This window comes from Sitophilus oryzae, unplaced genomic scaffold, assembly GCF_002938485.1.
Source record: "Sitophilus oryzae breed Bouriz unplaced genomic scaffold, Soryzae_2.0 scaffold_179_pilon_pilon, whole genome shotgun sequence".
In the NCBI taxonomy this organism is placed as follows: domain Eukaryota; kingdom Metazoa; phylum Arthropoda; class Insecta; order Coleoptera; family Curculionidae; genus Sitophilus; species Sitophilus oryzae.
Genome location: NW_022146501.1, coordinates 10,967,545 through 11,088,398, shown reverse-complemented (window position 1 = coordinate 11,088,398; position 120,854 = coordinate 10,967,545). Strand labels below are relative to the sequence as shown.

Genomic DNA, 120,854 nt, shown 5'->3' with positions numbered 1-120,854 from the left:
ATATAACCTAAAGGCCTAAACGTCAAATTTAGTGATTGCCACAGCCACTGTACCATAAAGAAGACATGTGGCTATCTATGTCAAAAATTAAATTGTTCGAATGTCATATAATAATGGCCGCAGCTGTCATGGAATTGAGCGATTAAAAAATTATCATAAATCATTTTTTTTCAAATGGAAATCAACTTTTTTTATTTCACTCGTGAAAAGGTTTTCGTTACTTTCATTTTTAAAATTTGTTACTTTTTGACATACATGTTCCTGTACCTAAAATAAATCGTTTTTAAGTTATTTAAGATTTAGCTTTAAAGCGTATATTTTTTTTGATTTTAACCAGTAGTCTCTATGACAGTATATCGATCATCATTTCCAAGCTAACTTTGCGCTGTTTTTTTTCGATCGTACGGTATATTATTAAAATATCAACTATTAGATATCACTAAAGAACGTGTTTAACGTGAAAGTTTAAGAAATATATAAATACACTTTTTAAACTTTTAAGCAGGCAGTAGTTATAATATAGGAAATTCAAATAATTCATTTTCTGACAGATGGAAATAAATTGTCTGACTGTTTGACACTTAATGTCAAAGGAAGCTAGATAAAATCAAGAAAAATATACATTTTCAAACTAAATCTTAAATGACTTAAAAACGATTTATTTTAAGTATAGGAATATGTCTAGTTAAGACGTAACGAACTGGAAAACCTTTTCACTAGTGAAATAAAAAAGTGGGTTTCCATTTGAAAAAAAACTATTTATGATAATTTCTTAATCGCTCAATTCCATTGCAGCTACCGTTACCTATACCATTATTATATGACATTTGAATAATTTAATTTTTGAACTAGATAGCCACATGTCTTTTCTTTATGTCACAGGGGCTGTGATAATCACTAAATTTGACTTTTAGGCTGTACAAATTTTTTTGACAGGTAGTTTTTTTCGTTCAAAAATTTTAAATATTTTTTTCTTAAAAATGCTTACAGGGAAATACCGCGACAAAATATCGCGATTTTGTAAGTCCTCCAAGATCCGAGGAGCCCCTTCGCTGTCTCAGGCCCGTGGCTCCCGTTATACTAAAGACTTCACTGCTCATCATCAGTAATGAAGCTAGAACACAAGTTATGGTATGCATTGGTTGTAATTTAAAATGTTTATTCAGTAAAAATAAATAATGAAACCATTGAAAAATAACTTAAAAGCTAAAATAAATAAATTCAGTCTCAAAATATATAAAAAATAATAATTATTCGATATTTTAAACAAGGAAATTTATCCCTTCATTTAATTTTCTAAATAGAAAATGCCATTGACAATTACTGGAACCTGATAATTGATAATTAGGTAAATATCTGCTTCCATTTATACTGTTTATAGTTGGCGTATAGTACGTATGGTTTGCATACACCACCTACAATCTGCTTTATAACTACTGAACATATTGGCCTTATTTGCCAGTTCAATAAAAAATGACTTATTAAGATTCGGAGGCCCCCTAAAAGACGGGGCCCGGGGCGAGCCACCCCTTCCGCCCCCCCCCCTTAGTCCGCCACTGGCTGTACCCCCCGGGACACTTTAACAATACGGACGTAGGAACACCCCATCAATACATTTATTAAAAAAAGGCCATTTAATAGCCGGTTCAATGAGAGGACCCATGATAGTGACAGTTATGTCTGTTATTTTAATTCATACGTAAATTATATTTTCTGTCAAATTCTTTCCTGGCTCTTCGGACAGAGAAATTAAGACTTTGTTCAGATTATTCTTTGATTGCTTTGTACAAAATAAATGTAAAACAAAGTTCAAAAATATATTTAGTTCATCAAAATTAACATTTTCGTTATCGATTGGTAAAATCCCGGAACAAAATACCGAACCACTCTGTATATTTTAAATTCTGCTTAGAATAATATTAATATTTTATAATACTAGTTTTTTTCTGTTCCGATATCTATCTACATCTTTATTATTTTTTTATCAACTATTGTTTTTTACGTAATGTTACAGGTGTGGGACGAGGCCAAAAGACTCCGCTGCAGTGGTTCAACGATTATGAAAAAACCGCGTCAAGCCACCCATGGTCATCGCTGACCTTGATGTCATTCAACTGGATTTCAGAGGTAATAATCTTTTGATCGATTCACATCATCGGATTGCTAGCTCTTTATTAGAATGATTTATTTCAAGTAAATATTTAGAGCAATCAATCGGCTGTTTGACACAACGCGTTTTATATTAGATCAATTTTGCTTGAAATAAGCCCGTGCATTTCGCCACTGAAAGGGAAATCTACAAAAGTAAAGAAGTTATTTTTGTAAATACTACTGTCTAAATTCAAATGGAAACTCAGAAAGTGGTAAAGAGGCGAAGCAATATTATTGCTGGCTGTATTTAGCTCGATAATTGGTGCTTAGTTTCTCAGGACTACAGGGTAATTTTAGATGGTTAGATATTCTCCATCTATTTTAATTCTTTGTTGGTCCAGTCCAGTTGACGGAAAGATTTCTTTTAGTATTGCTGTAGGTTTGGGGGATATCACGTCTCACACCATCGATGTCATTACTCATTTGCCAATGGGCGTGTTTCACTATATTTTGGAATTAGCATAATGGAATAAAGCGATTAATTCTAGAATTTCTGCTATCTCACTTTCGAAAAATTTGAAGTCGTTCTTATGAAAATAAATAAAAACAAAAAGCTCGAATAAAATCCCACTTTATTTTTAATACGTCACATGCTGAAAAGCGGCAACACGGCCGGGCCACCATGCTGACGCTGCTAACCGCCACCACCTCCACAGGCAATTCAACCTTTTCCAATATGGCGGAGATAGAGTGCTTTGTTGTCGCGTATTTTAAAACCTGTTTTATTTCCAAATAGACATTTTTCACACAAATGTCGGGTTAGATTACGTAATATTTCACTAATTTTTAATATACAGGAGTTTAAAGCTCTCCACATAAGTATGGAATTTTTTGTATTATTACTTTTATGAAAACATTAGTTACTTTTTATAAAAGGTCTGATTTCTCAGAAAATAAGTAGGTAGTGTACTAATTGTAAAATATTCAAACTTGAGGTAGCATATAGGGTGTTCAAAATCATCGGAAAAATAACCAGAAATATATGACAGAAAATAACAATATAAACTAAATATTCAATTGCAAACACTTACCTACCATAGTTTAGAATTTACTGCACGTTTGATATATACTATTATGGACAATATAGGAAGTTACTTGTCTTAGTAAAGCCTTGGTAAATACTCTTGGTGTAAACTACACTGGCTTGGGTTAAATATGGAATATTTTTCCTATGTTTTTGCAGCACATTACACAAATGAGAATAAATTTAAACTATAATAATAGGTGAGGATAACTAAAAAAAATATAATATGTTTCAAGATTTTATATAGAAAAAAACTAAATACCTTTTTATAAAAAAAAAAATATTGGATATTCTGAACAAGATGGTTAATAATACATTCTGACATGTGAGGGTCTATTGTGACCTGAAAAAGACTTACATCAGGCCATTTATATTTCAAATGTGAATGTTGTCAATATCTTGTGAGGTAAAGTGTAAGCAGTAGCCACAACTACATCCTCACTAGGGTAACAGGAGCTTTGGCCTTTGGCGTTTGGCCTTTTGGAGCATATTTAACGTACTTCTTACCGAACTACTAGTAGAATTGAAGTATCTCTTTTTAATAGCTGTCAATCATTTTTTACGAAGCTCGTCATTTTTGGGGAATAAAAAAGCAGAAACCTTGGGACCCCCTCTATAATTCTCGTGACAATTTGGAACAGAGCATGTAAAAGGTATGCTACAATAAAATGCTGATGATTCAAATCCATATTTATTTAGAACAATTTATTAATGAACACAATTAAGTATGTAATTAATTAGTATTTGGGCGGAAATACTGGTGGTATATTTTATTAATGGTATACTCTTTTATAAAGATATAAATAGTTTTCTTTTTGCATACAAATGAGCTAGTAATATTATCGTTTTTCTAAAAACGATAATATTACTAGCCTGAACATTTTGTACATTTGTTGATTTAAAAACAATATAAAATGTCAATATTCCATGGGTATATTGATAAATAAGGTCTAAATTATGAGAAAATGCATTTTCTACGAAAACTTGAAGGGATAGGTAAAAAGTGATATAATACAATTTGATAGACAATTAAATTGTGCATCTGACTCTCATGAAATATACAGGGTGTTCCATTTAAATTAAACAAGTTATTGCCATTTAAAGCTAGTAATTATTTAAAATAAATTTTTAGACACTCTCTATAAGGTAGTATAATGTTTATTATTGCAACACAATAACTGATCAATAAATAAACTTCAGTAAATATTTAGTATTAAAAACTTTGATACCCTCGGAGAAATGCAGCCTTAAAATTTATACTGCAATTTCACAAAATTGAAAATATTTCAAAAACGGTAAGGTTTAAGTGTAATAAACCTTAATCAAATTTACCTTTATTTTAATCGTAGAAACTAAAAATGCAATAATATACAGGGTGTTCCATTTAAAAAAATACAATTTTGATATTTTTTATTTATTTGGGACACTATGTATCTTGTAAAAATATTTTTAAATTGTGGCTCTAATAGTCCTTCAACGAACCCAAAACTTACAATTTGTAAAAATCTAATCGTTTAGCTGCAATGCTCCGTGTCGTATGTGGTGAACAACCCTGTATACAGGGTGGCCCATTAGTGCGAGGTAGTCCAATATCGTCTTTGTTGTCGAAGATATGAAAAAAAGTTTTATACAGATGTTGCATAGTTTATAAAAAATATTTTTAGTATATATAGACATATACTGAAAATATTTTGTTGTATACAGGGTGTTACAAAAAAAGTTATTAAGTTTTTTTTAATTGAACTCCTCATTTTTCTGTAGATAATTCTATTCAGCATAAAATTTTGCATGTAGTACACTATTTTTATTTGAAGCGCTATGCAATTTTGCCATTTTATTTCTTATTTTACTAAAACTTTGGTTGACAACACTATATCCAAAAAGTGATTGAAAACTGTAGTAATAGAATAAAAAAAGAACATTTTTTTGTATTCAAAGTGTTCTTAAATTTTTAGCGGTTTTGCAGATATTCGCTGGAGTATATTACATAAATATTGGGTTTTTAACGGTAAAATTCTAGACAAAAATCATATTAGTCACTTTAAATATAAAAAAATGTTCACTTAATAACTCTAAATAATATACAGGGTGTGGCATTTAAAAAAATTGAGATATTGCATTTTGAATGTTGCGATATTGGCTACACCATATAAATTACGCTGTATAAGATAATGTAAATTTTTCTTCGCGGGTTTATTCTGTTCGATAACTGTGCGGGTTCTGTATGATAATATCTAATATTTTTTTTTTTCTATTTCAGGTGATAATGTAGACTGCTGGATGGAGATCCAACATGGGAAAGGTCCATGGGCACCCCCTGTGAGTGGCATTGTACCATTAGGATCAACATTAACTTTAGTTGTCGCCATCAACGATTACAGAGGTAAAAGATTTCAAAACTATATATATTAAAATTAATATTATCTTATTTTACTAATATTTTATATGGTGCTATACCAACATTAATTGAAAGTTTAGTGTATGTAACATGTATTATTTTTCTTTGAATGTAGTAAACAATGATTTAATAGTGATATCGTTGGCTGAAGAAATAAGAAGATGCGCAACCTTATGGGCGATTTCGTGGCACAAAACCTGTCCGAGATGTAGCTGGTGTTACCATCAGCCTGTCCGAGATTTAGTTTAGCTGGTTGAGATCTGCGCCGCTGTGCGCTGATCGTCGTTTACAGCGCAGCGGATAAAGAATACTGTACCGTAGTTCTGCTTTTAGTCAACAGAGTGAGTGGTTGCCGGAGACAGTGTTGCCAGAACTACTGATCAATCCGTAGATTTACGGATTTTCGTTACAGTACGTTAATAATACGGATTTAATATAATATTATATGATTAAATAAAGAACGGCGTCAGAGTTTACTTGGAAATGAAGATCACTGTTATTTTATATGCAAACATATAGTATTATGGTAAATGTCATATCCAAGTCAACGAAACGACTTTTTTTGATCATACGAATTATTCAGTACCTGTAAAAGAATTTTTATTTTTGTTGTTTATTCTATGTTTGACACGAATAAATTTTCAATACATAAATGCGGATTTTTCATCCAGAAATATTTTCGTCAAATCTATTACAGATATTACATATAATATGGCAACACTGTCAACACACACAGGGACCAATTACTTCTGTTCGCGACAGACGGAACTACGGCTCTAAGAGCGCGACAGCTGGAGCGAAGTTACGTCGCCGCCGAGGTCGAGGTCGAGCGTCCATAATTAGTTACAGCAGTTACCAGTTACTTCTGTTCGCGATAGGCGGAACTACGGCTCTAGGAGCGCCAAGGCTGGAGCGAACACGCGCGACGCCGACGCTACTTACATACCAGTGCCAGTTACTACTGTTGGCGACCAACAAAATCGCGACGGCTGGAGCTAAACACGTCGCTATGCAGTTACTACGGTTTAAACTAACTTCAAGAGCGATTATAAATAATTTTTTTGCAAATTATAAATAATATATAATATTGTCGTCATTTTGATCGTCGTTCTTCAGTAACAGGTTCATGATTCGTTGTGGAGTGCGACACGACGTTACAAAAAAATACAGCTCCAAAATCGCGTTACTCAAATACCGACATATCACTAAGTTAAGACGGAAAACCGTCTAGAGAGCTGAAGGGATAATCAAGTTTTAGAATAAAACTGTCATTTTAAATAAATTTACAAAAAAAATTAATAGAAATAGATATATTACAGCTTTTTTCGATGTATTTATCTTATCCGATAGTAAAGCAGCAATAAAAGCGATCAACTGCCTAGAGGAGCTAAACAAATTAAGCAAAGATAATAAAATCCTCTCCTAGTCCCATCCCACTCTAGGTGCCAGTCCATCAAGGAATAGAAGGCAATGAAAAAGCAAACAGTCTAGCTAGAAAAGGACCGAATAAACCTCCACTAAATGGACCAGAACCGTTCTGCTTCCCAAGTGGAAACCATCTTAAAGCGGAACTCAAGTTTCTGGAAGACTCCATCCGTAACCTGGAATGGGAATCCTCCATCGATCTAAGACACTCGGAAACATTTCTCAGAACTTACAACCGAGAACAATCAACGTGAAATATCGAACAAAACATGCGATAAAAATCAGCTTTATGTTGAGAGAAAGCTTTCTAAATTAAAATAATCTTAAAAAACGACCACCTAGTAAATATAAACACTAAACACCCAGTAAGACATAAAATCCGCAAATTTTTAATTAAAAAACGCAAATTCTTGTTTTTGTAAGTAAAAAAGGCTCATTAAAAGTGCTTAAATTATATATTCTACTGTCTTCTAGCCGCAGACGTGTTGTTGTCGGTACCAGTCTGAAGAATCGATATTCTAAAGTACCACACTAAATAATGTTGTTATGGTAATGTGGCCGGCGTATTAGATTTTACAACTATTTAAGTATAACGGCATCTTCGGCTTGTACGACTAACGATATACATATACACACAGACGCTACATAATAAATAACCTATTAACGCACAGAGTGGCCTGAAAAATAGCGCTGATTTCGTTGCCGAATTTCAGTATTTATTTTTATATGGTTATAGTAGATATGGTTTTTATTGTAATGTCTCTTCTTTAAATTTACTTTTTACTAAGTTAATAAATAAATAATAATTAAAAAATTTAAAATCAGCTATTAAATTGAAGGATTTGAAGGATATATATATTTTTATGAATGCTTTTTAAAAACTTAGAAAAATAGAGTTAATATAAAACCGTATACTATTCTAGCTTTATAATTTTATACGGTTTTTTTATTTTTAGTAAAAAAGGATAATTCTCTACATCTATATCTCTGACCACTACTAACTGCTACCACAGATTATACAGATTATAATCTTTGTTTTTTCTTTATTGTTTTTCGTGGTTCCAATTTTCGGTATAGGGCACTAGTTAGGTGACTAGTTTGCGCACATAGCACGCCCACTTATGGCCTCTAAAATTGTGCACAGCGCCTGACCGGCACAGTTATTAGAGAGATATCGGAAAACCGAATAGCGTCATCCAGTATTTACGCGTACCTTATCATGGTTACGATATGCGCGAGTCAATTTTTAACGCAACACCCGCTAATAACGTTACCGCCTGACGTAATTTGCGGATCAATTACACCAAGCGCTCTTTCTAAATAACTTCTGATAACGTTTAAAAATTGCTTAAATGGGCATGTGCGGGTATTTGACAACCGGAGCCGGCCGGCGAGATCTTTTATTTTAGGTTATGTTTGAATTGTTTTGAATCATTGCTTTAGTTTTATTAGGTAATTTGATATTTAAGTAGCTGGGATTATTTTTAATTAAATAAATATGGCCCAAAATATGGATTCCACCTCTTCCAATACTAAAGAACCTATAAAGAGTCTTAGGTTTACAGCAGATGACGACTTAGCCCTTCTAAGAGAATTTGTTGCTTATTGCCCTAAACCCACTGGCAGACTTTGAACAATAAAGCACTGGAAATAAGCACTTTAGCCCTTTAGTTTTAAAATACCTAGTAAACAAAATAATTTCAAAGTTTTAAATTCAAAGTTAGGTTAAGTTTAAACAGCGGACGCGACGCGATCAGAATTCTTTCCGATCCGATAACTATAAATGATGAGAGTTAATACCACCTCACATAAAGGAAATAACACCTGGCCTTATTAACGTCCATGCACGCTATTCGGTTTAGCGATATCTCTCTATTACGCTGTTTATTGTTATTTTACGCGAGTTTATTTTTGCGCACAGAAATTTGACTCGTTTGCACATCGTCATAAAAAACAATTTTCGTACCACGAATTAGGGACAAGATTTTTATCTGTATACTTATAGGATACCTAATCTGTGCTGCTACTAACCAACAATTTGTGTTGTATAGCCTGTGGTCTGTTTTTTATTTAAATGTTTTATTCATTATTCATGTTGGGGATTTATTAATATGTATTTCTTTTGCATAATCAAAATTGTCACTTTAAATGTTACATAACCAAATTGTCACTCTAAATCGCTGTCTTTTTTATACAGATGTCATTTGTCTTCTCATTATTCACTTCATTATTCTCAGAATGTTGTTAACAAAAGTTTCATATTAAAATAAAGTTTTAATCAATCACAATTGTTTATCTCCATCATTTACCGGATTAATAATACAGAAATTACAGTTCATTTACAAACAATTCATTATTTATAGTGATTTACAGTAATTTTATTAAATTATAGGAATATTCTCGTTGATTATTGGTTTGAAATAAATATGACTGTGTCCTCCAATTAAAATGCGAATTACTAACTCTAAATCTAATTCTGAGCCGGAAAATGAGCTAGATGCTTTATCTTAAGGCTGACTCTCCTCTCTCCTACATGCTGGTATTGCGAAGTGGCAGACTCGGCTAACCAACATTCTTTGAGCGCCACGCAATAAGATATACGGGAAAACTCAATAGCAGTATGTGGTATGAAGATCGCTAATTGTTGATTTTCCTAGCGACATTCCTGAACAAAAGCTGGTGACTCACGCAGCTTTGGCAAGCGAAGAATATCAGTTTGATTTCTGTCGATATTCGTCTCTACTAAAATACCAAAGAGTTATAGCTTTATGCTATCGATTTTTCTGGCGCCTCAAGTCAAAGTGTGTCATCTCTGGTCCAATTCAACCTGAAGAACTTGAAAATGCGTTTATAGGTCTTCTAAGAATAGCCCAAGGGCAGTCTTTTCCTAAAGAACTTAATACTTTATTAAAAGGAAAAAATGTGTCAAATTCTGCTAATATTTTATGTTTAAATCCATATGTAGATGAAGTTGGTATACTCAGAGTAGGAGGACGAAAACAAAAGGCAAACCGAAACATCCGATCATTCTGCATAATAAACACCCTTTAACCAAATTAATTCTTAGACACGAACATTTAAAATTATTACATTGTGGTCAACAGCAGTTATTATATTCAATTAGACAAAGATTTTGGCCTATTGCAGGTCGTAGTATCTGTAGAACCATAGTAAGAAGTTGCGTAGTGTGTTTCAGGGTAAAACCAGTAGCACAATTTTATCAAATGGGAAATTTGCCGGAATGTCGTGTTACATCGTTTCAACCTGTTTTTGCCTATACTGGCATTGATTATGCTGGGCCAATATCTATACGAGATCGCAAAACGCGAAATCCAAAAATGTTAAAATCTTATATCGCAATATTTATCTGTATGAGCACTAAATGTGTACATTTAGATGTCGTTACCGACATGACAACATCTTTTATTGCTGCACTAAAACGGTTTATTGCAAGGCGAGGTAAGCGAGGACACATTTACTCAGACAATGGTACTAATTTTGTCGGGGCTAACGCCATACTTTTTAACAAATTAAAATCCAGTACTGATGAAATATCCTCAACTTTGTTAGCTGAAGGGATATCTTGGCATTTTAATCCGCCTATAGCGCCTAATTTTGGAGGTTTGTGGGAAGCTGGGGTCAAGAGCATCAAATACCATCTGAAACGCGTTATAGGTGATTCGGCTCTTACTTATGAAGACCTTTGCACAGTATTAGTTCAAATTGAAGGGGTTCTCTCTCATCGGACCCTCAAGATCCTACGCCGCTGGACTGAGTCCAGGTCACTTCTTGGTGGGAAGACCATTAACAGCACTTCCAGAAGCAGACCATACTTCAATCCCGGAAGCACGACTTAAAAAGTACGAACATCTACAAGCCATGGTCCAACATTCCTGGAAGCGATGGAATATAGAGTACATCTCCGAGTTGCAGTCCCGTCTAAAATGGAAAAAGTCGTCCTCAGACCTACTAAAAATTGGCAGTTTAGTAGTCATTAAGGAGGAAAATGTTCCAGTGAATAGATGGAAAACTGGGAGAATCATCCAGCTCCACCCTGGTCCAGACGGCGTAATCCGTGTGGTTAATGTGCGATGTGCCGATGGTGCGGTGTACAAACGTGCTATCACTAAACTGTGTGTTTTGCCTTCTCAATGACTTATTTTTATTTTAGTTTATTTTATTTTTTTTGTATATATTATTCAGTAATATTTTTTTGTTTGTTGAAATATGTTATTTCAAGGCGGGCGGCATGTTAGCCCGTATGTAAAATGTAAATCAATGTATTTTTAAGTTTGGTTTATTCCATGAATTCATGTCCGTTCGAATAGAAATTAGCAACGGCGCTTACCAATACCTAAACCGTCCGAGGTGCGAGACGGGTAAAAATTACTTTTCACTTTGCTTTTGTTCCTTGGTGCAACCAGAACGTTTTTATTTGCTGTTCACTTAAATTTAGTATTATTCTTTGAATTAATATAGTTGTTATATTATACAAGTGCAGTTCATTTATTTATACATTCCACATATATCAATGCATCAATATACCTTTATAATTTTATGTTTTTTTTTACTTTTTATATGTAGTGGAACACCACCACCCAAAATACACACTTTTATGCAAATGCCTAATAATGTTAACGCTTAAATTTAAACCTTAGAATTAAAAAGCTATAGGATGGGGCAACTGGGTCACTCTGCCAAACTGTAGCTATGCCCATGGGTATAACTACGAAGATATAATATATTAATTTTAAAGCATTCGTGGAACACCCTGTACATTCTCAGACGTCCTACGTAACTAAAACAAACAGATTGTAAATATGTGCCGGTCATTGCCCCAGTGAAAATTCCCATAGACGTGCGTTTCGGTATTTAGCACAGGCGGATCGTCTCTTACGCGGTAATGGACGACGATTTAACTCAGGTAGAAGGCTTTTAAATAAACAACAAACCTGATAATAATAACATCTTTACCACAATCTTTTCATTTTTGTCAATTTCACCAATGTCACCACAAAATATTTTTATCGAACTTTTTATTTCTTAGTTTTTGCACTTTCTATGTTTTGTTATCATTTTTGTTTCTCTATTTTCTATCTTCTTATTTCTCTTTTTCTAAACTTTTTGTGTCTCATTCCCACCCTCCGAGAGCAGATGTACTAAGAAAAATAAGCCTGCATTATTAAAATATCACTTATTTCTCCTGTATTATAAATAAGTATTTTTCACTTCTTGTTTCTTCTTCTTCTTCTTCTTCTTTGTGCCCTGTTTAGTTCCACAGTTTCCTCTAGTCTAAAAACAACTTCTTGCAGGGTTGACCTTAACTGTCTTGCACCAACGTTTAGGTGGTGTCCAGTAGAGTCTTGCCATAGGGGTACGTTGTTGCACGGGTAATATAGCCCATTGTCGGGGCCCATTCTATTGACATACTGGACATTCTCTTCTTCCCTGCCTTTATCCATCTGACAACGTCGTTTGTTTGGCACTTTTCTCTTATGTCTACATTTCTCTGTCTGTCCCTCAATGTGTATCCAGTTATCATTCTTAAGGTCTTCATTGCAGTAGTTCGTAGGATTCTTTTTATTACTGATGTTTCAGCTCTGGTTTCCGCACCATATGTCATCACTGATCGTATGCAGGTTTTGTATATTCTTGACTTACATTCTGTACTCAAATGTTTGTTTTTCCAATCTAGATGGAATTTAAGATGTCCTGATATTGCGGCAGCTTTATTGGCTTGTTTCCTTACTTCTTCTTCCAGGAATCCTGAGCTTGTAATTTTGCATCCGAGGTATTCGAATTACATTATCTGATCAATAGTTTTGTTTTTTATTACCAATTTGCACCGTAGAATAGGCTCCTTTGTAATGGTCATGCATTTGGTCTTATTTGTGGAAATTTGCATGTTAAGTTTTTCTGCCTGTCTGTTAAAAGCTTGTAGCATTCTTTGGAGGTCGTCCTCTGACTCTGCAATAAGTACTGCGTCATCGGCATAGCATAATATGTTAACTTTATGCATTCCAATTCGATATCCTAGTCCAGTATTCTTGACGGTTTTTATTACTTGATCCATGATTGTGTTGAATAACAGAGGGCTGAGGCAAATTTTTGAACTCTCGCCTTGGCGAATACCAGTTGTATTTCGAAGATGCTGCGTTAAGGTAAAGTTTGTTCTTATTTGGGTTGTTGTGTTTGTGTTTAAGTCCTTGATAAGTTCTGTGAGTTTTTTTCGAGACATTACTGCTTTCCAAGATGGTGATGATGTCTTTTAGTTGGACTCTATCAAAGGCCTTTGTTAAATCTATAAAACATAGATAGGCTGGAGAGTTATATTCTAAGGATTTTTCAACTAGTTGCTGAGTATGAATAGTGCATCGGTAGTTGATCGGTTTCTTCGGCCCCCTTGTTGTTCCTCGTTTATTGGCACTATTGAGGAGATTTTGTCCGCAATGATCTTAGTCAGAAGTTTTAGCGAGGTGCTCAGTAATGTTATTCCTTTTAAAAATGGGTATTGTTATACTTTGTTTCCATTCTTCTGGTATTTTCTTATGTTGTAATATAATGTTAAACATTTTTGTGTATTCCTCTATGATAGCCGTGCCTGCGTTTTTTATTAGCTCGTTTGGTATTTTATCTTGATTAGGAGATTTTCTATTTTTAAGTTACCTTATTGTCTCTTCTACCTGCTTGTAAGTGATTTGCGCATGATCTTCTATATTATCTCTTTGGCTTGTCTCTTGTGCTTCCATTGGTTCATCTATTTCTGCGTATAAGCACAAATTGTATAAGTCTCTGAAATATTTTTCCCACGTATCTTCTGCAATTGTTCTTAGTTGTATTGTTTCATTTGTTTCTCTTTCAAACCCCTCAACATCTTCCAAATACGTTTTTGTGCTCCGTACATATCCGCCTTCATTGCGCTACTAAATCGCTGCCAATATTCTTCTCTAATTTCTCGCACTCTATTATTAGTCCTGTTTCTTATTTCGGTATAGATATTTCGGTTCTCCGGTGTTGGAGATTTCTTATATTGTAAGTATTTTTCCTTCTTTTCCCTTGTAATATTTTTGATTTCTAATGTAAACCAAGGTTTAATGTTCGGTCTTCTATTATGTAATACAGTACGTGTTCCTAAAGCTTCTTTAGCACCTTTGCAGATGTTTTCTTTCAGTTTGTTCCAAGCTGTGTTAGGAGTATCAAACTGTGCTATGGGGTTAAGAGTGACATGTGTTTGGCATCTATTTGAATAAAGTTCTTTAGTGCTTTCGTGGTTGAGGGATTCTATATTGAATTTTTCAGTTTTTATCGATGGTTTTTTTTTGGATAGCGGCACACCTATTCGTATCTTTCCTAGCACAAGTTTGTGATCTGTTCCAATGTTGGCTGAGGATAAGACTCTTATGTCTATTATTTGTTGAGGTAAGAAACTTCGATTGGTGATATAATCGATTATTGATTTATTGTTTCTATTGTCATAGAAGGTGTATTTGTGTTGTTCTTTATGGGGAAAATATGTGTTGTTTATTCTCAGTTCGTTCTGTCCACAGAATTCGGTCAAAATTTCGCCATTTCTATTAGTTATATTCTCGTTATATTTTTGTTTTATTCCATCCACTACCTCGTTTCCAATTCTTGCGTTTAAATCCCCTAACAGAATTATCTTTTCATGTCTTGGTATTTTGTCTATCGCTGACTGTAGATTTTCTTCAGGTTTATTAATGTCGGGTGCGTACACTGATATAATGTGAATGGGTTGGTCAAACATAATCTTTACTCTCAGGATTCTGTCGCACACGTATTCTATGCTTTCTATATTCTGTTCATATTCATTTACCGCTACTCCAACGCCTGATGTTGCTCTTTGGTCTTTGGTACGCCTGGTATATTAAAATGTAGTTATTTAGTTTTGTTGTTCCTTTACCTTTCTTTTTTGTTTCGGAAAGTGCACATATGTCTATTTTATGTTCGTTGAGTTCGGGAATTAGTTCATGGTCTTTCGAATAAAGTGTTTTTATATTCCAGCATGCAATTCTTATTTGTTACTTCTTCATATAAAGTTTGTTCCTTGTCCCTTTTCGCGCGTGGGTCGTTATCTGTGAAATCATCCTGGTTCCGAGGCTGTATTACCGGTGCTTTGAGCATGTGAGTGTTTTACCTTAGGCAGGTTGCTAGCCTTACCTAAGAACCCTCCTCCTTTATCTGGGCTTGGGACCGGCAGTGACAACTGTGTTTCTATTCTGTCCTGATTAATTATTTAATTATGTAAATAGAGCCAAGAGCCAAGAGCTCCAAGATGTGTTTTCCTCACTTCACCGGTCTCTCTGTAATGTTGTCACAAATGACCAATGGTACTTGTGGTTGAGTTTACTGCGGCCCTTACACTCTTATATTTCCATCCGCCTTTATCATCCCTATGGCCCCTAACTGAGTTTTACTGTCATAATGATGTTTTTGCATTATTAATTACAACTACTCACAACTTTAAACACACAGATATCAAACTAATAAATAAATAAATAATCTTTATTTCAAAAGTATGTTAAAAATAGCATAAAACGAAACAGAGCCAAAAAAAACAAAAATAACTTAACCTAGTTTTATCATCATTTAAATCACAATCCTTTAAATTATACAGGGTTGTTCACCACATACGACACGGAGTATTGTAGCTAAACGATTAGATTTTTACAAATTGTAAGTTTTGGGTTCGTTGAAGGTCTATTAGAGCTACAATTTAAAAATATTTTTACAAGATACAGAGTGTCCCAAATAAGTAAAAAATATTATAGTTGTATTTTTTTAAATGAAACACCCTGTATATTATTCTATTTTTAGATTCTACGATTGAAATAAAGGTAAATTTGATTAAGGTTTATCACACTTAAACCTTACCGTTTTTGAAATATTTTCAATTTTATGAAATTGCAGCAAACATTTTAAGGTTCTATTTCTCCCAGGGTATCAAAGTTTTTAATACTAAATATTTACTAAAGATTATTTATTGATCAGATATTGTGTTGCAATAATAAAAAATTTACTATCTTATACAGAGTGTCCAAAAATTTATATTAAATAATTACTAGCTTTAAACGGCAATAACTTGATTAATTTAAATAGAACACCCTATATATTTTACATGAATCAGATGCACAATGTAATTGTCTATCAAATTGTATTAGACCATTTTTTACCCACCTCTTCAAGTTTTCGTAGAAAATGCATTTTCTTATAATTTAGACCTCATTTATCACTATACCCATGGAATATTGACATTTCAGATTTTTTATAGCATCACATTATGTACAAAAGGTACAGGTGGTAAATTTTGCAAGCCCATTGGCATACAAAAAAACTATTTAAATCATTGTAAAAGAGTATACCAATTAAATATACCACCATTATTTCCTACCAAAAACACCAAAAATTAGTTAATTACATACTTTTAAATTGTTTTAATTAATAAATTATTCTAAATAAATGTGGATTTGGCTCAGAAATCAATATAATAATTTAAAATAAGTTATGAAAATGAATGTCTCTGTTTTTATAAATAAGCATTCGTCAATAAATGAAATAAAATTTATAAGGTGTTACTTTTTACCACACTGTCTAATACACACACAAAATTCAGTTTTTTAGTATTTGGAGTAATTATTACTACAACGTAAAAAGTCAATTAATGTAGTTTGAATACTGGGATCATATTAATTGGTCCTCTTTAACAAAAACTATTTAAACAGTTTTTTTTATTTTTTAATTAAATAAGCGAACTATATCGACAATATTAGTATCTGTACCCTTTGAAAATTTGTTACATCTTTAAAAATAAGCTAAAATGTCAATATTCCATGGGTATAGTGATAAATGAGGTCTAAATTATAAGAAAATGCATTTTCTATGAAAACTTGAAGAGATGGGTAAAAAATGGAACAATACAATTTGATAGACAATTACATTGTGCATCTGATTCACGTAAAATATATAGGGTGTTTCATTTAAATTAAACAAGTTATTGCCGTTTACAGCTAGTAATTATTTAATATAAATTTTTGGACACTCTGTATAAGGTAGTAAAATTTTTATTATTGCAACACAATATCTGATCAATAAATAATCTTCAGTAAATATTTAGTATTAAAAACTTTGATACCCTTGGAGAAATAAAGCCTTAATTTTTTTACTGCAATTTCATAAAATTGAATATTCAAAACAGCTGGACTAAGTGTGATAAACAATCAAGTACAGCACTGACTGCCGACAGAATCTAAAAATAGAATAATATACAAGGTGTTCCATTTAAGCTCATCTAATATTTTTACTGTTGGACACTCTGTATCTTAACAAAAAATATTTTTAAATTAGCTCTAACTGCTAAACTTGACTAAACTTAAATTTAATAAAAATCTAATCGTTAACTATTCCGTGTGTCGTATGTGTCTTCTAATAAATCCAAATTTGTTAAAAATTTATATAAGTGATTATTAAAAGGCGCGTTATCTATTTGTTTCATATAATCAGGTAGGTTATTAAATATTACAGTTGGAACCATTGGTGTTACACAGCAAAATAAAACACCAATTGGTGTAAAACACTTTTACTTTTACACTGAACGTGCGTTTCGCTAACCATGTTAGCATCATCAGCAGATGATTAAAAACTAGTGTAAACCAGTGTAAAAGTAAAAGTGTTTTGTGGTGATTTAGTGTTTTATTTTGAGATTATTAAATAATTAACAACAAATAATATGGTCCTAACTCTGTTAATTTAAGCCTGTGGATTGGATAATTATTATCAGAATGCCTGGTGTTATATAATATCTGTGGCTTATCAATGTCAAATAGGTATTTATTTTTAAAGGAAAATAAAAGTGCACTCTTGAAGTAAAATAGCTGTCACTGTACCTATGTTATTCTCTTTAAATTTATTTCTACATGATTCGCTAATTTTCATGCCTAGCATAATGCGTAGGGCTCTTTTTTGAACTAGACATATTTTATGTAATTCATTCGTACCTTCCGTATATTACCATTCCATACCTGATAAGTTTTAAATCTAAATATTCTTCTATAGATCTGAACAATATGTAAAAAATGGGTATCTTCTGTAAGAATAAAATCAGACTCTTGTATATTGGTGCGCTTCATTTGAAAGAAAATAATTTTATTTTTAGTTTTGTTCAGAATAAGCTGATTTTTGTTAAATCAAATGTTTGCATTGTCTATAATTTCCTTATCTATAATATATCTATAACTTCCTATCTAACAACTCTGGCATATTTTTTGGTTTAATGAGGAGATTTCTATCATCAGCATATGCTACTATATTCCACAAAATTAATACTTTCTGTTATTTCTAATATATATCATTTATACCGGGTGGGTCTCAAAAGTGACTCACCCCCTATAACTTTTTTATTTTTTCAGATAAAAAATCGAGATTTGGTATGTTAGTATATGACATAAATTATGATTGATTGGCGTATTCAATTGTTTTCGGTCACTGCCGGTTTCACCGGCAATGACTACAACTTTTAAATAGCACCCTCTGTATTTTGTTACATTAGTCTATAGAAAATGGCACTCATATGTCAACTTTTGACATTTTCGCATATATGGTTTATTTGAAATTGCAACACGCGATTCATAACGACAATTTGACTCCAAATACCAAGTGTGTGGTATTAAATTATTCGTAAAAAATGCTTTTTCCAAATATGCTAATGAGCCATCCCCGTTCTATTTGAAAATATTGAGATATGATTAAAAGTACGATTCAGGCATCTTTTAACCGACCAGGATAAGACACTAAAAACATTAGACGATAAAATCTATTTTTCCAAGGCTCCTTGATTAAAAATTAGTATTTTTAGCACAGCCATGGCACTCTAGATTGAAATTTAAAATTCAATTTTGTTTTAAGCGAAAATGTCAAAAGTTGACATATGATATGTCATTCTATTCAGAGTGTGATTTTCTATCGAATAAAGTAAAAAAATACCGAGGGTGCTATTTAAAAATCAAAAGTTCTAGTCATTTTCGGTGAAACAGGAAGTGACCAAAAACAATTGAATACGTCAATAAATCCTAATTTATGTCATATACTAACATACCAAATCTCGATTTTTTATCTGAAAAAATAATAAAGTTATAGGGATGAGCCACATTTGAGACGCACCCCGTATATTTTTTTTTGAAAATTATTTCTTGGAATTATGTAAAATGTTATTAATAAAATGTTTTTTTTCCTGTTCGTATTTCTAGTCTGTGTTGTGTTTAATTATTTTTATTAAAAACTAATACGTATTTGTACTAAACACATATGTATCATAGTGTATCATATTACCTTTTACATCTTTACACGTTTTAGAATAATAAATATTAAATGAAAGTATCTCTTCTATATCTTATGCTCGAATTGAAGAATTTCCGATACTGTCATCATCGACCTGTCATGACCAATTGTGCCGTTAGTACAATGTTCGTGCGATTATAATTTCCAAAAGTGGGTAAACAGAACACTTAAAAATCGTAATTAAAATGTGTGTCCACGTTGGAAAACAATAAAACGTTTCCTTTAGCGGTATACGGCTTAGTTTAATGGTGCATTTCGAGTGCGTGAGAATCACTGAAAAAGTTAATTTATGTCGATATACTAAACTCGTTAATTATACCTATTAACAAAAGGTTTTCTCGTAATTTTGCTGCAATTGACTTTAATTATTAATATAATAAGATTTCTTCGTTTTCTGTTAATTTGTCGCTATTTATGGATTGACTAACTGACCACTATCATGATCGTGCAATGATTGCAAACTTTTTAATGAGCTCTTATAAACATTAAAAATATTATTGTACAGGGTGGCGCCTCTCATACGCCGCGGAAGCTCCAAGGAGAACGTAGGATAAGTTTGCATTTTCGGCAAATTTCTGAGAAATTTTGTTTGTTTTAACTGACACAAAATGATAACTAGTTGTTAATGTTGGACTAATTAGACAGCTAGGTTGCAGTAACATCAGACCTATCACAGCCACCTAGATTTTATCAAATAATAAAGATCTACTCAGATCAAATCATGTAAATGAAAATATCTAGGAAAATCTTGGTTTGAGGGGTAGGCAACCTTAATAGTATTTTGAAGAGACATGCACTCTCCATTGAATATCGGAATAATATACTGGGTGTTCCATTTAAAATAAGCGAGTAACATTTTTTAACAGCTTTTAAAGGTGACCAATGTTCAATATTAATTTTGTCTCACCCTGTATAACTTTGGGGATTAAATTTTAATTTGATTTAAAGTGCAATAGATAATTTAACTACATATTAGGCTATACCAGCTAAATTACAATTTAGGTAGCTTTTATTGTAATTTATAAGTTGTTTTTTATTTTTGGAAAATGTTAAATATGTCAAAAACCTTACATTTTAGTCATATACTTCTCTTATAAAACTCACCTTTATTTTTTTCCCAGAATCCGAAAATCAACTAATATATAGGGTGTTCCATTACAAAAACACAACTTTAATATGTAACTTTTTTGGGGGACACCCTGTAGAATTCTCTATATTTTTAAAAAGTGCTCTGAATTAACCTACATATTCTCCCAAAATTTCATTTCAATACAAACTGTCGTTCTCCTTGGAGCCTGCGCGGCGTATGAGAGGCGCCACCCTGTACAGGGGTACCATTTTGGTTGAAATCATACGGTATCTCCGTTACTAGACTAGTTTCATTTTTTAAGTAATTTGTAGCTAAGTTTTTGACTTTTTAGTCTCTTTTCAAGTTAAATATTAAAGTTCCCATTTTTATATGCAGGAAAACAAAATGTTATTTTCGCCAAAGTTTAAAACATCCTGTGGAATGGTTTAACAAAGTAAGAAATTTAAAAACTACATTGTCATCGAGTTGTAAATTATATCAATAATTTGATTTTTTTTAATTCATCTTATTCTTTTTAATATAAACCATCAAATATGGGAGACATCAACACTCGGTTAGAAAGGTAACCCGTTACTATTTCTACCATACGATGATAAACGGCGTCAAAGATGGTTGGGGAATGACAATCGATGATAATTTTGGCGAGGTCAAGCCTTAGACGCTATTTATCTCAGCTGTAGTCTCCTTTTTTGGAACTGATCCACTGATCCCATATACGCACATACCTGATCCTGCGATCAGTTCCTGAATACCAATGGCTGTTTTCGATTCGCTCTGGTTTGACTTCAAGGCTAACTAAAATCACATCGTCTGTATTGATTATAAAAAAGAAGAAAAAAGAATAAACGGCTCAGCCCTCAACAACTCGTAACCGTATACACCAGTGTACACCAGTGCAGACACGCATACTCACACAACCACACCTACATTAGTGCACACTGATTTAACAGCCTTCAGGCTTCATCAGTACGGTAAAGAATCAGGAAGCGAAGAAACCGATCCCGAAACACAAAAAACCAGGAAGCAAACGATGCAACGAGGCACCGTGGAGATGGAAAAAAAATTGATGAAGAAACAAAAATAAAAAAGATGGAAAATAAAAGGAGCAAACGGGAGCCTAAAGCCCCAATTTGCAGCCAAGAACCAGAGTCGCCCAGGATTGTGGGCTTCGTCCAGAACAGCCGCGGAGGTAGCCAACAGCAACCCGCCGCAATACCCTTAGCCGTGGTACCCATATGAAAAAGAAAGAAATAGTGAGGGAAATGTATAAAAAAGAAGAAAAAAGATTAAACGGCTCAGCCCTCAACAACTCGTAACCGTATACACCAGTGTACACCAGTGCAGACACGCACACTCACACACTCACACCACCACACCTACACTAGTGCACACTGATGTAACTGCCTTCAGGCTTCATCAGTACGGTAAGGAATCAGGAAGCGAAGAAACCGATCCCAAGACACAAAAAACCAGGAAGCAAACGATGCAACGAGGCACCGTGTGCAAACCAGGAGATTTTTTTTGTATTGATTATCTTTGACAGATGAGTTTGAAGATAGAGAAAGCAATTAGTTCTGAAAAATTAGTAAGTTAATAAAAAAATTAGTTAATCTTTTTGTAAGCAAAAATGTCAAAAATTGACATATCGAATAAAGTAAAAATATTATTAATTATATTTAAAAATCAAAAGTTGTAGTCATTTCCGGTGAAACAGGAAGTGACCAAAAACAGTTGAATACGTCAATCAATCCTAATTTATGTCATAATAAAAAGTTATAGGAGTGAGCCACCTTTGAGATGCACTCGGTATAGTCTGGATGGCAAATGCCAAACAAATACAAATACAAAAAAAAGAGAGAGATCCAAGGATTAAACCCTGAGGAACTCTACCTGATAACTTTCTAGGACTAGAATTTTTTGTCCAATTTGACTAGTTGTTGATATGATGATTAAAGGATAATTTTATATCCCTTCTGCAATTTTGTGCCTTTGTTACCTCGAAAGTAAACCTACTTTTTCTTGTTTTCAGGTGAATTTGATATGCGAGTTAAATCTTGCGTGGCATCGGATGGTGGGGGACACGTCATCCAACTGTCAGACGAGTTCGGTTGTGTTCTGAGACCGAAAATGATCAGCCGATTTTTAAAAGCTAGAGGGGCTGACGAGAGGGCTTCTGTCATTACCTACGCCTTCTTCCATGCCTTTAAGGTAAGTTTTTCAAAATTCTTTCCATACTTATGATAGCTTTTTACAAAAATTTTACTCCAATGACGTAGATTGCTGTTTTACGTAAATGCTACGTCATTGGTATACTCCTTTTAACCTCGGAAACTACTGGAGCTAGAGAGTCGGTTAAATGGGGAAAGAACTGCAGTTTTGTGGAGTCATAAACATGCACTTTTCAGATTTTTAAAAAAGTTCATGGCTTACTAGATATTTGGAAAAAAAACATTTCGGCTATTTTAAAAATTGTAGATTATAGTAAACAAAAAGTTTCCAGATAAAAGTTGTAGATAATCACATTCTTAATAAGATTGTGCCCCATATGTTCTTTTTTTAAATGGAAACCATAGTTGGCTATGGCTTCATAAAAAGCTCCATTTTTTAAGCTTTTCAGTGATATAAGTTATGATATGTTTTTTAGATAAATTACTGAGTTATAGCCGATTCTTAATATTTTTAAACAACTTCGCTTAGTTAGCCATGGAAACAAGTTAATCTTCGTTGACCTCAGAAATGTGAAACTGTCACATTCAAACTTTGTAAATTAAAATAAACAAAAATTGTAAATATGAATTTTTCAAACGAAGAACAGCGTGTAGGATTGTTGGTTCAACTTTTCTTGGCCATACATTTTCGAGGATACGTTGACCGATGAACGTTACTTAGTTTTTTAGAGAACGGATTTCAAGACATGTTAGGAAAGTTAAATTTAGATACTCGCGCATCAATAGAGTGGTTCCAACATCACTTTCATTATGAAGCCCCTCCATAAAGAAAGAAATGTTAAAAATTATTTATATAATAATTATGCAAACTCAGGGATAGGAAGAAGTGGACCATTTGCATGGGCCTCCTCGATCACCTGACCTATCTATTTTAGATTTTTTTATGCGGTATGGTTAACAACAAGGTTTACAAAAAAACTTATGAATTAAGAGAGGCACTCAAAGAGGCGGTACGGGAGAAATATAATTAAGTCGACCGGTCGTTCTGTGAGAATAGCCAGTAATTCAGTTTTAAAAAGATCCATTTATATGTATTCAAAACAATGGCGGATTTTTTGAACATTTTCTAAAATAACTTAAAGTGTATGTAGTAGGTAATATTATTTTTTTAAGTTTTAGTTTGTGTAATCTAAATTACAAAGAACCGTTTAATAATATATATTCAGCCTTTTTATAAGTTATAAACTATAACAGAATAAGAATACTAGTGAAATTAACCAAGAAAGATCCCAAGTAACATTTTAAGTTCCTTTAGGTTATATATTCTCAAGGTTAGTTATATAAAGGTTTAATAAATGTCTCATTGGTATCTTACAGTGTTTTGATTTATATAAGTGTAGCGTTGGTTACTTATCACTAATAGAAACCTTAAAATGTTGTTTATCACTTTCCTTATAAAACTAGAGGTTCTTGTTACTAAAGGTTTCATAGTAAGGTTTTATAAAGGTGTTCACATCATTTTATATAACTTCTGGTATTAGGTGTTAGATAGGTACGCAAGATATACACCATATAATTAAAGGTGTTATTAAGAACCATTATGTAACCAATAACACTACAAGTTATATGATTGTTCCCTCAAATCGTTTTTTTGCACCTTTCAAATGGTTGCATGCTTTATATAAAGGTGCGTATTCATTATCCGCACGAACGAACGAACGAAAGAACGAATGTTCGCTAGTGGTATGGACGGGGACCGCACGATAGGACCGCACGAGAAGACCGAAGGCATTTGTTGGCGAACGCCTTTGATGTACCGACTCGAAACGGATGGTCGAGCGAACGAACGAACGAACGAACGGCCGCATGCGTTCGGTCTCCGTCTAAATATACCGCACTTTCATTCGTTCGTTCGTTCGTTCGGATAATGAATACGCACCTTAACCTGTAGTTACCGAATATCAAACCTAATGACATAATCTCAAATTTTTAATGTAATCAAAACAAATAATATATTAGCAAGCAAAGCAATTCGGTATTATAATAAATAATAAAAAAATAAACTGGACAAAACACAAAAATACATCTACGTTCAAAAGAAAGGTTTTTCAGAGTTTAAAAAAATAGGAATAATCCAAACCTCATTCAAACTATATCTACCAATATTGAAAGCCAACATGCAAATTTACCATCCACAAGCAGAGATCAGGATCAACCTGAGATATTTCCAACAGAAAGTTGCCAGAACGATTAGGAACAGAAGATGCCTGGTTAAGGCATTAAAGAATGCATAACGTAAGAGAATGAGCTTTGCGCTTTAACATTACACATTCTACACTTAAAGAGCTTTTTTCTCTAGTGAATTCATTCATAACTGTTCTACCAAAGTACCAAAGGACCCTAGAACTCTTTTGAAAACTCCTACCACATTAAATATAGATTAAATTGAACCAAAACAGCATTATTTCAATTTTATGAGGTTATGTTTTGTTTTCTGCACATTTTCTGTCAAATTGCTGTAATGTCAAACTTCGTTCGCAGGGAGTCGCTACCAGGGTTCGGAAGTAGTTAATTAAGACGTACCTAATTTACCTGATTAACTACGTGTAGTTTTTCTTCAAAAACTACGTCTTTTCCCGTTCATTAACTACATGAAAACTACGTTAATAAACTATGTATTGATATTATGAATAATTATCCTTTATATGAGGTGTAATAGAGATAATATGATGTAAATATTATATTTAAAGCCATATTTCTTCTGTTTTCTTAAATACATTATGTGTTTTTAAAGCTTTAACTTATTATAACCTCACCTCAAAGCATTGATATTTGAAAGTTACCTACATATATTACATAAACTACACCCTCTACATAAACTACATTAACTACATGTAATGTAGTTTATGTAGTTTTTAAAAGTAACATGTAGTTTTCCGAACCCTGGTCGCTACAGTCGACACCTCGGGTTACATAAAGGTTTTCTGGGTGACTAAAAGTAGCCATAAATACCCCGGCATTTATAATGGTGATTTGTATCACCTTTAGTTGTATAAAACACTAAAATTGGTGTTTTAAATAACCCAAACTCAATTATGTAACCTTAAGTAACCAAATTTATATAATGGTTGATGAGTATATGATAGACCCTAAAGTAATATATAGCACTTTATATATAATGGACGCCATTATTATTGATGCTTCATTTTTGGCTTCAATGAGTATTTCTAAGATAACGTTAAAACTGGTACAAAACTATATTTTGGCCAGTTGCCAGTTATTTCTATGTATTAAAAAAGTCGTATGTTCTATTATTTATATTAATAAATTTGACTTTCATTACAAAAATTTTACCAAATTTTTTTTGTTTATAAAAAAATCTATTAAGTAATTCTGCTTTTGGGGGCGCATGTGTTTTTTGGAGGTAAAATTGATTTTCACACAGTAAATTTAATATCGCATATGTATTTAGTACTCTGGATAGGCAAAATAGATGTTATTAAGCCAGTAATTTCTATAAAGTCATTTGCATAACGCAAGCGCTTTTGTAGGCTAGGTATGACAGGGATGGCGTCATTTTGTCTCTTTTGTTTCTGGTCTGGATTATCTGCGTAGGACAACTTGGAGCAATAAGATCATATCTGCTTTTTATGTTAAAAAACGAGGCAAATATTAAAATAGTTAGTCAGAAAGAAACAAGTATATTTTCAAAAAACGCGCATGCGCGGTATTTCTATGGAGGTAGTCTCTGGGAACCTTCTCAACACCACTATATAACTATTATATCCCCTTTTTCAGTTTTGTAGCGGTAACTCGATAGTATATATAAAGGCGTTGAGAAAGTTTTCAGGACTTTGGTTGCACACCTTGAGTGTTAAGGGTTATCACAGGAACAGTTATAAAATGGACCGTTTAGCGCATATAAGTGTTATATAATGGTTACCAATAACTCACGACAACCATTCTAGATGCGTTTAGGTTGTATAATATGGTGTGTTGGGAAGTTTCCTAACACACTTATAAAACAAAAAATGCTTCTTGGGATAAGAATTGGCTATAACTCAGTATTTTTTTGAAAAAAAACATAATATAGCTTATCTCGCTGAAAAGCTTAAAAAATGGCGCTTTTTGTGAAGTCATGGCCAACTATGGTTTCCATTTAAAAGAAAAACATATATTTGTGTCATATGTCGAAAATGACAGGCTTTAGAAGAAATCGGAGAATACAAGCTCATTAGGGATGTGATTATCTACAACTTTTATTTAAAATTTTTTTGTCTAAACTCTAAAATAGATTATAATAGAATTAAGGACAATTTTTAAAATAGCCAAAATTTGTTTTTTTTTCAAAATTTACGAGTATTTGTTGGAGATATTCTTTTTTAAAGAAAACAGTTTAATAACAATTTTGCCATTAAAAGCACGCCTTCGCTTTTAGTCCTAATGAACTCATCTGAGAAAGAAGATTTATTATTTTTGTAATGTCACTGTCAATGAAAACTAATATTATTATTATTTGTTGGCAATTACTCTAGCAGAGTTACGTGCAGATGTTTTGTCGGCTATAATATTATTTAATTACTACTATATTTTATTGTTGTGTTAATTGAGGATGGTAGAGATCGGTTTCTCGACTTAAAACATCTGATATAATAACTTTTTTATATTGCCAATCACGTCGCAAAACTAATACTTTTGTGACGTTTGAAGAAAAAAGTCATTGATGCCACATTTTAATGCCAAGCGAATTTCGATAGCGTAAAATTCCGTAGGTAACAGTCCTGAAACGGTACCTTCCATTAGGGCAGAGTGGTTGTACTTCTTTTATTCTTATAGATACAGTAGTTTCAACAAACGAGAATTAAAGCTATAGTTAAAAGTATAATTAAGAATATAGTTAAAACACTAGATACACTATTTTTTACACTCTGTCTATGTTATTTAAATATTCTGATTTTGTTTTTTATTGTTATTTGAATAGTTTCAACAAAACGAGAATTAAAGCTATAGTTAAAAGTATAATTAAGAATATAGTTTAAACACTAGATACACTATTTTTTACACTCTGTATATGTTATTTAAATATTCTGATTTAGTTTCTTCCGTTATCTTTATTTATTTTTGCTTACACAACGTTTCGGTCAGAAGTATCCCTGATGTGATACGTTATCAAGTGTGAACTAAACTAAATCCTAAAACTAATGAGCTTATATACTGTGAATTTGTTGGGTGCAGTCAAGCATAAGGTTTTCCACCAAGAACACGTGCATTGGAGCGTTTTATGAGTGGTTGCCATTAGGGAATCCAAGTCCCGGGACCAAAAATGCTTTCGGGACTTCGGGACAAGTCGTTGTTGAGGCAGTAGCAGATATTGCACTTTCAATAAATCCGTCTAACCTTTTTACCAATGGAACTTTCTCAACCTGATTACTATTTCTGTTTCTTATCTCCGCCAGCGAAAGTTCGTCTTCATCTGAAACAGCTTCTTGCTCTTGCACTTTGGATTGTGATAATCTTTGCACCAACTTGTCAATGAACTTTAAGATTTCTTTGGTATCCGGCTTAGACTGATTAAAATCTAAAGGATTGTTTAAACTTTCTATATATTTTAGTGTGTGTGTGGATTACAGAGATAACTAAGCACACTGGAGGCAAGGGTTCTTCGCTCGTTTATTCGTTGCTTCAATGCTTCCTGTAAGTTTTGGTTTAAAGGCGCATTGATTTTTGAAAGTTCTTCGAATATAAACTTAAAGCTAGCATCAGCAGTGTAGAGATTTCCTTCATACCTACATAGTATCATCACAGCTAGCCTTATAGGTTCTAGGCACAACAATTCCGTCCAGAATTTCAAAATCGTAGTCACTGAAATTTACTGATATGGAGAGATCAATCATCGCCTTTTGTATGCAATCTTTTAGAAAAACAAACCTTTCTAGCATTCCATCAAGGCTATTCCAACGGGTTTTACAATCTAAAATAAGATTTAATTCTCGGTTGTATTTTCCGTGCACGTATATCTGTAAAACAGTGTTTTTTAATGGAGAGCGTCGAAATAACTTTACGATTTTTCGGACTTTGTCGACTAATTCGTTTATGTTGTAGCTGTCAGTTAGGTCGTAAATGATCTCTTCATCTACAGTTTCATCGTCGTCGTCGCTATAATTATCATCACTTGACAGGTCTTCAATGATTTTATGATAGTTTCTTTTACAATACATTACTTCAACAACTGCAAGGTATAATAATTTAGGGGTTTCGGGACCAAGTTGAGGTCCCGTGACCATCATTGAGTCCCGGGACCACTTTGGCGTGAAAAACCACTTTGGCGTTGAAACGTGGTGTAAGCAAAAATAAATAAAAGCAATTGAAGTCCGAAACTGTTTGAGTTTTAATACTGAATCATAGTCTATAGGCCAGTCGGCAAGTGCATCGATGGCAGGAGCAAATCCGGACAAGCTGGAATAAGTTTTATTTTGTTTAATTTGGTGTCGAGAAGCACGTATTAAATTTGCACTCCCCGTAAAGCCCGGATTTGACCGCAATCTTGGAAAAATTGGCTAAAATTCGGTTTATTTTTCATTATTTGTCAATAACTCGATTTCTATCAACTTTAGTGCACAATATGTAGAGACCAAAATTCGTTTTTTTTGTGCGGCTACCCAAAGTATCGAATTTTACGAAAACAAAATTAAAGTTTGATATAATGTACGTGTTCAATATATCCGGGGTTAACTGTACTTGTTTCCACACCACTAGTGATGTAAACTTTAGTTACTTTTATAGACTTGTAACTACTAGTTACTTTTGGTAATTGGACTCGTTACTTTGGACTCGTTACTTTAGTTACTCGTTACTTTGGTACTTAGTATCGTTACTTTATAATCGTTGTTTTGTGTACAGGTTGGAAGACTTGGGCTTGACGTGGAACTTCGGTACTTATTGTGCCCGGCGATTTTTGTTGCATGCTCTGTTTAACCTATAAAGGGTTTCTACTTTCTTCTAGTGTAAGGGCTTAATAGGATAGTTTCGATACTCGGTATTCAAGTACTGAATAATATGTTTTTAATAATATGTATAATATTTTTATAATGATATGTTAAATAAAACAATGTACTATTAATAAAATTAAAAATAAAAGAAAACAAATCAAACAAAGAAAATATGCGTATAATAAATATAATATATTTTTTTATATATATACTCTCTCTCTCTCTCTCTCTCTCTCTCTCTCTCTTTGTATTACATTAATAAATATTAGGCAAACATTAAAGAGTAAAAATAAAAAAATGTATATATTTTTGTTAAAATGTAAAAATAATAAAAAAATTTATATTCCTCTGTGGCGGATTCATCTCTTCAAAACAGTCATTTGAATTAACGCCCCCCCAGCAGTGTTTACTAAAAATTACTATTTTTATTTTGTAGATTTTCTTACAGTGTACGTGGCGAAATATCTATTCTCTTTTGAAGAAGAAAAATATTTGCTCTGCTTTTTCAGATATTAACATTTTTTGTAACTAACGTGAATCCATTTTTAATTAATATCTAAGACATGTTAATCTAAATAAACAATTCTATTCTATAAATAAAAAGCGACAACAAACGGCAAAGGGACTGATCGCCTCCGGGTCGGCATCAGCCAATCATAATAATTGTAATAAAAATATCGCACATTTGCCATCCAAAACACCGGCCGGCGTCAAGTCAACACTTTAAACATAAACATATTGATAACAACTAGACCTACGTCGAAGTAAGGAATATTTCAGTATCGAGTTTTGAGTCCTCGGTTCGTGCATTTCCAGGGATTACGATTACTGCCGGCGCATAAGTAACGAATTAGCTTAGTAACGAGTAACGAGTTCTAAATTCAAATAGTAAGCGTTACTTCGAGTCCTCGTAAAGTAATTGTTACTTTGTAACGATTACTTAGAATTTTTCCATCACTACACACCACCTTGAGCGGCACCCCCGTTACATAAAGCCCAAAAACTTGTTTGTTACTGGTTGGCAGTAGCCTGCTGTCGCGGTCATAATGGAAGAACGTAATTTGCATTATGACCGCAATAACGGACTAAATTTTTATTGTTGCGCGACTGGTGGAAAATTGACTTTAACCGCCTTATTTCTCAGGGAGATGCCTTCAGGTAAAGTACCCGGCGCGTTTTTTTTGTGGTCTCCCCATTTCCAATAGACCTAATCCACATGTCGCCAACTTAGCTTTTATTTTGAGGTGGAAGGTTCATCAGAGTTCCTTCGTTTTTTTTCATGTTACTGGCTGTTCAATATAATCTTCCTGAATGTCTTCCACATCTGTATCATATTCCGGATCCGGTACATAAGGTGCTGAATATTCTTTTCGTTAGGTTAGATCAGCTAATAGGCTTGTTCCATCATATCCTATTTGTATGTTTTTTAGACGTTTTTGGATACTACTTATTATAATAAGTGCACCATACAAATTTCAGAACGAAATGTTTTGCCGTTTTCGAGATATGAGAGCTTAAAGTTTGTAACGGCGAGACGAGGCCACGCCCCCTCGTGACGTAGTTCCACTACATCCGACTTGCCGTCAATCAGTTCGTAACGGAAACACTCGTTTGAATTAATGTGATTTGTCATTTTATCGTTATTTAGACTATTTTGTTGGTTTATTTTCACAAGATGCATTCGGTAGGAGAAGGGTTCAATAAAGCTGATTCGGGCAATCTCCCAGAAGTGGACATTTTTATGATAATGGATTATTTTAATAAAAATTAGGAGTTTATTAGTTCAGAAATGAAGGAAATAAAGTTACAGAGGTACCTAAGTAAATCATTTATTTTCTATTATATTTTCCTTCTAAGATATTTTCTATTGCTTAAATACCTATCTGTATCGGAAAGCAGTGGCGGCTCGCTAGGGTAAAAAAAGGGTTATTTACCCTATATGAAAGAAGGCTACCTATGCATTTTCTTAACTAACCTATGCAATCTTCTTCTATTTGTAACATTAATACAATTAATTGGCATTTTGAGGCTTTTCGGCTAATTATTGAATTAACAATTGTTTATTGTTTATATTAATAATATAAATAAGTTAGAATATGAATATAATTAATATTGAATTAATACATAATAATTGTACAAGTAAATAAGAGACTTTCCTCAAATATATATTTTTTTGTTTCCTTTAATGACTAAAGTAAATTTTAAAGCACTAGTACCTTAAAGTAATATTATTCTATATCGGAGTGTGGCGAAAAATATTTTAACACGCTTGTAGAAAACTATTTTTAATTATTTTTGATATTTTAAAAATTTTAATTAAAAACAACAAAAATAAATTAATTATTGATCAATTATTAATAAATATTCTCGCGAAAAATTCACGAACCAGAAAAAATCAGTGGTTTCATATACAGCTGACAAATACTGAATTGATTTCACAGACCAAATTATGGTAATAATGCCATTGGATAATATGTGCAGTTAAAACAACAGCAATCACTATGACAAGTAGTGGCAAAAATTACACCGGAGCACAAAATTAATGCAAAAAATTATAATGTACAATGCATTATTATAAATACTAGTGAAACAAGTGTGATAGAAGCAAAGTATAATGACTGTGCCGCATCTGAACGTGGTTGCAAGCACGCGGTAGCATTTCTTATGTGGTTGCATAAATATGATGGTTTGAAATGCGCTCCTCTTGATCATGCATTTTAAGATCCTTGTCTACTGTATTGGCCCTGAAATGAAAATTTTCATTTGCCGCCTGCCTTGCGTCGTCTTTTAATATTTCCTTAATAATGGCTGCTTGTTTTCTTGTATTTGAAGCAGAAGATCGTTTTTTTTTGGCACTCAAAAATGTGAGGAATAACACCTGATTTTAGTTTTATTTATTAAAAAAAATAGGAAACACTACTTGTAACTATTAACTTACAAAGTGATCTTCACAACAAAATCTGGTGCCTCTGTCAGAGACAAAATCATGTCTTCGCATTGCATGCTGCCATGCTCGTCTTAACTTTATGTCGGACGGTAAAGAAATAAATAGTTTTTCTGGGGAATTTTTATTCGTATTTGTGCATTCTGGCACTACACAACGTTTCCTTGTCTGTTTTATACTAATATTGAATAAAAGAAAGACTAGTACTACACTACGTTGTACTAAAAATTTAAAACACACTTTCTGTAATCGGGCAAAGCAGACCTGTGCATTGTATCGAACGCGGTCGCCAGCCGACCTGTGGTGCTATGACGTAGCGGCTGGCCACGCCCCTTTCTCGCGCAATAGATGTTTGTACGTGTTTTTGAGGTATTAAACGTACGAATAAAATTTTTGGTAGATCTGTTATTTTTTAGTTGTACTTTCGATTGATAAAATAAAAAAAAATTGTGAACCAAGCCCATTTTGCCACCTCCAAACTATTCGAACATTATTTGCCCTGACAAAGTGCACACATTACCGAGCAACGCAAACCTGCTTTGCGGCAACTACAAGATGTATTGCAACCTTTGGCACATTTACATGAAATCAGATTTAATAATTCTTAGGGAGCTGCATCTTGGGAAGTAGCAATGGGCATCAACCCATTCTTTGAATTTTTCCATCCCCAATCCGGAGGTGATTTTTCATTCCCATACCATAGCTGTACCTGACTGTACGTACGGAAGGAGTGCAAGCAAGCTGCGTCTTTGGTCGATGGTAATGATGCTAGGTTTGGTAAGCTTTTGGTAATAGCTTTTACGAAACACTGGTATCTGTAATTATCTGTTGAGTCGCATTTTTTGGATCCCTATAGATGAAAAAGAACTCCATGGTACAAAGAATACAAGGTATGATATTGCGCAGGTTGGTCGCTACGTCACAGGTGATAACAGGCGCTATTGGTCAGCACGCTCCGCGCGCCAGTTCAAATCGCCAAGATATTGTTATAAACCTGTTTTTTTTTGTTTATATACCGTCATTGAATTATCGCTAAGCAAGTTACTGTGGAGCAGTGCATAAGGAGTCGGGCTAGGAAGCGAGAGACCGGAGTTCGAATCTCGGCCGGAACATCACTTTTTATTTATTTTTTTAAATACTGTTGTATTCTAGTTTATTTTTGTAGTATAAAAAAAGAACTATTTATTCTGTTATTTTTTAATCTCCGTTATTAATATAAATTGATTGTTAGTACAATACCTCATTTAATATAAAATAATATTCTACTTTTTGAAATGTATCGGGCCCTAATTGTACCTAAAAGTAATATATTTTTAGTGATATACCATATTGTAAACTATTTAATACTTCAGTCACTTAAAAGTTAATTTGCATTGAATAATTGCCTACCATTAAAGGAAATTTGAGCTATATAACCCTTGATGGGCATATTCTGGGTATGCAAATACTTCCTTTAAATTTTGGGTGTCGTTCAACCGATTTATTCTCAAAACCAGAAACATCTACATATAAAAAGAAGCACAGGTCACTAATTATAATAAACTTCACCCTTGGAATTACTTCTATCACAATTACAATACGTTCATCTGCATTGGCATTTTCTACTTTTCGATGGGAAACAATAAACTTCCCAACATTTTTTAAATGATGTAACAATTCCTCTTGTGGTTACTTTTCCATAGATATCCTCATCTCTGTCCTCATGTGAATTCAGAGGCAATAAAAATGAAAATTATTTACCATAAACATCGCAAACTAAAAACCTAATAAACAATTTTATACCGAATATAAAAATAAATTTAGTATTTTTACCTATTATCGTCCAAATCCATGTTAATAGATAATTATTATTTTTAAATATATTTTTGGAACTGCTAGTTTTAGTAATTATTAAATTAAACGAACTAAAAAGTCTTAAAAATAAACAATTCTTAACCATAACCCCAAAAATGCAGATCTCCTGTCAACTTTCTTTATTTTTTATTTATTCATTATTTTCCTAGCGACGTCACAGGTGGTATGCGCGAACTGAACGAAATTGGAGCCGCTATCGATCATACCTTGTATTCTTTGTACCATGAAAGAACTCGTTCACCAGCTTTTTCTATATCTTCTGGGGATGCGTTTGGGTCATTGAAACTTTGTGCAGCTGTCTGTAATAATTCTTTTTCTTTCTGTAAAACTTTAACGAAATTCATTTTTCCTTGTCTGTATAATGCGGATGTGGTGTCGCAGCCAGTAAATGCGTGGATAAATAAAAAAAGTAAGGTTCTCTTAAAACTGCTTATAATATATTTAGCGTGCTTAAACCGAGATAACTTGGAAACGTCGCACGGAAAAAGTACATAGAACGTTTTTTTATAGAGTTTTTTCTCTTTAATTTTGGTCTGTACATTTTTTTGCACTAAAGTTGATAGAAATCGAGTTATTGACAAATAATGAAAAATAAACCGAATTTTAGCCACTTTTTCCAAGATGGCGGCCAAATCCCGGCTTGGGGGGTGGTGCAAATTTAACACGTGCTTCCTTGCACTAAACTAAACAAAATAAAATTTATTCTAGCTTGTCCGGATTTGCTCCTGCCATAAGCTATTTTTTAATACTTGGCGACTGGTCTACTACTACATTCATAGTGTTGTTTCTTTTTGATGCAGTTCCCAGACGCTTTAAGTGTTCACATCAAATGTAAGGTGGAGATATGTCGTCACGGTTGCCTGGACCATTGCCAACTGCAGACGGACAAAACTCCCAACTTAGAGGACGATCTGGGCCACTACATAAATCCCCACGAGAGGAAAGATGACAAATTGGCCTTATCCGACGTTAACGACAGGTTAGTGAGCGTGAACAGGCCTTTAAGTGGACGGATAACGCTATCGCGAGTAGAATTAATCTTTGATAATAAATAATAGTCAATTAGAGGTTGAAATATATTGGGTATTAGAAGATTTAATCTGATTTTTTTCAAATAATATTTTGTCGTATTATAAATATCGTATGATTTATAGTGAAACCTGTTTTTTATATACAGGGTGTTTCAAGTTGCGCAATTTGATGCTGATCAAAATTCCATTATAAAAGTTTAAAAATTCCGAATACTTTATAATATTTTTGAAAAAAAAACGGGTATTTACGGTTTTTTTTTTAATTTTCTTTAGGACTATTTTTTGAAAATGTATACAGGGTGGTAAGAACTGTATTCCGGAAACTTTGGCAGCATATTCTGCAGATAAAAATAAGTAAAAAAATTCATGTAATTGTATGTCCGAAAATGCTTAGTTTCGGAGATACAGGGTGTAGAAATTTCATTTTTATTTTGATTTTTTCCAAATCTTTTATAAAGTAACGTCAATATTTGAATTAAAATTGGTGTCTGGGAGTCTTTTAACATGAAAAATTTGATTTTGATGTCAATATGACTCCTACTTGTAGAGGGCGCCACTTACATATTTTTTAACTGGTTTGAAGAGTTTTATAACTTTTCGTCCCTATCTTTCTATTCCCATTCGAAATATCTTGAGAACGGTTACTCGTAGCAATTTTTACCAAGAGAGATTTTTTACGTAAAAAGTTACGGAAATGTATATTTTTCCACTCAATAGTTTTAGACAGGTACGGACGAAAAGTTATTACTCTTCAAAACAGTTAAAATACATATAGGTGGCGTCCCCTACAAATAGTAGTCATATTGATATCAAAATCAATTTTACTTGTAACTTCTACTTATAAATGGAACTTCTACACCCTGTAACTCCAAAACGAAGAATTTTAGGACATACATTTATAAGAACTTTTTTATTTATTTTTATCTGCAGAATATGCTGCCGAAGTTACCGGAATACAATTTGGACCACCCTGTATAACAAAATAAATTTTACAACCATTGCCACTTTTTTTGCTTTACAAGATGTTGTAGAGATGAGATTTTAAAACCGAAGTCTAGAATCGTCTTTTTTGAGCTGCCATCAGTAACTTTCGTTTTTTTAAATACTGCTCTCGATTTTTGATTACGGATTTTCAGAGCTTCTAAGGTTCCAAAACCAATAAAATTGGAAAAATTCATATTAACGATTTCCTGCTAAGATCTTACCAAAAAGCAGTGATGTGTCTCTCTCTAACATTTGAGTACTAATGGAAAATGCCATTAATAACAAAATACTTCTAATCCAAAAAGACTAGTAATTTTATAACTTATGGTAATCACAAATTATTGAACAAAAGTTATAAAAAACAAACATATATAAATTTCTTTTATTTTTTCAGGATGCCAAGCACAGTCGGTCAGTCATTACACGACCAAGATATGTTGTATGACGATATAATTCATGAAAGTGATGAATCTGGTGAGTATGAAGCACCTACTAAAATACGAGTAGTATACACCTTTAAAAGCGAATTAACAATTTTGAGTTCTTATATTTTATTTACCCATTCTTTAATCTTAGAAAAATATACAAAGATGAAAATTACATTAACTTAATGACCGGGATCAAACTATTCATTTATATTGATACCATTTTAAGTTATATTATTTACAAACAGGTCAACAGCCGTTAGTGAAGTTATCACTTAATGCCAATGTTAACAGTAAGAAAAAAGTGGATTGGCAAAAGACACCTGAAACCAAGCCTCAAGACACTCAAGATAAATCTGCGCAAGTTACTGACGACAGACAGCACATCATCGGGGAAGATAGTGAAGAAAATGAAGATTTGGATATCGAAGAAGTCGACATTGCTACATCGAAAAAGGTATGTCAATTTCAATAGTTTCATATTAATTATATATAATAATATTATATATAATTAATTAATTACTTATTCAGATTGTTTAGGAGATATTCTGATATTACTTATTCAGTTTAAGATTTAATTGTATGTTATAATCTTTTAGTGGACTATCTTCTTTATTTTATGATGAGCATTTTGTTAGTTAATACACACTTTTGTTTTAGCATTGTTAAGTGTTTATTTTTTTTTTGGTAAAATTAAATATTGCACTGTTATATACCGATACTTCCAAACCAATTTACCAGTTGTATATATACACTCACCGGCAAAAAAAAACCGGCCACTTAAAACTAGTCCCAATTCCAAAGTTGGATTTCTCGCGAACTACTCATTAGATTTTAATTATTTTTCTTTAAATTGTAAATTAATTCATTCTTAACGGATGCTACATCAGAAATGTTTATTCCGAATTTATTTTGAGCATATACAGGGCACAACAATAAGACGAAGGATTTTGCCCGAACTTTGTAACACCCTGTGTGGTGCAGCAGCTGTAGTAGATATTGCTAAATCAAATCGCATTGTAGCCTCATCTTTTGTGAGCATTTTGTTTTTTTAATCACGACATTATCTCTGTTTGTATTGGAGATACGCTGCTTTAAAACTAACGTCTCGGAAAAATGCTTCGCAGGCAAAACCGCGTTTCATCCGTGAAAAGGATTTGCTCAATATCCCAATTCACATGTAAACGCGCAAACTGAAAACGTGCTTGACGATGTTTTGGAAGTAGCTGGGGTCCTGTGGCAGGTCTCCTTGCAGACAAGCTGGTTTCTTTTAGTCTTCGTCGGATTGTTCTCTCACTGACTTGAGTTCTACGCACGGCTTGTAACAGATGTTGATTCTGAAACGCTATAATTCTACGATTTTGTAAAGTATTCAGGACGATAAAGCGGTCGTCAATTGCATTTGTCTTCCGTTTTCTTCCGGAACCCATTCGCCAGGTAATTTCCCGTTTCCATACAGCGTTTCCAAGCATCCTCATAGTTAAAAAATAAAAGGCATCCTCGTTGACTTCGGCCATCCCCAATTAAAGCCACAATACGTGCAACATCCGTCACAGATAATGGCATTTTTTAATTTGACAACCGTTATTGTCATATTGCAAATATAAATCCGTTTTCGTCTATATCGCCTTGATTTTACACATAAAATCTTCTGCCTGCGAAGCATTTTTCCGAGACGTTCGTTTTAAAACAGCGTATCTCCAATACAAACAGAGATAATGTCATGATTAAAAAAACAAAATGTTCACAAAACATGAGGCGATAATGTGATTTGATTTAGCAATAGCTACTACAGCTACTGCACATTACAGGGTGTGACAAAGTTAGGGCAAAAAACTTCGTCTTATTGTTGTGCCCTGTATATGCTCAAAATAAATTCGGAATAAACATTTCTGATGTAGCATGCGTTAATAAGGAATTAATTTGCAATTTTAAAAAAAAATCATTAAAATCTAATGAGAGGTTCGCGAGAAATCCAACTTTGAAATTGGGACTAGTTTTTAGTGGTCGTTTTATTTGCCGGTGAGTTTATTTAGCATGAGCTAAAGTTTGTTCAACGAGTTAGGGAACATTTCGACAGATGACATTCAAAAAATGACAGAAAATACAATTTACTTGCGTACTAAAATGACAGGCACAACAGTCTGGCAAATTCGGACGTATGGAATCCTTATTTACATTAGTCGATTTTCTACTACACTCAAAATTGTAAAAAAAGTTATCACTATTCAAATACGTTAAAATACAGAACAACTATCGCACCCAAGTATCAGTATTTTACAGTCGCTTTATGGAATCGCCATAATAACACAGTCAATTCTAAGTTCTGCCACCAATATTTCTCTAGATTTACTACCTCCAAACAAAACCAATTATAGAATGAATAATAAATAACATACAATAGAATAACATAAAATAGAAAAGCCCAAAAAACCCACAAGAAAGTTTCAAATCAAATTCAAATCTGTCAATTAAAACGCCAAACAGAAATGTCCAAAATGGGAGTTCATGATGCTATTCTATCTATAATGCGTGAATACAACGATAGTATTATACTTTTTTCTTAATATTTTTATTGAAATGATTATATTATATGCTCACAGCATGATGACATTAAATCCATTAAAAGTATACGCGACGAACTCGCTGGCAAAAGCTCGTAATCAATAATAATGATAAATGGCCAATATAACTTGTAGTATTTGATTAGTCTCACTGCTTTGTTGATGTGGCAGTGATTGTTGAGTTTTGGATGTCTATATTTGATATATCTATTATAGGTAGAGAAGTTTCCATTAGATATACAGATATGTCCAAAACTATTACATATGAATGTTTGGTAAAATTAAAAGACGTTAAATAATTATAAATGGAAATATTAATGAATAAAATTAGTTATGGCTTATTCAGGGGCGTTGAATTTTTAAGTTAGGGAAGCAATTTTTAGAAACTTACCTATTTGTAATGTAATTCGATCACTTTTTGCAAATTCGTAAATTACGTCATCATAAAAACGTGGATGCTCAGACATGTTTTGGGGAAGTTTACTTTCGATGGACAATAGCGATATATTTGCAAAAGTTTCTCCTGACCCTTTGAATTTGTCACGAAATTTTTATATGTTTAAGTGTTAAAAAATTGCGTTCTACTGATGAACTTGTGGCAGGTATTGTCAATACATACTGACAAATCCCATGGTAAAAAGTGGGACCCCGTTCCCGTAGCGCAACTCAGAATAACAATTTTGAAACCAATTAGCAGGACCATGGCAGGACGTACGTCTTTATTGCTATCTTTCTTTATTATGTGTGCTTTATATGAAAAAGAAAGAGATAGGTATAAAACGTATCGTAAGATATTATCGCACATTCTGGCTGGCCGAAAATTTAAATTAGCCATTATTAGTAGTATCGTATTCTTTGATTTTGAAACAGAAAATTTTGACTTAAACTAATTTATCCCCTATACCACGTAAAGGGAACGTAGTTTAAGTGAAAATTTGCAGTTTTTTTCATAACGAAAGTATACTACTATTATAAGGGAAATTATAAAAAAAAGCAAACATTGCACTGTTTTATAAACATATTTATTTATACATAAAAATAAATAAACTTTTTATAATATAATAACAAAAAATAACAGTGTTTATTCCACCCACCTACCAATTTTAAATGCAGAAGAACTGACTGTTGCAGGAAACGATCGGCCAATTTTTTTAAAGGGCATTAAAAATCTCATTTTCGAAAAAACTGCCTAATTGCAATAACAATGTGAATATCCAAGCAAAGAAGACTTTACGAGAATCATGACCCTGACCCATTTTCAAGTCCAGTTTTAATCCTAAAACAAAAGTAAAATAGGTATATTAATAAAGTTTCTGGTTACTATAAATCAGCTATAAACTACCTACCCAAAACATGAGAAAAATTAATTATATTAATTTGTTATGTTAAGAGAGGTTCGAAATATTTTTGACACTACTACTTCTACTTTTTTCTTAATAAGATGATAAATATAACTACTTACTTTTATTTTACTGGGTGTCTTTAACATATCTATCAGAGAAAGGAGGTACCATTGCATGAGAAAATAGATGATACTGGCTCCTGCAGCAAATAAAATAACAAATAGTATAACCTAAAATTATAAGTAACAAAATATAAATACCTATATGGAACAAAGGAATTCGTTCCCTATCCATATTCATAAGTCAATAAAATGGATAGTTTAGAAAAAAAGGTAAATCACCAAAAGAAAAATTAACAAACATGACGAATTGTCATGATGTTGTCATCTTGGTTGTCATGATGACGAAAACGAAAGGCGATTGTTCTAATTTATATTTAGAAATTACGTTTTATATGGCTGCTTCTTTCTCGCTTGTTATATTAGAATGAGATAGTGGACCCAATAAACGCAATGCGCAGATCAACATAAAAGAACGAAATTTTGCGTTCTGAGTTGCGGTACGGGAACGTTGTCCCTCTTTTTGCCATTTAATTTGCCAGTCTCTTTTTATTTGTTTGTCTATGGTTAGATTAAATTTGTCAAAAAAGTGTCAAAACGTCCGTTAGCTTACGATTTTTCTCTGTTGACGGGCTGGAGTAAAAAATTTCGGATGAAAAGTGGCGCGAAAATGCTATGACCAATCAGAGTTCCGTCGGACCATCGCATCAACGGATAACGGACACATTAAAATCAAGCGTTATTCATATATCAGTACGGTTCTATGTCGACTTAGTTCTCTGAAAATCGACCGCTGGCGGAATTAGTAAGTAATCCTCATTTTTTCTCCGTTTGCTGCGTGTGACTGTGGTATAGACGTTGCACAATATAAAAGAAACAGTTTTCTAAATACCTCGTCGTCCTCTCTAACAGATGAACCGTTTTTACGACTGCTAATGGCGCATCGGTCGGTAATTAAAAGCCATAAGCACCGCCAGATGCCGTTACTGTACAGGGCGATGCAGCGAATACCCGCACGTACCGAAAAGACCTGTAGGAAAAAGGAGGGAAAAAACTGTTTTTCCTAACTCTTCGTTATTCTACATACTCGCAGCAAATACAGAAATGGGCGATGTCGATTTAGAGGAAATGAAAAAACGAGAAGAGATACAGTGTTGTGGAATGAAAATTTTATTTTTTTTTGGTATTATGTCGCTGAAGTTGTTTACAGTGACAGATAATTATGAGATAATTAAAATCGACATTCTAATATTAGACTTATAAAGGTGCGTATTCACTATCCGAACGAACGAACGAATGTTCATTCGTTCGTTCGGTAGTAGTATGGACGGAACCGGATTTTAGAACCAAACGAAAACGCCTATGATGTACCGACTCGAAATGGATGGCCGAGCGAACGAACAAACGAACGACCGCATGCGTTCGGTCCACCGACCGTTTAAATATACCGAATTCCATTCGTTCGCTCGCTCGTTCGTTCGTTCGTTCGGATAATGAATACGCACCTTAAAGTACTTGTTATACACTCAGATGCAAAAAATACGCAACCGAAAATATTTTCGTTAAGTTTAAAGTGTTATATTTTTCTTACTTTTAGCTCTATTTTTATGAATTTTTTAGCAAACTGTATATAAATCTATCACTTGGTTTATTTCATAAACTCAGTTTTTTATAAACTTTAGTATTTGGCTTATTATAAAAGGTTAATTGAAGGGTTGTTTATTACCAAAACTTTAAAACACCCTGTGCAATAATTTCGTGGGCAAATTTTTCAAAAACATTAATTTTTGGTCGGAACCATGTCTCCGGAGCATTTTATTTTTTTGATTCATGTCTCAACACACGCCTAGTAGTTCAGTCATTGGGGATAAAAAAAGGGGCCTGCTTGGAAAAAAGTCCGGAGGTTTGGAAACTTTGCAGGTTTATAGGTTTTGGGGTCCCTAACTAAAATCCATAAAATGCACGTTTCCAGACTTGCCGCCGACGCCGCCATCTTGGCAAGCCCAGAATCGGTATTTTGTAAATATCTCGAAAACTATGCGTTTTTCACAAAAATTTGAAGAGAGCAATAGTAAAGAGAATAAAATTTCCTATAAAAAAGGTTTTATGAAAATTTTCGCTAAAGTCAACCGTTTTGGCACAAAATCCCTGGAAATTTTACAATTTTGCGTAAAGTATGATATACATATTATACATAGTCGATTTTCCGAAATCAAATGTCGATTAGTGTTCACTAAAACTATTTCTATCTATCGCCCATTAAACTATCGCCCATTAATTTATGAATAATTAATTGTCGTGCTGGACAGCATTCATTGCGAACTTACCACCAGGTTCAGCATTGGTCTGGTTGTACCAAAAATGCCGAAGAATGGGATTGGAGAAAACAAAAACAGGCATTACTCCAGTCACAACGTTGAAAGATCCAGCTCCAAAATCCCTATTGGCATTTTTATCCTGTAAATGCAAAACCAACAACTATGGTAAAGCCTGCGGATACAGAAAAGCAGGATTACAATGTTCAATGATTTGTGCATACTGCAATCGGAAATCCTGTGATAACGTCACTGAAGTGTCACTCGACGAATCCGATGAAGAGGAGTTGGACTTGCCTGTAGATATCCCTCTGGCGGCTGAGGATGAAGAGTTGGACGTATTGAGAGACCACCCTGATGAGCCCAGCACAGCAGACACGATCGACTTTGACATCAATGAGCCAGATTCCGTCGGGCTTGTGCAGATAAGTTAAAGTTTTTAATTTATCTAGTGGAGTAGGCCTCCGTTAAATGAAAATTAACGTATAAAAACGTTAAAATAAACGCGCCAGGTACTTTACCTCTTGGATGGTGTGGAAACAAGTACACATTTTCAATAATTAAAATTAATTATTCATAAATTAATGAGCGAATTAATGATACGCCACTGTTTTATGATAAAATTGAAGAAACTAAACTAAAACTAGTTTTAGTGAACCCTAATCGACATTTGATTTCGGAAAATCGACTATACATAATATATCATATTTTACGCAAAATTGTAAAATTTAAAGGGATTTTGTGCCTAAACGGTTGACTTTAGCGAAAATTTTTATAAAACCGTTTTTATAGGAAATTTTATTCTCTTTAATTCTCTTTCTTCAATTTTTTTGCGAAAAACGCATATTTTTCGAGATATTCACAAAATACCGATTTTGGGCGCCATCTTGGCGAGATGGCGGCGCCGGCGGCAAGTCTAGAAATGTGCATTTTATGCAAAACTTTTTTCCGGACTTTTTTCCAAGCAAAAATCCCCAGTAACTGAACTATAGGTTAATTTTTAAGAGCGGAATGAACTTTCAACCAACAATTTGCAACTTTTTCAACTATCATTACTTTATGATGTTATTTTTTAATAGTTATTTAATCACGAGGTGGCTTTGGTAACTATTGTCGTACTGTTATATCGATACTGATTAGAACTCTAGATTAAAATTTAGAAAATGTTAAGAAGTAACGATACAGGCTTGGTTTTAATAAATATTAGTAATACTAACAGAACTATTAATTCTAAAAAAAATAACTAAAATTATATTGGTATACCGGGTGCGTCTCACTACTAACGAAAGTGGCTCATCCCTATATTTTTTTTATTTTTTTGCAGATAAAAAACGAGATTTTGTATGTTGTTAGTATATGACATATATTAGGATTGATTGATATATTCAATTGTTTTTGGTCGCTTTCTGTTTCACCGGAAATGACTACAACTTTTGATTTTTAAATGGCACCCTCGGTATATTTTTACTTTATTCGATAGAAAATAACACTGTGAATAGAATGACATATTACATGTTAACTTTTGACATTTTCGCTTAAAAACAAATCGTACTTTCAATTTGAATCTGTGTTAAAAACTGTAATTTTTAATCAAGGTGCATTGGAAAAATAGTTTTGATTGTTTAATGTTTTTCGTGTCTTGTCCTCGCAGGTTAAAAGCTGCCCAAATCATATTTTTAATCACATCTCATTTTTTCAAATGGAACAAGGGTGGCTCATTAGCATATTTGGAAAAAGCATTTTTTACGAATAATTTGGTACCCCACACTTGGCGTTTTCAGTCAAATTGTCGTTATGAATCGCATGTTACAATTTCAAATAAATCATATGCGAAAATGTCAGGAGTTGACATATGATATATGTCATTCAATCCAGTGTGTCTTTTTCTTTCGTAAAGTAAAAATATACTGAGATTGCCATTTAAAAATCAAAAGTTGTAGTAAAAAACCAAAAACAATTGAAAAAATAAAAAATGTTATAGGGGTGAGCCACTTTTGAGACGCACCCGGTATAGGTGACTATAAAAATGACATTAGCGTGTAATAATTAAAAGCAATAAATTTTAGCAAAAGAGGTGTTTAGTATTCTAATAAAATAATATATTTTAATTTGCGCTTTAGATAAAGTATTAATTTTTGCGACGTGATTAACAATAGAAAAAATTGGCGCCGGGAGGCACGTATAGCCCCCCATACTAAAATATGTTAATATCTATATGTGTTTTTTTGATATGTTATTACAAATTTTGTTGCAAATATTATTCCTAATCTTAATTTGAAAACCGCGTTTCGCTAGCTACTGTAATTTTGGAGTTACGATTTTTTAAAATTTTTACCCCCTCCTATACCCCCTTACCAACCCCCCACCCCCACCAAAAACTAATAACCAGATTCTCGGGTGCCACAGTATTTTTTTGCGAAATTTGGTTAAAATCGGTTTAGCGGTTTTTGAGTTATCGTGTTACAGACGGACAGACGGACAGACGGACAGACGGACAGACGGACAGACACCACGAAAATATTTTGTATTTAGGTCATTTATGACCCAAATAACTCATTTTGAGTGAAATTAAAAAAACTTTTTTTTTGCCGAACTAAAATATGTTAATATCTCGAAAATTACGACTTTGACTGATTTTGATGTTATTACAAATTTTGTTGCAAATATTATTCCTAATCTTAATTTGAAAACCGCGTTTCGCTAGCTACTGTAATTTTGGAGTTACGATTTTTTAAAATTTTTAACCCCCTCCTATACCCCCTTACCAACCCCCCCCCACCAAAAACTAATAGCCAGATTCTCGGGTGCCACAGTATTTTTTTGCCAAATTTGGTTAAAATCGGTTTAGCGGTTTTTGAGTTATCGTGTTACAGACGGACAGACGGACAGACGGACAGACGGACAGACGGACAGACGGACAGACGGACAGACGGACAGACGGACAGACGGACAGACGGACAGACGGACAGACAGACACCACGAAAATATTTTGTATTTAGGTCATTTATGACCCAAATAACTCATTTTGAGTGAAATTAAAAAAAACTTTTTTTTGCCGATCTAAAATGTGTTAATATCTCGAAAATTGCGACTTTGACTGATTTTGATGTTATTACAAATTTTGTTGCAAATATTATTCCTAATCTTAATTTGAAAATCGCGTTTCGCTAGCTACTGTAATTTTGGAGTTACGATTTTTTAAAATTTTTAACCCCCTCCTATACCCCCTTACCAACCCCCACCCCCACCAAAACTAATAGCCAGATTCTCGGGTGCCACAGTATTTTTGTGCCAAATTTTGTTAAAATCGGTTCAGCGGTTTTTGAGTTATCGTGTTACAGACGGACAGACGGACAGACGGACAGACGGACAGACGGACAGACGGACAGACGGACAGACGGACAGACGGACAGACGGACAGACAGACAGACACCACGAAAATATTTTGTATTTAGGTCATTTATGACCCAAATAACTCATTTTGAGTGAAATGAAAAAAACTTTTTTTTTGCTGATCCTAAAAAGTCATTTTAACGCCTAGGCATAAAAGTAAAGCACTTTTACGCCTAAGCATAAAAGTACGAAAATATATTATTAAATTGACATTAAGTGTCAAATTCAATGAGCGTAACTATAGTTTCTCGATATATAATTACTTACAAGGTATTACTTTTAAATATTTTTATATTATTTGCACTGTTTGGAAGTGTTTAAAAAATTATTTGTCACTTTTTCAAAAAATAGCATATAAAAATGACTTTTTGTGCCTCGCCTGTAATGTCGGCCAAACGCAAGCCTTGCCACATAAAGTATCATTTAAACTCCTAATAAAAAAATATACTATTTTTTGGACGAGGTCGCGATTTGTCACGTGACAAAATTGTCACAAAATTCCTAATGTCCCCAAAGTACTAAACTACCTTTTGCCACTGGTCTGCGATCGTTCATTTCAAAATCGTCCCCATTTTTTTTGGTCATATGGTACCTACTGTTATTTGTTCTTCTCAAAACTTTTTGGTTTTGTTAGAGACTTGTATCTTATTATTTAATAATACATAGATATAGACTTCGGAAGAATGAAAAATTATTAAGAATATTCTGAGAAAAAATCATTCAAATAATTCATTACCATAATGCTAATTTGCTTCTGAAAAGTAATGTAACAAGTAAAAAGATTTTTTGACATGATGTGATTTTGTATTTTTTCAGGATATGCTTATAATGAGCCAATTCCCACATGGACCTAGAACTTTGAAATATCCACCGGAAGATTTATCTAATGGTGAAAAACCAACGAAGGAGACTGCCAGTAAATCCAAAGAGATTGTCGATAGTAAATCCAACGATACGAATAGTACCAAATCTTCTTCAAACAATACGGGATTACCACTGGTAAGTGATATATAGGGTGCATCTCAAAAATGACTCACCCCAATAACTTTTATATTTTTTAAGATAAAAAAAACGAGATTTGGTATGTTAGTATATGACATTAATTAGGCTTGATTGACGTATTTAGTTGTTTTCTGTCACTTTCTGTTTCACCGAGATTTTACCATATTTTCTTACTTAATTCCATAGAAAATGACACTTTGAATAGAATTACCTATCATATGTCAACTTTCGACATTTTCTCATATGGGTTATTTGAATATGCTTTTTCCAAATATGCTAATGAGATACTCTCGTTCCATTTGATAAAAAATTGAAATATGTTTAAAAATACGATTTGGGCATCTTTTAAGCGGCCAGGACAAGACACGAAAAACATTAGATAACTATTTTTCCAAGGCTCCCTGATTAAAATTTTTTAATTATTTTTTTGAAACTATATTTAAATGTTTTTAACACAGCCATGGCACTCTAGTTTGAAATTTTAAATACAATTTTTTAAAGCGAATATGTCAAAAGTTGACATATGATATGTCATTCTATTCAGAGTGTCATTTTCTATCGAATAAAGTAAAAAATACCGATGGTGCCGTTTAAAAATCAAAAGTTGTAGTCATTTCCGCTGAAAGAGATAGTGACCAAAAACAATTTAAATCGTCATTAAATGTCGTTTTTGGTATCTGAAAAATATAAAAGTTATAGGGGTGAGTCACTTTTGAGACGCACCCGGTATATTAAAAAAAAATATTGGGCGCGTTCAGGGAACACAGCCGCTGACGTTCAGCGTAGAATTTCGCTATTCCCTAAACGGCACAAAGCAGCAGAAAGAACAAGAAAGAGTATCTGTCTCATGCGCTCTCTGTCTACTATAAAAATTTGAGAGAAATATGAAAAAAAAATTATTACTGGCTGATCATTTAATAAATGAAAATATATTATTTGACAATACAGTATAAACATTAAATTTCTAAGAAATAACAGTTTATAAATAATTTTACCAATACACCTAAACAACTTAAAATAACAGGAACTGGCACCTTTTACGCATTTTTTTTGATGGTATGGTACAAATGAAAATACTGAAGCTGTATACCCTACAATAAAAAAAACGACGTCAGGGGTGGAATGTGGAGGTAAAGATTGCTGTTATTTTATAAGTAAACTTATACAGGGTTGTTCACCAAATACGACACGGAGTATTGTAGCTAAACGATTAGATTTTTACAAATTGTAAGTTTTGCCTTCGAAGGGACTATTAGAGCTTACAATTTGAAAATATTTTACAAGGTTACAGTGTGTCCCAATAAATCAAAAATATCAAAGTTTTTTTTTAAATGGAACATTCTGTATATTATTACATTTTTAGTTTCTACGATTAAAACAAACTGTAAGTTTGATTAAGGTTTATTACACTTAAACCTTACCGTTTTTAAATATTTTCACATTTTGTGAATTTGCAGTAAAAAATTTTATGCGGCTTCATATTCATCTAAATAAATTTGGATTTGAATCAGAAATCAATATAATAATAAGTTATAAAAATGAATGTCTCTGTTGTTACAAATAAGCATTTGTCAAAAAATGAAATATCATTTTTAAGGTGTTACTTTTTACCACACTGTCTAATACACATAAAAAATTCAGCTTTTTATTTAGTATTTGGAGCAATTATTATTAATCAACGCAAACAGTCAATTAATGTAGTTTGAATACTGGAATCATATTAATTGGTCCTCTTTAACAAATAATATTTAAACAATTTTTTTTATTTTTTAATGAAATAAACAAACTATATCGACAATATTAGTATATGTACTCTTTAAAAATTTGGTAAATCTTTAAAAATAATCTAAAATGTCAGTATTCCATGGGTATATTGATAAATGAATTTAAAATTACTTATTAAGAAAATTCATTTTCTACGGAAACTTGAAGCGATAGGTAAAAAATGGTATAATACAATTTGATAGACAATTAAATTGTGCATCTGATTCTCATAAAATATATAGGGTGTTCCATTTAAATTAAACAAGTTATTGCCGTTTAAAGCTAGTAATTATTTAAAATAAAATTTTAGACACTCTGTATAAGGTAGTATAATTTTTATTATTGCAACGCAATAACTGATCGATAAATACATTTCAGTAAATATTTAGTATTAAAAACTTTGATTCCCTTGGAGAAATGAAGCCTTAAAATTTTGACTGTAATTTCACAAAATTGAAAATATTTCAAAAACGGTAAGGTTTAAGTATAATAAACCTTTATCAAATTTACCTTTATTTTAATCGTAGAAACTAAAAATGTAATAATAGACAGGGTGTTCTATTTAAAAAAATACAACTTTGATATTTTTTATTTATTTGGGACACTCTGTATCTTGTAAAAATATTTTTAAATTGTAGCTCTAATAGTCCTTCAACGAACCCAAAACTTACAATTTGTAAAAATCTAATCGTTTAGCTACTATACTCCGTGTCGTATGTGGTGAACAACCCTGTATAGGGAATATTATCGATCGTCATTTCTAAGCCAATTGGGGGCATTTTTTTTTCGATCAGACGGTATAATTACAATCAAAAGTTATTTATCCTGATTTAGATTTTTTCAGAGTAGTATTTTTTAATTTCATTGTATTTAAAAAACTCGACTTGAGATGGAAATCAAGTTGAATTTTCTTTATTTCTTTAACTTCTTCGATCTCTATTTACAATTATTGTCTTTTTCGAACGTTTTAGATTAACCTACTGCTCTGTAACTTTTTTGACAACAAATATCTCCTATTTTTTAAGGATTCGATTAACTACGATTAACTATAAACTTAAAAAACAACGAACCATAAAAAGTAAACAATAAACTGAGAAAATTAAAGTTATTTTACATTAATTGACCACAGATAAGGAAATAGATTAAGGCTGACTTGTCTCAGCCTAAATAATTACCGCTGAGAATTTTGCACAGCGGCTGACTGTTGCTGTTCGTCAGAATAGACCGTTTAGGGAAATCGCTTACTCAGCCACTCAGCCGCTGACCGTCCCTGAACGCGCCCATTGTTTTGCGTAATAAGAGTAATTTTTGTATATGATCGAAAAAAGGCGTCAGCGATGGCTATGAAATGAAGATTGCCGTCATTTTATATGTACATTTATGTGGGAAATGTCATCGATCGTCATTTCTCAGCCAACTGGACGCCGTTTTTTTCGATCATACGGTACTTATCCTATAACTCTGGGGAAAAAGTAAGTCGGCCAACCAATAATCGCTTGAAATTATTTTCAAGTTAATGTGTCCGTTATAAAGTTAAAAATGTCCTGTTAAAGGTTCATCTGTTGTGACCAATAAGAAAATTGGATTTTTCTCAAAAATATGCATATGAAGAAGTATTTTGAATGTTGCTATTGGAATCGCTGAAAAATTTGTAGCTCTGCAACTTGCTGTAACAGTTTGACAAGTCTTGAGAACTTTTCTAATATATTTTTGCTAGAGGCACGTTCTACGTATAAGTAATTTAATGCTTATTTTTTTTCTAATTTTCAGTCATTGAAAAGCACTAGGAAACGCAGATCGATGATTATTTCTGACAGAAAGGTCAGGAGTGCTGACGTAGGCGTGAGCGGAATTTACGAAGTTATCTCTGAGGCGGATCTGGCCTTTAGTCCAGATAGCAGGCCAGAATCTGTTACAGTTTTCCAGGTAAGACATTTAGAAGTAATATAATTTATCATAAATTAATATTAAATGTACATATAGGGTGTCTTATAACTAATATAAACAGCCTCTACATTATGCGGAGAGGAACTTTATCGCATTTTGGTTTATTTCCAGTTGTCTTGATCCGCTTCGATTTACCTCGGCCTACTTTCGATTCTTAAAACCGCCTGAAAACTACTCGTGAGGAGGGCGTGGGGGGATTTTTTGGCATTTCCTGTTGCCTCGTTCAATTTTGTTTCGTTTTGAGCTATTTCTAAAACGTGGCGGTATCTGTACCCGAGGCAAAGGACTTTTTTTTTCATAAATCTCAGTGAAATAAGTAAAGCTAGACGTTTCTAAAATAACTGTTGTTACGATGATATTTTGTTAATTACATCTCGTTTTATATTGATATATATTCCACAAGATTAATATTTTAACACGCTTTTAATAATATGTAGAGTAGATATTTAAGAACAAAACTTTTTACTCTTATTACTATAAATATAAATAAATATTACTCTTATTAATATAAAAGTAGTATTGCTTGATGAGGAATACTGACATCATCAATATATAGAGCTGATTGGGAAAATCATTACATTAAAAATTATTTATACAATAAAAGATACTTTTATATATAATAATAACATGGTTTGATATAAAATAATTAGATGATTTTTTAAATACACACACCGGAAAAATCTAGGGATATAATTTTATTAAAGTTAAAAATAAACGTTTTGAATAAACAACCACATATTTGTAGGCCGATTCTTTCTACTTCGATTGAAACGAAGTAGTCACACTAGTTATTTCTAAATTTGGGATATTTGCAGTGTTTTGTGCATTTTTTGTCAAATGAATAAAAAGCACCTAGCATCAATTGTTCGAATTTAACCTGTACTGGCTATGTTTTTATGATAACTGGCCAGAATTCATTCAAATAACTCTGTTTGGTATTAAACGACATTATGGAGCGTAGACATCTTAACAGAGACGAAATGCTGAGGGCCATGGTTATGCTTGAAGCTGGAATGCGCCAAATCGACGTAGCTAGAGCATTAAATACAACGCAGAGTGTAATATCGCGATTAAGTGCACGTGAAAGTGGTGATGTTGCTGAAAGGCACACAAGGCGACATCGCATTACTACCCCTCAGCAAGATCATTTTTTACAATTAAATGCTCGACGCCGACCGACTCTTACAGCACCAGAGCTTAATTTAATTCTCCAGGAAACACATAATGTAACCGTTAGTCCTGACACTGTTCGCAATAGATTAAGAGAGGTCAACTTAAGAAGCAGACGCCCCTGGAGAGCTCAACCCTTGACGAGAGGAAATCGAGAGGTACGTATTTGTGGGCTCAAGATCATGTTCAGTGGTCGAATGAACAATGGGCCAATGTTCTCTTCACGGATGAGTCACGCTTTGGAATTCATCCGGATTCGAGAAGGCTTAGGGTATGGAGAGAACCGGGAAATCTTATTCGGTTGGATCATGTTCAGGAAGTACAACCTTATCAAGGTGGAACAGTTATGGTCTGGGGAGGAGTCCAGTTAGGCCGAAAAACCGATCTCGTTTTTCTTGAAAGGTTTCTAACAGGAACCACATATCGTGATTTAATTCTAGAGCCTGTCGTGTTACCATATGCCAATGATTTTGGGAGAAACTTCATTCTCATGCATGACAATGCACGGCCTCATACAGCCAGAGTGGTAAATGTGTTTATCAATGCTCATCAATTAAACATCTTACCCTGGCCGGCACAATCTCCTGACCTCAACCCCATCGAGCACGTATGGGACGCGGTCCAAAGAAGAATTTTGAGAATGGGTATGCCTCGTGAAACTCGTAGGGATCTGGTTCGGGCCGTGAATGCAGCGTGGCAGGCTGTACTTCAAGAAGAGATCGACAACCTGATCAGGAGCATGGAGAGACGATGTAAGGCTGTAATGAACAGTAGAGGAGGCCATACTCTTTATTAAGTAAAAATGGTTTTATCTTTTTTTTTATTCACAGTTTAGAATTAAAAAAAATGTGTGTATTTTTTTGAGTTCAATAAAAATCAAGGTAAATTTGAGAAATTCGGTAAATTTCGCATTTTTATTTCCAATACGTCCTGTAAACTATTTGTTTATTTTAATTTTATTATATCAGAAATGCAAATAATAAAATTACCGACACTGGCTGGATAAAATTGTAATAGCCCTAGACTTTTACGGTGTGTGTAGTTTAACACCGTGGATTATAACCTATAAAAGGATCCGCCAGAACAGTTAGTCACTGCGTATTGCCATGCAGTTTTACGATTTTAAAATTTGGAAATATATATTTTTACTATATTATAATTAGTAATGTTAGACAATGATTAAAACTAAATATTCTTGTGTAACCTTAGAGGAATAGCCTATTTAATCTACCATTGGTAACTGTTTTTTAAATGCACTGTTTTTTTATTTTTCATATCAATTTAATATAGTGGTATTACATTACTCTCCATTACAAATTAATGATATTTATTCATACTCTATGATTACTTATTTTTCTGAAGTCACCACCTAACAACCAATCACGGCGCGTCCTGAACTATTTCAGGAAACGTGGGAACTAATTTTTATAACACGGGCTTTTATTTCAATTTAAAGTATTTCCAGAAATGTTTTGCGAAATGTTTTACGAAATATTTCGTAAAATATTTCGGGGATAGTATAGAGGCTGTTATAAATATTTTTATCTACAACCGTTTAGTTATAACGTTTTTACATCCAAACCAAACTATTAAGTTTTTTACTTGATAAGGAAATTTACGTTTTATGTGGAAGCGATTTAGGATTATTTTTACTTACAGCTCATTAAGTTTTAAATTATTTTATAATAATTTATTCGCATAGATTGGCCATTAAATTTTCTATCTGGAAATGTTATTATCTATTACGAGTGTGTTTTGGTATAATATTCACACCATCATAAAACTAAATTTTCCACACATTAAAAAATCATCAAAATGAAAAAGTCGTAAATTATTTATGTCTTCTGCCTGGAAACGCATACTGTTTAATAGTGTTGTTCAAAACTAATCACACTAAAGAAAGATATTGTTATAAACAGAGAAATATAAATGTTCGTTTTTCTGAGTGTTTCAGATGAAACGCAATTAAATTAATAGTTACGTTTCAAATGAAAACAATTTATATTCATAATGTTTTATTATAATGTATTTTTTTTTCAAACGTCACAAAAGTATTAATTTTTGCGACGTAATTGACAATATAAAAAAGTCATTTTAATGCCTAGGCATAAAAGTAAAGCACTTTTACGCCTAAGCATAAAAGTACGAAAATATATTATTAAACTGACATAAAGTGGCAAATTCAACGAGCGTAACCATAGTTCCTCGATATATAATTACATGCAAGGTATGATTTGGAACGTTTGAAATTGTTTATAAACTTATTTGTGCCGTTTGAAAAACAATAGCATGTTCTATTCGGAGTAAAAATGACTTCTTGTGCCTCGGCTGTATGTCAGGGTGCAGCCACACTATCCTAAAAACGGCGTATCGGCATAACGGCGTAATGACCTTGAATAGATTTCCAGTAATTCTATTGGCTGAAACATTCATCTGTCAGAAATTTTATCTGTCAAATTCATCTGTCAAAAATTTCAGCCAATAGAATTACTGGAAATCGATTTAAGGTCGTTACGCCGTTACGCCGATACGCCGTTTTTAGGATAGTGTGGCTGCACCCTCAAACGTACAGCCTAGCCACGAAAAGTGTAATTTTTACTCCTAATAAAAAAAATAAAACTAAAAAAAAATTAAAGAAATACTACTATATCTCCAAATTATACAGGGTGGTCCGAACTGTATTCCGGAAATTTCGGTAGCATATTCTGCAGATAAAAATAATTAAAAAAGTTCGTATAAATATATGTCCTAAAATGCTTAGTTTCGGAGTTATAATAGGGTGTAGAAGTTTCAATTTTGTTTCGATTTTTTCCAAATAATTTCTGAAGTAACGTCAATATTTGGATGAAAATTGATGTCTAGGAGTTTTTTGACATGAGAACTTTTATTTTAATGTCAATATGACTTCTACTTGTAGAGAGCGCCACCTACATATTTTTAACTGGTTTGAAAAGTAATAACTTTTCGTCCATACTTGTATAAAACTACTTAGTAAAAAAATATACATTTACGACGTTTTTATGTTAAAAGGTCTCTTGGTAAAAAAAAGGCTACGAGTAATGGTTCTCTACATATTTGGAATCGACATTATCAATATTTGTCAGTATTGACATAAATTAAACATGTTGATTAAATAGTTATTAGACTGAAATCATAAATTTGAAATGTTTTTGTAGGTACCAAAAGTTCAACAGAAACTGTTTTATCATTTTTTCGAAGAAAAATTTATGATTAATTTAAAAAAATAAAAAGTTTTCCATCATTTTAGTCAAATAACTATCTACTCAACATTTTAATTTTTTGTCAATAATGACATGTATTGACTATTTCCATTCTAAATATCTTGAGGTTGCTCGTAGAGATTTTTACCAAGAGACATTTTTTACGTAAAAAGTCACGGAAATGTATATTTTTTCACTCAGTAGTTTTATACAGGTACTGACAAGAAAGTTATTACTCTTCAAAACAGCTAAAACACGTGTAGGTGGCGCCCCCTACAGATAGGAGTCATATTGACATTAAAATCAAATTTCTCAAGTCAAAAAACTCCCAGACATCAATTTTCATCCAAACATTGACGTTACTTCAGTTAAAGTTATTTGGAAAAAATTGAATTAAAAATGAAACTTCTACACCCTGTATCTCCGAAACTAAGCATTTTCGGACATACATTAATACAAACGTTTTTACCTATTTTTATCTACAGAATATGCTGCCGAAGTTTCCGGAATACAGTTCGAACCACCCTGTATATTTCTTTTAGTTTAAAGTTCTAATAATAGGTATATTTTTTTGATGTTGACAGTTTTAGTAGATATTAATTAATGATTTATACTCAATTTTAGGGGCGAATTAGAGAGGAAGTAGTGTATGGAATTTGTATGCCAGTGCCTGGATTTAGTGTCCTTTTTGTTTTGGTGGCTGTGTCCGCTGTAGTGTCAGCACTAATAGCCGGGACATTACTGTACAGGTAAATAAAATAGAGATAAATTAGTTTAATTCTCAAATTTTTCTTTATTGAAAAATTGACTCGTTTAGTATCATATCTTTTAACATAACAATAGGATACAGTAGGGTGTATAAAAAAAATAATTTAGTTACTGTGAAAATATCGTTCACGGTGATAAAAAAAATTCTGGTAAATTTGAGCTTTTAATATTAATATTAAGAGGTGTCTCGTCGTGATTTTTTATTTACCATTTAAATAATACGGCAAACCATTTTTTTTTTAAATTTATTTATTTCTAACAAATCAGCGTGTTGTTGAAACATTAATCATATTCTTATAGGAAATTAGACCATCTTCAAAAAAGGTCTTGTATTATTTTTCATTTCGAAATTCGCCTCTAAAAGATTTTTAACCGACCAAACCAAATACCTAAACTAACCAAAAAAAAACGCTGTACTGTTCGGGACAGGATCAGGCTAAGCCTTAAGCCGCGTATAAATATGCAGAGGCAAATACGAGACAAACCCGAAACGGGTATGAAACGAGGCTATAGCGAATTCTTTCCAAAAGGCGTACTAATATGCCGAGACGAGGACGAGACGAGTCAACCTCAAGCGGAATTCGTCATATTATAGCCTCGAGCCGAGCGATTTAGCCTCGAGCCGAGCGATTTAGCCTCGAGCAGAGTCCCTGCCCAGTCGAACGGCGTTGTCTCGCGGCTATCCATTTTCTGTGGAGCTTTTGGCGAACCATCAAAATTTCTTCATAGGGCTAGGCGATACTGAGGCAGTATCGATATTTTGGTATCGGTTGTATTGAACATAAAGTATCGATACTTTAAAATATTGATAAATATATTAAAGTATTATTCGATACCATTCAATATTTTAAAAAATTAATTAATAAATTTAAGTATACTGTGTTTTTTTAATTGGATTAGGACCGAAAAAAAAATCAACAGAAGTCCTTTGTTTTAAATTTGTCGACGTTTCGCAAAATCTATTTGCTCTCTTCAGGACACTACAAAGTTAAGAGAGCAAAATACAATCAAACATTTTTTAAAAATTTGACAAACAACTTAAAACACATATCAGTGGAATTCCACACATATACAATTGGTAAAACTACCCTAATGTTAACAATTAAATAAAATATATGTATATGTTATAAATTTAAGATCGCTTGTAAATAAAAATAATAAGGGATAAGGCCAGGATATAATCAGGATATTTTCTTATTCGCATTTAACGAAAAAAATCGACGATGGTGGCACTGTTTTATACAAAAAACGACCAGGATCAGAACTAAATCAGTCATCAAACGATCTCAAATTACTAAAAGAACTTGGAAGAAAATTATAATAAATGGAAAAAAACTAACACTTAACCCAGGGTTGGCAACTTTGAAAATAAAAAATAGGGGCGAGAGGATAAAAAGAGGCAAAGGCGAAACATTTTTGAAACGTCGCTCAAATGTCGAAAATTTACCAAAAAGTTATATAAACGGTATGCGATAAATATTTAAAACAAACAAAAATATTTATACTCAAAACTTATTAAACTAAAGCAAACCATTGTCAACAAAACTTTTTTTCAAGACATAAACTAACAGTAAGTAAACATAAAATTACATAAAAGACACAGCTTAACAATTCTTTAAAGCATTGTTTAACCCCCTGTAGTTACGAATCAAAGCAGAATTGGATTGGTTGATATAAAAAATAAATCTTATTTTTACGTGAGGAACTTCCCCACGAGAGATGGACCATGTTTTTTGAAACACCCTGTATATGTTTGTTTAATTTCAAAATAGGTAAAAAAAACAAGCTAGATAAATTAAAGGAATTCATGATAAATTTAAATTATATTCGGACTGTTTACATTAAAAAAAAACTGGAGAACGCCGACTGAGATACGTGGAGCGGCGCCGGCGGCGGCGGAGCCTTCTGCCAGTGCCGTTTTTTTTTGAATCTTTAATTATTATATTCAATAATATATTCTGTATGTGGTTTGTATATCTATAAAATTTTTAAATAGAGTAACAGCGCTTTCAGATGAAGCGGACCGTACGCGCAGAGCGTCCGCACGGATGTTTTTTCAAGATAGCTCTTCCGGACGGAGCATACGCGACCCATGTGAAATTGTTCATATAAGCTCATGGTACTTGCTCGAAGTTGCGGACGGTCCGTCGCGGACGCTCCGTTCCATCTGAAAGCGCTGTAAGATAAGACCTAATTCGACTTTATTTATTTAAAAAATTAGAAATTTAAGTAATTAAGATTTAAATTATTAATTTAAAAATCTACATTTAAATGCCAATAACTAACCTGGAACATATATTGTAAATAATATATCTGCATTTCTTCATTTCTAAAGTTGTATATTTTTTCAAGGTATTCAATTCGCCACATTATTATTCTATGGCTTTCCATAATTGCAGCACGCTTATTCATAATTTTTAAATTATTAATATGTATATAATTTTAAATCTAATTCCCAGTTTTTTAAACCTTCGCCGTAATGTGCTTTCTGAACAAGTTTTTTTTAAGCTCGGAGAGTTTTTTTTTAATTATTTCTATGGCGGGAGCTTTATTATTTTCATATTTGCCATAAATTAAGTTTCTTAGTAGTCTGGATAGTTCAAATTTCTGGATTTTTCTATATCGGATCGTTCCTTTCTTTGTCGATTCTCTTTATTTACGATAGTACCGTAAGGAACATCTGTTAGCATGGCCACCTTTTTTAACACACTCGATTTGCCTCTTTTATCTCCTATGTATCCTATGTATAAAAAAGCTTGTTTTACATCTTTAATTCCTGTTTAAAGCAGAAATAGCGCATATTTTACGTTTGAGCCGTTGATAACTCGCCGAAAAGTTTATTACGTTTATTAATTTTTCATAAAATTTTCATGTTTTTATAAAAGAAATCACTAATAAATCTTTGTATATGAGATTTATTGGCCAACTTACCTATACTATTTTAGAGAAGATAAAATTGCATCTTTCTTGTTAGGATGTATAATTAACATTATTAAAAATAAAGGAAATAATATTTATTTTTATATAAAAATGGGATGTGGAATCCGAGCCACTTATACGCCACTGATTAAATAGACGCCCCAATCCTTTTGATGGTTCGCCAAAGGCTCCGGAAAAAACGGAGACAACGCCGTCCGGCTGGGCATAGGCTCGGCTCGAAGCTCAGACCTCGTACAAATATGACGAGTCAACCTCAAATCCGCTTGCTCGTCTCGGGCGTCTCTCGCACTCGTCTCGACATATTTATACGCAGCTTTAGGCAGATTTCTCAAATATAATATACATTTCCTTGGGCCACACACCTGCTTTAACCGACCCCTGAGAGCGTCCAGAACAGTACAGCGTATTTTTTTTTTTTTTGGTTAGGATGGTTAGATTAGGTTTTTGGTTTGGTTGGTTAAAAATCGTTTAGAGACGAATAGTGATCATTTCCATCACCATCTCAAGAGAGACGGTCATAGAAATAATACACCCCTAGACAGTGTGGGACTCGGAATTGTTATCCACTAAAACAGTCCACCTCCGAGGAACCAGCTGCCGAAGTATGGTCCGCTATTATTTTTGTTGATATTGGGGGAGAAAGTAAAGTGTAATAGACCCTTAATGATAATTTTGGATGCCCGAAAGATTACCCTGTATATTAATTTTCTATAATGTATTTTAAATTAAATACAAATATATTAAAAAACTCTTTATTTCCACATCATTTTTCCTGAATTAAATTACTTAAAGCACACCGCAAAGATACTTAGCACTAGGCAAATATCATTTTAGAAACCATTCATCATTAATTTAAAGAGTTTGTTTAACGGATTCGTCTTAAAGATGATTAATTTTATTTAAATATTTCCATAGCTAATGTATACAACAGTGTATCTCGGTAATATACCGGAAGTTGATATTAAAAGCTTTGAAGTGTGCCATTTTCATATACCGTCTTCCGTTAATTCATTGTTTTTTTTTGAATAATTAATTTTTGTTTGACTTAGTTTTTATGGTTTTTCTTATGCATACTAGTAAAACATAGTGGTTTTTTTTGAATACTATTGTCTAATATATTCAAAAAGATACGATGTTCCAGGTACGATAAGATTGGATAGTCATTATTTTGTAAAGTCTTATTAAAAATATCTATCAGTATACTTTTGTTCAAACTATAATGAAGAAACAGTTATCATGCATCATACAAGTCATTCGGAAACATCCGCAACTATAGATTTAGTGAACATAGTACAGGGTGTTTCAATAAACATGTGCCATCTCTCTTGAAGAGATTCTTCATGTAAAAATAAGATTTATTTTTCATATCAACATAGGTCCGATTCTGCTTTGTTTCGTAGTTACAGAGTGTTAAAATCTTATTATTTTTTCGATTTATTATAATTTTCTTCCAAGTACTTTTAGCGTTTTGAATGAAATTTTGAGGGTAAAAGTTACTATAAATGCGATATATTTTAAAGCTAAAGAAGTGTAGAAATATTCACCAGGGACGTGCATATGGGTTATCACTGGAATATTTTTTTTATTGTTAATCTAAGACATTTTTCTCCAAAAAGCATGTACGCCACTGACTTTTTTTCTTTTGTTGGCTAAATAGTGTAAGGAGTTTAATGCCGATTAAAAGTTGTCTCTTGATATCTTGTCGATTTCGTTCTCCTTGATAGGATAAATGCAATTTTATTAATTTGCATTGGTCTAAGAATAGCAACCTTTAAAAAAATTAATATCATTGCGAAAGTTTTAAATAAGTACTCATTGTTTCCTCATCAAAAAATATGAAAAAAAGTTCTTATAAACATGGGTATGCAAATGGATAGTTTTAGAGTAACAGGATGTAAAAACTTTTTAAAATTAATTTTTTTTGTAATTATCTTAAATACCATTATTTTTTTATTTGAAATTGCTGTAAGTTGGACTAATAGTAATAATATTTAATAATAGATTCGGTAAAATATATAATTTACTAATTTTATTTTTATTTTAATCTTATTAATTGTGGTTAATAAAATTGCGTGTGTGTGTGTATTTCATCAAGGAGGCCGAATTCGACAAAATATCAAGAGATAACTTTTAACTGGTTTTAAACGGCCAATGTAATTCTAATATCAAAAGAAAAAAATCAGTGGCGCACATGTTTTTTTTTGAAAAATACTTCAGTGATAACCCATATTCACGTCCCTGATGAATTTATCGACACTTTGATAGCATTAAAATATGTAGCACTTATAGCAATTCTTACTCTCAAAATTTCATTCGAGTCATTAAAAGTACTTGGAAGAAAATTGTAATAAATCGAAAAATTATTTAGATTTTAACACCCTGTAGCTACGAAACAAAGCAGAATCGGACCTATGTTGATATGAAAAATAAATCTTATTTTTACATTAGGAATCTCTCTATGAGAGATGGCACATGTTTTTTGAAACACCCTGTATACAGGATAAGAGTGTGTGGGAGTTTTTTGACATGAGAAATTTGATTTTGATGTTAATATGACTCCGGTTTATAGGGGGCGCCACCTACATGTGTTTTAACTGTTTTGAAGAGTAACTTTTTGTCTATACCCGTATAAAACTACTGAGTGCAAAAATATACCTAAAATATCATGTCAAAAAACTCCCAGACACCAATTTTCATCCAAATAATGACGTTACTTCCGAAATTATTTGGAAAATTTCACACCTCTACTTTTCAACCAATAACATGCTTTAATGTTGACTAGTTACCATGGCAACTGAAAAAATTTCCGGAAATTTTTTCGAGGCGCCACGAAACTTTAGTGGAAATTTTTTGACAGTTGAAAAGGTAAACATAAGATCTACAATCATAATGTGAATAACTACAATGTCTATATATTGAAATATTACCCATTTGAGTTTTAGCATTTGATGTAACTAAGGTTGGTAATATTTTTTATTTAAGGAAATATGTTAGATATACCTACATATGAATTTCTTCGAAATTGCCATGTTCTAAAAAATATAGTTCTGCCGCCTTTATTTAACTAAAGCTGGTATTTTTCTATTTAACGAAATATGATGGATATATCTATATGATTTTTTTAGAATTTATTTCATGTTGAATTATCTTCAATGCCAAATCTTTAATGATATCGACTAATATAGCAAAATAATAACGAAACACATTTAGTAATTATAGGTTTTATTAATATTAAAAACACAATTATTGTAAATGTTTGTAGGCTGGCTTGAATTGGTGGTTTGAATCTGGGTATTTTCTGTTTTATTTTGCATTGTGCTCTGATCATGATTGAACTGGCTAGTACTTGATGAAATGCTCCTCATGGATTCAATCATCTGTTGATGATGTTCAGCGTCCAACTGTAAGTAAGGTTTGATCGACTGACTATTACTATGTCCAGTAATTTTAATGAGCTGTTGTTCACCAACTCCTTTCTTGGCCAAATTCGAAACAGCTGTTGCTCTTGCAGAATGATTGGTTATTTTAACTTTTTTAGTGTCAATTCCTATATCTGAAGCTGCTGATTTAAACCATGAAGATACAATGTTCTTACCAACTGGGCTATTCTTGTACCATCCTTTCGAATTGGGTTGATTCCAGTATGGGTTTGGTGTTAAGAATAGTCTGTCGGTTTGAATAAGATTTCCCCTTTTTTCCATCAACTTTCTAAACAAGCGAACCGGACACATTTGTGGATTTTCGAAATTTCTAATCAACCATTTACTATCCGACAGTTTTTTAGAACCACCTTGTGTGGTTTTAGAGAAAATTGGATTATATTCTATCCGACCTTTTGGGTTTCCGAAATTATCAGTTTCTTCTTTGAAGTATTGGATACAAGCAGAATGTCCTTCCCCTCCTCTCCATGCCAGCTCATGTGAAACTATGTGAAAAAATTTACGCTGCAACCCATCTGGAGTATTTTCATCCCACATTTCAATAATTTTTTTGTATTCGTCACTGGTTAAGGCTGAAGCACTCACTTTTCTTTTTGCTGAATCTCTCTGTAGTATTTTGCGCTTAGCATCGCGTGCAGCTCTGGCGGTCACAAATTCCACATCAGAAAACGGATTAAATTTTATTTTATATTTTTCGTAATAAATTTCTTGCAACTGCTTAGCAGTAGAGTTCCACATCACTTTGACCACACTTTCCTTATAATCTTCAAAATTTTTCTTTTTCATATTAAATGCGTAGTCCTCCAGTATAGTAGCCAGCTGTACTACACTCATACACTCATGAATATTATACGACTTTTCATCACAAAATTCAACAAACTGTTTCCATACACTTGATTTTGATTTTCGGGTGTTATCTGGTTTTATTTTTCAATTTCTTCTTTAATGACTTGTTGGTTTACTTTTCCAAATCGCGACATTTCGCTATACACTTCTTACTCTACGTACAGATGTTTTAAAACTAGTAATAGCTTAATGACAGACTTGCAAACAAAAATGACAAAACACATAATATGTCAAAAACATCAATACCTTGGCCAACTTAACAAATTGAAATTATTTTAAAATGTCATGTTGGATTAATATTTTTTGTTTCAAATTTAGGTGTGAAATTTTCTTACCGAATACCACGCAAGCTTAAATTATTCCTGGAAATTTTCTTTCGGGCACGAATATTTTAGGAAAATTATCCCTCGTCTTCGACTCGGGATAATTTTCAAAATATTCGTGCCCTCAAAAAAATTTCCGAAAATAATTTAAGCTCTTGTGATATTATAAGTGAAAATATCGAAATAAAAATTAAATTTCTACACCCTGTATCTCCGCAACTAAGCATTTTAGGACATACATTTATACGAAATTTTTTACTTATCTTTATCTGTAGAATATTCTGCCGAAGTTACCGGAACACAATTCGGACCACCCTGTATAGAAAAACGGTTTACTAGTGTTCTTAACAAAAAACGAAATATATTATTTTTATTTACCCTTTCCAGGGCTGTTTTCAGGGAAGCATTTTAGGCCATTTCTTCGGGAAGCATTTTAGAGAATATCTTCATAGGAATCTTTTTTTCTGTAGAATCACTCGCCGAAGTTAGATACACTATTTTTTGACACCCTGTATAATTTTACTGTATTTTTTTACTCTAATTATGGAGCGATGAGTAGCCTGATCACTATAAACATTCACTACAATTTCTGCATTTTTCAGGTACCAACTCCAAAAAGAACATCTGGCAACTCAGCAGCATCAAAATACCTCAATTCCCTTGAGTATATTCTCCAATTTCATTGGTTTGAAACTACTCAGGCCTTCAGTAGTACCCACAGAGCACACAAGAAGGAAAAGTTCATCGGCTTCTATAAGTGAAAGTACTCTAGACACTTCGCTGTCAATTAGTCGACATCTGTCAGAAAATGACACTATTCACAGCAGGGATTGATTTAATTCCGAAAAGTGTTTATAGCGTCCATTCTCAAAGTAATTATTGCTATTTTGTGAGTTTAATTCAAGTTTTATTTACTCCAACCAGTGATAATTGTGAAAAAGTGGCATTAAAAACTTAAAAGCTGTGCTGAGAACTGTGAACTGCAAAAACCATCGTGGATCGTGGCATAACGTCGGTTTCCAATGTTTCATAGGTATTTGCTTTATGCGTCCTTACATAAAAATAAAGTTTCTTGTATGCAACACACTGTATTTTATTTATAAAATTAAACGAAAATAATAATAAATTTGAATAAACAATATTTGGCGATATAATTCCGGAAAAAGCCGAACCGCTCCGAAATTTTCAAAAGTTTTTGGTCGCGACCGTTGCAAGAATAGCGCCAAATAGTGTTTACATTGTCCTTATGGGCACTTTCCAATCTAAACTTGTTTCATTTATCTATGTTATGGAGTGATGAGTAGCCTGATCACTATAAACATTCACTACAATTTCTGCATTTTTCAGGTACCAACTCCAAAAAGAACATCTGGCAACTCAGCAGCATCAAAATACCTCAATTCCCTTGAGTATATTCTCCAATTTCATTGGTTTGAAACTACTCAGGCCTTCAGTAGTACCCACAGAGCACACAAGAAGGAAAAGTTCATCGGCTTCTATAAGTGAAAGTACTCTAGACACTTCGCTGTCAATTAGTCGACATCTGTCAGAAAATGACACTATTCACAGCAGGGATTGATTTACTTGAAATTAGTATTTAAAGCTAAAATATTAAATTTTTGAACAAAGAATTAAATGGTTAGAAAATATTTAAGACAGACATTTTTTAAAAATATTATTTATTATGTTTTATATTATTGTAATAAATAATTTGGGCGATATTGCAATATAGGTAACACTATTGTAGATAAGTTTTTATAATAATTTAATTATTTTTTTTTGTAAATAATATTTAGTTTTATTATTTTTGACTTCTACGACATATTCGGGTTTTATTTAATATTTAATAACTTTATTTTAGTTTTGTTTTAGTATTATATTTTTATGTTTGTGTTAAGTTGTTGTTAGTTTAGTTTTACTGGGTTGGTTAAAAAAAATTGTTATAGAAGTCAAAGATAAAATTGAAAATTTTAGATAGGAATAAGTTATATTATTATTTATAAAATAAAAGAATGAGGTGGAATTATTATGGTATATTTATTTATTAGAATAAGTGTATTTAAAAAGGTATAAGTTTTTACACATTATTTATACCGAATGGTCGAAAAAACGGCGTCAAAGATGGCTGGGCGATGATAATTTTGGCCAGGTCAAGCCCTAGATGTTATTTATTTGGCTCGTACTCTCTTTATTTTTTAATGGCGCTTACTACCAGTTGGTCTTAAGAATGTTTTAATTTATTTTTATATGAAGTAAAAATGATTTTTAAATGCTCTAGTTTAAAATTCAGGAAAATGTAATTTTTTGGAAATAGATTTGTGTATCTGGAAACGTTCTATCTTGACAATTTTTACGTCAATTTTTAGTAAATGACCTCTAGAGATTGGTATCGCCAAAATTTTCATCGATTATCATTCCCCAGCCGTCTTTAACGCCGTTTTTTTTTTCGATCATACAGTATAATAATAGTTTTATGTTTAAATTGTATATTTATATTTGTCGTTGTTTGGACTTATTAAATTTATTATTTTTTATTAATTATTAGTAGTGGGAACTATCGAATGAATACTATCGGAACATTCGATAGTTGCAATACATTCGAATAATTCGATAGTTAGTAAGAAAACATTCGTTGAAAACTATTCGAATAAAAATTATCGAATAGATCCGTCATCTGCCTTGAAATATTGTATTCTAGTAATTCGGCAGCAAAAACCATTCATTTATAAAATTCATTCATTTATGAAATTCATTTATTCCTCAGGATCGATTATAATAAAATATTAACTGAATTTTAGTTGTCGCCCGGCGACGTAGGTTTCTTTCCGAGGAACCCGACAGCGGTCGGTGGCAATGCTATGAAAGAAGCCGGCATCTTTGATTTTTTGCGGAGTCAGATATAGATAAGGACACATTATTTTTTTTATTGAGGTGCTAGTATTTAAACAGAAAATACATTATGAAGGGCGCTGTTGCCATATTTTGGTATTAGTTGATATTAGCAAAGAATATTATTGTTTGGCTTTAGTTAGTTAGGGATAGTATGTCTATATATTCTGCATTTTTTTTATTAATATTCTGTTGTTACACTGCAATAATACTTGTTATTTTGGATGTAGGAAAATTATTTTTAATGTTTTTAAGCAAAGACTGGTTTAATAAATAATAATAACAGTAATAATTTTAAAATCATGAAATATAAACATTTATTAATTTTCTAAGCATGCAGTGTAATGGAAGGAAAATATAAATAAAAAATTAGAAACCAAAATTATTTATATTAGGTGCTTTATATTACTATTTAAAAATTATATTTACTTTTACTGGCATTTACTTTAAAAAACAAATGAAATATTTCTTCGCAAAAACTACATGTAAGAGAATTAGCATAAACAAAATACAAACATCGTTAACTTTTTTTTTAAATTGGCACGTGTAAAACTTTCATTTTAATTTTCTCACCCCATAGTTTGAGTTCGATAACCGCATTTACTTAACCACATTACTCAATATGATTATTAAGTTCAACTAATTCATATTATTAAAACATCTAAAATACAAATATGTATTTTTAAAATTAATTGTAAGTTCATCTCATCTCTCTTAAAAATTGCTACTTCTCAAAATTTCCCATTAAAATATAGACCATATATCATATAAAATTAAATAATTGAAAGATCGGACTACGGAAAACCACACAAATTTTTTTTCATTTATTTTAACTATTTTAATAAACGCAAAAATAGCACAGTATTTATACGGCGAAGTTATAAAAATTTGGAAGAACTAATAATGCACTGACGCATACAAAAATCAAACGAATACTAAATTTCATTTATCAAAAGCATTCGTTAGTCGTGGCTCAACGATAACCATTTAGTCGCACGGCGAGGTTGTCACATATGCTTTAGTATACAAATGAATGAATGATTTTATTCGAATAAAACCATTCGATAGTTGAAATCATTCATTCATTAACCATTCGATAGTCTAATTCATTCGATAGTTACCATCGCTATTAATTATTACTACATAGTGTAGTATTGACATTTGTTTAAAAAATGTAGGAGAGTTCATGGCACGATTAAGTTTTATATTTATTGAAAATTAATAAAATTTATAATCAAATTCTGTCAAGAAAATATTAAATAAATTGGAATAATAAAAACAAAAAAAGCATTAAATTACAATAAAAATAAAAAAAAAATAGATTCAGAAATAGTATTCATCTATAGTTTTGGCAATATAACTATATTTTTAGAGTAAAAAATGGAAGAACAAATAATATTTATTTATATTGTAACAATTTGTTTTGCTATCATAACCAGTATAACAACTCCCACTTTGTTTTTAATATATTCTTAAAGTTTTTTTATAAATTTACTATATGTTAAAATTGAGCCAAAGATATTAAATGTTCTATTTTTGCTCAAAAATCAAAAACATTTTAGAAACAAAAATTGTGTTTTTTCTTTTTCACAATTTAATTTATTTTATTATAGCTGGCAATTTTTTGGATATACAAAAAGTTATTTTGAAAAGTGTATTTTTATATTTTGTAGGATTTAAGAAAAAAATCTCTAATAAATTTGTTCTAGAGTTTTTTTTTGTTTGCAGCATTTATACTTTCAATAACTCCCTTGTATATACTTACTACTCTCGAAGAACCTAAGATCAGATATTTTATATGAAAAATGTTTTGGATTTGAGTTCTTATCTCTGATGACTTGCTCATATACAATATGATTGAAAAAAAAACGGCGTCAGCAATGGCTATGAAATGAAGATCGCTCTCATTTTACATGTAATATCGCGTAGTTTCAAGCCAACAGGACGCCGTTTTTTTTCGATCATACGGTACTTTTGTTAACGATACAAGAGGCTATTATAATTTATTTTAATTATATTTTTAGTTATAGGGTTTAAAATAAATAAAAATACGAGTATTTATTTTAAATTTCTTTTATTTCATTGCCTTATTATCTTTGAAAAACACCCTCCAATAATTTGTTTTGAGAAATAATACCCAGTTACCAATAATTACAGTACAATGAAGAGAAATTATAGAGAGATTAATTAATATTGGAATGAACTAAATCTCATAATAAAATAATAATAGAAAATATAAAATTAATATATAAAGTAGAAAAATATTTACAAAATGTACAGATTAAGTTTTTTTTTAAATATAATAAAAGAGAAAAAAATGTTAAAAATAAAGTTATTTGAAACCAACATAATATTTTTGTTTTATGCATTATATTATTTATTGTTTTTTTATGTAAATCTTTATTATATTTTCAGTTGTCAGGTACGTTTAAGTTTTTAATATTTATTATATTTTTTTTGAAGGCTATTAAGTCACATTTTTCAATTTTTTATTTTCTTAGCCTAAACTTATAGCTAAAATAAATTAATTCCAAATAAACTGGAAGTACTTGGATATGCATTATCACATAATACAAATATATTTTTTTTCTTAAAAATACTAATGTAAAGCCTGTAAAAAATAAATAAAAGGAAATTCTCATTTATTTTTTAACAGACTAATTTGAGGTTAAAACTTAATAAAATGAATATAAAATATATAAGGCGAAAAATAAAAAACAAAAATTCAAGAAAGAAAAAAATAACACAAATGAAATAGTATTTTCTGTTTGTCTAGAATATTAATATTTTAAGAATTTTTAAAACTATTATACAGAGTGAATAAAATAGTAAACAAAAGATCTATTAAATATTTTTGTTTTTTATTTTTATGATCTTACCTTATGTTTAATTTGACGTTACAAAGTACATTAAATTTAAGTATGCCATAAACAAACAAAATAATACAAAAACCAAAAAGTTCAAAAGGTTGTATATTTAAAAATTTAACCAAAAAAAGTTTAAAACTAAATATTTTTGAAGATAATGAATATTTTCCACAAACAATATTATATCTCTCATTACTTAATACCTACAAAAAAAAACTGAGTTACTTTAGAAATTTAAAAATATCATTAATAATAAAGATAAAATTTTTGACATACCTAAACTTTGAGTACTGTCTCTAACATCTATAGGTTCTAATATTTTGCATTGAATAGAAAGACCATGATATTATGAGACAAATACTAAAATTTATGATTTCCTGTTAACTTTATAATTGATTTTATACAATGTATATAAACCTGGAAAGACTTTGGGTGGGATTTGAATTTGATTGAAACTCTTTTGCAACGTCGTCAAGTTTGTTCATATCTTAAGTCTTTTTATTCAATGATCTGCTTTATTCTTTTAAAACGTTTTGTACCTTAAATTCTACGAATAGAAACAACTCTTTGACTTATTATCCCCCTCCCTCCTTGTTGTTTTACTTCCTCCAGGAAACCCAACAACCTGGACGATCTTCTTATGCGAAAATGGCTTCAATTTGACGCACAAAAATGCAGACATCAAGCAAGAAACCACCATGATCCCCAATAAAACTATCAAAGTAATCGCAAAACCTGGCGTTGTCATACAGATTAAACCACTAGGAACTACAGAAGCTTGCTGTTCGGTGCTTCCAGCTGGGAAAACCATGGTTGGAGCTGGATTGGTGCTATTCTCGTCGATGGAGAAAGTTAGATCTCCAGTACTGACCACTCTGATGATCCTGTTGACTCCAACTTCAGTTTCTGGGTCGGAGGACGGTTTAACTGATCTTCTGATCCTTCTTTCGTCTCGAGGTCGAGCTGAATGGAGGTAGTGTTCGATTGGGATGCCTGGAGGTGGGCCGTAGGAAGTGTCAGGGGAGAGTTGTACGTTTTGGTAACTAAAACAGAATTTAGTGGAAAAGATCAGTATGTTATTTATTATAAAAATCATCAAATTAAAAAAATAATAAAATATCTATATATTTTTTTAAATAATATGTTTATTATATAATGATGATTGTATATCACGGCGATGATAGGTTAGACATTTATGGAGAACCAGTTTTTTTAGAAAATTTGGTTTTTTGTTAATTCTACACATTATTTATTTTTTATCTCGAAAACTATTAGAGTTACAGAAAGATTATGAGATATGAAAGTAGTATCCAAAAATGTAATAATATACCAAGTGTTCCTTTTAAAATAACAATGATTTATGTAGATAATACCTTTTAGATTAAAAAAACCGAGATTTGGTATGTTAGTATATGACATAAATTAGGATTGATTGACGTATTCAATTGTTCTCGGTCACTTCCTGTTTGAACCGGAAACGACTTTTGATTTTTAAAGGGCACCCTCCACGGACCGTATACCTATATATTCTAAAGGACTCTTCAATCGTGTCAAATCGCCGCTATCGTAGTCACCGTGGATGCTTACGTCACGCAGGGACCAGCGCTCCACAGTGCGGCGGATGGTTATTCTATCGGGACAAAACGTCAGGAGTGATGTTTGGAACTTAAAATCTAAGAACGTAGCAAATGGTCTAATATATAGCAACCATATGGTTAAATTTATTTATTTATTAACAACTTAATTTATTAATAAATAAATAAATACAAGATAATAAAACTATGATATTATTCGTACATGAAACATAAAAACCGTACTGTAAACTATTGCCAAATACATAAAATTATGATATCAGGTGAAATACTTACAAAAAACTCTTCAGCAGTTATTTTTTAATTACTTTGTAATCTTGTGACACCCTGTATATTTTATTTTAAAAAATTCTAATTTATTTTGAAAATAGTAAATAAGATATTTTAATTTTAACACTCGGTAATTGTATATTCATATATAGTAAGTGTCTAAGACAATTTTTAATATTTTATTAAAACTAGTAATAATCATTTAGTTTTATTATAAATTATCAGAAAGTAAAAAAGGCTTTAGCATATCGTCATGCTTTATTTAACTAGAACATCATTTGGATGTTTTTGTCTTGAGGAAAATTGCCGAACTGACTATTGATGTCATTCATTAGCTGCCCATGAAAGCCTCGGCCTCAAGGCCAAGTCCGAAGGCCGGGCCTTTCCGTGTATGGCCAGCTATTAATTTTTTAAAGTCAGTGCCTTTCGATGGAGTTAAGGCTTCAATAATTACAGCAGCATCCTTATTTCTTATTACCCCCTAGCCCTAAAGCTTATAGTACTTGCAAAACCCAATTCTTCTTTTGAATGCTCTTCAATTAACCCTTTAACGAGTCTTTGTTTCGTTTTTATACTATCCGATTGAAATGAAACTTTTGGGTATTCACCTGTTAAGCTTGAACTCCTTGTGACTGACTACCTGTGTTGATAACTATTAGTAACTCAAAAGATCTACATCATTCAATATATCAATATTTGAAAAAAGTGAAAGTTTGATATTTGCAGAATAAAGGCACGAAGGATTTTAACAAATAATATACCTACAGTAGAAAAATACATACCTCTGACAATATTCAACATAATTTGGCTTTGGAATAAAATGTATAAGCACTTTTAAATATTTTGTTTTCGTATGACCTCTGCCTTGCTGAGCAACGATCAAATTTGGTTGATCAAAATGTATCGAAATACAAAGAATATATACGACCTAAAAATAATTCATGCATTTTTATATCAATTGGAATGTCTACTATTTAATCTTATCAGTACACATTTTTGGCTTATTTCTAACCAAACGGTTTTGTCCCGCTAGATTTATCTTCCGCCGCACTGTGCGGTCGTCCGTCAAACGCAAAAATCACTGTCACTGTCTAAAATCTTTAGCGCGAACTTCAACTCGGTCTAGAAAACGTAAAAAAACTGACAGTACAGGAAGATAGGAATCGAACTATTATTATCTCTATAGTATCCTTGGGCACCATCGGCATTTTTTACTTTATTCGATAGAAAACAAGACTCTAAATAGAATGACATATCATATGTCAACTTTTGACATTTTCGCATATGGTTTATTTGAAATTATAACTTGCGGTTCGTAACGAAAATTTGACTCGAAATAGCAAGTGTGTGGTATCAAATTATTCGTAAAAAATGCTAACTGGCCAGGAGAAGACACTAAAAACATTAGACGATAAAATCTATTTTTCCAAGGCTCCATGATTAAGAATTAGTGTTTTTAACACACTCATGGCACTCTAGATTGAATTTTAAAATACGATTTCTTATTAAGCGAGAATGGCAAAAGTTGACATGATATATCATTCTATTCAGAATGTCATTTTCTATCGAATAAAGTAAAAAAATACCGAGGGTGCCGTTTAAAAATTAAAAGTTGTAGTCATCTCTGGTGAAACAGGAAATTACCAAAAACAATTGAATACGTCAATCAATCCTAATTTATATCATATACTAACATACCAAATCTCGTTTTTTTATCTGAAAAAAATAAAAAAGTTATAGGGAAGAGCCACTTTTGAGACGCATCCGGTATACAAATTCTTCTCATTCTTATACGGTCGCCGCATTGTTTTAAAAACAGTAGCATCGTTGTTATTTTAAAAGGAACGCTTGATATATTACAGCCTAACCAAAATATCCGCCCGTTCTCCATAAACGTCTCACCTACCATGGCTGTGCATCACCCTGTATATTAAAGCATTTATTTTCTTACCCAATATGGTTAGACCCATCAGAACACTGATCGGGGCACTGGTACCTACAAATCTGAATGGTGCACTGGAAGTGTACCTCCATGGAATCTGGAAATTTGAAAGCCTGGAAATGAGCGTATGACAGTACTGAAGCACTAGCTCCGAAGTTTTTAATTTTGGTAAATCTAAAAATAAAAGTATTTCCGTTATTAATAAAATATAGAGAGGAAAGTTTGTATTTAAAATCTTTAATCAAACTGTATACCATTATTTGTTTACTAGATATAAATTTTACCTGGACATAAGCTTTGGTCTAGTAACACAGCCTTTTTGATCTACAAGTTGTATAGGTGCTCTTTTACCATCGTGGGCCATACAGTTCCTTACCAACATGTCAAATTTGTTGTCATCGTCTTTTATTGCAAGCACCATAGTCATGGTTTGACCTATCTTGACCAAACCAGATACTTCCGATGCCCATGGACCTATTGAGAAAAATATAAAGTTAGTACTTGTGTATCGACTTTCCACGTATTTTGGTATTGTCATATATTCTTATTGTGCAAAAAACACAGTTTAGTTTAATACTGTTTATAAATTGCGTATTTAAGCAGTATATGATTATTTAAGAGTAATGACAGTATGGATATATGCCATATTGTGGAAATTTGCATGGTTCCTAAAGATGTTATTGTTCTTTTATATAAAACTTTTTTTTTGTATCAAAGGGTGTGCAATAGTTGACTTCATTATTTCACCTCTTGTGTATGTTTTTATGATCGTTAAGTTGTATACTTCGAAGGGGTTTTGAATCTGTAATATACCTTCGACTCATCGCATTTACAGGGTCTTTTTGTTATGAAGATTCTTGAGGTAGTTGTTTGTTTATTTGCCTGATCATTTCTGATGTTCCTTTTATACGTGGAATAGTCAGGAGAAGAGAGTATCTTCCTTAGGTTGGCGCACCTATGGGTGCATTTAATAATCCCACATAATTTTATCGAATATCAAAATTAAAGGCAATGACTGCCCGAGAAGAGTTTATTTCATAAACCAGCGATCCAGCAAGCAAACTATTACCACAGATTCTATTACAATAATTTAAAAACATTTCATTTCTCAAGTTAATCGTCTATTGTCACCCTATTCAAAGTGTCGATATTTTAATTATCAATTTTTTACTTAATACATCATTTCTAAATTCTATCCTTTGAATAAGAAGACTAAGGAAGGAGCATATCAAAAATCTTAGGTACACCGCGATGGGCCTCAAATATGGCCGACTTAAATTCCGGTTTATCAGTGTCGTTCTAATTTTATTTAAAAAATGTAAAACTATGATGTAGGGTAGACGTGGGGTAGACTCAATAATTTGTTGTTTTATTTTACGTTGTGAATAAATGTTGGTAGTTATTAAAATTATAAAAATATATAATTCTAATAAAAAATAGATAAGTTATAATAAGTATTTATTAACACAAACATCTGATACGCTACTGAAGCAGGTAAGTCAAATTAACGTATCTAAATTCTTTGACATCTAATCTTTGACAAGTAATAAATAAAAGCTAAAATGCAAAGAAAAATATATAATTTAGTTAATTTAAGTGAATTTCATAAACGTTTACTACACGTATGTATGTTATATAGTCACTTACTAGCGAAAAGTTGTTCCATTATTTCACTCAATTTTTGCCGAGATCTACCGCACGCTATGCAACCAACTATTTTAGAGTCTTTTTCGATAAATCGCGATAGTGTCACTGTTAATTTAAGTTCTGCCACAATTTCCATCTAGATTTACTACCTTTATACAACTATCAGTAGTAGAATAAATAATAAATAACATAAAATAAGCTCCGTAAAGACTGACAAATCCACAAAATTTCAAATCAAATTCAAATGTGTCAAATGAATCGTCAAACAGAACTGTCAAGGATCCCCACCCTAGAGAGCTTTTATGGTGGCTTTTCCGCCCACCATGCATGAATACATGGATACCATTATGCTCCTTCCTTAGTCTTCTTATTCAAAGATTCTATCTAATAAAGAAAGACACGATTTCAACAGACGACATCCAAAATTTAACAGAAAAACAATTTACATTTGACGTAAAATGTCAGACGACAAATTAATGCCACTGTCATGTATTCTTTCATTGGACAGAAAATTCAGTATCTCAGTACTCTTATTCCAAAAAAAATTATGCAGTTTTGCTACAAAACAGTGACCAATAAATCAATAAAATTATAGAACAATTCACCAGAACAGGGACAGACGAAACAATTCATAGTAGAACACTCTCCAAAATTTACGACAGACCAACAATGACAGAAAAACTGTAGGGTTCTTAGTACTAGGGGATGATTAGGCAGTATCAAAGAGCTGTATGGAAGAGATTCAGTCTTCAAGTTACTAGACTTTTTGAAAACGATATGATTGGAGAATGTAAAGTTAAGGTGACCAAAATAGATCTGAAAAGGTCTCAGTGAAAAAGAGCAATAGCTACAGTATAAATTGATGAAGATTTCTATATTTTATAAAAGATTGATATTGATATTTTATGATGCTTAAACTATCGATATCGATATTTTTAAAATCAATATATTTGTACAGGATGTCCCATTTTGGTTGAAATCATACGGTATCTCCGCTATTAGTGAAGATAGAAAGATGCGCTTTGCACAAACCTGTGCCACTTTTTTGTCAAACGAAAGATGCGGTAAACAAAATTTTCAAAGTTCTCTTTGTTTCTGAGCTACAGGGTCTTTATGAAAATTTTGCAATTTGGGACACCCCCCGTATCTCTGTTATTGAGAAAGGTATCGAGAAGGTAAAAACTGTTTATTGTAGAACTTTTTACGGAGAATACAGTGGCGTAGTCTCTTATTCTACGAAAATAATCTTTTCGAAGATATGAACTAAAGTTATGTTTTCTTAAATGGAACACCCTGTATATTTATAAATTATATGATTTGGCTTGCCATAAGCTTCTCAAAAATATATATCACTCTCTATTTATTTTCACTATTTACTGCAATATTTAAAAGGTTTTATTAAAAGATCATATTTATTAGTAAGCCATGATTGATAATAAAAGAAAATAAAGAATTATTAACAGTATACTGCTATCTGTCTCTTGTTTTAATTTACGGGTCACTAATATTTTTTTTTATATACCTATTAGGAAAATTTAATTCTCTACCGCTATTTCTAAATCTTGGAAGTTATCGTACCGAAACTTTTAGATATTGCTTTAGCTAATTTACGTGAAATATACTTTCAGCAAGATGGGGCTTTCCCTGACAACTTTGAAAATATTAGAATTTTGTTAAATTATTATTTCTCAAATCAATGAATTGGAACCAATGGACCCATATGATGGCCTCCCTGATTCCCTGATTTGTCCATTCTCGATTTCTGATTTTGGAGATTTTTAAAATATGAAATATTTCGTGGCAACTACAACAATGTTCACACCTGGAAAATGCTTTAATAATCCAAGCATTTAGATTTTGCAAACCCATCCCGTTATAATAAATTCCGTTATAAAGAAAGAAAATATATTCAGAGATTCAGTGGTAACAGCTCAAAAGTAAAATATATCAATCCCAAATAAAATTTTAATGTATGTATGACTATTTTATTAAATACCATTTTGATTTTTATGTTATTTATCACGGCCTACTAATAAAAAAATGATATATTTTAAATATTGAAGTAAATAGTGAAAATAAATATAGAGTGATATATATTTTTGAGAAGCTCATAACAAGACGGATCATATAATTTATAAATATACAGGGTGTTCCATTTGAAAAAACATAACTTTAGTTCATATTTTTAAAAATATTTTTCCGTAGAAAAGCAGACTATGCCACTGTATTCTACGTAAAAAGTTCTACAAAAATCAGTTTTCACCTTCTCGATATCATCCACAATAACAGAGATACGGGGGCTGACCCAAATTGCAAAATTTTCGAAAATAGCCTGTAGCTCAGAAACGAAGAGAGCTATGAAAATTTTGTTTACAGCATCTTTCGTTTGACAAAAAAGTGGGACAGCTTTGTGCTAACCGCATCCTCCTATCTTTACTAATAACCGAGACACCGTATGATTTCAACTAAAATGGGACACCCTGTACATATCCCTACTCGGTATCCCAGGCTGAGCGTGCATATTAGAAGTTTTTAAAGAACTGCAAAATCTAAATCAAAGATTTTTCGCACATCATTGTTTCACAATGAAATCTATCGATTACAAATATTTTCAATATGGCGGCGCTTCCGGAAATACCGGAAGTTGATAGTAATTTTCTTATTTTAAATGGGTATCTCAATTTTTTATTATATTTTAAATTCCCTGTAAAACTTTATGAATTTTGATATCAAACACTCTAAACCTAACATTAACCGTTTTTGAGAATAAAAATATTTAACATTTTTGGAGGAAAAACTGCCTATCAAAAAAATTTGTATAGCATCAACGTCAAATTTAGTGATGATGAACACTGTGACATAAAGAGAAGACATGTGGCTATATATTTCAAAAATTAAATTGTTTGAACGTCATATATTATTGACCGTAGCTGTCATGGAATCGAGAGATTAAAAAATTATTATAAATTATTTTTTTTCAAATCGGAACCCATTTTTTTTATTACACTAGTGATTTTTTTTAATTCTTTACTTTTTGATTATACAAGTTCCTATACCAAAAGTAAATCGTTTTTAAGTTATTTAAGATTTAGTTTTAAGCGTAAATTTTTCTTGATTTTATCTAGCTTCCTTTGACATCAACTGTCAAACCATTAGATAGTTTATTTCCTTCTGCCAAAAAACTAATTATTTGAATTTCGTATATTATAAATACTGCTGCTAAAACTTTAGAGAGTGTATTTATAAAAATATATTTCGTTTCACAGGGTCTTTTTGTCTGTGTCTTGAGTGATATTTAATGGCAATATGAAATTGCCAGATACCTATAGATGTACATACATCGCGAAAATATATAATGACAATCGCAAATATATAATAAATTCATAGGCTACTGGTTAAAAACCAGAAAAATATACGGTTTAAAACTAAATATTAAATAACTTAAAAACGATTTATTTTCGGTATAGGAACATGTATAATCAAAAAGTAAAGAATTGGAAAACCTTTTCACTAGTAAAATAAAAAAAGTGGGTTTCCATTTGAAAAAAAATGATTTATGATAATTTTTTAATCTCGCGACAGCTACGGCCAATATTATATGACATTCAAACAATTTAATTTTTTGAATAAATGAATGAATTTTATAAATGAATGGTTTTTGCTGCCGAATTACTAGAATACAATATTTCAAGGCAGATGACGCATCTATTCGATAATTTTTATTCCAATAGTTTTCGACGAATGTTTTCTTACTAGCTATCGAATTATTCGAATGAATTGCAACTATCGAATGTTTCGATAGTATTCATTCGATAGTTCCCACTACTAGTTTTTAGTGTCTTGTCCTGGCCTGTTAAAAGATGTCCAAATCATATTTGCCATTTAAAAATCAAGTTGTAGTAATTTCCGGTAAAACAGGAAGTGACCGAAAACAATTGAATACAATAGAAAAATAAAAAAGTTATAGGGGTGAGTCACTTTTGAGACGCACCCCGTATAGTTTACCTTTTCCAACTTGAATTTGCATCCAGCATCCCACGTTATCTCCTGCAAAGTCCGTCCTGATGACGTCCAACATGTCAACGGGGAACGGTCTAAAAGTGACAGATTTCTCGTACTGGTCATGCCAGGTGCAGCGCAACTTCCTCGCCTGGTCCCACACCTCTTGAACTTGCCGGTCGTACTGTAATAAAATTATGTACGGTCCTGATTACTGCCACACGCTCGCAATTGTACGTTATTACTTATTTAATGATATAACACGCGAGGTACGTGATTACGTTTTGAATTATCGAGTTATGGATTGATTTGGCGACCTACTGACATATTTGGTGTCGTTTTGCCTGAGGGTATTCAAATTTTAACTTCAATTTCTCCAAGAGAAATATATTATAAATAAAAAAATTAAAAAATAATAAAATAATGTAATAAATATGTATAATAAATGTAAATAAATAAATAAAATTAAAACAAATGTAAAATGTGTGTGTTTAAAAATTAATGCAGCGTTATATTCTAGAATTATTAATAATGCCATGCACTGATATCATTAACATTAATTTTAGTAATTTATTGCGTAGCAAATTAAAATTACTGTGAACTTATAAACATATAAATATATGCAGAATGTGAGTAACGTAGAAGATGGCCCATTGCAAAGGTTCAATAGAGTGTGAAGAAATTTAGGAAGGCATTAAAATTTTTCCGAAAAATGTAAAATTTTCACCATACAGGGTGGTCCCAACTGTATTCCGGAAACTTCCGCAAAATATTCTGCAGATAAAATTAAGTAAAAAAAATGTATTAATTAAATATATGTCCTAAAATGCTTAGTTTCTGAGATACAGGGTGTAGAAGTTTAATTTTTATTTCCATTTTTTTCCAAATAATTTCTGAAGTAAGTCAATATTTGGATGAAAATTGGTGTCTGGAAGTTTTTTGACATTATTGAGAAAAAATATTATATTGAGAAATTTGATTTTGATGTCAATATGACTCTATTTGTAGGGGACTTTGTAGTAATAACTTTCGTCCGTACCTGTATAACACTACTGAGTAAAAAATGTACATTTACGGCGTTTTTTACGTAAAAAAATGGTCTCTGGGTATAAATCGCAACGAGCAACTCTCAAGATACTTAGAATGGAAATAATTAATACATGTCATTATTGACAAAAAATAAACATGTTGAGTAGATAGTTATTTGTACGAAAGCGTAGAGCTGGCCATCGCAACATTGAAAAATATTTTTAGCAAAATTTACACTTTTTCTGTAAATTTACACCTTTTCTGTCAATTTCAGCGTTAGTGGCAACAGTGGTGCGTTATTCTACGAGTAGTTCCCATCGAATTTCGTTCCACGCCAGTTTATTCACAAAAGTCTTCACTAGTAAAGACAGAATCCTTATGCTGCCAAAGTCTCCGGATTACGGTTCGACCACCCTCTATATTTTTTAAATGTCATTTGCGTGTTCTTGGGGTCGAAAATATTTCTAACTAATAACACAATATTCCAACATACAACCAGTAAAATAATTTTAATTATTTAAGAGACACTCTATATCGCATAACTCAAAAAAATATCCGACTGTCATAATTGAAAAATATTTTGTTATATTTTTCCGCCAATTATTAAATGTTGACTGCCAAAATCATCTCTTCTGTTTCTGGACAAAAATTTTACTTACTTGAATGACGATGATATTTTCGAAATATGTACCGCTGCCACTTTCAGCTCCATACCCATAAAGACCATTCTCGGTGTTGCCGGATGTCCCGCATGCGTGAATCCCTATCTCAAAGTGAGCCGATGTCCTGCCCAGACCTGCCGGTAGATGGACACAATGAACGTTGCTGTAGTGACCTTTGCTGAAGACTATTCCGTAGAATGGTTTATCAAAACCTAAAGAACAAAGAAAACATTACTCATCAGAGATGGTAGACGATTTTTCATTTGAAACAAAACTGCTGTTAAACTGCTTTAAAATCAAGTTGAAATATCATACCTATATAGACTTTCATCAAGTTTTTCTCACATTTGACGTCCAACGAGACGATTTTGGGCATTTCTGGAGTAGGAGCTGGCCAGATGTCACCTCCGGCAGTACCGTACTTATCCATGGCCTGCTTGGGCGGTGGAGGTGGAGGCCCATTGTACGAATTCTTGTTCTCGTAGTTGGGCTTGTTGTTCTTGAATGGTTTGTTGGAGTAGTATGAGGGACCATTCCCTAAAAAACAGAAAAAAAGTCTGTACTACATATTTTTGTGTTTATTTTATAGTATATAATTTTTTTATTTATTTTCAGAATACCCCTTGCTAAAAATTAGTTGTACGGTAAGTACATCTCTCTTAAAATATTCAACCATATTTAGGGTACCTACAAACTCTGTAATATTCCTTCAGATTGGTAGTGTTAATAGGTTTAAGGCCGAAGTATGCTCAAACCATTAGCTGTTATTTTTATTCTAGGCTTATAAAGAAATATGTCTGTAATATATGCCATACATTGTTGCATGTGCATCATAAATTTCTGTTAGACAAATAATAGAGTGTGTTAAACGATTTACAAATTGATCATGCATTTAACACATAATTTTCTCATAATATTTACATAAAATTTATATTGGATTCAATTTTTAAGCTATAATTACATATAAATAATGTTCTTCATTGCGATTAAACGTAACCTAAACACTCTAATAATTGTCTTGAAAAGAAGTGCAACGAACTACAGTAAAAATCCTTCAGCTTCAAAAGATGTACTCGTATAATAGTGTTACAGAGTTCTACACTAAAGAAAACATCATTAATTATAATCAATAACTTTTTCAATCAGTACATAGATTATTTATTTTAGCCTATTGACACATGGTAAGTTGTGAATAAGTAAATCAATCATTCAAAAAACTTATTCTAAAAAAATAAGATAATACCTCTGGGTGGATGATTTAATGGATTATTCCTTGGTGGTCCGTTATAAGCAAGCTTTTTGGGTGGTGGTTCATCTTCGTCGGTACTTTCCAAAGCTAACTGGTCACTATTCGAATCTTTTTCGATCTTGTTCGAGTGGTCGTTTATGTCTTCGCTGGGCACTGCTTCGATTACTTCAACTTCTTCCGTCCGAACACAGACCTAGGGAAAAACGGGAAAACTGTATAATATATTACAATTAATAAAGAATTATAAGAAAAAAATTAGAAATGTTAATAATTGTGATAAGTAAAATTATTGTTATTTAAGTTTAAACAACGGTCAAGTAGTGGTAAATGAGCTATACAGGCCGCAAGAATATCAAAGGTCAGGATTCTTGCGGACATAAGGAAGCTACTGGCCTTACAAACAACAAATTATATATACAAATGAGGAATACCCTGGACTTAAAACTCATACCGGGAAACTAGCAATTATAGAAAAGGAACTGTCCAGATATAAAATCGATATTGCAGGATTATCGGAGACACATTGGATAGGTCAAGGATTCTTCAAAACTAGTATTAATAACTTCGCTGTTTACTTTTCAAGCGCCGATCAACAAAATTACAGGTGATTGCCAGTCATTGTCGAACTACATTACTGAAATATGTTTTGGACTTTAAAGCTCCAACTATAAGCGACAGAATCATGGCCTTTAACAATGTGAAACGCCAGGCCAAACCTTAATAAATATTGTTCAGGTGTATGCTGCGATTGCTGCTTCGGGCGATGTCGATCGACCATTTCTACTTATGACCTAAGTTCTTCTCCAAAACATTCCGAACAAAAGAGCTAACCATAGTAAATCGGCGACTTCAATGCTAAATTGGAGATACAACTGATAACGAACATATTAAAACTATTGTTGGTAAACATGGTATCGGTGTAAGAAATGAACAGGGTGAACGCTGCTAACTTGACTTTTGCAATCGAAAACAATCTAACTATAGCGAACACAACATTCTAACATCATATCCGGAAGGCTATGGCTACATGGAATAGTCCAGGAGACAGAGTACGCAACTAGATAGTGATGCATATTCCTCTAACTTCGAGGAGATAGGAGAACCCTGTCTAGAACAGTACGGACTTACCCCGGAGCAATATGTGGCTCGGATCATAAGTTACTGGCAGCGAAAGATTTCGTATAAAGTTAAAAAATTTGTAAGAAAACCAAGAATTCTAAATCAGATGGAGATCCCCGACGTAACACATTTCCAACAAGAACTACTGAAAACATCGTGGAACATTAACGAGAACACCCAACCCCAACAGATTTGGATAGACTTTAAAAATTGTCTGAGTAATGCCACTTCTCGACAACTAAACAAAAGACAAAAAAACAAACATTGAATTTCTGACAGCACATTGCTAAAAATTGAACAAAGACGACCATTAGTGCAAAGTGGTATAAAAACACAAGATGAAAAAGATAAATATAGAAAAATAAATACAGAGATCAAACACAGTTGCACCATCGACAAGAATAACTACTATGAAAAAATATGCCAGGAAATAGAATCTCACGCTTTCACAAATCAACCAGGGGACCTATTTAAAAAGATAAAGTACCTCACAAGAGAATTCAAGCCAAAAACATGGGCAATAGAAGACGATCGAGGACAACTTAAAACCGAAATTAACGAAATAGTGAACGAGATGGCGAACATACTGCGGATTATTCCTTGGTGGTCCGTTATAAAAGCAGCTTTTGGGTGGTGGTTCATCTTCGTCAGTACTTTCCAAAACTAACTGGTCACTATTCGAATCTTTTTCGATCTTGTATATAAAGAAAAAGATCCTCAGCCTAGTTGCTCTTTCCACAGTGATATAATTAATGAAGAACCAGACATACTGGGATCGGAAATTGAAGCAGCAATAAAAAACCTAAAACATCATAAAGCCCCGGGACCAGATCACATCACGGCCGAAATGCTCCAAGCGTCGGGAGATTTTGGCGTGGACATCTTGCACAAGTTATGTAATATGATATGGCATACTCACCAATGGCCATCAGATTTGACCGATTGTTCCATAATAACCATCCACAAAAAGAGATCTCCAGCCAAATGCGACAACTTTCGTACCATTGCGCTAATTTCACATGCCAGTAAGATTCTTCTTCATATAATTAACGAAAGGTTAAAACCGTATATTCAACCACAAATCCCTCCAGAGCAAGCAGGATTCGCAAGAGGTCGAGGAACACGTGAACGGACGCTACCTCCTGAACGAACACCTCACTAGATTGGACAACGGAAATTGCAGGTTCTGTCGGAAAATTGGGAAACGCCAGAACACCTCATATTGGGGATGGAGAAGTAACCTCCGTAAAATCGTCTCAGATACTGGCTTTTATCAAATCCCTGAGACTGTATGATGAGTTATACCTCAAGAAAGAGATCATTAACCCTTCTCCCATACATTCGACATCACTATAAATCATTTTTATACAAGGCGAAGTCAGATCTGTCACGCCAGGGCCGTATCTAGACCAAAATTCCTAGGAAAACAAAACTGCTAGGAAAAAAGCATAATAAAAAAATCGCTTTGGGCTACACTCAAATCTTAATTGAAAATAACATTTTAAAAAAGTAACAGGTAAAAATTATTAATTTTAAAGGATAAACTGGTCTTTTCCCTGGAAAAACGATTGACTACCTCTTCGATATCGATATTTATTTCTCTATGTACGCTTAATAGAGCAAGTCCTGTCAATCGCTCCTGACCTGTAGAGTTATGTAGAAAGTTCTTCAATCGTATTATGCCGCAACCGCACATGCGGCATTTAGCGAACTCCGTGAATTCGGTCGTTTGTCGATATTGGATAGGCTTAAAGCGCTCGTCAACTACCGAAACGCTCGTGGATCGGATTTCGCCTTCCATCCACACATGCGGGTTCTGATAGCAACAACATAGAATGAGCGTTTCGTTCTCGTCGCCGATCGAGTCGCCGAACTCCGACTTCCTCATCCACACATAGGAAATCGGCGAAACCCTGATCGGAGATCGCACCGAAAATACCGCATGTGCGGTTGCGGCATTGGGGTTGAAAAGACGCTTTCTGGTGTAGCTGTTACACTGGTAGAGTTGCTGCTAGATCATTAATAAAATGTATACTATTTGGAAATATACACTGGTTATAACTCATACGATTATCGTTTCTGATGGCGTTTTTTAGGTTGGTAGACTGCAAGGTAGCTGCTTCCATTTTTAGCTACAAGTCTAGTTCTTCCTGCTAAAGTGTCATCGGTCCAAGATTTCCTTTGTCTAATAGCAGAACAACAACAAACGTTAATCAACGTTAATAACCATACAAAAACAACTTATAATATTCAAAATCTTGTCCTTGTCAAATTTTTACTGTTTTAGGTATATTTTTCACTTGAATGTTGATAAGATAAAATCGAAAATGACATTTGCTCTTTCAAAGTGGAAAAGTGATAAGAAGTGTATAATGTATATTCATCAATGACTAAAGAATACAAGGACAAATAGCACCTGAAGACCAAAACTGTGACCATTCTTCCAAACAGTGCTGTCCCACACATATTTTACTTAACATTGCTGCTTGAAGGTATATATTTATTTATTTGATATTATATGTTTTCACTACGCCTATGGTGTATCGGGTAGTATCATACTAATTAATTACGAAAAACGTATTAAATGATGACAAAAAGTACATAACTAGTATCGACGTATAGTACATATCAAGTACATATAATATCAGAAAAATAATTATCGAATTCAATAAAAAACGCTTAAAAAGGTACGTTTGCTTGAATATTTATTTCCTATAAAACGTAACTTCGGTCTTATCATTGCGTGCCTTTTTGACACTTGAAAGCTGAACAAATTAACTTTGTAATAAAGGATACAAACTTCACTATCGCTTTGTCACGGGCTCTTTAACAGGACGCTACCTCCTGAACGAACACCTCACTAGATTGGAGCTAAGATACAACGGCAATTGCAGGTATGTCGAAAAAGTTGGCGTTTAACGCCAGAACACCTCATATTGGGGATGGAGAAGTACACCTCCGTAATTCTTTCAGATACTGATATTTATCATCTTCCCTGAGACTTTATGATGAGTTCTTACTTACTCACTCAAAGATTATTACTTTTAAAATTTTCTCCCATATTTCGGGGGGGGTCGACATCACTATAAATCAATCCTCCAAAACACCCCCCCAGATACGGCCCTGTGTCACGCACAGGTTAATTTACAGTTAGCAGCATTTAAGCCAGACATATATAGTGCTGAATATCGGAAGCTAATCAAGGAGCTAAACGCAGATAATGTAATGAAAATAACGATATATTCGACAGCCACAAACTACACCTTTAACGAGAAATTTAAAATAACTATATCAGGCAAGTAAGACTGATATGAATCGGTATACCAAATGAAGCTGAAAGCAATCTGGTATCCAGACGGCTCAAGACCAAAGTCCAGAAATTGCATCGGCTATTGTTTCTTAAATTGAGCATGGTAGAAATCAACTATTAGATATAAACCAATTTTGCTAGTGTAACTGCCAACAAACACTTGTAATATGCCTTTTCTATGACAGTGACATTACAAAAACAATAATCAATATTTCATCAGTGTGTTGATGAGGACCAAAAGCAAATTTATTAATTTATGCAACATATACATAAAATAAATTACAATGCCAATGAAAACATTACAATGTAAATATAAAAAAATAAGTATATGATCAAAAGACAACATAAAAAACGCATTTACGAACACTATACCGGGTGAGTCTCAAAAGTGGCTTACTCCCTATAACTTTTTTATTTTTTCAGATAAAATAACGAGAGTTGGTACGTTAGGATATGACATAAATCAGGACTGATTGACGTATTCAATTGTTTTTGGTCACTCTCTGTTTCCCGGGAAATGACTACAACTTTTGATTTTTAAATGGCACCCTCGGTATTTGTTTACTTTATTCGATAGAAAATGACTATTACATGTCAACTTTTAAAATTCTCGCTTAATAAAAAAATGTATTTTAAATTTCAATCTAGACTGCCATGCTATGTTAAAAACATTAATTCTTAATCAAGGAGCCTTGGAAAAATAGACTGGATCATCTAATGTTTTTAGTGTCTTGTCCTGGCCAGTTACAAAATGCGCAAATCGTTTTTTAATCATATCTCAATTTTTTCAATTAGAACGAGAGTAGCTCATTAGCATATTTGGAAAAAGCATTTTTTTACGAATGATTTGATACCACACACTTGGTATTTCGAGTCAAATTTTCGTTACGAACCGCAAGTTATAATTTCAAATAAACCATAATTATGCGAAAATGTCAAAAGTCGACATATGATATGCCATTCTATTCAAAGTATTATTTTCTATCGAATAAAGTAAACAAATACCGAGGGTGCCATTTAAAAATCAGAAGTTGTAGTAATTTACGGTGAAACAGGAAGTGACCGAAAACAGTTGAATACGTCAATCAATCCTAATTTATGTCATATACTAACATACCAAATCTAGTTTTTCTAACTGAAAAAAATAAAAAAATTATAGGGGTGTGTCACTTTTGAGACGCACCCGGTATACTAACATCTAGATACCCTATCCATCCAAAACAGCAAAACTGCTGGAGAAACTTCCAGAAAGTCCCTCCAGAACCAAAAGCAAAGGCATACTTTTAATGTTAAAATTGCACGAATATCTCCAATAAAAAATAAAGCTATCGAGATAAATGAAAAAATAAAATAGTGAGAAAAGATGCTCCTTGGTGATAAAGTTGTTTTTAAATTCCTCACTCTGAGTGAAGAATTCCACAGGGTGTTTCAAACTTTCGCTAAAATAACAGCATTTTATTTTTTCTCGAAACGACTGATGAGCAATTAAATTTTTAATTTTAGAAAATTGTAAAAAGTCAAATAATCTAGCTACACATTGCTAAAATTATCATCAAAATCGGCTCAGTAGAATAAAACATATTGAACTTCAAAAACTACTTGGAAATTTTAAGGTGTCGTTTTTTGATGGTGATCAGTGTCAAAAATTATAATAAATGCCAACTTCGACTGTCTTTAAATTTGTAAAATAGTTGTATATGATAAACTTTTTTGAATTTTTTTCGGATTTTTGAGTATAAAAATTAAAAAAAAACTCTATAGAGGTTACTTTAATGCTGTAAAGTTGTCCATATCCAAGCAACACCACAAAACAGGTCATAATCTCGACTTTTAAAACCCACTCGCCTCCATTAACAAGAATTAAAACTAGATTAATTATAAAAGAAGAACATCCGCGATACGGACTAAATTCTTCTTCTTTTTCTTCTTTCGTCGCTCGTTCTTCTTCTTTATTGCGTCTTCCTCTTTTCTGCCTCTTTTTTCAGCTTTATTGTACGCCGACCGAAACCAGTCCGGCCTCGCTGGTTCTCAGTCGGTGACACAATGACACTGTTGAGATTACCGTCTGCCGATGAACAAACTCGTTTTTTTACAATGAAATACTTTCAAAGTGGATTTTAGATGGACACTTGTGTCCGATTTATACCTCATTAGATATTGCACGTCCGGCTTCAACCAAATCAATTAAAGCTGTAGTTACAATGAATTAGAATTCGTACGATTTTTTTTTGTTCATACAATATACAAATTTATAACAGGTCATAGGATATATATACCAGGTGCGCCTCGAAAGTGGCTCACCCCTATAACTTTTTTATTTTTTCAGATAAAAAAACGAGATTTGGTACGTTAGTATATGACATAAATTAGGATTGATTGACGTTTTCAATTGTTTTCGGTCACTTCCGGTTTCACCGGAAATGACTATAACTTTTGTTTTTTAAATGGCACCATCGATATTTTTTTACTTTATTCGATAGAAAATGACACTCTGAATAGAATGACATATCATATGACAACTTTTGACATTTTCGCATATGGTTTATTTGAAATTGTAACATGCGGTTCATAACGACAATTTGACTTGACATACCAAGTGTGTCGTATCAAATTATTCGTAAAAAAATGCTTTTTCCAAATATGCTAACGAGCCATCCTCGATCCGTTTGAGAAAATTGAGATATGATTAAAAATACGATATGGGCACCTTTTAACCGGCCAGGAGAAGACACTAAAAACATGGCTCCTTGATTAAAAATTAGTGTTTTTAACACAGCTATGGCACTCTAGATTGAAATTTAAAATATACGGGGGGGGGGGAGGCGCCATTTAAAAATCAAAAGTTGTAGTAATTTCCGGTGAAACAGGAAGTGACCGAAAACAATTGAAAACGTCAATCAATCCTAATTTATGTCATATTCTAACATACCAAATCTCGTTTTTTTATCTGAAAAAATAAAAAAGTTACAGGGGTGAACCACTTTTGAGACGCACCCGGTACATTATATATCTAATATATATATCTAATTATCGTCCGATTTCACTGCTTCCTGTTTTTTCAAAAATCATTGAGAAATGTATGGCCTCAAGAATGGCGTTATTCCTTGAAGAGAATTTATTGTTGAACGACCAACAGTTCGGCTTCAGGTCCGGACCATAGACAAACTAACAAAAGCAAGACTTTTCAAAGGATTGAGGAAGTCGAATTATTGTTTTTGCGCTGGCCAGTTGAGTCAGAAATCATCGCGCAGTCGCACTCGTCAAACCTAACCTAAATAAAACGAAAAACGTTTTTGCCTTGAACGAACTGTTGAATTCCTGATTTTGCATTTTGTTTGGTTATTACTATTATTTTATTAGCGTACAAAACGAAAACAAATAATTTAATACATTTTACATTTATGAAGAACATAATAATTACTGTGATTATACATATTATTGTGATTACATCGCTAACGTAGACAAAACGAAGGTCCTACAAATTGACTGTAAGTTATAAGAATCTCTATCTTTTTAATCTTTTTATGATTTGAATTTTCGTGCTTTATATTTTATAATAGACTCGAAATGTTAATATTTTTGCAAATTCTTGTGAAAATGTGAAGTTTATGTTTTTGTTTTATATTTGAAAAAGTTGTATATTTTTAAGATGTTTCTTGTTGTTCCTATTATTAATATTATAATATACATAATTATTTTTTTGTACCTTTTGAAGAATAATGCTTTTATTTCGTTTACCATAACTGTTGTTTTTTATCATCTTTTTGTTATTTTAATAAGAGGAATACGTTTTCGTTTATTTAACTTTTGTTTTTATATCTGTTATATCCAGAAATTATTGTTTATTTTACCGATGGAAATAAATTTATTTGATTTATCTGAAAAAGTAAAAAAGTTACAGGGTGAACCACTTTTTGAGCCGCACCCGGTATATTATATATCTAATATATATCTAATTATCGTCCGATTTCACTGCTTCCTGTTTTCAAAAATCATTGAGAAATGTATGGCCTCAAGAATGGCGTTATTCCTTGAAGAGAATTTATTGCTGAACGACCAACAGTTCGCCTATCAGGTCCGGACGCAGCACTGTGCTGGCTGTTCTGGACCTCGTGTCATTCATCTTGGATGGCTTTGAGGGTAGGGAACATGTTGGCGCGGTATTTTGCGATTTAAGCAAAGCCTTCGATTGTGTCTCACGAGTTGCTCATTAAAAACTCGACTATTATAAATTTATGAGGGTAGTGTTGCCCTTTTGAAATCCTACATGGAGGACAGAATACAGAGAGTGGTCGTTGATGGTGTGTGGTCGAACCCAAGACCTCTTAAAAATGGTGTCCCACAAGGCTCAGTACTGGGCCCTTTACTTTTTTTGATTTATATAAACAACTTACCACATATCCGACGTGACGACCACTACGTTTTATTCGCAGATGATACAGCGGTCTCGGTCAGAGGAAAAGAGCTAAAAGACCTAGAGGGAGGCGCGGATGACGCTCAAGCGAGGGCGGCTGACTGGTTCCGGAAAAATAACCTAGTTTTAAATGAGGCCAAAACAAACCGTGTAATTTTTTCTTTGAGGAGTGTGCCTGAGGACTGTCGCTTCTCCAGGGAATCTGTTCCATTTTTAGGAGTTCAGTTGGACAGTGAAATGCGATGGAATGCTCATATTGAGCAACTGTGCAAGAAGCTAAGAAGCGCGCTCTTCGTTCTGCGTAATTTGTCAGGTACTGTTTTCTGTTGCGTATTGCGGACTGCTCTTTTTCATTCTGTGATGTCCTACGCTGTTTTGGCTTGGGGTCACGCACCTCAGTGGCGCAGGGTTTGCGCGCTTCAGAGGAGAGCTGTGAGAGTTGTCGGAGGATTGGGCTACAGGGATGATTGCAGGGAAACCTTTAAAATGTTAAATATACTTACTCTCCCAAATCTTTATATATTGGAAAATCTATTATATGTTAAAACCAATACGGAAATATATCCCACAAATGCTCAGCACGGTTCTCATGACACTCGTAGGGCGGAGCACCTCAGTATCCCTATACATAGATTAGAAAGGTCTCGAGATGGACCTAGATACTGGGGTGTGAAGTTTTACAAGTTTTACAACTTCCGGATGGGTATAAACTATTGTCCGATAGGGTGTTTAAGGGCAGGGTTCGTGGCTGGTTACTTGAAAATCCACTGTATGACTCGAGGGAGTTTCTTTCAAGTGATATACATATTAATCTCGCTTAATGGAAATTCCTTCTACAACAGAATGTGGGAACTGGAAACTCCCACCCTATGTTTATATTACAATGTATTAACTAGAGTATATAATTGTCATTGTGTACCCATCTAATATGATGGTCTTAACTTTATGTCTTTTGTGTTAATTTTTAAGTTAATTGTGTTTTATATATGTATTTTATTTTATATTTTGACTTATGTACGCCACTATTTGTATGGTATTGACATCAATAAATTATTCTATTCTATTCTATTCTATATTGATTGGCAATAATACGAAAACCTTAAAATTTTCAGTAGGTAGTCATTTCCGGTGAAACAGAAAGTGACCGAAAACAATTGAAACGTCTATCAATCCTAATTTATGTCATGTACTAACATACCTAATTTCGTTTTTTATATGTATGAAAAATAAAAAATCGTAAGGGTGAGCCATTTTTGAGACGCACCCGGTATAGCGGTGCTTGGAATATTTCAATTTATATAAAAAGTGTTTTAATTTTAAAAAATTAAAATATCTAATCTTCTGTAATCTGAGAAAAAAAAAATTAGAGGGGTGGGACTTAGAAAGTGATAATAACGAAGACTGTTTCAACCAAGTTTCAACACAGGTATTCCACCATAATGTACATACAAGCATACAGCCATTACTCGCTGACGAGTATTCGACACGCATCAGAAGATGGTCACGCCAGGCGTTTTCTTTCATGAGCTTTTCTGTGACTGAAAAGACCGATACGTGATGTTATTTGCCTACCGCACTCAAAAAAACCGGACATTCAAAAATCTCATTGCTTTGTTGCCCCTTTACTTTTTGGTTGTAGCTGTTAACTAAGTTTACAATTATTCTCCGTTATGTTATATTGTGAACTGCTTCTTCCCACTCATTTTGCATGTTAATACCCTTTAAGATTTCGTGGAAAATATCCTTGTACCTTTTGAGTTGTCCTCTTTTTACCGTCTACAAGTTCACCGTAAAGCAGAGATTTTGGTATGCGGTTTTCTTGCATTCTGCATACGTGACCAGCCCATCTTAAGCGGGATTTTGTAACCATGACTTCAATACTCTCGCAGTTAGCTTTTTCAAGGACCAATACGTTTAAGACATGATGGAACCACCGGATTCTTAAAAGTTGTCTAAATGCCTGGCCCAAAGCCTCGTATGCCTAGGTATATGTGTTCAACATTTCTTGTAATTGTTGTAACGTGTTTGCAACTAGAGCGCAATCATCTGCGTATTGAAGTTCTGTGATAAATTTTGTACGTGTTTTTGTCCTGAGTCTTTTTATGTTGAACAGACCGCCGTTGTTCCTGTATCTAATGCCCAATCCTCTCTCCTACAGTTTTTACATCGAAGAGAACCTTAAGATGACCAATAAGTTCTTTACTTGCCCACTGCTAATTTGTGGTTTTTAAGCTGTTATACTGAGGTATTGTGTTTAGTGCTTCCATATTGGGGTTGTTATCTTGGTTAAGGATATGACTGTGATGTTCTTTCCAGCGAATTCTGATTTGTTCTTCCTCTTTTAGAAGTTCGCCATTTTGTGCCCATGATTGGGCAGCTTACCTTTTTGGTTGGACCATATACTTCTTTTACAGCTTCGAAGAATTTACGATAATCGTGATGCGTGGCGTACTCTTGAATCTGATTTGCTTTTTGTGACCACCAGTTATCCTTTAGTCGGCGCAGTTCTCTTCGAAGCGTGTTGTTGGCTGCTTTAAAGTTGTCTACCAGCCATGGATTGCAGTGACTGCTTGATGTGCTCTATGCTTTTGTTTCAATAGAGCCTGTTTTTCGTTAAACCAGTCTCGTTGTTTCTTTTTGTTTGACTTTCCCAGTACTGCTTCGCTGGTTTTGTGAATCGCATCCTTTAATTGTGTCCAGCCTTGTTCAGCTTCTAAGATTGAGATTGAAGTAATCGGTAGAAGATAATCTTTGATGGCTTCTCGGAGGGCGTCGGCGGTATTGTTGTTTTCTAGACCCCGTACGTTCAATCTGGTCATATTTTGCTTTTTACTGTGTGGATATTCGGGTTTTAACTGGTTTTTTATTTTTGAAATTAAAAGTCGATGGTCAGTGCCGCATTCGGCATCTATTTTGGCTTTTGTGAGTCTGACATCGTTTAGATGCGTCCTTCGAAAAATTACGTGGTCCAATTGACGCCAGTGGCCTGATCTGGGATGTTTCCAAGTACCTTCCACCAGTACCTTTCTTCCAGGTATTCCACCAGTACTTAAAAAAGCTACAAATACAGCAAAAGCCAGAAAAATGAGAAAATACAAATAAGGAAAATGAAAAGAAGTAATGCAGATAATGACAGACTTTTAAAATCGGTAATGTTAACATTACATGTCTGTAGTTATGTTGTCATTACCACATAACTGCATAAACATGTCAAAATTCGCAATATTTTGACTTGTCATTTTCATTTTAATTTTCACACATTTGAATGAAAGCTGAAGTTAAAGAAGTTCAAAAAGCAAGAGAAATAAGAATAAAGCAAGAGAAGAGTGAAAGAAATGATAATACTACACTTCAAAAAATTCTAAAAATTTCAGTCATATAAATATTGAGTAATTTCAATATTACATGGTTTAACTTGTAGTTTTACCAATTAAACTGCCTCATTATAAAATTAAAGCATTTTAATTATACATTTTTCAATTAATGAAATTAATGAAATAAATTATTTAAACATATTTCTTTTCTTATAATAGGCAGTTATCTGATTACTTACCCTTTGAAGTAGCAGACTGAAAAACACCAGGAAGTAGAGTCTCATTGCTTCACGAATAATTGAAATAAATCCTGCAACGAAATTACGGTAATTAATATAAATTCTCACATACCTACTTGTCGTAATAACACACCATAACATACAATTAAACGATATAAACAAACAGTTATATGGTATTTAATAGGCAGGCAACATTTTGAGGTGTCAATTGAATGAATAAGTAATAGTAGCTTTTATTTATTGATGCGTACGATAGAGGTGCACATTATTTGTAAAACGTGCCAGTTATTTTAATTATCTTCTATAAAAACTCTAAAATAAGATTATTCTTTCTCTGTATTTAATCTATCTCGGAAAATGTATAATTATTTTTTTTTTACATTTTTTACTCATGCATAATTTTATATAAATTAAGCCTCATTTCATTTTAAGGTTCACTATATACTCAGATGCAAAAAAATGAAGGGAGAAATTTTTTGTCAAATTTAAAGTGTTACATGTTTGTTATTTTTAACTCTATCTTCATGAATTTTTTAACAAGCTGTATATAATTATATCAACTTTAATTCGTATACTCAGCTTTTTATAAACTTTAGTATCTGACATATTATACAGGGTTAATCAAGGGGTTGTTTTTTACAATAACTTTAAAACACCCTGTGTAATAATTTCGTCTGTAAATTTTCCTAAAATATAATTTTACGGGCAGAACCATGACACCTGAGCATTTAGTTTTTTGATTCATGTCAATACATGCTTTGGTTAATTTTTAAGAGCGAAATGAGCTGATTACGATCAATTTGCAATTTTTTTAATTATTACTTTTTGATGTAATTTTTTAATATGACGAGATGGTTTTGGTGACTATTGTCGTAACGTCATATTACACTGCATTGGATACTCTATACTAAATTAAAAAAAAACGTTAAACTAACGATAAAATCTGGATTTTAATAATGATAATGATAAGAAAATTTATTGTAATTTGTGTACATAGATTAGATACAAACAACAGAATTATAAAACACTGGAAATACAGCATAACTGATCAAGTTCCAGCCTTGTTTAATGCATTAACATGTAAATAGCAATAATATAAAAAAAAGAAAATATAAAAAACAAATACTGGGTTTGCTTAACAAATAAAAAATTAAAAAAGGAAAAAAAACAACACTTAAAGGAAAGAAACGCTGCTCAAGTATAATTTAACATTGTTGATCTAGAAGGTGTCATTTTAAATGCGATTTAAAACTATGAACTGACAGGTCTCTAAAACATTTATCGATGCCATTATACAGTTTATAGATATTGTACGTAAAGGATCTTTGGAATAATGCTGTTTTATGATAAGGTGGGGAGATGAGCCCTTTATGTTGCAAATTCAAATTATGAACATCTGTTCGAAACTGAACCTTTTCGTATAAATAAGGTGTGGACACTTGTAATTGATTATAGAATGATATAAAGTTAGCGCGTGATATTTTCGTCTAGTTTCCATATTCAACCAGCGAGCCTCATGAAGTTTGTATGATATGCGATCGAATTTACGAATTCCGTATATAAATCGCAGACATTGCTTCTGTACAGTACGTCTGCTGGATCTGTGTCTATGAAAGGAATGCGGACAAAAAACATTTAAATAAACAACAATATATTTTATACGTCGACTTGACGGGTACGTCACCGCAAATCGCTCCGCCCACTCATTTTATTGGCTACTTGCAAATTTGTCGAATTTTTATTGATGGGACGCATCGTGTAATTTTTTACGAAAAACATCGAGAGAATATCGTTTCCCCTCTCACGGATACTCCGTAGCTACAGAACGAATAAACGTACTGTACACGCTGAATCTTAGCAGCATCAGCAGCATCCAGATAAGGCCCGTAAAGAACATCGCAGTAGTTAAAATGACTGAGGACTAACGCATCGGTGAGTTTCCTCTTAAGTGACTTATTCAGTACATGACGATGAGAGTAAAGCATTTTCAAATTCAAGTAAGCCTTCCGAAGAACCCTTGTCACATACTTCTTAAATCTCAACTCGACATCAAACTCCACTCCCAAATTTCTAGCAGTGCGTACAGATGTAATTTCGACGCCATTAATTTTAATTTTCAATGAGCTCTCAACTGCCTCGCGAAAGGCAGACGAAAGACCATGACGAAAGATTTACTGGGATTTATAACTAAATCATGTTTATAGGATATCTCAACCAAACTGGAAATTTCTTAATTAATTATTTATTAGCCCTGTCAACATCGCTTGAGAAAAATGAGAAGCTGAGCTGAGTATCATCCGCATATAAATATGACGCACAATGCCCCAATCGTGATGCAATTTTTGCAGTGTAAATGCTAAACAATAACGGACCCAGTATAGTTCCCTGCGGCCCTGGATTTTAATAGACATTATTAACGATAAGAGAACTAACGATATTAAAGAAAACAACTAGAATATTGAAGCATACAAACAGAAAAAAAAATGTAAAAATACCCTAATACTTTGTATTGCCTCCCCTATCTGCTATAACTGCCTGTATACGTCCGTTTATACTGTCATTGGGGCTGCATAGAGGTGGGAATTCTAGTTCCTTGGGAGGAACTAGTTCCTTAGTTCTAGTTCATCGAGAGGAATTGTTCCTTGAACTAGGTCTTTAGTTCACAATAGTTTTCGACTAACATTGACATCCCCCTTGCTTGCTAATGCGTTTCGTTGTCAGTCAGAACTATCCACAGTATGATCTGTATAATTTTCATAATGTACGGAGATATAACGAGACCTGTAAATGTGTATGTTAAAAACATATAAGTAAGTTTTATTGCAGATAAAAAAAATAAAAAAGAAACTCAAATCAGAGTTTAAAAAACTATAACACAAATCAATTAGAGCAAATATTACAAATATTTTACGAAAAATTGCATTTTCCCTCACTTCAAGCTTTTTGTTTATGTCTAAAAATTCAGAATATCTACTTCGTTTTATAAGATATTTCTTAATTTTAGACCTAAAGTGAAACATTCCCATAAAATATTTAAAAAACAAACTAATAATAAAAAAACAGTATCCACGACAATTTTCTGTGGTAATTACGCCGGCCGTGGCCATCGTCGTCACCTTGTATTATATCTCGGATCTGCCGACTGAATAGATTCCCGTGAACTAGTCTTTTAATTAGTTCCTCTATGTCCGGATCCGATAACATACGGCTGGCACTCCCCACGTCTGCCTAGAATTTTTAGAATTTTAGAATTTAGAATGAGTGGGAGGGGGGTTAATCACTTCGAACTTACAGATCCATTGTGTCCCCCTTTCTTGAATCATAACTCATCATACAGTCCCAGGGCTTTGACAAAAGCCAGTATCTGGGACGGTTTTATAGAGGGTAGTTCTCCATCTCCAATATCAGTCGTACCAAAATTCATGGCACGAATGGTTGTCGTCTCGGCGCACTCAGTGATGAGGTGTACTGGTGTTTCACCATCTTCCCCACAGAATCTGCATTCGCCGTTTCTTCTTAGTTTCAATCTACTGAGGTGTTCATTGAGGAGACAGTGTCCTGTTAAAACCCCGTGACAATCCGAAGATTGTTCTTACTCAGACCCAGGAAGATCTGTGATTTTTCTTGATCATAAGCCCTCAGAAACTTCTTCGAGTGTCTTAGACCATTGCAAGATTTCCATTCCAGGTTGCGGATGGAATCTCCCAAGTTCTTGAGTTCCGCCTTGAGTTGGTTACCACTTGGAAAGCAGAACGGTTCTGGTCCAGTTAGTGGAGTGTCTGCCCTTTCCTAGCTAGATTATTTGCTTTTTCATTGCCTTCTATCCCTTGGTGAGCAGACACCCAGTGTAGGAGGACTTTGTTTTCTTTGCCTAATTTATTCAGCTTCTCTATGCATTCTTTGACCAATTTCGAATTGATTGATACTGAGTTGATCGCCTTTAACGCTGCTTGACTATCAGATAAGATGGCTATTTCTTGTTTCCGATAGTTCCTATTTAAGATAAGTTGTACGCATCTCTCGATAGCGTAGATTTCTGCCTGTAGGATACTAGGGTAAATCGCCTAAAGTAACACGTCTGCCTAGCATCAATCGCGCTGGCTGATCCATACGTAAACTAGTCTTTTATTTAGTTCCTCTAGTTCCTTTAGGTCCGGATCCGATAACATACGGCTGGCACACCCCACTCCTGCCTAGCATCGATCGCGCTGGCTCGATCCGTACGTACGTAAACTAGTCTTTTATTTAGTTCCTCTAGGTCCGGGTTCGATAACGTACGGCTGGCACTCCCCACTCCTGCCTACCATCGGGCTACGCGCGCTGACCGATCCGTCGCCGTCTAGGAACTAGTTCTTTGAGAAACCAGGAACTAGTCCCTTTCATTCCGGGGTCGGAATAGTTCATTGGAACTAGTTCGTTTACAAACTACATACCTCTAAGGCTGCATATATCATATTGCGTATGATTTCCCATTTTTCTTTAAGGACCAAGCAAAGTTCATTTAATGAAGCTGGTACCGCTTCACGACCTCTTACCCTCCTGCCAAGCATTTGCCAACATCTGTCAAACATGATGGGCAGTTTATAGTAGTATATAGTTCATAATAATCACCAAAGCCGCCTTGTCACATTGAAAAATAACTTCAAAAAAGAAATGATAAATGAAAAATTTGCAAATTGTTGGTGGCAAGCTCATTTCGCTCTTAAAAATTAACCAAGGCATGTATTGACATGATCCAAAAAACAAAATGCTGTGGAGACATGGTTCTGATCGTAAAATTATATTTTAGGAACATTTACACAGGAAATTATTGCACAGGGTGTTTTAAAGCTAGGGTAAAAGAACAACCCCTCTATTAACCCTGTATAATATGCCAAATACTAAAGTCTATAAAAAACTGAGTTTACGAATAAAAGGTGATATAATTAAATATACAACTTGCTAAAAAAATCATGAAAATAGGGCTAAAAATAAAAAAAAATATAACATTTTAAATTTGACCAAAAATTTCTCCATTGCGTTTTTTTGCATCTGAGTGTATTATTTTAAGACCAAAGAAAACATGTGTAAATATCGCAGGGAAGGAAAATCTATCTTCTACTCTTCTACCTAGACGATACATGGATGAATGAAGAATATTCTGTTAATAAAATCTGGCAAGACAATAGCATTGGGAGTTCTCGTAAAGCGCTTTTAGAAGAATTATCGACTGGTTTGAAAATCCCTTCCGGAAAAGGACGCAGGCTACTTATAACATATACTGGGGGAGATAATAAATTCGTTCAGAATAGACTACAGCAATTTGAATATAAATCGACCAAGGATTATTATGAAGAAATGACGGCTGATGTTTTTTAAGATTACTTTTCCGAAATGATAAAATTACTTCTGGAAAACTCTGTCATTGTTATGAACAATGCCAGTTATCGTTTGAGATTGGAGAAAAGGGGACATTTTAGGTTGGTTGTCTCAAAAGAATATTTCATTTGAAAACGGAGTGAAAATTAAATTCCATAGAACTGATATCAATGGGCACAAATGAAAGGATTTGTAGTTCAGAATAACACAACGTTTAAGTTAAAAGATGTGCGAGAACTTAATAAATATGTCGATAACACAAAAATCTGCCGAAAATTTGACAAATACCATAAATCACGTCATAGAAGAGGAGCAAAAAATGTGGGATCTTGACAATCTCTTGCAGGAGACAATAGAATATTTGCTAATTTCAGTTAGAAATTCTGACGATTCTGACTTCAGTAAGGATGATTTATAATTACAAATTAAGTATTTTAATTAGTGTAAATACTTTTCTAAACGTATGACATTGTTTTTTGTAGTTATGTTATTTATGTTTTTTAAAAACTTTAGATTTCTTCAAAAATATGTACGATAATTGAGTGTACTCGTATAATCCAATGTTACTGAAAATTCCAATAACGGGTAAATAAGACAGTGCATCCCATTTTTTGCAAATTTATCTAAAGAAGAAAAAATTCGACCAATGTGTATTACCAGTCATGACCATTACGACCGAGAAAAATCAAAGATTTTCCTTGATTTAAGTAAAAACAATCGACGAATTGTCACGGGGTTTCTAACAGGACACTGTCTCCTCAACGAACATTTAGTAGGCTGAAGCTGAGAATCAACGGCGAATGCAGATTCTGTGGGGAAAATGGGGAAACACCAGAACACCTTATCACTGAGTGCGCCGAGACCACGATCATTCATGCCATGAACTTTGGTACGGTTGATGTCGAGGATGAAGAGCTGGCCTCTGTGGAGCCATCTCAGATACTGGCTTTTGTTAAAGCCCTGAGACTGTATGTTGAGTTATAACTCGGTATAACTCAAGAAAAGGGAACACACAATAGATCTATAAGGTCGCGGTGATTAACTCCCCTCCTAAACATTCTACATTCTATCTGTGCTTGAACTCTTAAAACGGACATTATTAGGAAACTGCAGGTCACACAACGCTCAATGGAACGAAATATGCTGGGAATAACCAAGAAAGGCCGTAAAAGAATAGGGTGGATACGACAAAAGACCCAAGTAATAGATGTCATCCACAGAATCAAATTCCTCAAGTGGCAATGGGCAGGACACCTGGCAAGAAGGACGGAAAACAGATGAACCACAAAAATTACAGCATGAAATATTACACGAGAAATGAAGAGACCTAGAGGAAGACCAAACCTGAGATCTCTCTCTTCAGTCTTGACCCCCATTAGGGAGTGTAGTGGTCAGCGTAACATCATGGATGATTTTTCTCCATGCGCCTCTGTCTTTTGTCATCTCGATGACATCGTGCATTGGCTTGCTACAGTTAGTCGTGATCTGGTCTATCCATCGAGTTGGAGAGCGGCCACGTGGTCTACGTCCCTCCACCTTGCCTTGAATTATGAGTCTTTCCATATTGTCCGGACTTTTCCTCATTATATGTCCAAAATATTTTAGTTGTTTTAGTCGGATTTTACAGGAAAGCCTGTTAGTAATATTAAGTTCATTTATAATGGAAACGTTTGTACGGCGTTCAGTCCATGGGATACGGAGCATACGTCTATAACAATACATCTCGGTAGCATCGATCTTCTTACGTTCCGCCTGCCTGAGAGTCCACGATTCGCAGCCATACGTCAATATTGGGAGTACCAAACAGTTGACTAGCCGGTTTTTGGTGGCTCTTGAAATCTGGCGGTCTTTCCAGATCTTGGTCAGTCTCCTAACAGCTACCTTTGCCATGTTGCACCTACGCTTCACCTCTTCTTCCGATGTGCCTGTATTTGTCAATAGTGATCCCGGGTATACGTATGACTTAACGACTTCAAAGCGGTCGATATGACTTATATTTGGATGGTTGTTATGTTGCCTATCAACTATCATGCTTTTGTTTTTTTGCGTATTTAGTTCCAGACCGAGCCGATTGCTTTCGTTTTCCACCCTATTTACTAAATTGATTAAGTTTTCTTGACTGCTAGCGAGTAGTGCTGTATCATCTGCAAAGCGTAGATTATTTATTTTTATTTTGGCCATTTATTGAAATGCCTCCTTCCCATGTTTCTAGCGACCTTCTCATTATGTATTCTCCGTATATGTTACCTGAGAATGCGACCATGATATTAGGAAATTAGCAGTGATAACTTGGGCTGGGTTAGTACACAATAGTGGCAAACAATAGATAACAATAGGTCCAACTACAAAAAGAGTATCTAAATATTATGTGAAAGAGGCTACACCATAATTGGAAATGGTTGAATAAGCTGAGAACAATTATGGTGATGATGATGAAAGAAGTGCAAGGGAATGGGAGAAATTAATGAACGAGATTGAATATATTGATGCTTTCTAAATATGTCGACCCAGAGATGTTATTGTAATTTGTTGATAAAGAGTTACTGTGTCTGGAAGAAGCTGAATTTTAAACTTGTTTTTAAAGATTAGTAGGTATATGAACACTATCACTTAACAAAATGCACTGAATTGATTAAAGTTGCAAAATTATATGAAAGATAGCACTTAAATAAATCTTTGCGTTAATTCGAGAAGTAAAAAATCATCGTAAACTTAATTAATGCTTTTTCAACCAATGCTCAGTTTCTGCATGCAGATAGGTGTATAACTTTGAACGACAAATAGTGAAAGATAAATAAAGTATATAACATATTTAGAGTAATTTAGATTGCTTTATTTTTTTTATATACGTTTTAGTTCTTGCGATTCTTCCTTGCAAAAAATGGCTTAAGAATGAAATTATTAATGTGTCTAAAGCTGAAAAAACTAGGTTAAACCGCCCAGAAAAGCCTACAAATCAAATATAAAATTAGTAAGATAGTAATTTAGTCTCATTTACATTTCTTGCTTTACTAATTTATTGGAAGTGAAATTTCTTATAAAAAAGAATATCAATATGTAGGATATAATTTGTTTTAGACTTATATAGGGTCTTTCAAAAATATATTTCTATAAGAAACATTTAACAGCCAGTTAGTAATCGGTTTGGTTAAATTAATCTTATGTTACTTATTACTCCTGTTTATTTCTAAACAATGTTAAACGATCCTGAGAAATAATATTAGTAATTTTAAGTCAGAATCCTATTGCTGATGAGTGAGACTGGTCGCTTGGTTGGTGTTATCGGTCTTGTTCTAAGTCTGGCAGAAAAAACGAAATTAAGACCGATATCAAGGCTAGAGTCAAATTTGTAGTACCAAGACCAAGACCAAGACTAAACGGTGCAAGTCTACGCAAGTCCAAAGGCATGCAAGACTTTTATGGCATTTTTTATTGTATATACAGGGTGAGTTTCCTACGATATTCTCTATGAGTATCTCGGAAACTACTGGAGATAGAGAGTTGGTTAAATGGGGAAAGAATTGCAGTTTTGTGGGGTCATAAATATACGCCTTTCAGATTTTTGAAAAAGTTCATGGCTTACTAGCTATTTCGAAAAAAAACAAATATCGGCCATTTTAAAAATTGTCCCTAATTCCGTTATAATCTATTTTAGACAAAAACTTTTCAGATAAAAGTTGTAGATATGTAATCACATCTCTAATGAGTTTGCGTTCTCCAATTTTTTCTAAGGCCTGTCATTTTTGACGTATGACACAAACCTAATGTTTTTTAAAATGGAAACCATAGTTGGCCATGACTTCATAAAAAGCGCCATTTTTTAAGCTTTTTAGCGATATAAGCTATAATATGTTTTTTTCAAGTGGTTTTCAGTTTTAGCCAATTCTTATCTTTCTTGACTAATTTCACTTAGTTGGCATGGTATTCGTATTGTTATGATTTATAACTTATAAAAAGACACACTATTTTATTAAACGATTCTTTACAATTTACATTACACAAACTTAGGTTAGTCTGTGCACAAACTAAAACCTTAAAAAACTAATATAACTACATACACTTTAAGTTATTTTAGCAAATGTTCAACAAAACCGCCATTGTTTTGAGTACATAAAATGCATCTTTTTAAAACTGAATTACAAACTTTTTCCACAACGGCCGGTCGACTTTAATAAACTTCTCCCGCACCGCCTCTTCGAGTGCTTCTCTTAATTCATAAGATCTTTTGTAAACCTTGTTATTAACCATACCGTATAAAAAATGTAAAATGGATAGGTCAGGTCATCGAGGAGGCCCATGCAATTGGTCTACCTCTTCCTATGCCTGAGTTTGCATAATTATGATATAAAATTTTTTTCCTTCATTATTAGTGGAGTGTACATAAAAAAAAATGTCTATAAATGACCAATCTTTTCCACATTGTCTGCAAACGCCTAATAATATATTTTAGTAATACACAATCAAATTTATAAGAGAAGGTACTGAAGAAAGTATTTATAATTTCAATCATCTAGTTGAGATTATCCTTAAGCTGGTCAAACAGTAAAATAAACTCTTCTGTAAATTGTCCAAATTAATGTTTAAATGTTTTTTGTTGCTAAGGCTAATATGGACGGGGTCTACTTTGTTTACGGAATCTAAACCGCGGTCCTCGACCATATCACGGCCAATAACCTACCGACTTATCGAGTATCTAAATCGACCTTTACTCGCAAGTTATCCGATCTCATAAGAAGTATCTCTCAATAGATATTACAATCTTGCCATGGAACAAGAGCACGATAGAGTTTCCAGACCCGTCCATCCATTCACATCGTGTAACGTCGCTTAACTTCGGTGATATATCGGGAACCGGTGTTTCGACGTAGCTAGGCCATGTCATTCATAAAATTGCCAATCGAATATCACAGATTAAATAGGTTAGGAGGACAGAGGACCATAGAACAGATAAAATATATCTCGCAACTTGATAATGCAACAGACTTTTCTGCGAACTCGTTCTCTGTTGAACAGGATTTTCTGTCGTGTCGATATGGCATTTTATTCTACTTTAAAAAAGTACTACTATCTATAGTACCGACCTGATCGAGTGGATCTACCGTTGTTCTCCGTAGATAACAGACGAGTTTGAGATCGGCATAGTAGTGTCGTTTGTGGTACTGACCATCGGAATACAGGGTGATGAAATGAAAATGAAAAATATGATTTCAAAAAAAATCGAAAAAATTCGTAAAAAAAAGAAGACATTTATTTGATAAATTAAAAATAGTTTATTTAAAGTATAGTAATGTTTATTATCAGATTAATAACGAACATAGATATATCAGATAAATTTACCGGGTCTTCCTCAAAAGTAGTTTACTCCTATAACTTTTTTTTAAATAAAAAAAAACCAGGTTTGGTATGTTACCATATGACATAAATTGGGATTGATTTACGTATTCAATTATTTTCGATCACTTCCTGTTTGACCAGAAATGACTACAACCTTTCATTTTTGAATGACAACTTCGGTATTTTTTACTCGATTTTATAGAAAATGACATTCTGAATAGAATGACATCATATGTCAACTTTGTTGTATTTCTCCAAAATGTGTAAAAAGAAGACATTTATTTGATAAGTCAAAGATAGTTTATTTAAAGTATAATAGAATATTTATTATGAGATTAATAACGAATATAGATATATCAGATGAATTTACCGGGTGTTCCTCAAAAGTAGTTTACTCCCATAACTTTTTTTAATAAATGTTTGGTATGTTACCATATGACATAAATTGGGATTCATTGACATATTCAATTGTTTTCGACCACTGCTTGTTTGACCGGAAATGACTACAACCTTTCATTTTTTAATTTTGAATGATACCTTCGGTATTTTTTACTCGATTTTATTGAAATGAGATATCATATATGTCAACTTTTAACATTTTCAATTAAAAAAAATAGCATTCTAAATTTCAATTTAGAGTGTCATGGCCATAAATGTAACGACAATTTGACTCGAAATGCCTAGTGTGGTACCAAATTATTTGTAAAAAATGCCTTTTTCTATGATATGCTAATGAGCAATTTTTGTTCCATTTGAAATAATTGAATTATGATTAAAAATACGATGTGGGCATCTTTTACCCGGCAAGGACAAGACACGAAAAACATTAGACGATGAAATCTATTTTTTCAATCTCCTTGATTAAAAATTGGAGTTTCTAACATAGCTATGGCACTCTAGATTGTAATTTAACAAACTATATTTTAAGCGAGTCAGTAGTCGTCATATGATATGTCATTCTATTCAGAGTGTCATTTTCTATCGAATAAAGTAAAAAAATATCGAGGGTGCCATTTAAAAATTAAAAGTTATGGTTATTTCCGGTGAAACAGGAAGTGACAGAAAACATCATTGAATACGTCAATCAATCCTGATTTATGTCTTGTTTATTAATCTGAAAAAAACAATGAAGTTAAAGGAGTTTGAGAAACACTTTTGAGAAACACCAGGTATAGTAAATGAATCATCAACATCATTATCATTCTAAGCTTATTCAACCATTTCCAATTATGGTGTAGCCTCCCTCACATATTTAGATACTCTCTTTGTAGTTGGACCTTTTTTTTCTGAGGATGGTAAAAAAATCTTCTTAGACGCCTGGTCTGTTGTTCTAGCGACCGAGGTGTGCCGGATTCCTACCGACTAAAAAAATTCCACCCTATTTGGTTGACAAACTGCGCTGGAACTGCTCACGCATTACTTCAGCGCAGATGCCCCTCTCTAGGTTAGACTTTGGTCATTATTCAACCCTCCGTTGTTCCAGCTGTTTCTGTCGTAGAATTTTTGATATAAACGCCACGAAAGCCTCCCATATATCATCGTCCTCCACAATAGATGATATTAGGTTTTCTTTTTTAAAGGGTACCTTAAAAATCCCTTTGATCTTTAATCTACCTGGTTCCCAGGCCGGGCATTCAAAAATGATGTGACTGATATCGTCGATGGCACTGCTGCAATATTTACAGGCCGCACTGGCTCTTTTCTTGAAACGATATAAATAATGTTCGAAAGTTCCGTGACCGCTGAATATCTGGGAAAGATAATAGTCTACCTGTCCGTGTTTTCGTTCAGTCCATCTTCTTATATTCGGGATTAACATATGTGTCCATTTTCCTCCGTACGCCTCATCACATCTTCTTTGCCACTGTTGATATAATATCTCCTTCGCTTTATTTTTGATATCAGCCTTATCTGTTCTTCCTCTAGTTTTCTGATCATATATATATAAGCCCTTTCCTTTATTACAAGGCCTATTGGTGGTATACCTGCGTTTACCGCTTGCTCCGCTACAGTTCTGTAGGCAGAAGCAACTCTCAAGGCGCTCCGTCGCTGAACTGATAAAAGTTTCTGTTTTTCTTTTTTAACCTCCAGTGCCTTTGCCCATATTGGAGCGGCGCACAATGGAACGAGTCCATGTTAAATGTTGGACATGGGGCTAATTTTTTTTTGGGAAAATGGAAAACTGAATATAGTAGTTTCAAAAACAAATGTCAGTCCTCTCTTAAAAACTGATTTTTAGAAAACAAAAATGTGTTTTGTCGTTTTCACAAAGGTTTAAAATTAACCGTTTTCAAAAATGCTAATTCATGTTGAAAATATTACCACAATTTGATTTTTTTATTGCCCAAGCTGCGGTAGGTTTTTTTAAAAATATTATTTTTTTAATTTAACTCGTTCTTTGTGAATGAATTTTTGGCAAAATTTTGTACATACATCTCATCAATCACCCACTATATATTTTTGAATTAAAAAGTTTTGAATTTTTATTATAGATCTAATCATCAAGAAATATGAAGTAAGTGCCGCAAGGTACCATAAAAAGAATAGCGGCATATAGTAGACCATTATACCCTTATTATAAACATATATAAAAAAGTTGCCCCAATTTGCCGTTTTTTGAAAAAAAACTAATTTTGAATTATACGATGGATACTATTTCCAAGGGGCTTTTAAGTAATTTACATAGGTTGAACAAGTCTGGCTTTAAAAATATATTGTTATTCCGATATTATTATTAGGTACTATCCTAAATCGTATATTAGTAGATTATATCCAAATCATTGCACCCCCCCTCCATTAGGATACATCTACGGTTTTTATTATTATAAGCAGAACTATTAAAAAAATAATTCTCAAATAGGACTTGTTAATGAGAAATTAGTGTTCTATCACTTTACTATAGTTATTTTCCTAACAAATGCGTAAAGTGATACTTTCCCGCACGCCTTATTTGACATTTACCCTGACATTAACAATTAATGCTAGTCGTTCAAATAATTTTCAAATATGCAGTAATTTAATATGGTTATCACTTGGCTGAAATATTCAAAAACGAAAAGAAAAACATGCTAAACCATTATTTTTTACCATTATTTTGTCCAGAAAACATTAACTTTATCTAAAACTGCGTTTATTAAAATACAAACTTAGAAGTACCTAAATTTTAAAATTGTTCGTCATCTTCAATTTTTATGAAATATCAATTTTGACATTAAATTTGTATATTTCAAAGCATTGGCTTTCCAAAATTACCACAAATAATAAAATTGGACCAAAAATGTTTGAGTAATGAACAATTTTCAAAGGCTCATTTTTGTTGACCACCCTATATAATAAATTATTAATCTATTAAAAATATTTTTTCTAATAAAACTCAAAGTTCCTCCACTCCAAAAAAACTCAAAACAAAAAAATTTGATAACAATGAAGCAAAGTTATGGGCTTTAAAAAAATTGGTTTTGGTAAAACACACTATATTTTTAGGGCGCCCTATATATGGTTTAAGTTATGTAAGGCAACAATTTTTTGTTATAATTTAAGACGTCCCTCTTTACATAATATTACAGTATATATAAATAATTTCAAGTTTTCCAGATTGAAAGTATCAAGTAAAAAACCTAATGTCCAACCGCTCCCATAAGCTCGTTCCACTGTGCGGCGTACAAAAACTGGTGTGGACCACTTCATTTAAAAGTATCCTTTTCTCCTGCCTTGGACCTCCGATGTTTGGCATTACTCTTGCTAATTTAGCCACTGTTGTCTGAGCCTTTACCACTACTACATGTATGTGTTCTTCGAAATTCAGCTTTTTGTCAATTTGCACTCCCAGATACCTGAGGCTTTTGGACCATTTGATTTCCGTCCCATCCAACATAATCTTTGGATACGTAAAAGATCGCTTACCCGTTATCAGTACAGCCTCTGTTTTATGGACAGCCAGTTGCAAATTTTTCGTCTTCAGCCAATGGTGTATTCTATCTAAACTATCGTTTACTTCAATCTTCAGTTGTTCTGTTTTACTTGCTGTTGCCACAACAGCAATATCATCTGCAAATCCCACTATATCTGTGTTTTCAGTCATTTCCAGTGCCATAAGCTCGTCATATAAAATATGTTCCATAGGAGGGGTCCTAGCACCGATTTTTGTAGTTGGGCCTATTGTTGTCTATTGTTAGCTATGCGGGCCCTAGTTATCTCTGCCAATTTCCTAATATCATGGTCCCATCTCAGGTTTGGTCTTCCTCTAGGTCTCTTAATTCCTTGTGGGTACCATGATGTAATTTTTGTGCTCCATCTGTTGTCCGTTCTTCTTGCCAGGTGTCCTGTCCATTGCCATTTGAGAGATTTGACTCTGTGGATGACATCTTTTACTTGGGTCTTTTGTCGTATCCACTCTATTCGTTATTCCCAGCATATTTCTTTCCATTGAGCGTTGTGCGACCTGCAGTTTCCTTATTATGTCCGTTTTAAGTGTCCAGATTTCGCATGGTCATGGCTGGTAGTGCACATTAGTCGAATGTTTTCTTCTTTAGCAATTCTCCTTCGGCCATTCTTCTTCGGCAGTTTAATCCTTCTGTTTATTTCGGGTAGTAGAGATCCCGAGCTGTATACTAGTTATCCGAAATGCCAAATATACATACTCTTCAACCATTTCCAGTGTTGTGCCATTTATTAGAATGTATTTTCTCTCCTCTAGTTCATTTAATAATAGTCCATTCATTTAATAACCAATAAAAATAAATTATAAAAAAATTCTTAGATGAAATTTTAAAATCTATAATCACATAAATTATCGATAATTTAAAAAAAAAACCTACCTGTTTTCTAGGACTAAATACGCATAAATTAACTAAAAAGAAAAGAATAATTATATTTAGACAGTTAAAAGAAAAGAAGATGCCGGTTCTTCTCTCAATTTATTATTATCAAATGCTCGGACCGGTCTTTCAACTTAAAAACTAGGTCGTTGGAAGACTAATTTAAATTTTACAATCGATGGTGCCTAACCTCAATAATTTTTGGTACACATCGTGCGCGTATCGTACTACCTAATCTCTCGGACGAGAGAGAAATGATTCGACAAGTTCAATAACTGTTTCGTTAAGATCTGTATAAATACCACAAATAGTTTGAGCATAGACGTTTACAATAATATAAAAGATATAGACTATTATTGCTACTGCCATTACTCGCTGACGAGTATTTGACACGCGTCAGAAGATTGTTACGCAAGGCGTTTTCTTTAATGAGCTTTTCTGTGACTGAAAAGCCCGAACGTTATTATAAAATATTAAATACTAGACTTTTAACCAGTGTGTGATATGATCAAAATTTTAAAATTCAAAATTGTTCAAGTTTAAACATCAACACAAAAAGGTCCTTTACCGCATATAGGGCTCTCTCCAGTAAGTATGATTTTAGAGCTTTGCGAAATGCGGGAAAGAATGAAAGCGACTGGATATCTAAAGGCAGATGATTGTACATTTTTTTGGCATTGTACAGTATTGAGCCTTTAACTAGTTCTGAGCTCGGAGTTGGAAGATAAAGATCGTGTGACCATTCCTAAGTGGATGGTTGTGAGGTGGCATTTCGGTTATAGCAGATATGTGCTTGCGGATTAAGCAAACGGATTCACAAATATGAATAAAGAAGGAAGAGTCAGTATTTAGAAATTTTTAAAGAAATTTTGGCAGTGAGTTCTACTGTTCAGTCCCAATAAATATCAAACTGCTCTCTTTTGAAGTTTGAAAATATGATCAAATTTTGTCGCGCAGCAAGTACCCCAGAATGGAAGGGCATAACGAAGATGCGACTCAAAAAGGGCATAATAGACTATTCTAGATGTTGATAAGTTAAGTTCCTTAGAAACTGATCTTAGCGCAAAACAGGCAGCGCTTAGTTTCTTTGATAAAGCTTCGATGTGCAAGTTCCATTTTAACGAGTTGTCTACAACAAGTCCTAAGAATTTCACAGAATCCACGACATCAATATCAATAGTGTTGTATACAAAAGGTTGTATAGTACTTTATATGACAGAACTTTAGTTTTTGATAGGTTGAGGCATAGGAGATTAGAATCTCACCAAGGTTTAATAGTGGTTGTTTACTTTTTGGTTGTCGTTGTTAACTGAGTTTACAATTCTTCTCCATTGCGTTCTGTTGTGCGCTGCTTCCTCCCACTGATTCGGTATGCGTATCCCCTTTAAGTTTTCATGGAAAATATCCTTGTACTTTTTGAGTTGTCCACCAAGTTTTCTTTTACCGTCTACAAGCTAACAGTAAAGAAGAGATTTCGGTAGACGGTTTTTTTGCATCCTGCATACGTGCTCAACCCACCTTAAGCGAAATTTAGTAATCATGACTTCAGCTTTCTCGGAGCTAGCTTTTTCAAGGACCGATACGTTTGAGACACGGTTTGGCACACGGTGGTACCATTAACCATAAACCATTTACCATAAAAGATAGACTAATCATATAGAAGAAAACCTCGTTTTACGCGATATATTTACACACTGTTTTGCTTATACAAGTTTGCACTTTTGACAGCATTGACTTATTTTGCGCTGTTCAGTGTTTATTGCTCGCGGTTTTATTAATTCCATATTAGATAGGAAGGTTGTCGAGTTGTAACATTCGATGAAAAATGACAACGTAGACATCATAACATAGACATAGATAATGTAGATATTGGCCACATATGGCCAGAAGTTCTATACCTTTGAGGCAGATTCATTTATGGAAAAGAAAGAATTGGGGCTCGTCCCAATCCAAATTGTTATCAGGAAGTAATTGTTCATTTTAATTTCACGTAATGTCATTTTAGCAAAACGACGACGTATCTACTAGATCTAAAGTGTTTTTGAATAGTTGTATTTTGGATATTTTTATTTTTTTTTATTCTTTGTGTTTTTTGCTGTTGACGACGCGCGACGGGGGAAGATATCATGGGCGCCGGAAGAATGAAATTTAGGGAGGGGGGCAAGGTAAAAATGAATAAAAAATTGACATTTTTGGTAATTATTGGGAAAACTGGAAATTGTCCGATTTTCACCAAAATTGGTATACACCCTATTTTGAAGTCGTAGATTACGAATCTGAACGTTACGAATCTTTTTTCTTGGCGGTCTCTTACCGTTTTTCAGAAAACCGGAAAATAATTTCAATATCGAATTTTTCTTAATTTCTCATATTTTTAAGGTTTTCTAGCACATATTTTGTTAGGTATTCAATAATCAATAATGTTTTTGCTATTTTCTGTTACTTTTTTAACCAATTCTATGCATAATAGAGGAAAATTTGCTAAAATAAATTTGTAAACAATCTGAAAATGTTAGATTATAGCTTTGTTCGGGTTCTTGTTATTACCGATTCTGAACCGTCCAAGAACTCTGCAGCGCATGCGCAAATGAAGTAATGTCTTCATATTTCCTTCTGCGCATACACATCACAGTTCTAGAACGGTTCAGAATCGGTAATAAGAGAAACCCGAAGTAAGTTTATGTCTTTCTGGCATTTAAAGCAACGTTGCCAATGCTAAACCTAAACTTAGCGTGTTTTTTTTCGCTCATTCTGGAATTACGAAAGGCGGTCGCCAGAAGAACGGCTCCTTCCCATAACTGCTATTTTACCAACGAGATCTGACTATTTATACCCACGAAGTTGCACGAAAGAGTTTTGATTGCATTGGTTACAACTTCAATGCAGAGGGTGTTAATCTTTTGTTGTTATATTATTAGATTAACTAAAAAAAATTAACCCCCTCCGCAAAGAAGTTAAAACCAATGCAATCAAAACTCTTCCGCGTAATTTTGTGGATATAGGTGTATATTTAATTATTGTCGATCGCATAATAGGTAATTTATTTAAAATCCGTAATCACCCGAAAAATAGAAGATTCTAGACCTAATCTAGAAATTTTCAAATTTCTAGATTAGGTCTCTCTTATTACATAGGAGAGAGAAAGAAGGATATATCAAATGTCAAACTTCCATCTGGTCTCAATTTTCTTTGCAATTTTGTTAAGAAAAGTGTTTTTCAGTAAAATGTTGGACACTTTTCTATCCCAAATCAAGTGTGGCTTTTAGATAAACTATAATATAATGAAAATATAGTGAAATTATTACTTTATAGGGCCGAAATAAAGAAAAATTCAATGTTGAAATAATTTTCCGTTTTTCTGAAAAACGGTAAGAGACCGCCAAGAAAAAAATAGATTCCTAATCTACGACCTCAAAATAGTGTGTATACCAATTTTGGTGAAAATCGGACGATTTCCAGTTTTCCCAATAATTACCACATTTTTTATTATTTCACAACACCTAACAATTTCATAATAATGATTATTTTTTTACAGATGGATGTAAGAAGATAGCTTTTATTTTTATTGTTTCAGTGATCCAGGGGGGGGGGGGGGCAAATGCCCCCTCTTCCCCCCCCTGTCCGGCGCCCATGGAAGATATACCTCCTGAAACGTTTAGCATTTTTGTCGGTTTAGGCAACTTTGTTTTCGAATCACACGTCACTGACAAAATGTGGTGTCTATAAAATATAACTTTTTTATAAACTCTTTTATAACTGTTTGTAGATTTTCTTAAAGTGGCGAAAAACCAAGAAATATCCCACGCGAAAGTGCTTGGTATTACAATCGTATTTTTAATCAAATAGAACGAGGGTAACTCATTAGCATATTTTAAACACACACACTTGGTATTTTGAGTGAAATTGTCCTTATACAGGGTGGCGCCTCTCATACGCCGCGGAAGCTCCAAGGAGAACGGTAGTTTATGTCGAAATGAAAATTTGGCAGCATATGTAGGTTAACTGAAATAATATTGAAAGCATTTTATAAAAATATATAGAATTATACAGTGTGTCCCCAAAAAACTTGCACATTAAAGTTGTGTTTTTTCTAATGGAACATCCTATATATTAATTGATTTTCGGATTCTAGGAAAAAAATAAAGGTGAGTTTTATTAAAGAAGCATATACCTAAAATGTAAGGATTTTGACATATTTCACATTTTATGAAAACGAAGAGTAAATTTTAAATTTCGATAACAGCTACCTAAATTTTAGTTGACCTTGTATAGCCTGATATTTAATTACAGTAACCATTATATGTTAAACCCTAAAAGTTATACAGGGTGAGACAAAATTAATATGGAACATTAGTCACTTTGTTAAAAAGCAAGTTACACCTTTATTTTAAATGGAACACCCAACACCCAGTATATTTTCCGGTGTTCAATGGGGAATGTATATATCTTCAAAATATTATTAAGGTTGCCTACCTCTCAGACAAATATTTTCCTGGATATTTTAATTTTTATGGTTTTGCGTCAGTAGATCTTTATTTATTGTATCTCTTGATCTTATCTTATTTGAAAAAATCTAGGTGACTGTGTGATATACCTTTTCTTAATTTAACAAAAATTAAAGATTGTAGAGTAAAATACTCAACGGTAATAAAAAGATACACGTTTAATACATATTTTAATTATTACAGAATTAAAACTAGATATAAACCTATAATTATCTAACAAAAATTAGCTAGATGAAATCAAATGCTCAAAATGCTTCCTTTCCTGTTAACTGCATAAAATGATTGTATTTTCAAAAGGATCTTTTCATTTTAAAAGGCATATGTGGAGGTCTATCTTGAAAAGCAGCTACAATAATTTCTCTCATGTTGTCGACCATAGTTGGTCGAGTTTTGTAAACACTTGTCTTTAACATATCCCCATACAAAACCAGATTAGATAAAATCAGGAGCATTTAAGTATTCTATTAATTGGTGAATGCACACTGCGTTCACCAACTAATAGAATCATATCATATGAATTCTCTCTGATGTAGAATAAGTTTGCATTTTCGCAGATTTCTGAGAATTCTTTCCGCAAATTTCTGAGACATTTCTGATTTTTTTGTTTTAACTGACACAAAATGATAACTAGTTGTTAAAGTTAGACTAATTAGACAGCTATGTGAAGTAACGTGAGACATATCACAGCCACCTAGATTTTATCAAATATAATAAAGATCTAATCAGATCAATTCATATTAAGAAAAATATCTAGAAAAATCTTTGTTTGAGGGGTAGACAACCTTAATAGTGTTTTGAAGAGATATGAATTCTCCATTGAATATCGGAATAATATACTGGGTGTTCCATTTAAAATAATAGAGTAACATGTTTTTAAAGTGACCAATGTTCAATATTAATTTTGTCTCACCTTGTATAACTTTTTGGATCAAGTTTTAATTTGATTTAAAGGTAAAGTACAATAGTTAATTTAACTACATATTGGGCTATACCGCGTAAATTTCAATTTATGTAGCTTTTATTGTAATTTAAAAATTGTTCTTTATTTCTAGAAAATGTTAAATATGTCAAAAACCTTACATTTTAGTCATATACTTTTCTTATAAAACTCACCTTTATTTTTCTCTCAGAATCCGAAAATCAATTAATATATAGGGTGTTCCATTACAAAAAACACAGCTTTGATATGTAATTTTTTTGGGGGACACCCTGTAGAACTCTCTATATTTTTAAAAAGTGCTCTAAATTAACCTACATATGCTCACAAAGTTTCATTTCAATACCAACTGTCGTTCTCCTTGGAGCCTCCGCGGCGTATGAAAGGCGCCACCCTGTATTTATGGCCTAAATTGAAATTTAAATGCTATTGTTCTATAATTGAAAATGTCAAAAGTTGAAATATGATGTCATTCAATTCAGATAATAATAATTATTATTGAATACTTAATTATTGAATAATAATTTATAATTTATGTCATATAATAAAATACGAAAACTCATGATACACCCGGTATACCATCTTCGTTAATCAACTGTACTAATAATTAAATCTAGTTGAAACCATGTATTTTTCTGTTTATTTCTGAGAATAGGTACAATTTTGTACAGTAAAGTAGAGAAAATACACTTTGTATATTGTATTGTCCAACAAAATATTACACACTTTTATGAATGAACTTTATGCATAAATCTTACGTTAATTACTTAATTCGATGCAGGTATGGGTACTGCCCACCAAAAGTAGGTACCGATAATTTATTCGAAAACAGTACCGTACGAAATTTACAATTCATACGTGTTACTTGATGCCGTGAAAGTTTTTAAATTATTAGGTACTTACTTGTTTTACAACGGAATAATTACAAGCTATTTTTCTTACGGTTGAAATTTATTGTCGAGTACTACATAATGCCCAGCTCTGGCCGTTTACTTGATTGTACCAAATAAAGACAAGAATTTTTAAACATCAATTTCGGTAACCTATTTTAAGCCAGTTGAAGTTTATTTATTGATTTTTTAATGACTACAGAATAATAGAACAATTAGAATTACATAATGACAAATCATTCATAAATCCACATTATTTCTTTGCCATTGCATTAAAGACAGGATCGACTTCATGAGACACTTGACAGTTTTGCTTTTTAGCCGACCATACCAATTTAAAAATTTTAAAAAATCGTAACTCCAAAATTACAGTAGCTAGCGAAACGCGGTTTTCAATTTAAGATTAGGAATAATATTTGCAACAAAATTTGTAATAACATCAAAATCAGTCAAAGTCGCAGTTTTTGAGATAAAAAAAATTGGAAAAAATCCTTTACTTTGAAACTAAAAGAACTGCCTACCAACTTTTTATTAATATATTTTAGTATGGGCCACCGTGGGCTATACGTGCCACCCGGCGCCAATTTTTTTGCTTTTTACTTGACACTTTTGAATTTTATTTTAATTTTTGTGAGTTTGTAGGGCGTTTCATAGTTAAGTTGTTTCAGTAGTGTATCTGTATTTTTGTTACTTAAATATTTATATTTTATTAGTAGAAATATATTTTAAAAAAAATCAGCCGAACAAAAGAATACGAACTTCCACTAACCATAATAAGTAATAATCATTTTTTCTAAGATTTTGGAATATGACGTTGTAGTGTTTAGCAAAGCGCAACTTTTCTTTGGTTTAATCTTTGTATCTCTTTTGGTTTACGACATCATTGGTTACATACCGGGTACATCCCAAAAGTGGCTCACTTTTATAACTTTTTTATTGTGTCAGTTAAGAAAACAAGATTTGGTTTGGGTTGGTTAGGCTTTTGACATTTTAGTATCTATACTAATATATAAAATCCTTAAGTGACTGACATACTGATTAATCACGATCCTGCTCAAACCACTCAATGTAAGAAGCTCAATTTTGGCATACAGGTTGGTTCTAGGGTGTAGAGGTTCGATAAGAAGGCATTTTTCGAAATTCCAGTTCCAAGAGGGTAAAACAACCCCTCAAATATTACAATATTTTTTATTTAAAAAACGGTCAAATTTCCGAAAAAACGCTTAAACACGTATATTTTATTTTGTTGTTTTACATATTTTAAGATTTTTTATAAATTTATACAGGGTGTTTCATAAAATATGACCATTAAGTAATCACGATTCTGCTTAAACTGCTTGACGTTTAAAGCTGATTTTTGGCAAACAGATTGACTGTGGGGTGTAGAAGTTCGATAAGGAGGGGTTTCTCGAATCTCAAATTCCAAGTGGCTGAAAACGCCCCTCAAATATTACAATATTTGTTATTTAAAAAACGGTTAGTCTTAATAATTAATAATAATTTATTTGTTTTTTTTCCATATTTTGAAATTTTTTAAAAAATCATACAGGGTGTTCCAAAAAGTTGGGTAATTTCTTAACCACGATTCTGCTTAAACTACTTGACGTAAAAAGCTTATTATTGGCAAACGGATTTTTTGAAAGTCAAATTCCAACGAGATGAAACTACCCCTCAAATATTACCAAGTTATATAATAATATCGCCATATTGTTTATTGTCATGCTGATATAAATGTGAGAAAATTTTATCCAGTTTGTATGTTAATGGAAATTCTTGCTTTGCTTTATCATCACCATTAGAAATGATTAATTCGACGAGAACGAAGTCGCTGGTACACGCTAGTATGATATAAATTAGGATTGATTGACGTATTCAATTGTTTTTGGTTTTTGATTTTTATAACAAATATGATTGTTAACTGGCAACCACGGTATTATATGACAACTTTTGATATTTTCGCATATGGTTTGTTTGAAATTGTAACATGGGGTTCATAACGACAATTGGATTCGAAATACCAAGTGTGTGGTATCAAATTATTCGTAAAAAATGCTTTTTCCAAATATGCTAATGAGCCACCCTCGTTCCATTTGAAAAAAAAATGAGATATGATTAAAAATACGATTTGAACATCTTTTAACCAGCCAGTACAAGACACTAAAAACATTAGACAATCAAATCTATTTTTCCAAGGCTCCTTGATTAAAAATTAGCGTTTTTAACATAACATCAGATAATGTAAAAAAATACCGAGGGTGTCAAAAAGTTGTCAAAAGTTGACATATGATATGTCATTCTATTCAGAGTGTCATTTTCTGTCAAATAAAGTAAAAAAATACCGAGGGTGCAATTTAAAAATCAAAAGTTGTAGTCATTTCCGGTGAAACAGGAAGTGACCAAAAACAATTGAATACGTCAATCAATCCTAGTTTAAGTCGTATACCAAATCTCGTTTTTTTATCTGAAAAAATAAAAAAGTTATAGGGGGTGAACCACTTTTGAGAAGCACCCGGTAAAGTGTGTATTATTCATATCTAGTTCACTGTGTACTGTGTATATTCATTAACTATTACTTTTTTATGTCAAATAATAAAAAATAATAATTTTGAGAAAAAGAAAGCCATAAGGAGAAATATTTTAATACCCTTATACCGGGTGAGTCTTAAATAGCTGCAAATATTTTCAGGGCTGGTAGATCTCGATAAAAGAAACATATTTTCTCTTTACCGTTTTTCAAGTCCAAAATAACCGTCATATTTTATTTTGAAAATTTGAAAAAAAATATTTCTCGCTTACATTTTGAGAACCGCTGGATCTTTTCTTAATTTTATTTCATGTAAATTTAATCTGCTACCTATGTTGCCATATTATTAATGAAGATATGTGTTTTAACTAGAGATGAGCAAAACAGCGATTCTCTAATCGCAATTGAAACTGCGGTAGCGATTTTTAAATCGCTGCGACTGTAACCTGCGATTTAAAACATTGAGATATGATTAAACATACGATTTGGGTATCTTTTAATCGTCCAGGACAACACACGAAAAAGAATAGACAATTAAATCTTTTTCCAAGGATCCTTGATTAAAAATTAGTGTTTTTAACACAGTCATGACACTCTAGATTGAAATTTAAAATACGACGTTTTAAGAGTAAATATCAAAAGTTAACATATGATATGCCATTCTATTCAGAGTGTAAAAAAATACCGGGGGTGCCATTTAAAAATCAAAAGTTGTAGTCATTTCCGGTGAAACAGGAAGTGATCGAAACCAATTGAATACATCAATAAATGTAATTTATGTCATATAACCTAACCTAACATACCAAATTTCGTTTTTTTATCAGAAAAAATAAAAAAGTTATAGGGGCGAATCACTCTTGAGAAACACTCGGTATATTATGATCTTGGCCCTAAAAAATAATACCTTTTGTATACATAAATAGATTCAGATAAAAAATGCAATCGCAGATAGAAGATTATCACGGTTCTAGTTTACCAAATCACAATTGCAGCAAAATCGCAACTCGCAACTATAGTAATATTGGTTGCCTAAATTGGAATTCGCAAATAGAAGAAATGGCAGTCGCAGTTTCCTATGTGAGCCAATCGCAATCGCTGCGATTGAATCGCACTTTACGATTTGTTGCTCATCTCTAGTTTTAAATAAAATTTTAAAAAAATCCAAATTTTCAAAAAAATTACCACTACTTACTGCTACCTATGTGGCCATATTATTAATGAAGATTATCTGCTTTAACTAAAAATTTAAAAAAAAATCTAAATTTTCATTTAACGTTCAAAAAAAAATTGCGAAAAAACCTCATAGGCGTGTTTCTGGGGTTGAAATATGCCACCCCTGAAAATATTCGCACTTATTTAAGATTCACCCTGTAAACAGCTAAAACATAAACAAACAAAATGCAAACCTTGACACAGAAGAAACGAAGAATCACAAAATAATCCTTTAGTGCTTTGGGGACTCAAACCAAAACAAAATTTTCTTCAAAATATCAGTCTTTTTTTCCAAAAAACGTCAATAATTACTAATTCACCATCGTGTTACACTAAAACCAACATCTTCACCATCATAGTCCTATACTAAAAATCTACTTCCTAACGAACCGAAAAAAAAACTCCGCTCCACGCGCGCGTCTTGCTCTTCTTCCTCAACTTTTTCTTCTTCTCGCGCTACCTGCGGGATTCACCTGCGAGACTGAACAACGACCATCTTCATCTTCCACCTCCGGACGCGTACGACACAGACACACACATGAGAAAGAGACACCAGTATACCGAAAAGAAAGAAGAAAAAAGAAGCAGAAGAAGGAAGTCGCGCTAAACAGGGGCGGCCGTGGCCGTTGGTCTGCGGCCGGCATCAGTCGGTCAGCAGGACCACGTATGGGGGCCAAGACCATGACCGCGGGTCGCGAGGGGCCAGGGGGGTCCCAGTGACCCAGACGAACGTGTGATGGGTTGGGAGGGGAACGAAGAAGTAGACGCGTACGGTGCGTGCGTGTTGGTTTTTTTGTGGGTTTTCT

The 120,854-nt window shown here is 32.9% G+C and overlaps 2 protein-coding genes across 2 annotated transcripts; one reads left to right on the top strand and one right to left on the bottom strand.

The window, feature by feature from the left end:
• The first annotated feature begins 2,005 nt into the window (after positions 1 to 2,005).
• Positions 2,006 to 64,763, top strand: LOC115882866. The gene is given in 12 exon segments (XM_030901113.1): positions 2,006 to 2,042; positions 2,045 to 2,071; positions 2,074 to 2,127; positions 5,436 to 5,558; positions 22,469 to 22,647; positions 35,195 to 35,373; positions 36,804 to 36,883; positions 37,083 to 37,291; positions 47,325 to 47,507; positions 51,045 to 51,200; positions 56,237 to 56,361; positions 64,532 to 64,763. Coding segments are annotated over 12 exon segments (1,584 nt in total).
• A 4,748-nt stretch (positions 64,764 to 69,511) lies between these two features.
• Positions 69,512 to 120,577, bottom strand: LOC115882816. Its single transcript, XM_030901063.1, has 9 exons — positions 120,243 to 120,577; positions 94,472 to 94,542; positions 82,070 to 82,268; positions 81,142 to 81,363; positions 80,824 to 81,038; positions 79,142 to 79,319; positions 73,774 to 73,963; positions 73,499 to 73,663; positions 69,512 to 70,728 (listed from the first exon to the last, which is right to left on the bottom strand). Exons 2-9 carry the CDS (start codon positions 94,514 to 94,516, stop codon positions 70,233 to 70,235), a joined length of 1,710 nt encoding a protein of 569 aa, XP_030756923.1. The 5' UTR covers positions 94,517 to 94,542; positions 120,243 to 120,577; the 3' UTR covers positions 69,512 to 70,232.
• Positions 120,578 to 120,854: the final 277 nt, after the last annotated feature.

Bases quoted from the DNA above. Each gene is read 5' to 3' on its own strand.
- LOC115882816 (XM_030901063.1), bottom strand. From the start codon at position 94,516: ATGAGACTCTACTTCCTGGTGTTTTTCAGTCTGCTACTTCAAAGG. The intron at 81,364-82,069 runs GTATTATCTTAT...TCTGTTTTTTAG, and splicing joins ATTAAATCATCCACCCAGAG to GGAATGGTCCCTCATACTAC. The intron at 70,729-73,498 runs GTAAGAAAATAA...ATTCTGTTTTAG, and splicing joins GATGGGTCTAACCATATTGG to TTACCAAAACGTACAACTCT.